We start from the raw sequence: 144,179 nt of genomic DNA on the forward strand, positions 1-144,179 counted from the left end.
GTAAAAATGAATTAGTTGTATGATTTTTATTACTGTTGGTGAACAAATAAATAAAGTCTACCATTCATTTGTGTTAATAAAAGAATGTATTGTTAGTATGATTTATATATATAAATTATATCTATATTCGAAGAAATAAAATAAATTATTTATGGTTGTGTTAAAAAATGATAAATTAGTAGATAAAATTAATTATAATTGTTTTTAGTGAATTTTGTAAAATATGTGAAAGATAGATTATATAAATATTTTTGCAATATAATTGGTGAAAAGGAAGTGGAGTAGTGGTTGGTGTGTGTTCATGTGCAAAAACGAAATTTATGCATTTAATGCTTTTGGGTAGATATGTTTTGCGGGAGAGAGGGAAGAAGCTCTCCTTTTTGGCTTTTGTTCCATGCATGTTACCTAACTAAGTGATAGAATTGCATCTTGAAAATCATTTGCATCCAAGATAGAGAAATAGCCATTCATTGTTTAATACATGCATTTTTACGTAAACAAAAAGGGATTCTTTGGTATCTTTGAAATTTCAAAACTATGGAAGTATTAAAGTGTAATGCAAAGTAATGCAAATTCTGGAAGAAAATAGAAGCTCCTTAGATAAAAGAATTGAAATGTAATACAAGTTCTAAATATTGTAGAAAAGCTTAAGATAGGAAGAAAAATCAAGAATATTCTACATAGGTAAAAATCTAGAACATTCCACATAAGTTGTGGCTAGCATGTTCGAGAATAATCTATAGGTCTATAAATACCCATGAACTCTACCATTTGATGCATGTAGACAACATCTACCATTTGAAGAAGCCAACATCTACTACAACTAAAGACAACTACTACACTTCTTCCAACTACTACTGCTACATTCCACTATCTCCACAATTTCTCTGCATTCAACTATCTCTACATTTTCTCTATCCCATCAACTATTTCTTTCACAATCTCAAAATACTAACAGTGGTATCAGAGCTACGTTTGGTCATCTACTGGGCGTAGATAAAATTTTCAACTACCTTAAACAAAACTATAACTCCATTTTGTACTACCTCCAAATAATTTTCTCAACTCATGGCTACTACCAATCAAACATCATCAATTCCAGTACCTATTTTTACAGGAGAAAATTATTATTTCTGGAGTGTCAAAATGAAGACATTCTTCCGTTCTCAAGATTTATGGGACATCATAGATGATGGATTCACTATTCTAGAAGACACCTCCACTCTTACTATAGCTCAAAAAAAGGAATTGAAGGAAAATAAGCAAAAAGATTCAAGGGCTTAATTTGTTCTTCAACAAGCAGTTGATGACACAATTTTTCCAAGGATAATTGGTGTCACAAGTGCAAAACAAGCTTGGAACATAATACAAGAGGAGTTTCAAGGAAGTGATGAGTTACGCAATGTTAAACTTCATTCTCTAAGACGAGAGTTTGAATTAATAAGAATGAAAGAATATGAGACCATTAAAGACTACTATTCTAGAATAAAAGAAATAGTTAGTCAGATGAGAGCCTATGGGGAAAATATTCTTGACAAAAGGATCATTGAGAAAATTTTAATTTCTATTCCCCAAAAATATGATGCAATCGCAACCGCGATTGAACAAACAAAAGATTTGACTACATTGTCAGTCACACAACTAATGGGCTCTCTTGAAGCTTATGAACAAAGATTGAAAAGGCATGAAGAAGACTCGGTTGAAAATGCCTTTCAATCAAAAATAAAATTACGGTCTCAGAATAAATAATATGAAGGAAATAAAAGTAGAGAAGAAATTTCTAGAAATAAAGAAAATCCTAGAAGCTTCTCTATGACTCGTCAAGGAAAATATCCTCCATGTGTGGCATATGTAAAAAGACAAGTCACTTGAAAAAAGATTGTTGGCATCATGGAAAACCACAATGTCAGCATTGCAAGAAATTTGGTCACGTTGAGAAGTATTGTCGTAATAAAAGTAAACATCAAGCAAACTTTGCAGAAGAAGATAATCAGGAGAAACTCTTATTTTATGCCAATCAAGAATCTCCTAGTGAAGGGAGTTGGTACTTGGATAGTGGATGCAATAATCACATGGCGAAAGATCAAAGTATCTTCAAAAACATTGATAAATCTATCAATGTCAAAGTTTGGCTAGGAAATGGCACCACAGTGGAGTCTCAAGGCAAATGAACTACCATGGTGGAGACAAAGAAAGGTACGAAATTCATCAAGGATGTTTTACTAGTTCCAAATCTCAAAGAAAATCTTTTAAGTATTGGCCAAATGATGGAGAATGGATATTCTCTTCATTTTGAGAAAGATACATGCAAAATTTATGATAGTAAAATGATAGAAATTGGCCAAGTAAAAATAGAGAAGAGAAATAGAAGCTTTCCTATAAGCTTCAAACCTGAAACTAATATTGCCATGAAGGTAGAAGTTGATGACTCATGGCTTTGGCATAGGAGATTTGGCCACTTCAACACACATGCCTTAAAGCTTCTATATCAGAAAAACATGATGAGAGATCTTCCATGCTTTGAAAGAGAATAATGAATCATGCGAAGGATGTCTCCTCAGAAAACAACACCGATTACCATTCTCGATAGACAAAGCATGGAGAGCAAAAGACTTATTAGAGTTGATTCATACCGATGTTTGCGGATCGATGAGAACACCTTCACATCACAACAATAGGTATTTCATCCTCTTCATTGATGACTTCTCTAGAATGACATGGGTCTATTTCTTAAAGGCAAAGTCAGAAGTCTTTGGAGTATTCAAGAAATTCAAGGCCCTTGTTGAGAAGCAAATTCGAAAACAGATAAAAGTAGTTAGAAGTGATCGTGGAAAGGTGTATACATCTCGGGAGTTTGACAAATTCTGTGAAGATGAAGGCATAGAGCGACAACTTACAGTCGCATATACTCCACAACAAAATGAAGTGTTAGAGAGAAAGAATCGCACGGTTATGGAGATGGGAAGATCAATGCTAAAAGAGAAAATTATGCCTAACATTTTTTGGGCTGAGTAGTCTACACTGCAGTTTACATTCTAAACAGATGTCCAACTAAAGCAGTCCATGACAAGACTCCTATTGAAGCTTGTAGTGGAACAAAGCCATAAGCTAAACACCTACGAGAATTTGGGTCTATATGCTACATACATGTTCCTGATCAAAGGAGGCTCAAGCTTGAAGACAAAACTATACGAGGAATATTCTTGGGGTATAGCACACAGTCAAAAGGCTATCGAGTCTACAACCTACAAACAAAACAACTCATCATCAGTCGAGATGTTGGTGTTGATGAAAATGCTTCTTGGAATTGGGAAGAAGAAAAAGTTGTTAAAAGTAACATTTTACTTCCAGTGCAACAATCTCAAGAACAAACTCAAGAAGAGGTAGAAAATTCAGGTATGCTTTCTCCACCTCCACAACAACAAGATTCTTCACCTGAATCTAGTCCAAGAAGAGTAAGATCTTTGGTAGACATATACGAAACTTGCAATATGGCCATGATTAAGCCTAACTGCTATGAAGAAGGCTCAAAGCAAGAACTATGGTCAAGGTAATGGAGGAAGAAGATCAAATTGAAGATATGTTACCAAGACCAACATTTGAACTACTATGCACTATGCTTGGAATTACCGAATTTGCAGGAGGAGTATTAAAGTAATGCAAATTCTAGAAGAATATAGAAGCTCCTTAGATAAAAGAATTGAAATGTAATACAAGTTCTAGAATATTGTAGAAAAACCTAAGATAGGAAGAAAAATCAAGAATATTCTACATAGGTAAAAATCTAGAACATTCCACATAAGTTGTGGTTAGCATGTTCTAGAATAATCTATGGGTCTATAAATACCCATGAACTCTACCATTTGATGCGTGTAGACAACATCTACTATTTGAAGAAGCCAACATCTACTACAACTAAAGACAACTACAACACTTCTTCCAACTACTACTTCTACATTCCACTATCTCCACATTTTCTCTACATTCAATTATCTCTACATTTTCTCTATCCCATCAACTATTTCTTTCACAACCTCAAAATACTAATAGTAAGGAAGGGAAGCTTGCACCTCTTGCATTTTTTTTTGCTCTCTTTTTTTTTTGCACAACAACGTTATGGCTTACAAAAGGGGCCTAGGAATATTTTCTAAAGTTCAAAGTCTTTGTTTTGGGCACATGCGTTTCAAATTATATGCATGGAACTTAAGGGTTTTAAATAAACATAAATTGGGAAGAGCTTCTACAAGGGAAAAATTTCTTGCTAGTCATCCTAAGAGTCTAAAAAGCTTGCTGGAATTTCAAGTAAGGGGAGTGACCGTGAAATATGTTGGTTGTTGCATGTAAGGGGTATATCTATGGAGTATGTTTTTGCATGGGGTAGGGGTTAGTTCCATCTTTAACATGTATGGGTACTTGATGGAGTTTGCATGAATATATGTTTTGTTGATATATGTAAAGGGAGAATTGTGAGAGCCCAAAAATTTAGTGTAATGAGGGAGACAAATGTCTCAAAATAAAGAGACCAGCTGTTGCATGAGCATATAAATAGAAAATTAAAATAAAGATTGCCTCATTATTTTCAGACTCTGTATCTCTCTAAGACAGAATCATCTACCTTTCCTCTTCCTTCTCTCTAGATTTCTTCACCCATAGTTCATCTGTTCAGCAATCAGGGGGCACCTGAGTGATCCTTGCATCACAAGCTTCCTAATCCACCGATCAATTTCGTGTTTAGAGCGGATAAGTGTCGTTCTTTAAATTCTCGTGAATTTTTGGGATTTCTGGTACATGCAAGAAAGCTTTGTTGTTTGCATGTGTTTAACTGTATTATTTTCCCCTTTCTAACTTCATTTTGGTCCTTTGTGTGGTTTCTTATCACCAGTCGGTGAACTATAGGTATTCTTAGAATTTTCTGGTGTTGAGAGAAAATTCCTGAAGATTGTGGAAGCTGTCCGGTTTGGTTAGAGGTAAGGGAAGCTAGATAATTTAATTACTTAGTTTTGATGTATGAAAATGTTGTTTGATGATGTTGCATGTATGTGAAATTGAATGAATTGGTGTTCGGTACTAATGGTGTGGAATATTGATGCTGTGTTTAATATGATTGTGTATCTGCATGATTATGGTTCAGTGGCTGAGTGAAATTGGAAGGAAGGGTAGTAATTAAAACGGGGTAATTGTGTTTGGTTTAAGTTTGGTCTGTATAGGAAATCTGATTATCAGTCATTGAGTTCATGATTCTGCAGAATGGACTCTCAAATATGTGATGAAACTCTCTTAATGATGTTAGAAAGATTTAGATATTCTTAATTAATGTGTAGGGATGTTTATGATATACGTTTTGTGGATTAGAAGTTGGGCGAATGTAGTGAAATTGGTAAGGTTTGGTGTTGATCATAATTCTACAGTTATTCTGCAGAATTATGTAGTTTGTTGAGGGTCTTTAATTAACCGTTCGACTTCTCTCTGATGCTCGGTCTTAACTGAGTTCTGCTATTGTTGATTCTCAGTTAATGACCGCTCGGTCTTGTGTTGATATTCAAGTAAATATAGCAGTCGGTCTAAACATAACCTTTGATTATAAACAGCGTTCGGTCTATCATAGACTTTAACTGTTATTGACCGCTCGGTCACATACTATCTTGGTGGTGCTCGGTCATTTACCAATACTCGGTTTCAGAAGCGCTTGGTCTTGTACTAGCAGTTATGCTAGTGTTAGCGCTCGGTCTCGGTAGTACTTGGTCTTGTATCGGTACTCAGTTTGTATTGGTGTTCAGTCTAAGCTTTAAGTATTCGTTCTTAATCATAAGGGTTTGGTCTAAGATTCAAGTGTTCGGTTTTAGCTTTAGAATTCGGTTGTTCTGACGTTCAGCTTCAAAGACGTTCGGCTCATGATTGAGTTTACTATTTACATGATCGTTCGATCATATTCACATATTGAGAGTGTTCGGACATTCGGTCTTGTTCATAGGCTAAGGCTATCTTTTTCGTTCGGTTGTGCTCAAGGGTGATGTTTGTTTTACTGTTCGATTTGACGTTATTTAAATGTGATATGGATGAGGAAATATGTTGCTAATGAATTATGGTATTTATAATGTGATATGAAAGAGAATTCCAAGGAGGAATATCTCAGTGGTGGTTTCAATGTGGTGAAAGTATGAATATGGTCACACTAAGCTGGCGTTTATCCTGACATTCTAATGGTCATCGAGTCTCAAGTAGAGAATGATGGCGCATGTGGTGAGAATAGCAGGAGGCCTGGTTGCGTATAGCTTGGGGTTCCAACTATCGGACTAAACTCATGTGTAGTTTGTGATTTCCAACTACAGTGAGGGAAGAAGGGCTAACCTCGTGTGGCGGCTTGGGTTTCCAGCTATGGTACTCATGGGGTTTCCAATTTACCTTTCCACGAGTGCAAGAACGTCATAGCTACATAATTCATACAGTTCGGACAGTCAGAGTAAAAGTGGTCGATCATAACATGCTTGTATGATTTCTGTAGATGTATGATTGTATTATATGGTTGTATGAACTATATGTTTACATAGTTAATTAAATTACACTAGCTTACCCTTATTTTCCTGTCTTGTCATGTTGTCCGTTCGGTCCTCTTTGTCATTGTAATGATCACCCTATAGGTGTGAGCAGAAGGTGAGGAGGGTTCTCTGGAGCAGGCGCTGACAGAAGAGGGATGTTTTCCGTTAAGAGTAAGACCGTTCGGTCTTGTACTTGTTTTGCATTCAGTGTAAGACCGTTCGGTTGATACTCTTCTTATATAACCGATCGGTCTGTTCTTTGGGTTGTTTTAGTATAGGTTTCTGTAAAGTTTTAAATTTATGGTTATTTTAGAATAACTATAAATTAAGTTTATTTTACCTGTAACTCTTCTATTTTATTGTAAATGTAAGGACTCTTTAATATAATTTACAGCTGTATTTTTGGGATGTTACAAGAACCATGGGTACGTACGTGTATATGTTTGTAAGAGGAGTTGACTTGGTTTGTTATGTTGGGTTGTGATTTGTAAATGATGAGAATGGGTATATGTTTGTAAGGGGAGTAACCTTAATATAATTTATTTTTGGGGTGGTTTATGGATGGTTTCACGTTTTAATATTGTTTGGGTGATTCTATGTTGGCATGGTTATCTTAATGACTTTACTTCATGTTTGAGTGCTTATTATGCATGGGTTCTTGAGTTAGTTGTATGGTTATTTTCGTTTTTCTATATTATAAGTGTATAAACTTGTGTTTTGGTGCATTTTCACTTGAAGATGAGGGGTTTGAAGAAAAACGTGAATGATGGAAGTTTGGGTGAGTTTGGGGTATTGGGTTTCCTAGTAGAGAAGATATTGGGGGAGAGATAAGAGTTTTGGTTTTGGGGTTCCTTGTGAAAGTGGAACGAGAGAGTTGTTTTAGGAAGGGAAAAACCTTTATGAATGAGTTGGGGTTGTTAAAGTTTGAGGTGTAGGAGTTGTTTAAGTGGGTGTGAGTTCATGAGAATTGTGGGTATATGGTATTTTTACATGAAAATGAGAAGAAAGAATGGATGTGTGTGTGTTTAATGCTAGAAATGGAAGAAAGTGGAGTTGGCAAATCGAGAAGATCCACTTCATCTACTGGGCACAAGCAACTAAATAAGGTAGAACGGTTATAAAAATTATCTTTTCTGGTCATAAAGAAGGAAGACATGTAAAACTCGTTTAGCATCTGAAAACATACAAAATTCTAATAAAAAAACATTGTTATAACTTCTTCAAAAGCTTATACCAACAATTCAGACAATATTAATTGAACAAATAACATGTAAACAAACGCTAGTTAAATCCTTTTTATCCAAAATATTCTAATCATGATGCAAATCGATATTGTAAAAAATATTGTAAATAACATGGTTTTAAATAATTGGTCAAAAGATCGGCCTCACTTCTTCTAAGTATTGATGAGAATTAGCTAGAAAAACACTTGAAAAAACCACGACATAAATGTTTTCTAAGGTTTACAATTAGTATAAATTACTTGTTAATCATGAGAAAATTATTTTTTCAGTTAGGAATAATTAAGACTCGAGTATTCTAAATATTTTATATTTTATTTTACTTTTTTCACTACACAAACAAGGTTTAATGTATGAAAAATCCTAAACCCTAAACAGATTATTAAAACCATATATGTTTAAAATAAAGATCCGAATGTTATAAACAAAAAAGAAAATATAGGACAGAGGTTAAATAAATTAACGTATGATTCACTAGATATTTTAAATTTAACAGGTTTTTCTTTGACCGTTTATATTGACTGAGACATACACTTTCTCCAATGGATTTAATTTCTTTTGATTATTTAATTGAGGAAAAAGAGGACGTAAATTTATAATAAAGAAAAATAAGATAAGTTAAAATATGTAGAAAATATTAGTGAATATATATATTTTTTTCTAAATTTTTCTCTTTTCAACTCTTTTTTTCATCCTCAGTTTTTTTTTCTCTAAATCAAACATGCAAATAGAGGGAAAGAGCAAAATTTTTAGAGCTCTGCAGAAAAAATAATAAAGTAGAAATTAGAGATAAAAAGGTGAATAGAAAATATGAGGATCTTACTTTTGTTTTTGTACCAGAATATTAAACAGGAGGTGTGGGTTCCTTTTGTTAGAATATAGTGTTGAAGAATGTGCACATTTCAACACCCACGAGTTATACCAGTGAATTTAGTTGGAATATATAGCAGCTCATAAATGCTTATAATTTGAATTTTATTTCATGTAATCAATTATCAGTTGTAATGTAATTAATTAACAGTGTATTATAATAGATTATTATAATAAATCGTGTAACTCTTGTAGGATTTTAAGATATAAATTATAATCGATTATCAAACTTAAAAACCGTATAAGACACATGATTTCATTATTTTTTATTGTGGCTGACAGAAGTCGTGTCCATTTTGGTAAAAAAGAACTTCCAATGGGAGATAAAGGAAAAGAATTTTTTTTAACAATTTTTTGATAATGTGGTGACATGTGATTGATCCATTTTAAATATTTTTTTTAAAACAAATTCAAACAAATCAATAAGTTGTTAAAATATCTAAATCTATGTCACAATTGTTGCATCATGAGAATCATATAAAATTCTCAAAAATAAAAAAGTAAAGGGTACCTCGCGTGGAGTCGAGAAATAGTCCTGGTACTTAAAAAAATCTGACATGGAGGCCTTCATGTTCTTTTCTGCAGTCAATAAACAACAAAGTGACAATCTCTTATCTTCTCAATGTATGTGAATCAAGCATATTGTATGAAAGGTTTGAAAATTAAATTAAAAAACAACAATTTGTATGCTATCACAAAAACCGCTATGCAAATAGGAAGACAATAACAAATAATAGAACCACCTGCAGGGTTATTATTGAGGTTTCCGGATAAAAAAAATATGCATTGTAATCAAGGTATTAACTTGTTCACTACAAAAATATATAATTATACGGCGTTACCAGATTCTAATCCTTGGTAAATGTATTATCTAAGGTTGGCAAAATCGCTAGAAAAATCGCCGTTGACAAATAATTTATAACGATTTTGTTTAAAACCATCGCTGTTTGCGGGTTTTTACATAAATTATCTGTAATTGCTGGGGGTTTGCGTAGGTTATTCAAAATCGTCGAGAATTTCTGAATTTACTTATTTCGGTTTTAAAAACAGCCGGTAATACAATTAATTTAATATTTTTTAATTATTTAAATTATTTTTTCTGAATTTTTTTAAATTTCTGACCAGCACTGTATTTTTTGACCTTGTAACATCAACTTGAACTGAATGATCAATGACAAGATCAACAGAAACCCATCCATAATTATACCTAGGAAGTCAGAATAACTTCTAACAAACATAAAACATAAGGAAAATATGTCTAATACAGTGTTTTTCTTTTTCAAATTCTAGAGCGTCAGATCATTCCGGGAATCTGAATAAAATGTAAGAGAAATTAAAATTATTTCGCATCACTTTTCTCCCTGGTGGGTAACTGCACAGATTTAAAGAATCAACCTTTTTCAAATGTATTGCCCGTTAATGAGAGAATACAAGCCATTTAAGTGATATTAATACGAGTTTTCCTCTTGTCATGAGGTTCGGGTTCAATAAACTCTACTTCGGAATCACGTTGTTGCATGACTTATGTAGCTTTTCCGATGGATGGACCATAATACATATTCACTGCCATATACCTTTCGATTCAACTTAATAATAAAACAAAGAATCTGGACCCTTGCCTGCCAAGTTTTATGTTTAACTGTGAAGAAAATGAATATTATAAAGTATATTTGATAAATTTTAATGAATTATTACTACTGGTATGAATTTTAAAAAAAGTTATCAATACACTACTAATCAGTATTAGTTATAATTTAAGAAAAAATATTAAATTACAAAAAAAAAAAATCAACCAAGAACCCCAAAAAAATATTAACTTCAAGGTTCCTAAAACATCATCTGCAAAATTTTTCCTACTCTTCATCCAAATTCATAAAAGTCATAAAAACATGTAAAAAGGTTTTCAGTAACTTACTCACATTCCCCCCTGTTCAATCGATTGAGTAATCAAATTATGATGGCAATTCAAATTTGGAGTTTAAATATTCTCCAAATTATATCATAAATTTGTGTTCAATTTTCAAGTCTGGCACATGAACTCAAAACATTCTATGAAAAGATATATCACTCCTAGCCATATATATTATTAATTAAGGTAGACACTAATACAAATCATCACCAGCATCTTCAAAAAGCTGTCTGCATTAAAGATGCAAATTTACTATGAAGTTTGCATATCAGCAGGCAAAATAATCAAGAATGACCACTATAAGATCATATTATCCAAACATGTAAAAATGCATATTAAATAAAAACTACCATTTCACTGCACAAGATTGCAGAAGAAAGGCATTCATACAACTACAAAAACTAATATCTCCAAAACAATTGTGATAAGCAAAGTGCAACCATGTGAGAAAATAAGAACCCCTGCATAATTTTCTCAGCCTACCCTTTAACATTCTTTCCATTGATATAATATGGCCTTCTAACATTCGTATGAGTCAGTACCTCAAAGAAAATCTGTTCTTGAAGACATAGTTATAAGTTATGCAAAACTTTACTCATTATGCAGTCACAACACCTCTGTAGCAGTATTGGAGAAAATTATTCACCTTCATATAAACATTTACAAAGAAGATTCCTGTAAGCACACCAGTGATTAGAACAGATTATGTGGTTTTTAGGCATCTGAGAAAGTAAGGGACAAAAGGAGATGAAGAAAGACATTAGAGGAAATTGTCTATAATATACTCAGCGTAAAGCCCTTTGATGCATTGGATAAGACTTTTGTTGTTGTCATTGTTCAGATATATTATAACAGCATTATACATACATGTTTCTGTAAATATAATAACTTAATCAGTATTCAGAAGTCATAGATATAGTTCTTAAGAAGATAGTTTAGATGTTGAGATTTGAAATATTGAAGAAAAGGAAATTATATCACAAACCTCTCCTTACATCAACAATCTATTTATCTAAAATTATGGTTGTGATTAATCCAACAAATGATCATAATTATTAATCACTTCCAACAAAGTAAAACCTTTCAATTATATGCACCATTTACTGCTGCAAATTTATTTTGGGTTGTCTTTGTGCAAACTGGGGAGTGTATATTCATATATATTGTCTCTATCAGTATACTTATAAACTGATATATTGCAGAAAGAAGTGCCAAAAAGGTAACTACAGAAAAAATACTTGAAGAGTTGAGAGAAGATGAAAGTCTTATATTTTTCACTTAGAAAGCCTAATACAACTTACTACTGTATTTATAGGAGACAGTAGTTCTAAAAAGGAAAAGGGCGGAAAGCCCCTAACAAAGCCCTAACATAAATATTAATAATAATAAAGGCACTATACTTCAACACTCTCCCTCAAGCTGGAACATATAAATCATATGCACCAAGCTTGGAACATATAAATTGAATTCTAGGCCCCCTTAGAGATTTGGTCAGAATGTCTGCGCGTTGTTCATTAGAGTTGACAAACTCAGTAACAAGATCCTTTGACAATAACTTCTCTCTAATAAAATGACAATCAATCTCTATGTGTTTTGTTCTTTCATGAAACACTGGATTGGAGGCAATGTGAAGGGCGGCTTAATTGTCACAGTACAACTTCATCTGCTCATTTTCACAGTACAACTTCATCTGCTCATTTTCACAAAATTTCAACTCTTGAAGGAGTTGTCTAATCCACACAAGTTCACATGTAGTTAGAGCCATAGATTGATACTCAGCTTCAGCACTAGATCGAGCAACAACACTTTGTTTCTTACTTTTCCAAGATACAAGGTTCCCTCCAAGTAAAACACAATATCTTGGGGTAGATCTTCTGTCAATTGGACAACCAGCCCAATCTGCATCACGCTCAACTCGAGTGCTTCCCTTGTTCTCATACAACAATCCCTGTCTTGGGTTCCCTTTTACATATCTGAGAATGCGAATTAGTGCATTCCAATGATCAACATGTGGATTTTGCATAAATTGACTCACAACTCCCACCGGATAAGAAAGATCAGGTCTTGTTATGGTAAGATAGATAAGTTTTCCAACAAGCCTTCTATATCTCTCTGGGTCTGAGAAAAGTTCACCTTGGTCTTTTATTAACTTTTGATTTTAGTCCATAGGACTATCAATAGGCTTGCAATTTGTCAGGCCTGTTTTCTCCAAAATATCAAGAGCATATTTTCTATGTGAAATGATGACACCTTCCTTTGATTGTTCCACTTCAATACCAAGGAAATATTTTAGTCGACCCATATCTTTGGTTTGAAAGTGGTTGAACAAATGATTCTTTAATTGAGAAATTCTAGTAACGTCATTTCCTATAATGACAATATCATCAACATAGACCATAAGATAAACACATTTATGAAGAGAAGAGTGACTATAAAATACTGAATGATCCGCCTCACATCATTTCAATCCAAAATTTTGCACAACCCGACTAAATTTACCAAATCAAGCTCGAGGTGATTGCTTCAAGCCATGGAGGGAACGATGTAATTTAAAAACTAACCCAGACTCTCCCTAAGAAACAAACCCAGGAGGTTGCTCCATGTATATCTCTTCTTCTAGATCACCATGAAGAAAGACATTTTTAATGTCCAACTGGTAAAGGGGCCATTGACGAATGGCAACCATAGCAAGCAAAATACGAACACTACTGGTTTTAGCCACATGAGAAAAGGTATCACAATAGTTGAGGCCATATACTTGAGTATATCCCTTAGCTACCATACGAGCTTTGAGACGATCGATTTCACCAGTAAGACCCACCTTAATAGCATAGACCCATCTACAACCAACAGACTTCTTACCAGGAGGAAGAGGAACAAGGTCCCAAGTGCCATTGTGTTCAAGTGTCTGCATTTCATCAATCATGACTTTTTCGCCATCCAAAAATGAGAGTTGGGATATTTGATTTCAGAAATGATTGTTTATTCCATTTAAAAGTTTTCAGACTTGATATTTTTATTGTAAAAGAGATTATTTGAGATTTTCATTTTGAACAGACAACGTTTATTATTATGTTTTACTTCCGCATTGTAATCGAATAAAGTTTGATTATCCGAAATAAATGTTTTATAGATAAGTTTTGAAATTTTTTTTTTACACTGTGACATCTCAAAAAATCGGGGTGTTACAAAGTGCCTCATGAACATTATTAGGAACCTTAATGGAAGATAAGGAAGAAACAAAAGAGAAATATGGAGCAGACAAACGATGATAACTAAAAAATTATAAACAGGATAAGGATTACGTGTAGAGCGAATACCTTTCCGAATAGCAATAGGCCAATTATTATCTGAGTCAAGAGAGGGTGAAGAGGATGAAGGATCCATGGTTTGGGAATCTGATGAAGGAGGATCTGAGTCTCGAGGATCTTCAGTGTTCTGAGTTTGAGATTGTGTCTGACATTGATATGTGAGAAGAGGTGGAGGAACAATGTCATTTGCATTTTGAGTTTGAGGTAAAGAAGCAGGAGTAACCAAGGGATCACATTATGGTAGAGGAAACATTTGTTGAACAGATGAACGGTCCTCATGGAGGACAAGAAAAACGGTGTATCCTCAAAGAATGTGACATCAGCAAACATATAATACCTCTTGGTTGAGGGAGAATAACATTTATACCCTTTCTGAAGGCAAGAGTATCCCAAAAAGACACACTTAATAGCTTTTGTAGAGAGTTTATCAAGACCTAGAGAAACATTATGAACAAAACAAGTACACCCAAATATACGAGGAGAAACATGGTAAAGAGGGTCATTTTGGAAAAATGACAAAGTGAGGGACTTTATTCTCAAGAGAGGAAGAAGGCATCCTATTGATCAGAAAATAAGCAATAAGGACTACATCACCCCAATGATGAACATGAACATTAGTATTCACCATCAGGGAGCGTGCAGTTTCAATGAGATGTCTATTCTTTCTCTCTGCAATGTCATTTTGTTGTGGAGTGTGGGGACATGTTGACTGGTGTAAAATTCCTTGGGAAGATAAGAATGAAGAAAATGTTGTAGAAAAGTATTCCTTAGCATTATCACTTCTGAGGATTTTAATTGTCTTCCCAAATTGGTTCTCAATTTCATTAAAAAAAGACACAAATATTGCCAAAAGTTGAGATCTCTCTTTCATTACATAAACCCAAGTACATCGAGAAGATTCACCAATGAAGGTTACAAAATAATTAAAACCAAAAGAAGTAACATGACTTGGTCCCAAAATATCAGAGTGAATAGTTGAAAAGGCAAAATTACATCGCGTCTCAAACTTTTTAGGATAGGAAGATATAACATGTTTTCCTAAATGACAAGACACACAATCTAAGACTTGAATGTGTTTGAGACTTGGAACCATCATCTTCAACTTGGATAACCTTGGGTGGCCCAATTGATCATGGAAAATTTTTGGGGATGAAGTTGCAAAACAAGAAACTGACGAGTTAGGTTTTAAGAAATAAAGTCCTTGTGACTCATGTTCTTCTCCAATCAGACGACCCATACCATGTTCCTGTATAATAAAGGAATTAGTAGAAAAGGTTACAGAACAATTTAAGGAACGAGTTAATTGACTCAAAGAGATTAAATTGTAAGGACAATGAGGAATATACAAAACAAAATTCAATTTTAGTGAAGGAGATAGGGAAACTTTTTCATTCCCTTGAGATGCAACTTTGGATCCATTGGTAATAGGAATGAAATAAGGAGTTTTCGGAGAGGACATGGAAGAAAATGAATGGATGTTACCAAAGATATGATTTGAGGCACCTGAGTCAAGAATCCATGGACCATGACCTTCCACAGATTGAAAGATGCATGCAGTTGACACATTTGACATTGAGGAGGATTGGCCAAGATTAGAATATTTCTCAAACTTGTACCTCAAAAAGTCTTGGTACTCTTCATCAAAAGTTCTAGATTCTGAATTATCAGATTTAGACACATGAGCAACTTTGTCTGGAAAGCCATGCAAGGAATAACATTTATCTTGGGTATGACCCATTCTCTTACAATATGAGCATTGAGGACGTCCACTTCTATAACACCTTACAACTTCGACCATCACGTCCTCCACGGTTGCTCCTACCTCCTCCTCTTCCTCGTGGTGTCACCATTGTTGATGTTTCAAAAGCATCACTTAGATTCTCGTCTTTTAACAATATAGGCACCCGAAGGAGTGATAACAGTTGAAAAACTGTTATTTTCATGATTAAAATTGACACTAAAAGCAACCTTTACACTTAGAAACTAGCTTGAAATCATGCTTTTCTTCATATTTTTAGAAATAAGAGAGCTGGACAGGTTTATGCTTGATTTCAGTGTTTTTGTGCAGGTTTTAAGGTGAATTTGGTGAAAGAAGTGAAGAAGGAGAGAGATGAAATCAGAAAAGACAATAAAAAGTGCAAAAGGAGAAGCCGAAGTCACCGCTCAGCGGCAGTTTACCGCTGAGCGGCACTTAGGAGCTTGCGGGAGGTCCGCTGAGGGGCAAAATGGCCGCTGAGGGGAGCAAACAAGTCACGCACTCACCGCTGAGCGGTATTTTACCGCTGAGCGGCACTTTAATGGGCTTGGACTTGACTTTTTGTAATTTACGAATGATATATAAACTTTAGGGTCTCCTAGGGTTAGGCATCTTTGGCAGAAACGAGGCAAACACTCTCTCTTCCACCCCTTTGAAGGAGGATCTTGCATGCTGAGGCTTCCTCTTCACCTTTTTAGGGTTTATTCTTTCATTCTTTCATTGTAATTCATCTAGGTTCACCATGAATATGGTGAACTAAACTCTGTATGTTTGTTGGGGAATCAATGTAATCTTTTGAAGCTCTCATATATGGAATCTGTTTTTACATCTTTTAATTAAGACTTATGCTTTCTTTTCATCATTAGTTAGGGTTTTTCCTCTTTGCTTAATGCTTGCATTGTTTAACTCATTCGATGCATGATTATTGGTTTTGTCGATACGGGCACGTACGGGGAAGTCTAGATCCGGGGAATTTCTCCCAATTTTATATTGGTTGTCATTAAGCTCCTGCACTTATGAACTGATCATTAGGAATGCTAGGAATTGTATGAACTCGTGATTAGGGAGAAGCCTTCTGGAAAGGTACATTAGAGAGTGGCATTAACAATGATGATTTGACTGTTGAATTCCTAAAAATATATGAGAGTGGATAAGATGAAATTGACCCCCAACAACATATTCATACATAAATTTCATTGAAAGTGTTTATCTTTTGATTTTTGCCATTGATCAAAACTTCATGCATACATGTTTATTTTCTGTCTTGCATATTAAACTCCAAATATTTCGTCTTTTAAGTCTTAACTAATCAGTAACCAACACAACTAAACTAGGCCGTGAGTCCTTTGGGAAGAACGATACTTGGTCTTACCAAGTTTATTACTTGAACGATTCGGTCACACTTGTCGATTGAAAACAAGTTTGTGACATCATAATTTGGTGTTCATAAATTTGTCCATCAAGGAGTCGAGTAACTAAGACATCCATCGACAAGATTTGATCACCAGCTAAAACTTGATCACGTACATGATCAAAATCAGGGTGTAAACTTTTCAAAATTAGGACCATGTAAAACTTGTCAAGCTTTTTGTTGAGATTTTGTAATGAATCAGCTACAAAGAAGTTCTTTAAATCTTCTACCACAGCCCGAGCTTTTGCTATATGGGAAACCATATTATAGTTGACTTGTTTGAGAAAAGTTGCTCCTTGGGTTGCATCGAAAGGATGTTGTACATCAGTAGCAAAAATATCTTGGGCCTTTTCCAAAAAGTGAAGCATGTCTTATAGGGTATCAAGATATCTAGAACCTCTTGCTCAACCGATTGCCACAAAACAACACATAACTGAAAGTCTAATTTTTGCAGTGAGATTTTTCTTCATCTGGGACCATAGAAATATCTTGTTCAAGGAGATCATGGTTTCCTATACCAAGAAACCACAATTCCACAACAAAGGACCATGATAAATAATTTTTCCAATTTAGTTTTGTAGATGTAATGATAGGGGTAGTAGATAAAGAGGAATTAATTCTAGTAGAAGAGGCCATTTTAAAAATGTGAGAAGAAATGGGACTTAGGGTTTCAAAAATGTAAGGGAGGAAACCCTAGGTATGAGCCCAAGCCAACGAAACGGAGAAACAAGAAGGAAAACACACTTAAGAAGCCCCAACGAGACGATCTGGAGTGACGCGGTGTAATTCCGACACCGAGACTGGACAGAAAGAAGCGACGTGTGGCCGCTGGTGCGGAGGCTTCAGCGGACTGAACCACCAGGGTTGGGTTTCACTTCTCAAGGCGCACCTAACCCTTGACTTTGCTGAAGAAAACGACGCTTGGCGATGGCGGCGACAGCGGACAGCAGCGGCGATGACAGACAGTGGAGCGAACGACGGAAATGGCAAAGACGATGCTACCCACAATAGAGAAAGAAGACACAAAGGTCTGGCTCTTGATACCAACTTGAAGAGTTGAGAGAAGATGAAAAGTCTTATATTTTTCACTTAGAAAGCCTAATACAACTTACTACTGTATTTATAGGAGACAGTAGTTCTGAAAAGGAAAAGGGTAGGAAGCCCTAACAAAGCCCTAACATAAATACTAATAATAATAAAGGCACTATACTTCAATAAAAATATACCAAAATTAGTCTTACGTCATTTAAAATTAGTCTAAAAAAGGGAGGTAGCTTGACAGTTATCACAAAGACAGTTTTGGGTGGTAGATGCTTCTTCACCACATTAATGTCCATTCTATCACATGAGACACAAAACTTAAGTGTAATTTAAAACTGAAAAGGATGCAGGAAACACTAAGCCATCACAACGCTTGGTAATGACCCAAGTCACCGTCCAAAACAAAGACAATCTAACTCGAAATTAAGTAATATGCTTCAACATTATCTCATTTTAGTAATTTGTTTGCAATGTAAGTAATGATTAAAGGTATTGGGCTGAGATTGGGCCGTGATTAAGATTTCGCTAATTCCAAGACCACGTCGAAAACTATAAATACGGGTCAAAGGTATTTACTGTGCATTTATTACTATTACATTGAGGTACACCTCCGGACGGTGGTGGAACGAAGAAGAAGATTCAAGAGAGCAATCAAACGGCGCTTAAGGACAAATTGTGAAGGTGTTTGGAGTAACTCGACCTCACATCAAAAACTATTTAGAATTATTTTTAGTTAGTTGAAGTAATCATTGAATAGATGACCTGTAGTAACCAGTTCTTCCATTTCAGCCTGTATAAGGCTTAATTCTGTCACACTTTAGAGAGATACACGGTTCTGCATTACAAAAACAGTTTCAGTTCAGTTTCCATTTTCTTCAGTTTTCTCTGCATGTTTCCAGTTCCATACGGTTCTACATTGTTGCTACCATAATAGAAAATTATTTTCGTTTAGCTTATCATCAACTGAAATTAGAAAATAAGAGGTTAAAAAAAAGGAAGAGATTGAGGGTTTTCCAGTGGTAGTTAGGGCGGTGGTGGGTGTTGAGAGACATGAATTGTGTTAGGAATATAACTCAAGCCTCCAGCTGTTACATTTCAAAATTCCGTTAATTTTGTTTGTAGTTTACCTTCACATGATGTGTATAAATACATCACAAACTCTAGTGTAATAACAATGCTTTACAACACAATAATATTCATTTTTAGTTTTTCTCTCTCTGGTTATTTTTCATTTCGCTCAGACCGTTCGGTCATACACTGATATCGATCGGTCACGCCACTCGGCTCTCACACCGATCGGTCTAGGTCACGCAGCTCTCTCAACTCTTGCTTTCTCAACTCTTTCTCCCTACCTTTCCAACAATGGTATCCAAAGCGTCAGATTCGAAGGAGGACTTGTGGTGCTTGCTTATGAAATCACGTCAACACTGTGGTGGTTCGATAGAGTAATTGAACCAACAAGAATGACAGACAAGAATTTGGCTCTTGAGCGAGGAGAAGAGATTGAGCTATGACTGATATCCCTACAATAAGTTTTCTTGTTCTTACAGACAAAAACTAGAGCAGGTGGAGTACGCAGATGAGGGTCTTGTTTCGGTTTCAAGACGTCAGTGACATTGTTGAAGAAAAGGGATACAAGCCTGATGATGGTGACTTAGAGGAGCATAAGGCAACGTTCAGAAAGAAGGATGACAAAGCATTGTTCATCATCCATTAGTGTGTCGATGACATGCACTGTGAAAAGATTCAAAATGCTGGAACGACGAGAAAAGCCTGGAACATATTGGTGCGATGCCATGCTAGAAGTGACAGGATCAAGAAGGTGAAACTTCAGACATTGAGAAGGCAATACAAACTCATGCAGATGGACGACAATGATAAGGTAAGTGAGTATTTCAATAAGATTTTGTCGATTACTGACCAAATGAAAGGTTATGGTGAAGCCATCAATGATCTCATGGTAATTGAGAAAATTATGAGATCACTACCTCAAAGATTTGACTACATTGTAATGGCAATTGAGGAGTCCGGAGATCTTGAAAACCTGAAGATTGAGGAACTCCAAAGTTCCTTGGAAGCGCATGAGATGAGGATGCTTGATAGACTATTCCAGTCATAAGTGCAGATGAGATCAAAAGAATGCCTAGAAATTGTGCATTCGGATATATGTGGACCGTTCGGTGTGCCCTCATGTTAAACTCTTTGGCAAGTGCACCAAATCGTTCAAGTAATAAACCATGGTAAGATCGGGTATCGTTTTCCCAAGAGACTCGTAATACTAGAAAATTGTGCGATTAACAACTCATCTAGACTCAAGAACAACTCATCATTTAAGAATATGTGCAAAAAGATAAATTCACAAGTAATTACAAGGTTGGACTTTGGTATTGAAGGCACTTGGAAATGGAAAAGACTAGAAATGGTATGAAATGACATTGTTAAGGTTAGTTTTCACCAATGCACTCTTGTGTATAACCAATTTCATCTCCTCTCTATCAATTTACTAAAGTCAATCCACTAAAACACTCTAGCCCTAATCCCTTAGGTGAAAGAGCCTAGGTTTTCCTTATCAAACTCCAATCCCTTGGACAATCTAACAAGCAAACCCACATTAAGAACTAGGATCTAAGACAACATGTGAATCATATCCCATCCCTGGCTCAATGACCTATAAGGACTCTTGTTTGAGTTCAAGATTTCATATCTCATCCCTGGCTCAATGAAACCCCAAAATCAAGTCATGAACGTCCCCATTACATGCAAGCTTTAAGATCGGAAACAAGAATACTAGTAATAGATAGAAAAGGCATTTATAAATACGAAACAATCATTCATTACACAAGAGTTCATAGACTACATCTAACCCTAACAAGATGAATCTGGTTCTCCATTTCCATGGAGAACCCTAAAGCTTACAAACATGGAAGATGGAAGAAGAAGGAGACCCAAAGGAAGAGGAGGAGATGTTCCCACAAGCTCCTCGCGCCCTCCATGAGCTCCAGACGTGAAATCGCGCCTCCAAAGAACCAAAGACCCCTTTTCTTTCTGCCTCGTGAGTATATATACTGCCCGAATTCTCGCTTAAGCTAAATTATTCTCGCTTAAGCGAGAATTCTTCTTGGAGAAGATAGTCATTCTCGCTTAAGCTAAATTATTCTCGCTTAAGTGAAAATGACTGTTAAATCAATGACTTCCAGGATCACCGAGGCTCTTCAATGTAATGGAGGATCTTCCTAACATCGAAATAGATCAAAGAAAACAAGGGATTAGAGTATTATTTACGTAATGTAGCTCAAAATATAGATAAATACTAAAACTAAATAAAAGAGAGAATTTAAGCAAGTAATAAGCTAAAGAAGAGTTGATTTTGCTACTAAAATAATGCTTAGATAATGGTAAGAATTAGCATTATCACCTCATTGGCTGGAAACAAGTACTTTATCATGTTTGTTGATGAATACAGTAGGATGTTATCACTAGTGCAGAAAGGGCATTTAACGTCTGTTATTTTGGCCTTTTAACGTCAGCTCTCGACCCGACGTCTTTGTGGGTGACGTTAATCAGACGTCGAACTCCACAGGTCCGACGTCTTTATAGACATCGGACATGCATGAACCGACGTCTAAGGGCTCTATATACGTCGGACATGGCATTAACCGACGTCTACTGCAGCTCGTGTCTTTGGGTAGCGTAGTAGCACCTTCTTCCTTTGCTAGTTTCGTCATAGAAAAGGTTGCATCTTTTGGACCTCTTGTGGCATTTCAACCGAAAATCAAATCTGGGCCTTGCCTAGTTCCATTCCAACAGGCAATGAAAACGAATACGATGACTTGAGAACTAGACAAGGACCCAGGTTCAGTTTTGGGTTGAAACGCTATAAGACATCCAAAAGACGCAAGGATTTTTTACGGGGAAACTAGCAAAGAGAGAATGTGCTACTACGCTACCCAAAGACACGAGAAAAATTGCACCAAACACAACAGAAACTGTTTGTGGGACAATAGTCGAAAAAGGAGAGTAACTCACCATTATAATTGATTTTTTTGCACCAAATATATTTTTTATGTAATATCTACTAAAACAAGAAACAATAATAAAATTCACTTAACAATAAACATTATGTTATAGAATGATTAAGACTTGTGTATTTTGTGAAAACTAACAATCTAAATTAATTGTTGTTATTAAATTAAGAGATTATATTTATCTCAAAAATTAACAAAACATAAATTTTATATAAGTTTATAAATGAGTTTAAGAATATATATTATATACATTTATTATGAGTCTAGCAATACAATATACAATTATAAAAAGGAAAAAACATTAAATGAGTCTAACAATACATATTAAACATCATACACTAAATATAGCAAAAACAAATTAGATGAATATAGCGATACACATTAAACAAGGTTCATGAACTAATTACACAAGTCTATTATGAGTCATTCAAATAATTATTGGATTAGTCTATTTACACACATTAGACAACTTGTGAAACCCTAGAAAATGGTGTTTTAGAAGTGGTGATTGTCTAAAAATAGTGAGACTCGATTATTTTAATATTAAACAGTTTTATTATAAATAATTTTGTTATAAGCGAGTTTCATTATTTTAAAACGTACCATCTCTCTATAAACTACTTTTCTAGAGTTCTCTACTTTTTTCTCTAAGAGTTCTTGATCTCAAGTAATCTATTTGACGATCAGGAGGTGCCTAGACGATCATGGCATCAAGGTCCACAACCTCAACCGATCAATTCATTGTTTAGAGCAAGTAAGTGAAAAACCCTTTTCTTTGGTATTCTAGGGTTCTTTATCATGCACGATGTTTTTTGTTTTGCATGGATCAAGACTCTCTTTTCTTTGTTTCTTGGTTCAATTGAGATTCTAATGTTTCTTTTTAATCACCAATCGGTGAGTTGTAAGTGTTTTAGAAATTCCTTGCGGTGCAAGCCTCGGTCGGGGTACTTTTAGAGCTGGGAGTTGGATAGAGGTACGGGAAGCTAGATAATTGCTTTTAATTGAAGTATGTGGTGTGAGTTTGATGATATATGAGGATTTAACTGTTTGGCTGAAAAATGTTGTTTTGTGTTAGTAATAATTTAAGTAATTGGGTGAAATTCATGTTTTGTATGTTGATGGATTTTGTAAACATGTGAAATCTGTTGTGTGTATGTTTGTGATGTTGAAATTGATGTTGATGAAGTGAATTGTGCTAATTGAACTGTTAAAGGAAAAGAGTAATCTTGGTTGTGGTTATTTGGTCTAAAATAGGGTCTAAGGTAGTGAAATGGTGAGAAACGGTTGATGAATTGATTGGATGAAGTTTGGGTTGCTTATGAAGTAGTTTGAGTCATGTTCAAAACTTTAATTGTAAGAGAATTGAGTTAGGAGTGTGTGGTGGTGAATGTGTAGAGTTCAAGTTGGTTTAGAACTTGTTTTTGAGGAAGTGGAGCAGTGAAAACTTGAGTTTGGGGTTTTGTGTGCAAATGGTCAGTTTGAATAGTCTTGGTAAGTCATATGGGACTTGTTAGAGTTCCTAAGTTAATTGAAATTGTGCCACAAGTGGTAGAATTCAATTTGAGTCTCTAAGTTGAGCTTTTGTGAGTTTTTGATTGAGATCATGTAGCTACTTGTTTAGATTGATGTTAGAAGGGTTTAAACACACTTAGATAAGTTTAATTAAGTATATAACACAATATAGGAGAGTTATAAGTTGGGAAAAATAGTTAGAATTGGTAAATTTGGTGTAGGTTGCGTAATTCTGCAGATTTGGTGCTGTAGAATTATTCAGACTCGCTGAGCGAGTAGATTCGCTCAGCGAATGGTGATAGAGGTGGGTTGTCTGTCTATGAACTTTCGCTTAGTGAATGGTATGCGCTAAGCGAATTGTTTAAGTTTGGGAGCACTATCAATTTTATTCGCTCAGCGAGTGGTGGTAGAGGTGGGTTTTCTGTTTGAGGACTTTAGCTTAGCGAACATAATTGGTGCGCTGAGCGAAAATATCAGATTTTTAATGTGTTGTGATTCAATGTGAAAGTATATGAATATAAGTATGGTTCAAAATGGATTCAAGGAAAAGGTGATATGATATCAATGGTTTCATGGTTGGTAACTTGGGTTCTACGGGGAACTCCTTCGGTATGGTTTCAAGTGTTGATAGTATGAATAGTCAGAGTTAGTCAGGGGTTTATCCTGACATTCTAATGATCATCCAAGCTCAAGTAGAGAGTGATGAGTCATGTGGTGAGAATAGCAGGAGGTCCTAGTCTACGGGTTTTACCTTGGCCTAAGGCGAGTGATAACGGACTAACCTGGTGTGGTAGCTTGGGGTGGTCCAGCTGTTCCACCACACTAGTACAAAAACCTCTATAACTCAACATTCCATAGAATATTCGGATAGTCAGTCTAGGTTTTTGTATGTTAAGATGTTTGGGTTAATGTACGTGATATAAATTATTTATGTATGTTATATTATAAAGGTGATATGAATTGCTTTGTATCTAGCTTACCCTTATTTCTGTGTTGTATATTGTGTGTTGTTTCTCTTTGCGATGATCACCTGAATGATGTGAGCTTAGGGATACAGTCTTTCCAGATGTTCTAGTAGGAGGTGAGGATGAAGAAGGTGGGAAGTCAGATGATTCAACAGGTGTAGAGCTTGTCATTTGTAGATTTGTTTTTTTTTATAGTGGTTCCATTATCTTATATGTGATATTTCATTTTAGTAGTATTTTTACTATTAAAAATGGGATGTTACACAACTCAATTAATACACATTACATATTAGACGAGTATTGCAATACACATTATATGAGTATATGCATATAACAATTAAATAGAGTTTAACAATACACATTAAACAAATATGTCCATATATATTGATTAGACGGCCTAACAGTAGATACTAGACAAGTTTGGGAATTCACTGATTAAATAATTTTAACAATACACATTAGATTAATTTGTTCATATATTGATTTGTATTTTTAGCGAGAATATTCTACATATTTTTACAAAATCTATCATTTATATTTTTAGATAGTGAACTGTATATTTTTGCACATGCTTTATCTTTTTTATTTTTACAAAATTCTACTTTTCACATTTTTAGAGATATTAATTTTCTAAAACGATTTTTATTAATTTTATTCAAAGCTTAATTATAAATTTAAACATATTTTTTTCTCAATCTCAAAATCGTTTTTAATATAATATATATTTACTAAATAAATAACATATACTAAAAAAATTATGTATAGGTACAAGTTTAAAATCTATTATAATATAAGAAAATTACAAAGAATTTTACCTTCTTGTTCATATTTATTCTCCTAAATAATGTTGTTTAGAGTTAATTTGGTAAGTTTTGTAAAAGATTCCATTTTATGCTTTTTCAAGATGGAGTATGCAGATTTGATGATCTTTTACAGAATGGGATGCTTGAATATAATGATTTTGATGAAGAAACCAACATTTTGGTTTTCGCTTTATTCCAATTACACTTTCTTTGGGTAGAGATAGGAGTAGTTAGTTTGAATATATTACGGATTAAATTATAAGAATAGGACGAGTTATTTCTAACTATTGTAATTATTTAGGATGGTAGAGTTCAACATATTGAGCTCTAGTACACAAAGTAATGAAATATTTTTTTTTATTCTTGATTTTTTAAGGTTGGTACCATAAATTTTTTTTTTCATTCAAAATTTATTTAAATTAAGTGAAATAAAATAAAAAGTTAAAAAATGAAAGAAAAATTTATTGTTAATTTATTGATGATAAAAAAGTTATATGAATTAAGTAATATCATGAATTATCAAAATATTCTTTACTAAAATTTAATAAAATGAATTAAATTGAAAGATGAATAATTAATATCATGTACTACTATCCATAATTATAGAAAATAATTTAATGAAGACAAGTAGTTTTTAGAAATATAAATTAAAATAAAAATATATTTTGAATTAATAAAGAAACATTTTAAAAACTCTAATAAAAAATTATATTTTACAACATATTAACATTATTTTAAAAAATAAGTAAAATTTAAATTATTTTATTTATTCATTATTTTAATTATTTATCTTATTATAATGTAAAATATTAACTATTGTGTTATATGTTTTTTATAACATTTTAACACAATATACCTATTTTATTTTACTGATATATTAATATATTTTAAATTAAATTAAAAGAATGATATGTATTTTATGTTAAAATATTTTCAAAAGAATGTATATTAACCTAGGTTAATATATCATGTCTAGTGTGTAAACATAAATTTGGTGTGATTAACTATGGTTGGAATGTTCTTTATTTAACTGTGAAAGCAATGTAGTAAAGGAAAAAACACACTTGTGCCATCTTTCCTTTGATGAAACCAATTGAGACTCTGTTTTTCCTTTCCAACTCACCATAATGCCTTGAGTGTTTTGTTTCAATTCTCGCTTTTTCTTTTCCCTTTCATACTGTCACGTCTTCTAAGTATCATCTACCACCTCTTTTTCCTTCTCTTTGATGTCAACCCAACAATTTTAATTACTACAAAATTTGAAACTAATAATTCATAAATAAATTTATATAAAATTAATGCACATTCTTTAATACAAAATCATAACATAACAATTTTAACATTTTCACCTAATATGATATTATCAATTTATATTGAAATTCATGACAGAGAGACTCTTAAAAAGAAAGAATACAGCTTCTATTACCTTTTACTGTTGCTATAAATCAAGAAAAAGATAAATCATGTTTCCCTTGTTTGTTTTCTACTTAAATAAATGTATGGAAATCCAAAATTATTGATTTGGTGATGAAATCGACTTTGGTGGTGTACAACTATAAATATTCTCTTCTCTTCTACTGATGCAAGATGATATTTAGGATTTTCTTTTCATTTCATCATTTTATATATATACTACATTAGTAATCAATAAAATATTTGGATTCTCATTATATGTTTGTTTATTTGGATTCTCGTAGAGAGAGCATGGTATATTGAAAGTGTTGGTTCTATTATTAATCCTCGTGGAACTCGGGAGTATGGGTGGCTGTGGGGGCATTGGTGTGCTGACCAATTTTTGTTGCTGACTCCAGTATTCTCTCGCATGTTGGTGTGACAACAAGAAATGGCTAAGAATCCAGTGAAATACTCTGTGGTATGTATGTCTTGTCTGTGAAATTAGATGTTTTTGAATTAGGTTTGTTCTCAAAGTCACTAATGCAGGTTGACGCGTTCACCGATTCAGCTTTCAAGGGAAACCCCGCAGCAGTGTGTTTCTTAGGAGAAGAGAGGAACGAGGAGTGGTTGCAGGCGGTTGCCACCGAATTCAATGTCCCTGTCACCTGTTACTTGACTCGCATTATGGGAACTTCTAACAATCCACGTTTTCACTTCAGATATTTTACTCATCTTCACGAGGTAAAATTTTCACCAGTATTTAATACATGTTCTAATTGTCTTCTGATCAGAGATTCATCATAGAAAATTGTTCATTCACTTACTTATTTAGTGCACGTTTTTCTATACCGCATTATGACAAGAAACATTATCCGTAAAAGTTGTGCACCACACAGTAAGCACATGCACTCCTGATTTTTGGTAATAATGTCTCAGCTTTCTCGAAGTTTTCTCTATTCTTGTCCTGTTTGATGATGTTCAGTCAATGAGCCCCACTTGGTAGCAAAATATGTTCTTTGAGAATCCAAACATCACTGTACAGGTTAAAATTTGTGGCCATGCCACGTTAGCTGCTGCACACAAACTATTTTCGTCTGGTTTGGTGGATACCGATGTTATCGAGTTTTATACTCTATCTGGAGTAGTGACTGCCAAAAAGATCACAGCCGTTGATAACTGTAATGGTGTCTCAAACTTGCAAAATGGTGGAGTTGGTGATGGATTTTATATCGAAATAGATCTTCCTGCTCACCCTATTATAGAATGCAACTTGGATGAGACTTCACAAATTTCAGGGGCATTGAATGGTGCTTCCATCATTGATATAAAGAGGACAGAAATTGGTGATGACATACTAGTAATTCTTGTATCTTATCTTTTCCATATATATTATTTCCTAATTCGCATCGGTTACAGCTTTATGATTTGTCTTAGGTTGTGGTTACATCTGGAGATAATGTGAGAGAAGTGGAGCCCCAATTTGATGCAATAAGTAGATGTCCTGGAAGAGGGGTGATTATTTCGGGAGTTGCTCCTCCAGGGTCAGGATTTGACTTCTATAGTCGGTTCTTCTGCCCAAAAGATGGAGTCAATGAGGTAATTATTATTGTTCTTACATTGCATTCTGAATGTCTCCTTAAATAATGGTATTTACTTTCAGGATGAGGTGTGTGGGAGTGCACATTGTGCATTGGCATCGTACTGGAGCAAGAAGTTGGGGAAATGTGATTTCAATGCTTATCAGGTATTTTCCTTCTACCGTTGTGATTATCTTTGTTATGCGGCACTAACAAGTAAATTTGACTTAGCAGGTATCAGGCAGAGGGGGAATTCTCAAAATTCATTTTGATGAGAAAAGCCAAAGAGTGCTTTTGCGTGGGAAGGCCGTAACGGTGATGGAAGGCTGTGTTATGGTCTAGTTCTTTCCCTACCACTACGTCTCTTCTCTTCATTATTACTTGGTTGGAATAACTTTTTTCTTTTTTCTTTTAACTTTCTGTATTAGTTTACGATACATTAATTCCTTACGGGTTAAGCTGCGTGGACACCTTCATTTCGTACTACATGTTTTATTTAATAAAGATTGCATTACTTCCATAAATAAAATCTTACAATTATTTTCATTAATATCAAATTTAATCCATAATCATCTGAATTTATATTACTTTAAATATATTTCAATGATTTTTATCTCAAATTCATAAATTTTTATTTTAAGTATAATTCATTTTACTAGATTTGTATTGGATAATTTTTTAATTTTTGAAAATCTAAAGTCAAGTCATCAAGGTGTGAAATGTTAAGTTATATTAGACTTAAGTAAGATAAGACCGCATTAAGTTATGCCAATTTCATACAAGATCAAGCCAAGGTAAGTTTAAAGTCATACAAAGTTGGATTGGGTAAAGTTCAATACAAGACAAGTTAGATTGATTCACGTCAAACTCAAGCTATGCTAGACTAGACCTAGGTTAAGTTGGGTCAAACCAAACCTAAGTTAGATTGGATTAAGCCAAATCCAAGTTAGCTTGGATCGAACCATCTCAAGCCTAACTAAAGCTAGGTTAGGCCAAATCAAGATTAGTTTTAGCTAGGTTGAGTTCAAGTCAATTTAAGTTGGGTTAAAATCGTGTCAAGTTGGTCAAGTTGGTCAAGTTGCATTGAATTGAGCTCAAGTCAAACCAAATAAAGGTCAACCCATATTAGGAGTAGTCGAGCCAAATCCAAGTTAGGCTAAGTTAATAATGCTTATGTTAAGCTAAGCCAAATTGAGCTTATTTGAGTGGGGTTGTTAACTCGGCTCAGATCCACATCAAATTGAGTAAGCTTCAGCTTAGGCCAAGTTGAGTCATCCTAGGTCCACTTAAAGTTGAATCAACACAGTCCATTTTAGGGCGAATAAAATCAAACCCAAATTTTGTTGAGTCAGGGCACACACACAAGGAAGAATAAAGTTGAGACCAAGTTGGGCCAGGTTAATGAGACTTAGGTTAAGCAGAAACAGGTCATGCCAAGGTCAAGTTGAGTTGGACAAGGCCTAAATTGAGCCAAGTCAACCAAGATTCCACATTTAGTTGAGTGGGCTCCAATCCACATTGGTTTAAGTCGAGGTAAAGGTCAATTGAGTTGGCTCAATCCTAGGTCAAACTAAGTTAACTTGGTCCACATCAAGTCAAGTTAGAACAAGCCATCTCAAGTTGAATTGGATCTAGACCTAGTCAAACATGCTAGAGCAAGTGTGTAAGGCCCAAGTTAGGTTGAGTTAGGCTTGACCCAAGTTAAGTTGAACCTAAGTTGGATTGAGTCAAGTTGGGTTCAAGTCAAGTTGATGTGGCTTAGGTCCGTACTAAGCTAACTCAATCCAATCCTTACTTGAGCCTAGTCGACATGATCAATGTTAAGTTGAGTCAGGATGGGTCTTCATAAAAAAAATTAGGTTAAGACTAAGTCAGACCAAGTTAACCATGTATAAGAGATCTAGACTGAGTTGGATAAGGCTCAAGTTAGGTTGAGTGGCCCTAGGTCCATGTTACGACCAAGTCCAAAACAAGCCAAATCAGTCTAGTTGAGTCAATCGAACCAAGGTCAGGAAAGGTAAAAGTTAGGCCAAAGTGACATAGGTCAAGTTAGTTCATGCCCAACTTAAGTGTGGTTAGGTTGAGATGGGCCCAAATAGGTTAGATTGGATTGATATGTATCCAAATAAGTTAGTTTGAGTTGAGCTCATGTTACATTGGGTTTGTTCTGATCAAGGCCAAATAGAGACTAAGTCGAGTTAAGTCAAAGTAAGTTTAGGTCATGTTGAATTAAGTTTATGTTAGGCTTGGTTAAGTCTAGTCCTAGTAAAGATAGGTCAAACCATTCCTAACTCAGGTTAGGCTTTAAGTCTAGGTAAGCTCAAATCACGATAGGTTAAATTTAGCTTAAGCCAAATTTAATTTAAAATGTAGGAATATGAAATTCTTCTCTTTTCTTATTATTTGAAATCTATAAAATTTATCTTCAAATTCTCTATCTGACTTGAAATTAATAGAACATCGTCGAGTTTGTTTTTGTTAATATGTCATTGTCTAAATTGAGATAGGATACCATCAATTCAATATATATACTTTTTTTTTTGTTAATATCAGCAAAATTTTTCTTTTAGATTAAAATAAACTATGATGATTTTTCTCATAGTCCCCATCACCAAGATTTGTTTGGTGATATAAATCACTATTTTTTTCTTTGTTTATTAGTCAAACATTAATGGTTGTTGGCAACATATGATTAATTGATTTTGGTGATACTTGTATAGTTTTTGTTGGTTTCTCTCTTGATGACTTATTATCTTAATTAATTTGATCAAAATGTAAAATATGAATCAATATCTAAAATAATCTTGAACATATTTACATAAAAAAATTTATTTTATGTTACTTTCGAACATAATAGTCGATTATACATGTTGAGATTATAATAAATTATCTAAAGATGATCAAACTTCAATTTTACTCAAAATTACGAACTTTCTATTATTTCAAACTGTTTTGAAAAAACACAACATTTTATAAATAATCAAATTATCAATTATTTTAGACAATAATTATTATATTAAACTTATTTAAGAAATATCTCACATTTATTAATAATTGGTTATGTTTTATAATAATCGATAGAAAATATAGTAATCGATTATTTTAAACATAATTTATTAAATTAGTAAGTGGCCTTAAAACTCTTTTAAAAGAAAAACTCTCTTTTTCATGCTTTTTTTTTTCAGAAAAGAGAGCGGATCATTATTTTCTAAAAGAGACATAATGAATGTCATACGTTACTTATTGTTTGGAAGGTGATCATGCTATAGATTTTTCATTTTATAATTAGTCATATCATAGATGATATCTATCTTTTATATTTCTTGTGATATCTATCTTTTATATTTCTTGTCATTTGATTTGAATTTGATGCATGTGTATCAGTGCAGCTAATTGAGTATATTCATTAACTTAAAATCTTTTTGAAATATGTTTCAAGAAGTGAATTATATATATAATTCTACTTACATATAATTAACAAATTCATATAAAATTGTCTGGATTAATTAAATGTAAATTTAAAAAGAATCGAATTAGTATAAAAAATATTTATTTATTTCTTTGATATTTTTTTTTTGTATTTTTTTGGAGTTCATAAATTGTTCATCACTTCATAATAATCTTTCTTTATTGACAACTTATAAAAGGTTTTCTAAATTATTTTTAGTTGTTTTTCTATCTATGTCAATCAAAATTTGTCACATTTATTTCTTCAACTAAGGCTAATTAGGTTATTTAGGCTAATAATGTCAACCACAGTTTTCTTTTCACGTTAATAAAATATTTTTCGACCAATGTAATTCAAGGTTTTTTAATCAATTTTGATAGAAGATACTCTTTAATTGGCATTTTTATCTTGTAATGTAGGCTAGTGATATTTTTATTTAATTGAATTTTGTAGAAATTTTCTCAGCCAATATTGGTAAGACTATTTTTAAGTGGATGTCGATAGGATTTTTTTTTGGGGTTAAAGTGTGTAGTAATTGTTTTTTTCAATGTCTGGAGGAATTATTTGTTTCTCGATAAAGATGGCTAGTGATATTTGACGATAATTGAAATGCTTTATACGAAAAAATAAAATTTAATATATACAATTTTTTATCTAAACAAAACATTTAAATAATTAAACAATTAAAATGAAAAAGAGTTGAAACTTAATATATTTTAATTTCTTAAAAGTGATTAAATTTCCTATAAAATAACAATAAAATTCTTGTTAGCATATTAAAAGTATAATATATAGAAAAGTTATAACAACCTTAATACGAAGAAACAACAGATTGTTACTAAACTAAAAATAAATATTGGGAGATCACACCTAACTAAACTTACTAATTGGATGAGAAGATTGTATAACATTTTATCATGGTAAATAGTGGATTAGTATAACAAGTATATTAACATGATTACTTTTCAGTGCCATAAGAAAAAAAACTACAGTCTTAGTGCAACAAACTCTAATTTTATTAATTTTATTTAAAATGAGTAGGTTAATATAATTGAATATGCATTTGATATTTAGTAATTAACACATATATTTATTAAATTAAAGAAAAAATTAAAGCTAATGTAATAATTTAAAATTTAAAAAATAACCCAACAAAGACATATTTTAAGATTAATTATATGTTATTTTAATTTTTTATCTTTAAAAAACACATATCAATTATTAAAAATCAAACATGTATTATATAACTTAACCATTAATAAAACTAAAACAAAATAAATAAAATTACTTTTTTAAAAGAATATAATTAAATATATTTTTAGTCCCTAAATTATTACATATTTTTTGTTTTCGTTTCTTCTCTAAACTTTGATCTATTATGTTTCTCTCCTTTTAAAAGGTTACATATTTAATCTATCATACCCAATGCGCACGGTAGTTTTTTTTATTTTTTATTTTATTTTTTCTAACGTGACAAACACTTTGTTACCTTTTAAGACATGTGTATTATGTCCTAAAGTTGGAGAAATAATTCAATGACAAACAATGTGCTACATTCCCAACTTGGTAAGATCGACAAAACACGTGTAGTGTGTTTTCATGTTAGTAAAACATGTAAATAGTTTGATGGGAAGTCCAAACAACTTGATAAGGTGAATGGATAATTCAATTGCTCGATGGAAAGTTTGGATGGCTTGGTAAGATGCATGGGAAACTCTGTTAGCTTGGTCGAAGTTCCATATAGGTAAGGTGTATTAAGAACTCGGATAATTCAGTGGACTGTCCAAATAGCTTGGATAACACTTTACCGAGCTCTCTAAACTTTTGACTAAGCTATCTGAGTTCTCCATTCACCTTACCAAACTATATGAACTTTCCATCAAGATATCTGAGTTTTCCATTCAGGTTACCAGGATGTTTGGACTTTCCACTGAGTTAGACAAATATCTTGTTAACATGGGACATAGTACACGTGTTTTGCCGACCTTACCAGACTGGGGACGTGGCACATTGTTCATGACCAAGTTATCTTGTTGACTTTAAGACACAATACACATGTCTTAAACAGGTTTGGAATGTAATATATCGTTTGTCACGACAGAAAAAACTAAAAGCATTGGTAAAAGAGAAGTAAATCCATGACTTTCAAAAAGAAGAGGAACAAAAATGGATTAAAATTTAAAAAAGAGGCAAAACAAAAAATACAAAATAATTTATAGATAAAAACATATTTAATCCTTAAAAATATGTTTACATTTATTTTTCTTAGTCTTTTAATATATATTAATCAATCGATTCTAACAAAAAAGTATAATGAAAAATCATAGAAAAAAAGTAAAAGAAAAGAAAACGTGAGAATTAGTGGAACAAATAACAAAATTGAAAAAGCATGAAAGCACACTGTCCATATATATGTTTTACAATACCAATTTAATGTAATGAACTTTAACAATGATTAGTTACATAGGTGTATTTAGGCATGTTTAGTCCTTTCAAGCCATCAATGTGAGGCATGTTTAAGAACAGTTGATTTGGTTCAAAACTTTTCAAGCAAGCTTTTTTTAGTAATTTTTTATAACTGGAATAATGACTTGTACACTTGAATGGAATTGAAGGAGTGATTGAATGAATTTGAGAGGATTTAAAGGTAAATTTTTTGTTGATTATTTGAGTGGATTTGGAGGTAAGTGAGAGTGAATTTGGAAGTAAAGTTTGTGAGAATTAGTGTAGGATTTGATTGATGTGACAGATTAAAAAAATTTACTTTCAAATTTACTCTCACTTACCTCCAAATTCACTCAAATAAACAACAAAAAATTTACTTTCAAATCCATTCAATCACTCTCCCCCAAATCCATTCAAGTGAACAAAGTGTAAGTGTTTCAATGCATACACTTTCACATAACCAAATTCATTTAGATAAGACCAAATTCATTTATGTTGTGTTCACTTTGGGGTAAATTACTGTTTAAGCAGTTTGACGAGCGATGATTTGAAGTGAATTTCATGTTCACTTGCAGAGAAATGCGCAAATAGATTTGAAGGGAAATGCGGGATGATGTGTTTTTCACTCATGGAGTTGGGAGAAGAGAAAGAAGGAGTGAACTTTGATATTTGCATACAATTATTTCTAAAACTTTTTTTGTGTCAAAGTAAACCTACACAGAATGTATTACAATATATATTTTTGAATGTAAATGTCAACCATTTTTGAATTACATATTTTTTGTTTCTATATATCCAACTCACTCTTTTTTTAATTGAATATTTCCCCCTCTCATTCTATCAACCTGAAAATGGCAAACTATCAATTTCATGAGATTTTGAAAACTTTTTTCCTTTAAATTTTAACTTCCAAACGAATTTTAAATTTAGAATCAGTTTTAAAATTATAATTTTTTTACATTTTTAAAATTAATTTTAATAATTAACGTTAAGTTTTTACTTTTTTATAAATATTTTTACAATTAAATATAACATTAACAATCATCATTTTATATTACTTTAATAACTAGGGATATTTTGCTAATCTTTAATTTCTACCAATTAAACAATTTTTTTTATCTATTACATCAATCAAATCTTACACTAATTCTCAAAAACTTTACTTCCAAATCCACTCTCACTTACCTTTAAATCCACTCAAATAAACAACAAAAAATTTACTCTCAAATCCATTCACTCACTCTCCCTCAAATCATCTCCTCTAAGTGAACCAAGCCTTAGGTAACATTCATACTCTCAAGTGAATTTCACAAGCACATAACAACGCCTAAAATCATAAATCAAAACGTCTAACACACTGCTTGGCTTTTTCAAGATAAAACCGCAACTTCTACAAAATTTAAAAACTTACATTCAAGTAAAAAAAACCATCACTATCCATCCACCAAATCCACTCAACCTCGGGATGTGACAACATCAACCTCTGAATCATATGCAACTTTGCCCAGTAGCCAGTAAGTTCAACATCCAAATGAGCCAAATTATACACAATTTCAATCCTGTGTAATCTACAGTAATCAATCTTGTTCTTAATGGACTTCAAGAGGTAATGATCTCTAATAGGGTTATCACAGGTTTGGGAGGGGAAGCAGTGAGGAGCAAGATGCGAGATTTACCTATGATGAAATTAGGGTATTGAGGGTTTTGAGTGAGCCAATTTTGGCGCTCTTGGTTGTCGGGATCAGAGGGGTCGACATCGGATCGGATGTCGGCGAGGATGCGGTTGGTCTCCTCGGTAAGGTTCTAGTTGGCGGTGTCGGAATTGGAGGAGTTGAGATTGATGCCAATGGTGCCGCGGAGGACGAGGATGGTGACAAAGCCGCATAGTATAGTGATCTTGATGTTGTTGAAGGTCTTTTGGATCTGGCGGCCGCAGGGGTTCTCGATGGCACGGCCTCAGGCGTTGGAGGTGGAGGTGGGTAAACGGGCGCTGGTGCTGCGCTTGTGGTGATTGTCTTGCCCCTAACCCTTAGTGCCACACAATCACAAAAACTAGACACATAATTAAGTTTTCTCCAAGATAACAGCTACACTGTTAGAAATTTGACGCGGTAACAAAAAAGGATTAACTTGACTAGTTTTTTCAAAAGTTGGGATAATTTTTAACTTTTTTTAAAAAGGTAGGATGATTTTGTACATTCTCCCTCTTTTGAGGGACCAAAAGAAGTATTAAACCAAAAATTAAATATAATTGAATCAATGATATAATAAAAAATAAACTTAATTAAATAACTCACAAAATTTATCAACCAAAAAAGCAATAAAAATTAAAGTTGACAACATTCACTTTCATATAATGACTTTGATTTACCACCCTATGAATCCATACTCTGAAAAACTATGCGTGAATATCAAGTTGAAAAAATATAAACGCTCACTAAATCATCGTATATGAAAGGCTGATTCAGAAATAAATTTTAAAATTTGTTAGATGCTTCCTAACAAGTAACAACAACACTAAAATCACAATCAACACCTCTAATATGCTCTTTTGACATTTTCAAAATAAAACTGCAATTTTTAGAAAACTCCAAAAATTACATTCTTATACTCAAATTAAAGATAATTAAATAAAAAAATATAATACAAAAAAATCAAATTAATTAATAAGAAAAAGTTACGGATCAAATAAGCACTAGACTTAAAAGCTAACAACATTCACTTATATATAATGACTTGGATTTATCACCCATAAATCAAAGCTCAGAAAACAATGAATATAAAAATATATATAAAAGGTCACAAACATTATGAAATAGACCAACAAATTTCACATATAACACAAGGTTCACAATCATCTTACCAAAAAATTAACACTTTCCCTAAATTACATCAGCAACTTCCCAATTAAGACCCAAATACAATGAAAATCCTAAAACTAAAAAATCCGCATTCAGTAAAAGAAACTAAACTAAATCATATGATATGGTGCTAATGACGCAATGTGAACGTGCAGAGATACGAATGGTTGAATAAAAAAGTGCAGAAATTCTATCGTGTTCTTTTGACCAGTTGAACAGTTCAGGCTAGAGAACTGATAACCCTGTTTCTTCTTCTCTGTCCTGCGTTAGAAATTCTATCGTGTTCTTTTGTGTGGCGTGTCTTCTATATGGCAAAGAAACCTGTCAAATACTTTGTGGTATGTTGGTGTGTTTGTTGTTAATTGTTATTAGTGCATCGTTGTAAATTAGGTTGTGTGGTCAAATCGACTTGTCTGAGTTTATAAACAGGTCGACGCATTCACTGATGTACCATTCAAAGGGAACCCTGCAGCAGTGTGTTTCTTAGAGGAAGAGGAAGAGAGGAGCGACCACTGGTTACAAGCTGTAGCCGCTGAGTTCAACATCTCTCAGACTTGTTTCTTAACCAGGATTGTTGACTCTCCCAATGGCACCTCTAATCCCCGTTTTCGCCTCAGATGGTTTACTCCTATTACTGAGGTCAGTTTTCTCAAATTAGACAAAATGCTTTGGTGGAACCATTAATAACATTATCTGGGTCACCCTTTTGCAGGTTAAACTTTGTGGCCATGCCACATTAGCTGCTGCAATACCAATATTATTGAATTTGTAACGCTATCTGGGTTATTAACTGCAAAAATAATCCCAGCAATCAATATCTCCAGTGCCTCAAACTTGCAAAATGGTGAAACGGAGGATGGCTTTTACATTGAATTGGATTTTCCTGCTGATCCTGTAACAGATTTCAACTTGGATCAAACATCACTTATTTCTGGGGCCTTGATAGGTGCTTCCATAATTGATATAAGGAGGACCCAAGTTACAGATGACTTACTTGTAATTCTTATATCTTCTCTCTTCCATATTTACTACACACATGATAAATATTTCCCAGAAAACAGAATATCCTTGCGTATGATGAAGACCATATTTTCGTCATTATATTTAGATGCACATTCATACTATCAGCTAACCTGCTTGATTAATGAAGAACAAATGTATTATATATCTCATGTTACTTTTCTCTGCAAAGTAGCTAGGTGTGTTTTGTGCAATTGGTGCGCACTGAACATTATGAGACTTATGTAATTTCCTAGGTTGTTGTCAAATCTGGGGAAAATGTCGCAGAAGTAAAGCCACAGCTCGATGCAATAGTTAAATGTTCCGGAAGGGGAATAATTGTTTCGGGGATTGCTCCTCCGGGATCTGGATTTGACTTCTACAGTCGATTCTTCTGCCCAAAATTTGGAATCAATGAGGTATGTGGCTGAGATATTATGATTGTTATATTATATTTCTCTACTTGAATTGGTGAGTTCTGCTTAATTATTTTGCCGACTATAGACAGCAGAGCTAAGGTAAAGTATAGATTGATTTTTAACTCAACCATACTTATGCAATTTTTGAACTGCATAATCCGTTAAAACTCCTGTTCTATTTCCTGTTGTTTTACCCTAATACTATATATCATGTATCACATCTGGGATCTAATTTCACTTTTAATTAAACAAAGGAACTTTGGATCAAGATACAGACTATTTCATGTGCTACATATTTTTACAAGGTCCACAGTTAGGTCACTTGGTGGAATGGGACGGATATTAAAAGCAAAAGCAATCTTCATTGAAGTTCATTTGATCAAAAATTAGAATAAATGAGATAATTTTACTGGTTTTAACTTTCAGGATCCTGCTTGTGGGACTGCACATTGTTCCTTAGCATGCTACTGGAGTAAGAAGCTGGGGAAATATGATTTGAATGCTTATCAGGTACTCTCCTTTCACTCGTTGGGATTATCTGTCTCATTGTCATACTAATATGTAGATTACAATTCTAACAGGCATCACCCAGAGGAGCAATTTTCAATATTAGTTTAGATGAGCAGAACCAAAGAGTGCTTTTGCGTGGGAAAGCAGTTACAGTGATGGAAGGGTGTGTTCTGGCCTAGTTTTATTTATAGCATTGCAGATTGTGTAACCAGAATTGAAATGGGAATACTGAAGTTTTTATGATGCATTATCCCAGCAAATCCGTGTATGATACAGTTACCCACAAACTTGATTGTGTTTGTGAAGTTTAATGATGCATGCAGGTACATTGATAGAGAGGAGATTTGATAACATAAAAGACAGAACATCTGTAGTAATTATAAAACCTTGACCATCACAGATTTCAAAAGAAAACAAAAAATAAAAAACATGGAAACATAGTAACAAACACGATACTAAAACTTCAACACAAATGTTTTGATAATTGTTCAAAAATGGACCACATTTCACATAGTATATGGGCCTACTCCTTAAAAGGTATAAGGTATAAGATTGATCTATTGATAAAAGTTAAAAAGAAGAATAAGAAATTCGTGAATTTAATTTTCTACTTTGAAAGATATAAAATTTATTTAAAGATTTGAAGGGAGAATGAAATAGATTCTGGATTTAAGTCTCCTATTAACAAAAATTTAAACTTAACATTGTCTATAAAAAAAATACTCCATCTTCCATCACTCCCCATGAAATGAAAAATTCTATCAACGCTGTATATTGCAACTAGCCAAGTCTAGAGACAATTTGTACATACATTTCTATGCTGTAAATTTAAGAAGCAAATAGAAGTATATGCATGTTAATATTACCATATTGTGTTGAGTTTTGTTATGCAATCAAAGTCTCAAAATGTAGAACTCTCTTGAGTTCCGCTATTTTCCCCGTACCTTAAACACATACACAAAAAATATTAACAATTTTTTATAATAATTTTTGGATAATAAATTACGTATTATTATTTTATTAATTTGTTTAGATTTATTTTAAAAAAAATATTTAAAACAGTTAATCACGAATTAACATATTAAATTATAAAAAAAATTGTTAAAAAAATTATTAAAAGAATATTTTTAAAAATATTAAAAAATCAATATATTTATCAAGATTAATAGTTATTTAATAAAATCATAAAATTTTAAAAAGAAAATTGTAGTCATATTTAAAACATCAAAATCGTTATATGTCACTATATTTCAAAGGACCGCGATATTCCAACAACCATTTCTTAACACTTTTTTTACAACGCCACGTGTCCTATTTTCATTGGTTTGGTTTAAAAAAAATATTTTATAAAAACCTTCGAAATGGAAGTCCGTAACCCTTCTTTTAACTGAAAATCCGAAAATACCCCTTTCTCTGTTTCATTGGAAACGAAGTTCCCGTCTCGTGAAGGTCCCATCTCCTGAACGTGTTTCGTGCCTCTTGACTTAGCTTTGTATGTGATTGTTCTGTGTGCGTGGTGTTGTCTCCCTCCATTTTCGTAAAGGTGGTGTTTTTCGTACAAGTTATCGTGCTGAATGGCAAGGTCCGGTGACCATTGTCCGACGACGGAAATGAACAACCTTTGAAGACGTATGTTAGGGTTGGATCCCGAATGCGTTACAAGGGAAGAGCACTTAGGACTCCATACACCGGAACCGTAGTGCTTAAAATAAAAAATGAGTGATATGTGTATTTAGTTGATTAATGGAAAGTAAATGATCATTGTAATCATTGTAAATAGATTAAGAAAACAAAGTGTAATGTATCGGATTTATTTGAATGATATAAAATTTGAGTTTTTGTTTGAGTTGGTCTCATTTTAGTTTTTGAATACCATTGTTATTATGAGTTGTGGGTTTGTGGATTTTAGAATGTGGTAAAGTTTTGTGTTTGCTAAGTTGTAGGCTTGTTTGTAAGATGTTGGTGTTTGAGTGGTCATTATGGGTAACATGGGTGACTTATGAGAAAACCAGTTCATTTGAATCATAATTTTAGTGGGGGGTGATGTCCTGTGAGGCCAAGGAGTGTTGAGTGACCCCTCATGAGTGGGGGGAGCAACTTGTGCAAGGGATGACTGAGAGTGCTGAAGAAAGGCTGTGGTAATCGTTTACAACTCCCTCGTAAACGATTACCCGAGAGAAAATAAGGTTTTGTACAGAAAGTCCAACACAGGTAGTCAGTCAGATTCACAGGGGTGACCATTGTCAAAAAAAGTGACTTTTAGGCACTTTTGCACTTGTCTTAGGCTGGTCCTGGTGTTTCAGTGGTGAGAGAGGGTGGTTGGTGATGTGATTGTGTCCCAAGGAGTGTGGAGTAACCCCTCATCAGTGGGGGGAGCAACTTGTGCAAGGGATGACTGAGAGTGCTGAAAAAAGGATGTGGTAATCGTTTACAAGTGCCTGGTAAACGATTACCCGAGAGAAAATAAGGTTTTGTACAAAAGGTCCAACACAGGTAGTCAGTCAGATTCACAGGGGTGACCATTGTAAAAAAAAGTGACTTTTAGGCACTTTTGCACTTGTCTTAGGCTGGTCCTGGTGTTTCAGTGGTGGGAGAGGGTGGTTGGTGATGTGATTATGCCCCAAGGAGTGTGGAGTGACCCCTCATGAGTGGGGGGAGCAACTTATGCAAGGGATGACTGAGAGTGCTGAAGAAAGGCTGTGGTAATCGTTTACAACTCCCTCCTAAACGATTATCCGAGAGAAAATAAGGTTTTGTACAAAAAGTCCAACAGAGGTAGTTAGTCAGGTTAACGTGGGCGACCATTGTGAAAACCAGTATGATTGGCATAAATCCCATGGTTTTAACTTGATTTTGTTGTTTAAGTGTGAGTATAGGGTGAGAAGTGATGTTTTGGCACCCCGTGATGGAGGAAAGAAACAATGTTTATGAGATGAGCAACTTGGGTGAGATAACATGCTGTCAACTTTGACCTTTACTTGCTATTATACTGATAACTTTTCCCACCGACCTCCAAATGATGTGATTCTTTTTTTATTAGAAACTAGACTCAAAAATCTTTCCAATGACTACTAATTTGTAATTTTTGGACATCTGAGTTGGTACAGTTTATTGTTTCAAGTTAGCGTTTCATATATTTTTGCCAACTCTCACCTTTGCTTGTTCTTTTGCTCATATCTTTCTCCACCGAACTCCAAATGAGTTGATTCTTGTTTTGTTGGAATCTAGACTCAAAGACCTTTCAAATTATGCCTTGGAAATCAAGTTTACACCTTCTTTGACACTGTAATCGATTACAAGGACACTGTAAACGATTACCCGAGAGAAAATTGGAATTTGTACAGAAAGTCCAACACAGGTACTCAGTCAGGTGAACAGGGGTCACCATTGGAAAAAGAAGTGACTTTTAGGCACTTTTGCACTTGTCTTAGGTTGTTCCTTGTGTTTCAGTGGTGGGAAGTGATGTTTTGGCACCCCATGATGGAGGAAAGAAACAATGTTTATGAGGTGAGCAACTTGGGTGAGATAACATGCTGTCAACTTTGACCTTTGCTGGCTATTTTACTGATAACTTTTCCCACCGACCTCCAAATGATGTGATTCTCTTTTTATTAGAAACTAGACTCAAAAATCTTTCCAATGACTACTAATTTGTAATTTTTGGACATCTGAGTTGGTACAGTTTATTGTTTCAAGTTAGCGTTTCATATATTTTTGCCAACTCTCACCTTTGCTTGTTCTTTTGCTCATATCTTTCTCCACCGAACTCCAAATGAGTTGATTCTTGTTTTGTTGGAATCTAGACTCAAAGACCTCTCAAATTATGCCTTGGAAATCAAGTTTACACCTTCTTTGACACTGTAATCGATTACAAGGACACTGTAAATGATTACCCGAGAGAAAATTGGAATTTGTACAGAAAGTCCAACACAGGTACTCAGTCAGGTGAACAGGGGTCACCATTGGAAAAAGAAGTGACTTTTAGGCACTTTGCACTTGTCTTAGGTTGTTCCTTGTGTTTCAGTGGTGGGAAGTGATGTTTTGGCACCCCATGATGGAGGAAAGAAACAATGTTTATGAGGTGAGCAACTTGGGTGAGATAACATGCTGTCAACTTTGACCTTTGCTGGCTATTTTACTGATAACTTTTCCCACTGACCTCCAAATGATGTGATTCTTTTTTTTTATTAGAAACTAGACTCAAAAATCTTTCCAATGACTACTAATTTGTAATTTTTGGACATCTGAGTTGGTACAGTTTATTGTTTCAAGTTAGCGTTTCATATATTTTTGCCAACTCTCACCTTTGCTTGTTCTTTTGCTCATATCTTTCTCCACCGAACTCCAAATGAGTTGATTCTTGTTTTGTTGGAATCTATACTCAAAGACCTTTCAAACTATGCCTTGGAAATCAAGTTTACACCTTCTTTGACACTGTAATTGATTACAAGGACACTGTAAACGATTACCCGAGAGAAAATTGGAATTTGTACAGAAAGTCCAACACAGGTACTCAGTCAGGTGAACAGGGGTCACCATTGGGAAAAGAAGTGACTTTTAGGCACTTTTGCACTTGTCTTAGGCTGTTCCTTGTGTTTCAGTGGTGGGAAGTGATGTTTTGGCACCCCATGATGGAGGAAAAAAACAATGTTTATGAGGTGAGCAACTTGGGTGAGATAACATGCGGTCAACTTTGACCTTTGCTGGCTATTTTACTGATAACTTTTCCCACCGACCTCCAAATGATGTGATTCTTTTTTATTAGAAACTAGACTAAAAAATCTTTCCAATGACTACTAATTTGTAATTTTTGGACATCTGAGTTGGTACAGTTTATTGTTTCAAGTTAGCGTTTCATATATTTTTGCCAACTCTGACCTTTGCTTGTTCTTTTGCTCATAACTTTCTCCACCGAACTCCAAATGATTTGATTCTTGTTTTGTTGGAATCTATACTCAAAGACCATTCAAATTATGCCTTAGAAATCAAGTTTACACCTTCTTTGACACTGTAATCGATTACAAGGAAATTGTATACGATTACCATAGTATTTTTTCTACAGATTGGCTCTACACTTGTCCAACTTGGTCCCCTAAGTAAGAATGGCTTCTTCTCCACTTCTTGGTGTCACCTCCCATCACTTTCCACTCTCTACCTCGACTGAAACACCAACACCAAGTAAATACAAGTGGACTTGTGCCTGAAAGTAACAATTTTTGCCAATGATCACCCATGACACCACAACTGACTACTTCAGTTCAACTTTCTGTACAAAACAGTGATTTCTCTCGTGTAATCGTTTACCAGGCCACTGTAAACGATTACAACAGTGTTTTAGTTTTACAGACAACTGCAATGTCATTAAGTGGTATTGGTTAGTGGTATTGGTGTTTTACTCACAACTGCAATGGTATTAAGTGTATCATAAATTGAACATTACATAATAAATGTCGGGAATTGAGGAACCAGTTTTAAAGTAAACAACTTCATTAAATTAAAGACTTGAAATTATCAAAGTAGTAACTGTGGTACATAGTTCTTTATAATGCAGAAAATAAAGCCTAAACAACCAATTTTAAGTCTGAGGATTGTTTTCAGAAGCCCTTTGGAAGTGTTGCAGTTGTTGTTCAATGTTCCCAACGCGCGATTGCAACGCATCAAACCTTGTAGTGATGACCATGTCCATGTTTTCAAATCTTGTTTCAAGGGCAAGATGGAGGACAGAGCGACACACAAGATGGAAGGGTTTCCTTGTGGACGACAGACCGACTACGGTAAAGATTGAACACACAGCCACACAGAATATCCAAGGTTTCAACGCACGTATTGAAGAAGGAGGAATGGAAGTTTCGAAGACGAACGAGAGAGCGAGAGAACGAGAGAGCGAGACACTGGAAGGGTTGAACGAACGTCTTTCCCACCCTAAACCGCCAAACCCAATTCTTAAAATTTCAACCTGAAAATCCCAAAATACCCCTCGCCCCGTAACCCTTTCTCTGTTTTAATTTCAAATTACTGAGCCAATGAAGCGCTGACACGTGACATTGTCAAAACAGTGTTAAAAATACGTTGTCCAAATAACATTTTCCTATTTTAAAGACACAACATCTACAAAATTCACAAAAGAATTCAAATTCCACTTTTCATCCCTCGGTCTGCCCTAGGGAGTCTCTTCCTCCTCTGGACAAGTTTCTACCTCTCATAGAGTGTGTTTCTCTGTTCTCTAACAGCTTGGAGTTGAGTCATATCGGTTCTATGACAAAGAAACCTGTTAAATACTTTGTGGTATATGTGTTTGTACATCAACTCTGTTAATTTGTTTGTTCTTACGGTCTATTATGAAGTAGCCTGTGACCTTAATGTCTGGATAAACACCCAGGTGGACGCGTTCACCGAGTCGGCGTTCAAGGGGAACCCTGCCGCAGTGTGTTTGTTGGAAGAAGAGAGGGAGGAATCATGGATGCAAAGCCTAGCAACTGAGTTCAATCTCTCTGAGACATGCTACTTGACACGGATTGCAGACTCCGACAGATCTGATATCTCGTCCATTGAACCCTCAAATGATCGTTTCCACCTCAGATGGTTCACTCCCACTACAGAGGTGAATTTACGTTTCATATTCAGTGTCCTTTTCTTTGTGGAAATTATGCTCACATTCTTGGTGTCTTGTCTTGTCTTCCTAGGTTGAACTATGCGGCCATGCCACTTTAGCATCTGCACATGTTCTTTTTTCATGTGGTTTGGTGAAGTCCAATATTATTGAATTTTTCACTCTGTCTGGAGTTCTAACTGCGAAAAAGGTCCCAGGGATCAATGAATCAGGCGCCCCAGATGATGGGATTTTCGTTGAATTGGATTTCCCTGCTGATACAGTTGCTGAGTTCAATGGTGCTGACATTTCACAAATTTCTGCCGCTTTGAATGGTGCCCATATTATTGATGTAAAGAGGACAACCATTGGAGATGACCTCTTGGTAATTCCTTGTATCTGTTCCTGATTTCTGTTTTGTTTTCTGGCACCATCAAACAAGCTCATTGGTTTATGTCTGCTAAGCCATTCTCTAGAGTAACAGTATGTTCTATTTAAAGATATGATGTCTTTTATATGGTATATTGGAAAATGGCATGTTGGATTTGAATCGTGAAAATTTGATATTGAGTGAATGATAAAGCTAATGATGTTTCATAGGTTGAACTTGCTTCAGGAAAAGAAGTTGTAGAACTACAGCCAGATATTGGTGCAATAGAAAAATGCCCTGGAGGAGGCATCCTGGTTACTGGGACTGCTTCTCCAGAGTCTGGATTTGATTATTATTGTCGAACTTTCTTTCCCAAATTTGGAATCAATGAGGTAATACATATGTTTAGTACAAGCTAGCTTGTGTTTGTGTTGTTAAGTGGTTGAAATAATATAAATTTTTATTGTGTCCCTTATTTGGTAATAAATCTTTAAGAAGTGTTGGACAAATCTCCAATGCATTAGATTAACTTTCAATGCATCTAGTAAGATTACAATAGCCGTAATACTGAAAACCAATAGTTAGGGACGACATACTTTGTTAGGTTTCTTTAGTCAAGAAACCAATCTTTCACTCCTCACAGTATCCACTCACACACAAAAGAAAGAATACGTATGTATATTGCTTCTATAATCAAAGAATGAAGTGTTTACAATCTTTCCCCAAGGGAGCACTTTCCCTTCACAGCAACAACCTCACAGCAACAACCTCCTGTCAATACAATGAATATCAAAAGCTACCCTCACACAAGACCTCCCTGCCTCCTTATAAAGGCCCCACCCCCAACCAACTAACAATTAATTCCTAAATTGTTTCCTCTGTCCTGCACCTATTACCCATTATAACCTATCATATTATATGTTATCATTACACTCCACTGCAAAACAACCTTGTTCTCAAGGTTGGAACCGTGAAACTTGATCTCAGGGGTCATCTTCTATCATAGGAAGGAAACCCACTGGCTACTGCCCTCCACAATTCAGGTCTGGAGGCTTTGGTGGTGGTCGATATGAGAGAATTGTTGACTCCTTTTGTTCCATTAATGATAAGAGTTTCTTCTTTTCCAGAATTCCCATGGACCATATGATTGTTCTATACTGCTTTCTGACCTGGTGACCACTTACATGGGCCTGAACTTTAACAATTCTCTGATGAATGATCAAGAATTCTTTTCTCTTCTTCCAACCCCGTTCTGTTATAGCATCAACACTGGCTAAACCCTTTCCTTGTCCAGATTTGTTCATCCTAGAAGTTAAAAAGGAAAGAGCTTGTTGATCTGGCCATTCAATTTCATCATCATTATCATGTTGAGCTAATTGTTTCCTCTGAACGTTATATTGCAGCCCTGCAAAGAAATATGCCTGCCATTGGTCTTCTGGTGTTTTATATGTTTGTGACAACCATATCTTGAATTCTTAGATGAATTTTTCCCCACTCAAAAAAGCTTCATCGTCTACTTTATTCCCAGCCATAATAGTCACCATGTTCCCACCATATTCTGCTTTCTTTCCTCTGTCTTCACCCTTCTTCACTGTTTTGACATACACACCACAACCTACCCCACTATCTTCCCTAAATATATCAGCGTTTGCCACTTTCTCAGCAGCAACAATAACAATGTCTCCATCACAGTTTTTGTCTTTGCCTTCCCCTTCATATGTATTTTCTTCTCTCCTATCTTGCCCTCTATTCCTGTAAAACAATCAACACTCAAAATAGCAGCTTCTGACACTCTACTCCCTGATGTAGCGGTAACAACATCCCCCTCATGGTCTTGGTCAACCCCGTCCTCTGCACTGATATCTGTTTCTCTTTCCTTCTCCCAATTGTTTGAATTTTCCCCTCCATCTAAAGGTTTTTTGGCTTTCTTGATGTCTAACAGACTATCTTGCCCAACCTCCGTACTTATCTTTCCTTCTTTCTTTCCTTTCAAGACATCTTGAAGAAATTCCTCTCTCCTTCCTATTTTTCCTCTATTAACATAATCTTATCTCCATCTATAGACCTTGGACTGCCTTCTAATCCTTTTTCCTAGTTTCGCGCCCTTCCTCCAAGAACTCGTATGAGTTCTTTGATTTCCTGCCGCATATCTTGCATATTTCTTCTCCATTCTGCCATGCTCATTTTTGGTTTTGCCCTACTCATTTTTCTGTTCGCTGGTCCTCCTCTTCAAGGTATTGTCTTTTCCTTCCTTGCTTCCACCCTTTCTTGATTACTTCTTGATCTGCAACCTTTGATCCGGCAGGTCGGACCAATTTGTTAGGTTTCTTTAGTCAAGAAACCAATCTTTCACTCCTCACAGTATCCACTCACACACAAAAGAAAGAATACGTATGTATGTTGCTTCTGTAATCAAAGAATGAAGTGTTTACAATCTTTCCCCAAGGGAGCACTCTCCCTCCACAGGAACAACCTCCTGTCAATACAATGAATATCAAAAGCTACCCTCACACAAGACCTCCTTGCCTTTTTATAAAGGCTCCCCAACCAACTAACAATTAATTCCTATACTTTTTCCTCTATCCTGCATCTATTACCCATTATAACCTATCATATTATATCCTGTCATACTTCCTAATCCTCAAGTTGCTAATTGTCACTTTTTCTCACATTTGCTATCTGATGCATGTGTAGCTTTTACCTGACTGAAAAGTAGCATTTTCCATGAGTAAATTGAAAAATTATCTGTTTTACTTGTATGAGAAAGGTTTGTTCCAATCTTTTCTTCTATTGTAAAGAATTAGATAGAGAGATGTTGAAACACTTGTTGATTTGCTTCAGGATCCTATCACTGGAAGTGCACAATGTGCCTTGGCACCTTACTGGGCCAAAAAACTGGGGAGATGTGATCTCAGTGCTTATGCGGTAGTCTTTTCTCTTCACTTTTTGGTATATTATGGTTATTTGTCATAGTAAATTTGTGGGTTACTTTTGAACAGGCATCATCGAGAAGTGGAGTTGTTCATGTTCATTTTGATGAGCAGAGCAAAAGGATATTGATGCGAGGAAATGCAGTAACTGTCATGGATGGGAGTGTTCTGATTTGAATTCCAAAGTTATTTGAACATTGCAAAGAAAAATAGACCCAGAAACTGTAACTGAGTTAATAGTCAGGAATTGGATTTTTATACCTGAGATTTGTAATCTCAGGTTGATAATTTATTTAAATTGGATAAATACTTTTGTGAGATGAGAAGTTTTACATTAGAGAAAATGTGCTTTGGTGATTACTTTTTTTATTTTATTATAAAAGTGTTGAAAAATGCTGAGAAAAACGTCAATAAGATCGATTTCATGATGTTCATGGTCATTAAAGGCTTATTTTATTATAGGTTTAATAGCCAATTTAGTCCTCACTTTGGTTGAAAAATCTCAATTTAGTCCCTCGTTATAAAAGTGTTTTGAGTTAGTCCTAACTTTTAAAATAGTGGGTCAGATTGGTCCTTTCTGTTAAATATAAGTTAACAAAATTAATGGATGATGATGTGACACAACTTAAAGCTAACGAGGGACCAATCTAACACATCAGCTTTAAGCTGTGTCACATCATCATCCATTAATTTCGTTAACTTATATTTAACGAAAGGGACCAATCTGACCCACTATTTTAAAAGTTAGGACTAATGTAAAACACTTTTATAACGAGGGACTAAATTGAGATTTTTCAACCTAAGTGGGGACTAAATTGACTATTAAACCTTTATTATATTGAGTAAGCTTCGAAGATAGGCCTCTAATATACAATAAAAATTTCTCATCTGAAGAACTCAACTCTAAGAAGAAAAACACTTTTGTAATACTTAAATTTCACATAAGCATAGTCTTATTTTTATCAAAATAAGTTCATTTTCTTTTTTTATTACATTATGATTTGTTGTTTGTTTAGTTTCTCTTTTTATATTTTATTTTAGCTATAGTTTTTTAAAATGAATTTGTTAGAATCGCTGCAGCGGAATTATTAGCGTGGTATAACAAACCAAGAGGGGTTTTAATACGAACGTGTGCCTTTTAATTTCTACTCAATTAAACTTACCAAGCAAATAATAAAGACAAATAAAGAGAGTAAGGTTGAGAGAAATTTGCACAGATGATTTTATCCTGGTTCAGATCACTAGGATCCTACGTCCAGTCGCTTATCTCAAACAAGATAAACCTTTTTCACTAACACAAAACACTTACAAATATTAGTCACAAAGAAAAACAATTTGTAAGAGTTTAGAAATACCACCTCTCTTGAAACCACAAGAGATGAACTTACACTTCCTTTGAATCTTCACAAAGGATGACCACCTCCTTCGAATGCTTCACGAAGGATGATTCTCTTCCACGCACTTCCTCGGACACACCAAGGATGAACACCTCTTCCGAACACCTCCTCAGACACACCAAGGATGAACCGGCTATTTCCTCTGTCACCGTAGCAGCACTTCACCAGCTCCACAGACACGAGTTTCACAAGCCGAACAAGAACACACAAGTCTCAATGATTTCTGAGTACTAGAGCACAAGGGAAGAGTTGTTTTTGAGATCAACCGAGAGCCAATTTATAGACTCAGCCAAATACTCTTCCATTCTTCGAAAACGGGCCATCTAACGCATTTAATCGATTAACATAAGTATTAATCGATTAAAATGAGTACAACGGCTAGTTTTTCAAATCTGAAAACCCCAACGGTCAGTGTTAATCGATTATTCTCAAGATTAATCGATTAGCTAATCGATTATTATACTCTTTAATCGATTATTCTAGTGGCGCTTGGGTTTTCAGGGCCAGCCTCTGTTTTAATCGATTAATACTTGTTTTAATCGATTAATACAGTGCGATTTTGACTCTGGACATTAATTATATAATATAAAATTACATGGAATCAAAACCACTAAAAATCTAAGTCCTAGACACTAAACTACAATTATTACAAAAGCTTTCCATAGCAATACAAGTCTTCATAACATCTTGAATCTTGATTTCTCTTGACTTGATTTGGACATCATCAAAACTTCATCTTCATCATTTTGCTAACATTCTCCCCCTTTTTGATGATGATCAAAAACTCCTTTGATTTAAAGCTTTTAGTAATAATCTGGATAAAACACAACTTACGGAAGAAAAAGTGCATTAGTAAATAAGCACAAATAGCACAAATAGGCAAATAAGCTTTAAACATTTTCTCCCCCTTTTTGATCATAATTAAAAAGTTGTGTTTGATGTTCTCCTCCTAAGATAATACTCCCCCTTAATAAAAGCAAGTATGCATATGAGCTAAAAATATTTTAAATTTAAAGATTCATTCAAACATGCACAAAAGGATATATAAAGCAAATATTTTTAGGATAAAGAACTTATAAAACATTGTTTAATCATATATTGAATTATATAAGATAGGAATTTTTTTTTTTTATTTTTTTTTTTATTTTTTTATTTTTTAAAAAAATGCAATCCTAAGATATTTCTAAAAAATTCCTAGATCTCTTCTAATGTTTACCCCTGTAGATATGCCTCCAACTTCGTAATGATAATCCTCTAGGTTGTTTCCACATTTTGTTTAGATCTTCATTTTGAGGATTGTCATCATTCTTTGCTTCATTTGTTGTCTTCTACAAATTTTCATCATTGCCTGCATGTAATTCAACTGACTCAAGAGGTTTTGCCTCAAGGTCTACAATTTCATCAAAGACAACATGCACACATAAAAATTTTTCCGATTGAAAACTATATATGCTTTGTATATTAGAAGATATCCAAAAAAAAATAGTTTCATCGGCCTTGGAATAAAATTTTCTTAAATTTAAAGAAATTCTAAATATTAAACAATAGGTACCCAACTACTTGTATGGGTCCTTTGGGTTAGATTTAGAAAAAAGAAATCATTTTACAACCCAAACATATCTACCACTTGGAACACCATAATGCTTAATTTTACATTTATTTGAAGTATGACCCTTTTTCATACAATAAAAGCATGATACAAAGTTTGTGTTCCTATAAGTTGTTCCTTTTTCTACCCATGTTCTACGGGTTCTATTATTATGTTTATTTTTAATTTTAGGAACATACTTATTTTTAACAACCTTATTTTCGTTATTTTTACTACATTCTCCTAAGGTTGTGTGTTCTAGTAGTTTCTTAAAATTTTCACAAGAAGCACATTCATCATTACTAGTAAATTTACCTTTTTCAAAAAATAAAACTTTATTTTTCAAATCTTTATTTTCTTCACAAATATTTTCAAAATTTAATTTTAAATTTTTATTTTCTTCAAGAATATTTTCAAAGTCTGATTTCAAATTTTTATTTTCTTCAGAAATATTTTCAAAATTTAATTTTAAATTTTTGAAATCCTTTTTCAATTTCTTATGAGCTTTATCTAATTTTTCAGATTCTACTATTAAAGCAGCATAAGTTTCATGCAATTCATCTTCACTAATTTGACTATAATTATCAGAATCGCTAGATGTACTTACTTGGCTTCCAGCGTCGTCGTTCACCACTAAACAAATGTTTGCTTCTTCATCAGATTCGCTCAAATCTGAAATTGTTTCGTTGTCATCTTCCCATGCAATGTATGCCTTCTTTTTCTTGAAGAATTTTTTCTCCTTTTTGTCTTCACTCTTCTTGTTGTTTTTGGCTTTTGCTTCTTCTTCATCAAGTCTTCCAAGATCTAGTTCATGTTCCCTCAACTTTCCAAATAGTGCCGCCATAGTCATGGTGTTGAGGTTTTGTGACTCCGAGATTGCAGTCACCTTAGGTTGCCACAACCTGTCTAAAGACTTCAAGATTTTAATGTTTAATTCATCAGTATCAAATGACTTACCTAGTCCAATGAGATGATTGACAATGTTGGTGAAGCGTTTTTGAACGTCGGAAATTGTTTCTCCTTGCTTCATCCGGAACATTTCATACTCTTGAATTAGGGAGTTCTTTCTTGCCCTCTTTACGTCATCCGTTCCTTCATGTGTCACTCTGAGCACGTCCCACATTTCTTGAGCAGTTTTGCAGACAGAAACCCTGTAGAACTCATCAACAGTCAATGCTGATGCAATAATATTCCGAGCTTTTATATCATTCTGAATTCTTTTCTTTTCTTCAATGGTCCATTGACCACGGGGCTTTGTTTCCTGTATATTGTTAGTAGGAACAGAAGAACCAGATGCAATAACATCCCAAATTTCACAATCAATAGATTCAATAAATATTTGCATTCTTACCTTCCAGAATGCATAGTTCTCACCTGTGAATAGTGGGGGTCTATTGATTGATGCACCCTCTGCAAAGGTTTGATGTGATCCTGCCATTTGAATGACTATCAAAGCAAGCTCTGATGCCAATTGTTAGAATCGCTGCAGCGGAATTATTAGCGTGGTAACAAACCAAGAGGGTTTTTAATACGAACGTGTGCCTTTTAATTTCTACTCAATTAAACTTACGAAGCAAATAATAAAGACAAATAAAGAGAGTAAGGTTGAGAGAAATTTGCACGGATGATTTTATCCTGGTTCAGATCACTAGGATCCTACGTCCAGTCGCTTATCTCAAACAAGATAAACCTTTTTCACTAACACAAAACACTTACAAATATTAGTCACAAAGAAAAACAATTTGTAAGAGTTTAGAAATACCACCTCTCTTGAAACCACAAGAGATGAACTTACACTTCCTTTGAATCTTCACAAAGGATGACCACCTCCTTCGAATGCTTCACGAAGGATGATTCTCTTCCACGCACTTCCTCGGACACACCAAGGATGAACACCTCTTCCGAACACCTCCTCAGACACACCAAGGATGAACCGGCTATTTCCTCTGTCACCGTAGCAGCACTTCACCAGCTCCACAGACACGAGTTTCACAAGCCGAACAAGAACACACAAGTCTCAATGATTTCTGAGTACTAGAGCACAAGGGAAGAGTTATTTTTGAGATAAACAGAGAGCCAATTTATAGACTCAGCCAAATACTCTTCCATTCTTCGAAAACGGGCCATCTAACGCATTTAATCGATTAACATAAGTATTAATCGATTAAAATGAGTACAACGGCTAGTTTTTCAAATCTGAAAACCCCAACGGTCAGTGTTAATCGATTATTCTCAAGATTAATCGATTAGCTAATCGATTATTATACACTTTAATCGATTATTCTAGTGGCGCTTGGGTTTTCAGGGCCAGCCTCTGTTTTAATCGATTAATACTTGTTTTAATCGATTAATACAGTGCGATTTTGCGATTTTGACTCTGGACATTAATTATATAATATAAAATTACATGGAATCAAAACCACTAAAAATCTAAGTCCTAGACACTAAACTACAATTATTACAAAAGCTTTCCATAGCAATACAAGTCTTCATAACATCTTGAATCTTGATTTCTCTTGACTTGATTTGGACATCATCAAAACTTCATCTTCATCATTTTGCTAACAGAATTTTGGTTCGCTATTACGGAAATGCATAAAATTAATTATTTTCTTTTGAAAAACGTAAATGTACCATTTGTTTTTTTAAAAAATGTCAAACACAAATGTGCAGCACAGGACGATTTCTTCATGTATTCCTTCTTATTGTTACCTTCTTATAGTTAATATATTGAAAAACATAGATTTGCAACTAAGGATAAAACTTATATATATATATATATATATATATATATATATATATATATATATATATATATATATATATATTCACAAACTGTTCTTTTTTTACAAACTCCACGGAAAACATTCTGTCATTTAAGTAAAATGAACCAAAAATATTAAACAAGTTAAAACAATATATAATCAAAAACATTGAAACTTCATTTGTAAATGTAATATTTCTTGCTGTTAGTATCAATGCATTTTGCATGTAAATGTCACCTTTCATCCAAATAAGCATCCACTTTAAATGTTTATTCAATATGCGCTCTAATTATTTATTTATTATTCTTTATATTAGGCTTGGGTTGGAGAGTATGATTTCTTCCAAAATTAACTAATCAAGCCCAAAGATACACGTGTTCTGTTTCTAGCTAAATCTAATATAGAGAGAAGGAAAAAGGCACTATCTAGTCTTATTAGATACAATCTTAAACAGCTGGCTAACTTATGCCAGTTGACTATTAACTATTATTGCAATACCACATTTCAAACATGTAAGGATTAGAAATACCAACACATATCAAAATGAAACTATTTTCACTGTACGATTATAATAAACTTAAGTAACTTTGTAGTAATATAATTATTTATGTTGAAAGGGAACGAGGAAAACTCCTGCTTCTTTCGCTCGGGAATGCTCCACCTTCGTCGATCGGTCCTCCTTGCTCCTGTCTTACCACCTGGATCCTCCTCTCTTACTGCCAAAATGGGGGTAGCCTGCATCCGACGCTCAAGTCATAATTTATCTCTGCAAGTCTAGTAAAATCAGAAAATCAGACAGCTTACCTTCTCAATCAATTGTTATTTATAGGATTTCAAGGAATATCATCCATTAATATACCTCTTAATGACGATAATGCCCACCTTAACTGCTCGAGAGTGACCGTTACATCATTAATTATGCATTCATTGACATTCAGAGGTTGTCTCCAGCAAACGGCTGGAGAGTTCACGAGTATTATCCTGGCGTCGGATCGGAAATGATCGGCTTCCACCGTCTACCCGGTCAGTCTAATTAACACTTCCATAGTTCTTGGACGATCAGTCTAACCTACTCGATAGTGACTCAAGCATGTCCGGTCGTTCCAACTTTGTGGTAACAATAATAACATTATTGGAAAGGTTTGACTGACACCCTTCTTTTTCTATACACTCATTTAATAACTTTTTATTTCATTTAATTGCAAACTTAGGTCTTGAGATTGTAATTAAATGAAGAATGGGGTTATCAACATATATTTTTTCGAAAAAGTTAGATAGAGGCTGTCACGTTTGACGAATCTAATGCGTGAGTTGTCATTGGACTTCTGTGCCGCAAAGCAATCAAAGGTGGCAACTCCCTTTCACGTATATAAATACAGGGAAAATGTTATTTGGACAACAAAAGTTTGACACAATTTTGACAACGGCGACGTGGCAGCTGTGCATTGGCTCAGTGAACCGGGGTAAGGGGTATTTTGGGTTTTTTCTGGTTTGTTTTCAATTCACTGAGCCAATGCACAGCTGCCACGTCGCCGTTGTCAAAATTGTGTCAAACTTTTGTTGTCCAAATAACATTTTCCATAAAATACTGCTGCCACTTATCTTCAACTTCATTTCTATTTCAGTTGTCATACACAGCCATGGCTAATACTCCCAACATTCTGCGTCTCATCTCTCTCTTCCAACTTTTCTTCATTGCACCCTCTTTCGCTCAGCAATCTTTCAGACCCAAAGCCCTCGTTGTCCCCGTTACAAAACATGCATCAACTCTTCAATACGTAACTCAAATCAACCAAAGAACTCCCCTTGTCCCACTAAACCTTGTGCTTGACATCGGAGGCCAATTCCTCTGGGTCGACTGCGACACCAATTACGTCTCCTCCACTTACCGCCCTGCACGGTGCCGCTCCGCCCAGTGCTCCCTCGCCAGATCCACCTCCTGCGGGGACTGCTTTTCCGCCCCCAGACCCGGCTGCAACAACAACACGTGCGGCCTCACGCCGGACAACACCATCACCCACACCGCTACCTCCGGCGAGCTTGCTGAAGATACCGTCTCCCTCCAATCCACCAACGGCTTCAACCCGGGACGAAACGTCACCGTTTCCCGCTTCCTCTTCTCCTGCGCCTCCACCTTCTTACTCCAAGGTCTCGCCACTGGAGTCTCCGGCATGGCAGGTCTCGGCAGGACGAAAATCGCACTTCCCTCACAGTTCGCTTCCGCGTTCAGCTTCCACAGGAAATTCGCCGTCTGCCTCTCCTCTTCCAAAGGCGTCGCTTTCTTCGGCGACGGCCCTTACGTTCTACTCCCCAACATCGACGCCGCTCAGTTACTCACCTTCACCCCTCTGTTAGTCAACCCCGTCAGCACCGCATCCGCTTTCTCCCAGGGAGAACCCTCCGCCGAGTATTTCATCGGCGTGAAATCCATCAGAATCGACGAAAAAGCCGTGCCCCTTAACACGACTTTGCTATCCATAAACAGCGAAGGCGTTGGCGGAACCAAGATCAGTTCCGTTAACCCCTACACCGTGTTGGAGGCTTCGATCTTCAAAGCAGTGACGGAAGCTTTTGTAAAAGCGTCTGCTGCGAGGAATATAACGAGGGTGGCTGGTGTGGCACCGTTTGAAGTGTGTTTCAGCAGTGAGAACGTGGTGGGCACTCGGTTAGGGGCGTCGGTGCCAACCATTGAACTTGTTCTCCACAACCAGAAGACGATTTGGAGAATTTTCGGAGCGAACTCGATGGTGAGTGTGAGCGATGAGGTACTTTGTCTCGGGTTTGTGAATGGTGGTGAGAAGCCGAGCACTTCGATTGTGATTGGTGGGTATCAACTTGAGAATAATCTCTTGCAGTTCGATTTGGCCGCTTCAAGGTTGGGTTTCAGTTCTTTGCTCTTTGGAAGCCGAACTACATGCGCAAACTTCAACTTTACCTCCACTGTCTAAAAGAAACCTTTCTATAACTACCATTATCTCATTTTCATCCATAATAAATGCTAGCTGTTGAATTTGAGTATGCATAGTTTCGTGTAGACAGCTATAAGTTTGAACATTTTATTTAGATTTTTTCTTACTGATTAAAGTGTGGGAAACCTCCACGCTCTGTCTGTATCAGCATTCATCATACATAGTTTTGCTTTATTTAATAACTTAATAATGCATCTTTATAATCTCTCTTTATCTTAATATTTTAGATTAATAGTATTAAGTATCATTAAACATGATTTGTCTCAGGAGCCTTTTTTTCATAGCTTGTTTTTTATTTTTAATATTCACTTTTAAGAAAAAGCAATTCAACTGTTGAGAATGGAAGAGTAGTTTTCCACAAGATTATTTTAGATATATAACTGATTATAAGTATAAATTCATAGCCATCATATTAATAATCGAGGTAATTGAAAGTTGAGTGGCATTAAAAATATAAAAATCTATAAATATTAAAAGTGTTAAGATGTTGTGTTAAAGTAGGTGTCAGTTATAAATAATTTATATAATCTCTCTAATAAAAAATACTTCTAATATTCTTTCATTGTCCGTGTTAATTACTCAATTTTTACCACGAAACTTTAAGACTTAAAATTGAGCTTGTTAATGATTTTTAATTACTCAATTATACACAATAAAATTAAAAATCATTATATAGCAATCAATTTTAAAAGACTTAAAAAATTATAAAAACTTAAAATAGTCTTTATAAATAAAAAAATTATAATTGATTTATAAATTAAAATCTAAGTTAATTTTTTACAAACATTAACCACCAAGAAATTATCGTCAAAATTAGTATCTAGTTTAAAATTATAAATTAATTAGTAGCTAAAATCTTGATGATTGAAATATCTTAAAATTAGCTTATTCATTTACATTTAAGTTTGTTAGTTTTTAAAAATTGATAAAAAAACATAGTAAAAAGTAATTTATTAGTATATATTAATATTTATTAGATTTTTAAAATTTAACTTTAGAAGTTAAGAATAGAAAAAAAAATTAAAGACTAATTAATTGTGAAAATTTAGTTATTTGTAAATAGTAATATTTATTAGCCTTTTAAAATTTAAATATAGAAGTTAGGAATAGAAAAAGAAATTGATAGGTATAATTAATCGTGAAAATTAATTTATTACTACTTTGCTCAACCTTGACTTTCAAATGACTTGGCTTGAATTCCAATTTTATATGACTCAGCTTAATCTTTAGTTAAGAATAACGAGATTCAATTTTTGTCAGAAATGCACTTTAATTGACTTTTAATTGAGGCCAACTTGGATTCATCTTTGATCAGAAGTGACTCTGATTGACCTATAGTTTTGGTCGACTTAGATTCTTCAATCTGAGTTGACTCGACTCAATTCTCTTATTCAAGTTGACTCGTCTCGATTCTTCTGTATGCATTGAGTCATCTCGACCTTAATTTAGGTCAACCCGATTCAATTATTCGACCCGAGTCGACTAGTCTCGATTCTTTAGGATAGGCCAACACATCTCGACCTTTATACTAAACCAACTTAGCTTGATTATTCAGCTTAGACTGACTCAACTTGACCTTCAACTCAGTCTGACTTTGCTCGATCTTTAACCCAAGCTATCTCGACTCAACTTTTCAATCAAGGTCAACTTGGTTCAATTTTTTGTCATAAGCCAACTTGGCTTAACCTTTTGGATTAGGCCAACTCAGCTCAACCTTCAACCCAAGATGACTCATCTTGATCTTTGTCTTGGACTAACACCTCTCGACTTTTAGGCCACCGACTAGGCTCGATTCTTCAACCTAGGCCAACTTAGCTATTATTCAACTTTGGTCAACTTGTCTCAATTCTTCGGCACAGACTTGTTAAGACAAAATCGTTTAGAGAATAGACCGTCTAAAGCAACCCAAGTTTTAAATTTTAACAAAACGCATTAAACGAAATATTATTGTGTAGGAAAAACTTTTTAAAACAACAACGTCTAATGAAGAAGCATTTTATAACATATGAAGCCAAAAGCTAAAGTAATGCTTTATAGAACAAACTGTTTAAATGAATTAGAAAATCATAAACAACGTTTAAAAGAAAGTGTCTCTATTGAAATCTCTCAATAGACTATATGAACAAATTAAGCTAGATTCTTATGAAAATAGAAGTTTATCCCTTATATAACACTAAAGATAAAAGAATTTTTTAGTGTTATATCAAGCAAAACTTTCTAGAGAAAACATCGTCTAGCTGGTAAGTGATTGTTAAAAGCTTTAGTCCTTGAGAAAGATTTTATGCTTATACCATCTGATGAATATACATTTGTTTTACCAAATGATGCATTTATTAATGAAATGACAAATGATAAAATGTCTTGAACACGATATACCGGTTAACGCTTATCAACGTCCAAAACATTTAATGAATGTACGAAAAAGTACTTTGATACTTGTATACTTTGTTTCCATATATATGTGCAGATCAATAAAGCAGTAAGATATAACCAAAATCACGACATCCAATAAAAAGCAGTTGTGAGAGAAGAAGAACATTTTGTAAATGTTTCATTGTAGTCATTTGTTCTGTCACATCGTACAAGCTCAAGTTTTGCATAAGACTATAAAGCTCTGGACCGTACAAAGTAGACTAAAGTGAGACTTCACATTTAAAGACTTCCAACTCTTCAGAAATCAACTTCTCTGTCTAATAGTCTTCTTTCAATAAGCTATATTTAGAAGAAAGCTTGAAGAGAAGATGTTGTTGATAAAAAGCACGAGAAAGATAACATAATAAGAATAACAACGTGAAAAAAGAGAAAAGTTTAAAGTGTTCTTATATCGTTTAATATCTTTTGAGAGAAAATATTTGTAAAAGAAAGAAACACATTCAAGTGTCACATATTGTATTATGTTAGATAACATATCATCTCGCCCCCACTACATTTTAAAGGTTCCTTCCACACTATCATTACATGCAACATGCCCTGCTTTAGGATCCAAACCAAACCCTTCTATGGATCCCAAATCATCTCTTTATCAGAGTCCTTCAATACCCACATATTCCTTAGTACTGTCTCCAGATATACACCATCCATCTAACGATCCTGCTTCACTTATTGATGGAGATGACCCTTCTCTCCATGATTGATCGATCATTGAACCTTATGGTCGAAGGTAATATCATAACATCTTTGTAACTAATTTTTATTACATGAATTGTTTTACTTTGCTTTAACTTTGATAACTTTTTTTATTCATATTTAGGTTTCTTTCTTTAGAGTTCCTTCCCATGCCATTACAAGGTCTATTACGTAATAATTTCTTCAGCCTTGACTATTATGAGGAGCAATACCTCTATAAGACACAAAACCATTCTAGTAGCAATTTAAGGTAAAACATCATGAAATCAATTCTCATTTTCTATTGATGTATATTAAGTCCATCAATTCTATTTTAATATGATCTATATCTATCAGTAAACTTGTTTAATGTGTATTATTGCACCTATGTAATATTTTTTATACTCATCTAATCAATGTATGAACAGACTCGTCTAATGTGTATTACAAGATTGATCTAAGCAGTAAATGAACAAACTTGTCTAATTTTTATTAATAGACTTGTCTAATTTGTGTGTGAAAAGACCCATCTTATGTATATTGCTAGAGTCATCTAATAACTATATGAATGTCTTATCTAATGTGTATTGTTAGACTTGTTTAATCAATATATTGACAATCTCGTCTATTGTGTATATTGTTAGACTCATATAATATTTTTTTATTATATTTGTTTAATATGTGTTACTAAACTCATCTAATCAATGTAAGTTTAATATATATTTATCGACTCAAGCAATGACAATATAAATACATTATTTTTTAAAATAATTAATTTTTTAGTTTTTACTTTTTGTTTTGTTTTTATCGTACTAAGTCTTAAATTGTACATTTTCAAGTTAAAAATAGTAAACAATTAATTTAAAAATATAAAAAAAATTAATAATATTAAGAAGTATGATTTTGTTATTCCAAGTATCTAATTTGAACATTTAAAATTAACTAGTACAATATTTTAATTTATTTTGTTATAAATATCATTATTAAAAACTTTTTGTCAATTTCTATTGCACATAAAAATATTCAACAAGAATATTTATGTTATAAATTAAAATAAAAAAGAATAACGTAATTTGTTTTACACAGAAGTATTACATTACAAGTTATTTTATTTTACAGTGTAACAATTTTGTACTATTAATAAAAATATATTATTTTTAAACAATATTATTTGAAGAAATAAAATTAAAATATTTTTTAAAATTTATTTTATTAAATGATCAATTAATTAGAAATCACAAAAACAATAGAACTAAAAATGAAAAAAATACTATAGCAAAAAAGTTTAATACTTTAAATATAAGTTATTTTTATCTAATATTTTTTTTATACTTGTTTAATATTTTTTATTAAACTCGTTTAATCAATTAATCAATATAATATATATATATATATATATATATATATATATATATATATTTCTAAACTCATCTAATTATAATATAAATACATGAGTGTTGTTCCCTCCACCACCACCACTTGCTCTCTCCACTACTCCATTTCTGTTTTACCCTTCTCTATATTTTCCCATTCCTATTTTATCCTTAGTAAAATTTTAGGGTTAATATTTTTTAACCTCTCTACATGTATGAAGCACATAAAGTCTTCTTCATCTTTATCATTCGTCCCTCATTGTTTCATTGTGTTATTCTTCCTCTCACGTTCCACTTTTTCCTCTCGTTTATAGAATTGTGGTGTGAGAGTGTGGTGGACTTTCAGTGTGCTTAGTGAGAGATTGCAAGTGGTGGAAGCAATTGATTAGGTGTGTTGTGTGGTGGTGGTGTGGTGGTGCTTGAACGTGCAGGTCGAGAGATTCGTGGTGAAGGTGCATAATAAACCCTAAAAAATAAACGTATAATCTTTAAACGGATGTGACATCCGTCAGCGGATGTCAACATCCGTTTAAGGGAAAACAGATGTCGATATTCGTTATAGACGTCGGGGCCCCTCCTAACAGACGTCTATATGCCCACTTATTTACGAAAATGCCACCGGTCAATAATTTACGTTGGTTATTTTGTGGTCCGACGTCTACGGGGTGACGTTGAAGCCCAATTCTGCACTAGTGCTGTTACACTACCACAAGTGCAAGGACGACTGTAGCTACATATTCATGCAATCCGGATAGTCAAGTCAAGTGGTCGGTCATAACATGCTTATATGATATCTATATGTGTATATTGTATTATATGTTTGTCTGAATTACATGTTAACATAATTAATTAAATTACACTAGCTTACCCTTATTTCCTATCTTGTCATGTTGTCCGTTCGGTATTCTTCCTTGCGATGATCACCCTATGGGTGTGAGCAGATGGAGAGGAGTTTTCATTGGAGCAATCGCTAGAAACAAAGGATCCACCTAAGTAGGTGCAAGACTGTTCGGTCTTGTACATAGATTCGTACTAGCATAGGAATTTTGTACACCTTTAAATTTCCTGGTTATTTTAGAATAATTGTAAGATAATTTTTTCCACAGTGACGGTTCTATCTTGTTATTATGTGATGTCTCATTAATGTAGTTTCATACTATAATTTTTGGGATGTTACACATTATATAAAAACTTATAATTATAGCTAAAATGTGTCTAAAGACACAAATTAAAAAATTAATTATTTATTTATTTTAAAAATTAAATATCTTTTAAAATAACTTTTAAGAATGTTTATAATGATTAAGTTGATTAAAAAAATATATGAAAAGAATGTTTGGTAGGACAAAGTTGTTTGTATGGTTAATAAATAAATATTACTTTTTAAATAATATTATTTTAAGAAATAAAAGTAAAACATATTTCTTAAAACTTAACTTTATTAAGTAACCAACCAAATTATTAGAAATCCTAAAGAAATAAAATTAAAAATTAAAAATAGTTTAGAAAATAATTAATACTTTAATATATTTTATTCTTTAATAATTTATTAAATGACAAAGTAATTAAAAACTAGAAATGGATATTATTAAGAATGAAAAAAATATAAAAAAAGTTAATATTTTAAAGTTTTAATAGCCAATTTTGTCCCTAGTTTCGTTGACAAATCTCAATTTAGTCCCTCGTTTTAAAAGTGTTTGGAATGGGTTCTCACTTTTAAAATTTTGAGTCAAATTAGTCCCTTCCGTTAAATATAACCAAACGTTGTTAATAGGGTGATGATCTGGAAGCAGTTAATGGTTATGTGTCATAATTTACTTTTAGACGTGCTGACGTGTTCCTTAATCAAAGAAGATATGGTCTTATTAAGAAATTGGATTTTTTTAATTTCATCGATTTTGCACTCTGATAACCGAAGCAACCCACAGAACCCCAACAACGAAGCCATTCCTTCCCATACCACACCGAACCCTTCCCGAACCTTGAGGCCAAGATCTGAACTTCATCACCGTTGTTCACAGTCACGTCGTCAACTCCCATTGGGAAAAGCTACATCCTTTGTGCCCCGTTCTCACACCCTTTCATCTCAAACACCTCTTCCTCAACCTCCAAAACGACCACGTATTGTCCCTCAAACTTTCCTAATGGCTTCTCCAACACCATCCATCCACGCACACCCTCGAAACCCTCTCGTTCCTCCTCCACACCCTCGCCACACCTCGCCAATTCAAAACCATCCAAACCATCCTCTCAAAAATCCTCTCTTCACACCCTCCCCACACCCTCTTAGACTCTTTCTTACACTCCTACCCTATCTGCAATGCTTCCCCTCTCGTCTTCGATGCCCTCTTCAAAACCCTCGCCCAATTAAAAAAACCCAATTAAATAAAATTTCATCTCATTGAAAACCCTATTACTTCCATGGATAAGCTAACACGAAACCCTACAAACTCATTACCCCTCACTCTACTCACCTTCTTGGAAATAGCAGCAATCTTGTACGGGGACTCTCACTCTATCCTCTATGACCACATTTCCTTCACCTGGTCACAAACCCATTATAGATGCCTCCAACTCGCTTCTTCCCTCACCCGGTCTTCGTCCACTCTCATTCATTCCCTCTTATTCTCACCACTCTTTCAAAATTCCCCCACACCACACCGTCCTTCCCTCGTCCTTATCACAGACGACGGCTATGGGGATGCGGATGCTATCGCGACGGCCCATGCAATAGACACCTACGAGCACCTTTTGAGCAGAGGCGACTCGAACTTTCGATGGGCACAACCCAACTTCGAGTGGGACCCAATAACCCTAAACTACACCTCCGACACAATAGTGTCTCCCAAGGGCGTGTTACACCTCCGACCCTCTTCAAAACCCTAACCCAATTAAAAAAACCCAATTAAGGAAGTTGCATGAGGCGAAATGGTTTTCAATGAGATGAAATTTTTCCCCAATTAAAAAATCCAAATTCTTAATAAAATCCTATATTCTCTAATTAAGGAACACGTCAGCGTACACAGAAGTAAATTATGACACGTAACCGTTAACTATTGTCATATCATCACCCCATTCACTCCGTTTAGTTATATTTAACGGAAGGGACTAATTTGACTCAAAATTTTAAAAGTGAGAACCCATTTCAAACACTTTTAAAACGAGGGACTAAATTGAGATTTGTCAATGAAACTAGGGACAAAATTGGCTATTAAACCTATTTTAAATACAAATTATTCTTTAATAATAAATATATTGAAATTATAACATCAAAATATAGTATAAAACTATACAGGAACTATTACATATTTAATAAAATAGAATAGTCGACGAGATAAGAAATATAAAGTTATTTTCAGTCATCTAGCATAACTATAATAATAAACTTTATATATAACATAATTAAGCAAAAATATATACATTCCAACTATTCTAAGGAAAATTAAACATATGTTGATCCTCCCTCCAAAGCTTACTCTACAGTCACATCATTGTCCTCAGTCACATCGTTGTCCTCTGTCACACCCACCGTATGATCATAGCCAAAATATCGAAGCACAAGAGAAAACCAATGAAACACAAAGAAAAAGGGTAAGTTAGATACAAAACAATTCATATTACACTTAAAACATTTCATACATGAATCATATATCACATGAATTAAACTAAACATCTTAAACATGCAAGGACCTAGACTAGACTATTTGGATTTAGTATGAATGTCGAGCTATGGCGGGTTGTGCATTTGTGGTGGTCTCTATTGCTTTGCAAAGCCATTGTCAATGGGTTTGACTCTACTGCACTCACGAGCTTAGTTTGTATTGTGTCAATCCACTCTACTTGAGAATGAATGATCATTAGAGTATCAAGATAACTCTCAAGACTGAGCCTACTACATTCATACTAACAATACTTGAAATCATCACCAAAAAGTTTCTCCTTGGAACTTATTTCCACAACTTTTAAACCATTGAAATAACTTCACATTAACATTTCATACAAACATATGAGATCACTAAACATCCACAAAAGAACCAGGAACAACCAAACAACTCATCAAAAACCACATAAAACCCATTTTTGAAAACACACAGGGTGGTGCTTAGGCACCCCAAAGCTAGCGCTCAACGCCCAAAGAGTTGGCGCTCAAGCGCTCAAGAAGTGGCACTCAACGCGAGGATTCTAGTGATTTAGCGCCTAGGCATCATGACAGTGGCGCTCAACACCATGACATATAACAATACTCTTGTAGCATGACTTTTGACACTCTTTACACAACTTTCATTGACCCTCAAACCCTCTGGACACTGAGAAACCTCAGAAAACACACCTCTAACTCAAATTGACCACTCCAAACCAAATCCACTTCTCCTTGAAATCATTTCTACTTCTTCTAACACCAATTTTAGTAAACCAAGGTAACAAAAAAAATCATAAATGACTCAACAACCAACCCCAAACCATCCTTTCTATCCTAGACCTTCTAATTTGGAAACTCACTAGTCAAAACTCCTAAAACTAGCTCCAACCGAGCTAAACTCCACCTATCCACCATGAAACACTTTTGCATCATATTTCTACCATTATCAAAGTTCAACTAAGTTTTAAATCACCTAAAGGCATACCGTAAAGTTCAATTTTACTTCAGACTTACTCCTTTTAGATTTTTGCCTATCAAGACCCCTAAATTACCTTTGAAACAACATTGTAAAAGCACTATAATGACTACCATTCTATTCTACATCACATATCAGATAACTCTCATCCTAAACAAGTGATTAAAGACCCAAATAATTGTCACACATGACAGATTCTCACTTTAGACCAATATTTCATTAAATTACCTCTAAAACCTGCATTTAAACTTCAAAACCCATTGATTATTAACTCATTACTCCACAAACCTTGCAATCAACTCCAAACATCAATATAAGTCCATAACATATAATCCATAACATATATAACATCAAAATTTGCATCAGACCAGAAATTAATCATTCAAATATGAAATGAACTAACACTAACATAACTATTGGAATCATAATTAACTCAATTTAACATACATACAAACACCAAACTCACACCACCAACTTAATTCAAAGTTAAACAACTAGTTTCCCACCTCCAAAGCTATGGATCTCTAAGAACGCACACCCTTTGCTTTCCGAACAAGGAACTCTAGAAACACCTACGAATCATCAAATTGTGATAAATCTCATATTAACAAAGAACTAGGAAAAGAGGTCATGAAACACATGCGACAAAAGATCACTACGCATGATCTCAAACTAAAAATGAAAGAGAAAAATGAGTTAAAACTTACTTTCTCTATAAAAGAATCTGATCAGATAAAAGTGAAGATTCCTCAGTTGTGATCTCCTAGGGACTTTCCGATTGTCGAGTAGATGATCAAGGAGTCATATATCTTAAAGAAAAATGAGATGAAACTAAGAGATTGACTTTTAAAGAGATTATTTGTATTTTAAGTAATGAGACGAGTTTAAAAAATTATTATATTATCGAGTTATTTTAAAATAAAATACACAAGTCTGATTATTTAAAACACCTATCAACTATAATATTTTATTTTCTAGGTTCTTACAAAAATAAAATAATTATTTAGATACAAATTTTTAAATGACAAAGTATAAATAATTTATATATATATATATATATATATATATAATATTTTAAAATAATATTATTTTAAGAAATAAAAATAAAATATATTTTATTTAGTTTTATTAGTGATAAAAGGATTATAAATGGATAAAATTGAAAATGAAAAAAATAATATAAAAAGTTGTCAACACCAAATTTTGTCCGGGTTGAAAAAAAATGTGTTTTTATGGTTTTTTATTTTATTTTATTTTTATTTACCTTTTTGTTTTATTCTATTTTTATGTATTTAGTTTTTTGCTTTTAATTTTTTCTATTTTATTTCTTATTTTCAATTTGTTTTAATAGTGTTAATTAATCAAAATAATTAAAAAATTGAAAAATAAAATTAAAATTAAAAATAAAGTAAAAAATAAATAAAATAAAATTGGAAAAAGTAAAAAAATAGAAAAAAGGGAGAAAACGTGGGAAATGGGATAGGAGACGTGTCTCAGCAGAGGAGACCAGGTGGTTACAAGGGAATATTTTCAAGATTTTGGAGGGGGAATTTGGTTGGATCAGAGAGAGAGAAAAAAAGAAAAAGGGCACACGAGGACGATCATTGGGGAATCATCATTCAGACTCACCATTGGCACAGGCAGAGAAGACGAAAAGCTAGAGAAAGTCACCGGATATTCGTAGCTAGCAGCAGCCTTAGAGCTCCGAGAGGTAAGCTTCTTGCTCCCCTGTGTGGTCATGATGCTTATTCCATTTTGTTTATGCTATGGTAAGTCTGCTATATTCCCTGTTTTATAATCTTATAGCATTTGTTTATCTTCTTCCTCTGAGCATCCATCTTCATCTTCTTTTAACATTGAACCTCCAACTTCCTTCATCCATATTCACCCACTGCCACAAGACACATTAACACCCACGGCCGTCATCAATCTTCACGTCCAACACTTGATCATCTCCATTACCTGCTGAAACTCCCACCCATCATCACGGGCACATACGTAAGCTTTGTCAAACCTCATTCCCTCATCCACTCATAAACCATCATCCATATTTGCCCACGGCCACTACCAACGCCTCACGGTCACCGCCTTATTCCTCCATTGGAACCTCCATTCCAACCCACGCATAGCACCATCATCCTCAACCTGCATTATACAAAGCCATAAGCCATTTTCTCCTCATTCGAAAGTTGCAAGGACCCCATTTAACCTCACCGGCAGCGGCTGGTCTCGGTAGAATCAGAAAGAGTTCATCCAGGGAGTGCGTTTTCGTCATTCACGAGAGGGGAAAGAGAGGGTTGAATGCCGCAACCGGCGGTAGCTCCGGTGGAGTGTGGTGTCGTTGGCAACGTCGAGACTAATAAAGGGTGGTGGCGCGGTGGCTGGTTCGAAGGAATAGTGGTGCATATGCGAAGGAGGTGGGGAAGCAGGGCTTGGCCGCTGTTAATGGCGCTACGGCGTTGAGTTCCGGCGGCCTGGGCTGTGAGGGAGGTGGCCGAAGAGATAGACGGAGATGCGGCGCGGGGAGGTAAACCCGTCCCTGGGATTGGCGATTTCGAAGCGAGGAGTTCAGGTTGTCACCGGCGAGGCCAAGTCGTGGTCTTGGCAGAGGTGGCGGTGGCTGGTTCCAGCCGAGGTGGCAGCGGCGTGCCTCCCAGATTTAGGGTTTTCCTGGTCAGAGAGAAAGAAACTTGGGTCCATGGAGAGTGTGTGAGATACGAAAGGGAGCTTACGGAGGGTGTTGGGTCTGAGTGGGTGAGGAGTGAGAATGAGGATGAATCTCTGAACCCCTAGGAAATTCTAGGTTAGAAGCATTGGACTGGGCCAAGCCCAGAAATGAACGTACGTCCAGGAAGCTTTGGCCTTTTTCGAACGTTCGTCATCCCTCCTCATCATTCCCAACGAACGCTCGTCCATAACGAGCGTTCGTCATCCCTCCTCATCATTCCCAACGAACGCTCGTCCATAACGAGCGTTCGTCATCCCTCCTCATCATTCCCAACGAACGCTCGTCCATAACGAGCGTTCGTCGTCCCTCCTCATCATCCCAAACGAACGCTCGTCCATAACGAGCGTTCGTCATCCAGCCTAGTCTGCCCAGCGAACGCTCGTCCCAAACGAGCGCTCGTCATTCGTTCGTCATCCAGCCTAATCTGCCCAACGAACGCTCGTCCCAAACGAACGCTCGTCCATAACGAGCGTTCGTCATCCAGCCTAATCTGCCCAACGAACGCTTGTCATTCGTTCGTCATCCAGCCTAATTTGCCCAACGAACGCTCGTCCCAAACGAACGCTCGTCCATAACGAGCGTTCGTCATCCAGCCTAATCTGCCCAACGAACGCTCGTCATTCGTTCGTCATCCAGCCTAATTTGCCCAACGAACGCTCGTCCCAAACGAACGCTCGTCCATAACGAGCGTTCGCCATCCAGCCTAATCTGCCCGGCGAACGCTCGTCCCAAACGAGCGCTCGTCATTCGTTCGTCATCCAGCCTAATCTGACCAGTGAACGCTCGTCCCAACGAGCGCTCGTCATTCGTTCGTCATCCAGCCTAATCTGACCAGTGAACGCTCGTCCCAACGAGCGCTCGTCATTCGTTCATGATCCAGCCTCATCTTCCCAACGAACGCTCGTCCAAACGAGCGCTCGTCGTTTGTCATCCAACCTCATTTTCACAACGAACGCTCGTCCAAACGAGCGCTCGTCGTACATCATCCCACCTCATCTACCCAACGAACGCTCGTCCCCAGCGAGCGCTCGTAGACTAGCCTCCTCTTCTCAGCGTCCGTTCGTCACATCATCCACTGAACGCTCGTCATCTACCTTCCTGTACTCAACGTACGTTCGTCGTATCACCCAACGAATGCTCGTTCTTCAGCCTACATTCACAACGTTCGTTCATCCTCTATCAACGAGCGTTCGTCATTCAGCCTTAGTTACCAACGTTCGTCCTTTAAATCCCCCAACGAACGTTCGTTCTTTACCTAACGAACGCTCGTTATGCTGATACTGTCCCCAACGTTCGTTCAACCTCTCCCATTTCTTTTTTTGTTTATTTTATTTTTCTTTATTGTCTTATTTTTAAATATCTACTTATTTTAAAATATATATTTAATAATACAATATTTATAGTTTAATTAAAAAGAATTTACAAAAATATTTAAAGGTTTAAGCACACGTGTGACCGCTCGCGTCGTCCTTGTGCTAAAAACCTCTTCCTCTTCCTTAAATAAATTTACAAAAAGTATACGTTTTGAAGGTTAAGCACACGTGTGACCGCTCGCGTCGTCCTTGTGCTAAAAACCTTTTCTTCTTCTTAAATAAAATTTCAAAAATATGTTTTGAAGGTTGAACACTCGTGTGATCGCTCGCATCGTCCTAGTGTTCAATACCTTTCTCTCTTATTTATGTAATATTAAACGAGGGTAGGAGTGCTCGTGCGATCGTCCGCATCAGCCTAGCACTCAATACTCTCAAATCTTCCTAAATAAGTAAATAACGGTATGAGTGCTCGTGCGATCGTCCGCATCAGCCTAGCACTCAATACTCTCAAGTCTTCCTAAATAAGTAAATAACGGTATGAGTGCTCGTGTGATCGTTCGCATCGGCCTAGTGCTTAATATCGTTATCTCTCTTTTCAAAAATAATTAAAATTATTTAAATATCATTTTAAAGGAATGAGTACTCGTGCGACCGTTCGCGTCGGCCTAGTACTCGTTACCTTCTTTTTCTCGAAAATATTAAAAATATAAAATCTCCAAAAATTAAAAACATCTGCTTTTCCAAACAACAAACAATCTTTTAGCTAGAACTACGTAACCCTGATTTCTCATTTTGAATGAGAATACGTAGGAGCAAGGTCAATCCTTGTCGGGCCCAAAAAACTAAAAAATATGTTTTGTTTATTTGGAATCTTATTTTAGGGGATAATTAAACATTTTGAAAAACCACATCATATTCGTGCATTTAGTTAAAGGTACTGCCTTAGGGCAGGCGTTGTAGGGTGCTAATACCTTCCCTACACGTAACCGACTCCCGAACCCAGAATATGGTTTTCGTGGACCGTGCTTTATCATTTTGAGGTTTTTCCATAGTTTTCCATAATAAACTATGGTGGCGACTCCAAAATCTCTTTTTAAAACCCGTTTCTTTTTTGGATCATCGTCCCGTCGCGATTCCGGTTGCGACAGATGGCGACTTCACTGGGGACTTTAGAGAGTCGAGCCATTTAATTAGATGCACGAATTTGGTGTGGTTTTGCTTTGTGTTTTTCTTTCCCTTTTCTCTATCTATGTATGATATTTGGAATAACTGCAATAACTGTGGAATATTGAACCCTAGGGTAGACAATATGTTTATATCTGCCTGGGAATTTTTCTGGTTGTTTTGCAGGTGAGGGTTTGGGTGTGCATAATTTCCTCCCTTCACACACACACTTTTGGCATATCATGAGTGGGGCCCTATACCCGGGTCTGAGCGTAGCTTAGAATTAGAGGAGTTGTGTAGCGGTGTCACTCTGGGATGTACTTCCTGTTTGGCTATCGTGAGAACTCCAGCTAGAGTCTGTTCTCTTCATATGTGTTTTCACACCTAGTTGATTACTCGACTGTTGTGGAAATGCTATGAAGGGGGCCATAGCTCTAGTGACCTTTGACCTTTAGGTTCAGGGAACTACCCTTGTGAGATTGCATATACTTGACCTTGAACTCAAAGCAATGAACCTTTGGTAGGGCACGATGGGAGGAATATATGCTTCTGTAACCCTCACGCTGTTCGTTTTTTTTATGATATTACATTTCATACCATGCATGTGTTTTGTTTTGTCATGTAATTTTATTATCATGCATCATATTCATACATCATTTAGTAACATGTTAATTTTAAGGGAAATCACAGGTACCTACTTGACTTCATACGAGATGGATGTTAACACAAGATCCGATGCTACACAGCACACCGACTCTTCCGACTTAAGAAAGAAGTATAGTCTAAGGACTCATGTGGGAAACTTGACCGGGCTGATAAACTTGGGCAAAAGGCTTAAGACGATAAAAAGAGAAACCTTTCAGAGAAGATATGGAAATTTGTTGAATTTAATGGAGGTTGAAGTACAAATACCCGCTATCACAGCCTTGGCACAATATTATGATTCTCCGCTTCGATGTTTCACATTTCAAGACTTTCAGTTGGCGCCAACCATAGAGGAGTTCGAGCATATCTTGGGTTTACCATTGGAGGGCACCACTCCCTACCAACATTTAGAGCATCATGCCTCTATACCCACTGTTGCTACCATCATGAAATTACATCCCAAGGAGCTTGAAAACAGGATGATGATGAGGAATCAAGTGCATGGGTTATCACAGGGATATCTAGAGCAGTATTTACATCATCTGGCTGATAAAGAAGATTGGGAAACTTTCATAGATGTATTAGCCCTCACCATATACGGCATTGTCTTGTTTCCCAAAATAGAAGAATTTGTGGATTACACCGCGATAGACGTCTTCGTGGCGAGTAAAACCAGATCAGAGAATCCTGTAACAGCAGTTCTTGCGGATGTTTATGGGACTTTAAGTTTTTGCCATGAGAGAAAGGGAAAGAAGATTCTTTGTTGCTTACCGGCGTTGTATACATGGATGACAACGCGCGTGTTTAAAGAGATGGTCGACGTTAAGAGTCTATCGGAGAATTTGTCACACCAAGGGCTTAAAGGTAAAGGAGGAAACGATTGGGCCCGATTCCTTGCCGGCTTGAGCGAAAGAAGTATAAAATGGCGCCTTCCTTGGTTCGGAAATAAACTGGCTATACAACATTGTGGTAGTTTTCCTAATGTACCTCTTATAGGTGCCCGGTACTGTATAAATTACAACCCTCTTCTGGTGCAAAGACAATTTGGGCATCCTATAAAAGGGGCACCTTCATCAGATTACCTTGCTACCCTATTCATTTATTACGAAGACGGGCATTTCATCGAATTGTTAAGAAAGGTTAAAAGCGCCTGGGAAAATGTTGTTCGAGCAGAGAAGGACTTGAGGGATGGAGTAGTGGATAGCAGGGTTAGTTATCACACCTGGATTCTGGAGAGAGTGAAAATAGTCAAGTTGCCTTTCAAGCCAATCAAGGATCAATCACCTAGTGAAGGACCATCCCAAGCTCCTGAAAGTGAAGAGGTGCAACAACTAAAAGCTGAGATGGAGAAATTGAAATTTAGGAATGCTAGGTTGGAGAATGAATTACAAAGAGCGCGTAATGATCTTGTGGATATGAGAAATGATAATGAAGAAAAGTCGCGGGCTTATGAAAACCTTGTCAAAAGCCAGAAGGCTGAGAGGGATTACACATTTCGAGTGAAACAGGATCTAGCTGCCGCGAGTAAGGAATTATCCATGAGGGTAAATGAGAAGAAGGTGGCTTTAGAAGAGGGAAAGGAGTGGAAACACCTCTACGAAGAAGCCAAAAGAGATAAACGAGAAGCCCTAAAGAGATTAAGAGAAGCGCAGATTCAGATAGAAAAAGCGGGACATGAGATGAAAGAGATGGCCATGTCGTTTGAGGCGGATATGAATAGGGAGCGTTGGAAGCTAACGGAAGCAGAGGAAGAGCATCGAACTCTGATAAAACAAATGGAGGAATATATCGAGGAACAGGAGGAGCGATGGAGGTCGATAGATTTTGAAGAAAGGCATCAGGCCTTGATAAAGCGAATGGAAGAGCACATCGCCGAGCAAGAAATGGCTGTAAAGCACTGGAAGGAAAGATTCTCTCAGTTGGCTGCTTTGGCAAACGGGGCAATTGAAGACATCCCCAGGATGGTGTCGAATGCTGAAGCAAGCACTCATTTTTGTAACTCACCAGTGGAAATAGAATTGTTTATTAATCATTGTAAATGGTTGGTGGGAGAGATGAAATCTTTCATTGCCCGGGCGCGGGATTGATGTACATCGGAATTATATGTTTTGTTACTTAGACGATGTAATGGATCAAATTTTCTTTAAATGAAAGATAAGGGATGTTTGTTTGGTATCGGCTTGTGTTAATTTTCCATCAGTATTGTCATCGTTATCCTGTGATTTCCACTTATCACTAGCATGCATCATGTTTTCTTTTGTTTTGCATTTTTCATCCTTATTTAATTTAATTTAATAAAAAATAAACAGCAGTACAAGTGAGAAAACAACGGCAAATTTTCCACGACATCCGTACAGGACCAGAGCTAACTCGAAGGTCATGGAGAATTGGGAGCAGTCACACGAATCTATTAAGGCCGATGTCAGCCAGTTGAAGGATCAAATGGCCCAGATTTTGGCGGCTCTCGAAGCCCTGAAGACTACTGGAGAGTCTTCATCTGCGCATGTTGAGGGGAATGCTCACCCTTATCCCCCAATGTTCAACGCTGCGAGCCAATCTGTTCCTTTCCCACTGTATGGTTTACCTACGGGTTACACTCCTCCTGTAGGAGAGTACTCAGAAGCTGAGCACGCTTCATTCTCATTCCCCGCGACTGTCAACATACCACCAATCGGCACTCAGGGACCTGTCTTAGTGTCGGCTCCCATGGTGGGCACGGGAATGAATGAGACCAACACCACTGATGGAATTCGGGTGACCCCAGTACCGCCTGTGGTTGCTAGGGAGGATTTTTCAGCCGAAGCTGCACCACACGCCACGGTGGTTGGGGGATTCGGTAGCCTCGTTGGAGCTACGGGTAGGTTGGAAAGTCTGGAGGCGAGGTTGAGAGCTGTTGAGGGGGTTGAGAGCTACGGGTTTGGAGATGCGGCCCGATTGAGTTTGGTTCCGGGCTTGAAAATCCCGCCTAAGTTCAAGGCGCCGGAATTTGAAAAATATAGGGGTAACACTTGCCCTAAGAGCCATCTAACCATGTTTTGCAGAAAGATGGCTGCATATGCTTATGATGAGCAGCTGCTCATTCATGTTTTTCAAGATAGTTTGGCTGGAGTGGCATTAAATTGGTATACCCATTTGGAGCCGGCTCGAATTCGTTGTTGGGCGGACTTGGCTGATGCTTTTGTGAAGCAGTATATATACAATACACATGTGGCGCCTGATCGTTTACAGCTACAAAACATGTCTAAGAAAGACAACGAAAGTTTTAAGGAGTATGCTCAGCGGTGGAGGGAATTGGCTGCACAAGTTGAGCCACCTTTGTACGATAGAGAAATGGTGGCAATGTTTGTAAATACGCTCCAACCACCATTCTATGAACATATGGTGGGAAATGTATCTTCAAATTTTGCCGATATCATCGTGATAGGTGAGCGGATAGAGATCGGGTTGAAGAATGGGAAGATTGCATATGGCTCGTCGGCGGGTGCAAACTCCAAAAAACCCAATTTCAACTCAGGGAAAAGAAAGGAGGGAGATGTGCATGCAACATCTGCAACCCCCGTGTGGAGAGGTCAAGCTCCCACCCATAACTATCGACCATACTGGGGTCAACATCCACATGCAGCTAACGCGTCATTTGGTCATCAAATTAGGCCCCAACAACAACCGGGATACTATCAACCACAATACATCCCGACGAATAATTGGAGGGGAGGGGCAAATGTAGTTTCCAATATGAATGTGGGTCCAAATGCTTATCCAAGAAGGAACCAGGAAAGAAATTATGTTAACTTTACTCCAATTCCTACAACTTATACGGAATTATTGCCTCAGCTTATCAAACAAGGGCTAGTTGTCGTTTGTCCCCTGAAGCCTTTGCAGCCTCCATACCCAAGAGGCTATGATGCAGAGGCAAAGTGTAGTTATCATGGAGGGGCTGCTGGTCATTCCACTGAGAGGTGTCTGGCTTTCAAGCATAAAGTGCAGACTCTAATTGATTCTGGGTGGTTAAAGTTCCAAGAGGATAAACCTAGTGTCGAGTCCAATCCTTTATCTGGGCATGGAAGTGCTTCGACGAATGCTGTCGAAGTGAAAGAACATGAGCTGGTGAGAAATGTGAAAGAAGTTAAGAGCTCTAGGAGGTTTATCTTGGAGGCGTTGCTGAAAGTGGGTATCTTGAAGGGTGATTATGATGAGAGTATGGCATGCGCGCTCCACCCAGAGGCTGAGCACTCTATTGAGGAGTGTGTTGAATTTGAAGAAATTCTGCAAGACCTGCTAGATCGTGGTCTGATGCAGGTATGCTACAAGAGGGAAGAGGGTGATGTATTTGCACAAACTGGTGATGAATCCGGCATGATTGTACCAGAACCATTGGTGATCCGTTTCACTAAGACTACCTCCATTCCACCAACTCAAGGAAGGTCGCCTGTGGTTATCCATGTACCAGCCCCTTTTCCTTACAAGAACGAAAAAGCCGTCCCATGGAGATATGGGACGTATGCGTCAGGCGAAACGCAAAGCGTTGACCCTGTCGTCAAAAACATATCAGGGATAGGGGGAATGACTAGGAGTGGTCGAATTTTCACATCACCTGAGTTGGCACGAGAAAGGGTTAATGATAATGAAGCAACGATAGCCGCGAAAGCAAAAGAATTCTTAAAGGGGAAGGGGGCACAGACAGAGGAAATCCCCGACAAGGAAGAGAAGAGAGAGGTTTCTGAAGAGGAGGCTTGTGAATTTTTAAAATTCATACAACAAAGCGAATATAAGGTGGTGGAACAGTTAAACCGTATGCCTGCTCGCATATCCTTGTTAGACTTGCTCATGCATTCGGCATCACACAGAAAGTTGCTAATGAAGATACTCAGTGAGGCTCACGTGGAGCAAGGTATTTCATTGAATAAATTCGAGGGTATTGTTGGCAATATTGTTGCTAATAATTATCTCACCTTTACGGATGAAGAGATACCTGCTGAAGGAAGAGGGCATAACAAGGCTCTTCACGTCTCTGTGAAATGCCTGGATCATGTTATAGCGCGTGTTTTAGTGGACAATGGGTCCTCCTTGAATGTTATGCCGAAAGCAACTCTGGAAAAGCTACCTTGCGAAGGAATGCATATGAGGCCGAGTTCAATGATTGTGAGGGCGTTTGATGGCAGTAAAAGAGAAGTGATGGGAGAAGTGGATTTACCAATGCAAGTTGGCCCATGCGTTTTTCAAATAACATTCCAGGTTATGGATATCCTGCCAGCTTATAGTTGTCTGTTGGGACGCCCATGGATTCATTCGGCGGGAGTTGTGCCTTCTACACTACACCAGAAGTTGAAGTATGTGATAGGAGATAAGCTGGTGATAGTATCAGGAGAAGAGGATCTTTTGGTGAGTGGACCATCATCCACGCGCTACATCGAGGCGGCTGAAGAAGCTCTCGAGACAGCCTTCCAATCATTGGAAATTGTGGGAAATGCTTGTGTGGAACCGTTTCCAGTAAATCCTCGCCTATCATGTGCTTCTATTATGATGGCCAAGATTATGCTAAGAGAGGGCTATATATATGGGGAAGGTTTGGGCAAATATCGGCAGGGGCGAGCATTCCCTCTGGAGATCGTTGAAAATAAGAACAGATATGGCTTGGGGTACAAACCTACCAAGGAAGACAGGAAAAGGATGATTGAAGAAAGAAAAGAGCGCAGTTTGGCACGTGCAGAAAGACGAGGGCCCAAAGAGAGCAAAATTCACATTGTTGACATCAAGGAAAGCTTCCGCAGTGCTGGGTGGATCAATGCTGACCAAATAGCAGCTGTGGAGGATGAAGAAGGGCCTCAAAGTTTGAGCTTTGTGTGGGCTTGCTCCCCTGATACCCAACTCAACAATTGGGAAACATTGGATCTACCTGTGATGCTTAATGTGAACAAAATGTAATAGTTTTAATTAAGCTCATAGTTTCGATTGGGGCTTTAGAACTAAAGTTTTGCGGATTGATTCTTTTTACTTTTCACTCAGCGTGACAATAAAGTTGCATTTCATCATCATTTGGCATTTTTTGTTTATCTTATTTATTTATACTTTTTCATAAATTTAAATGATGCAGATGTGACAATGATTGTTTTGAAAATAATGATATCAATGTTCCTAATTTTGAGCACCCTATCAATAATACGGAAGATGATTTCGAAGATGATGTGGAACCCTCTCCAGAACTGTTGAGATTAGTGGAACAAGAATCTAAGGAGATAAAACCCCATCAGGAGGAGATTGAAATACTTAACTTGGGAGAGAAGGATGAGATAAAGGAAGTGAAAATCGGTACTAGTATGAAAACGGAAGTGAGGGAAAGATTGCGTGCCCTATTGAAGGAGTTTAAAGATGTGTTCGCATGGTCTTACAATGACATGCCGGGTCTGGATACCGATATTGTGCAGCATAAGCTCCCACTCAAGCCAGAATGCCCTCCAGTCAAGCAAAAATTGAGAAGAATGAAGCCGGAAATGTCACTAAAAATTAAAGAGGAGGTCCAAAAGCAATTTGACGCAGGATTTTTGGCCGTGGCAAGATACCCACAATGGGTAGCGAATGTTGTACCAGTGCCTAAGAAGGATGGGAAGGTTCGAATGTGTGTTGACTATCGTGATTTAAATCGTGCAAGTCCGAAAGATAATTTCCCGTTACCACACATCGATACTCTGGTTGATAATACGGCCAAATTTTCGTTGTTTTCGTTCATGGATGGATTCTCGGGATACAATCAAATTAAAATGGCACCGGAAGATATGGAAAAAACGACCTTTATCACGTTATGGGGAACATTCTGCTATAAGGTTATGTCTTTCGGACTCAAGAATGCTGGGGCAACATACCAAAGGGCAATGGTGACACTTTTTCATGATATGATGCATAAGGAAATTGAAGTTTATGTGGATGACATGATTGCAAAATCGGAATCAGAAGAGGAGCATATTTTCAATTTAAGGAAATTATTTGAGAGACTGAGAAAGTATAAACTCAGATTAAATCCTGCCAAATGCACGTTTGGAGTAAAGTCTGGAAAATTGTTGGGCTTCATTGTTAGTCAAAGAGGGATAGAAGTTGATCCAGACAAAGTAAAAGCGATAACGGAAATGCCTGCGCCCAGAACAGAAAAGGAGGTTCGAGGGTTTTTGGGAAGATTGAATTACATTGCTAGGTTCATCTCCCAATTAACTGATACTTGTGAACCAATGTTCAAGTTACTACGGAAAAACCAGGCCGTGGTCTGGAATGAAGATTGTCAAGTTGCTTTTGAAAAGGTCAAACAATATCTGCAAGACCCTCCTGTATTGCGTCCACCTATGCCAGGAAGACCGCTCATTTTGTATTTGACCGTATTGGATAATTCAATGGGTTGTGTATTGGGTCAGCATGATGAAGATGGGAAAAGAGAGCATGCTATATATTACTTGAGCAAAAGATTCACAGATTGCGAACAACGATATTCGTCGTTAGAGCGAACTTGTTGTGCACTGGCGTGGGCTACTCATCGTCTAAGGCAATACATGTTGAGCCACTCTACTTGGTTGATATCCAAGATGGATCCTATCAAATATATTTTCGAAAAGCCTGCTCTCACTGGAAGGATAGCTCGATGGCAGATGCTATTGTCAGAGTACGACATTGTATATGTTACTCAGAAATCTATCAAGGGTAGCGCTTTAGCGGAATATTTAGCCCATCAACCCATTAGTGATTATCAGCCAATGCAACCTGAATTTCCTGATGAAGATATCATGGCTTTATTTGCTGAGAATAAAGAGGACAAAGATGAAAAAGCGTGGACGGTATTATTCGATGGGGCTTCGAATGTAATGGGGCATGGAATAGGGGCAGTGCTTATCTCTCCTAAGAATCAATACATTCCAATGACGGCAAGGTTGTGTTTTAATTGCACGAATAATATCGCAGAATATGAAGCCTGTGCCATGGGAATTCGAGCAGCTATAGAGTCTAAAGCAAAAATTCTGGATGTATATGGAGATTCAGCTTTGGTCATCCATCAATTGAAGGGAGAATGGGAGACTAGGGATACTAAATTAATTCCATACCAAGCTTACATCAGGGGATTAATTGAGTATTTCGATTCCATCACGTTTAATCATATACCGAGAGAAGATAATCAATTAGCAGACGCATTGGCTACCTTGTCATCGATGTTTGAAGTGGATCAAGATGCAGAATTGCCAATGATTGAAATGAAGAGTCATGCGAAACCAGCGTATTGTCATTTCATTGAAGAGGAGGTAGATGGTAAACCTTGGTACTTTGATATCAAGCATTATCTTAAGACCCGAGAATATCCAGAAAAGGCATCAGAAAACGACAAAAGGGCGCTAAGGAGGTTGGTTGGCAGTTTCATTTTGAGTGGGGATATTCTATATAAGAGGAATCATGACATGGTTCTCCTTAGATGCGTAGATGCAAAAGAAGCCGACCTGATACTAAAAGAAGTACACGAGGGTACATTTGGCACGCACATGAATGGGCACTCAATGGCCAGGAAGATACTGAGAGCGGGGTATTTTTGGTTGACTATGGAAAATGATTGCTGTACACATGTGAGAAAGTGTGAGAAATGCCAGGTATACGCAAGTAATATCAACGTTCCACCCACGACTTTGAACGTGTTGTCTGCACCCTGGCCCTTTTCGATGTGGGGAATAGATGTCATCGGAGCTATAGAGCCAAAGGCGTCAAATGGACACCGTTTCATATTAGTCGCAATCGACTACTTCACCAAGTGGGTTGAGGCTGCTTCTTATGCTAATGTGACTAGAAAGGTGGTGACCAAGTTCATAAAAAGGGAGTTGATTTGCAGATACGGACTCCCTAACAGGATCATCACTGATAATGCCACTAATTTGAACAACCAGATGATGACAGAGTTATGTGAGGAGTTCAAAATTCATCATCTTAATTCTTCTCCTTATCGTCCAAAGATGAATGGGGCAGTAGAGGCTGCTAACAAAAATATCAAGAAGATTGTGCAGAAAATGGTGGTCACGTATAAGGATTGGCATGAAATGCTTCCTTTTGCTTTACATGGTTATCGCACTTCGGTACGAACATCGACTGGGGCAACTCCTTTCTCGCTTGTATATGGAATGGAGGCAGTACTTCCGTTTGAAGTGGAAATTCCGTCCTTACGAGTTTTAATGGAAACCCAATTAGAAGAGGCGGAGTGGGTTCAAGCTCGTTTCGACCAGCTCAATCTCATTGATGAAAAGAGACTAACAGCAGTATGCCATGGACAATTGTACCAAAGAAGAATGAAGAAGGCATTTGACAAAAAGGTACATCCAAGAGAATTTCATGAAGGTGAGCTGGTGTTGAAGAAGATCCTACCTATACAAAAGGATCATAGAGGCAAATGGACTCCAAATTATGAAGGGCCATTTGTAGTGAAGAAAGCATTTTCTGGTGGGGCACTAATTCTCACGAGAATGGACGGAGAGGAGTTACCATTGCCAGTTAATTCTGATGCAGTAAAAAAGTTTTACGCATGATGATTCCGTGATAGTGGTTGCTATTAAAGGGATGTTGATATTATCTTCAACGCTTATTGTACTCTGTGTTTTATTCAATAAATAAATTTCACGTGATTTCATTCATATTTTGGTTGTTTGCATTCCATCTGAAATATTGCATGTCACGCTGAGCTGTTAAGTAGTCAAGTGAAAATGAAAATGAAAATAAGTAAACGCGTGTTGATAAAAGCATCACAGGTATATCAGGTTGGCGAGCTCGGTCCTGGAGGATGTCGGAAAGGAAAAACGAAAAAAAGGGGTTACATGTTGAGTTTGTTGTTAATAAAGTTGTCAAAGACATAGTATTTTCGAAAACAGTTTTGAAAAATACCGTTGGTGAATACTTCCCTGATTCAAGGTTTTGGGTGTAACTGGTGTTCTTTTCTTGATAAAGCATCTGCATTCACATTATTTGAATCCTAATTTTTTCGTTTCCCATAAGACGAAAGATTTCGCCATATGCCTAATATTGGGGCAGTTTTCATCATGTTACATATCACCGATAATCCGTTGATTAGGGAGATATAAAAAAAAAAAAAAAAAAAAAAAAAAAAAAAAAGTTGAGGTGTCAGGCACTACATAGTTTCGTTTCAGGTTTAAATTCAAGAGAAAGTCAGACAAACAAGATTCGGAATGACGTGCGGCCGTTTTTCGTTATCCAATCGTCAAAAGTAGTTCATCCAATTGCACCCCTTTTGAGCCAAAATTCATAATTGTTTTCATCACCCTAGACAAGAATCATTAGCATGTCGACGTCAATTTGAAAGGGTACATCACAAGCATCCAAAGTTGAGAAAAAATGAATGAAAGGGGAAATATCATAAAAGACCACAACAGGGGCAACGAAAAGAATGATCCAAAGGGAAAGAAAGAAAAACAACAATAAATATGCTTGAAATTCAAATCCCTAAGGACAGTTGACGGGACACCTTGCAAATGATTCTTGTCTGAAGATTTTAACCGTCAAACAAATTATTTGGGCCTTTATTATCCTTTCTTTCAAAACCCTTTGTCCTCTAGCCACGGTACAAGCCCATAAAAGTCCACACTGACTAAGGACTGTTGGTCCTAATCTTTCTCATGAATTTGACTTTGAAACAAAATGATGTGGTGAACGACATAATTCAGTGTTATTTTCAAAAAAAAAAAAAAAAAAAAAAAAAAAAAAAAAAAAAAAACGTCTCCCTGTCAATCGAAGATCATCCAATTTGGGGGAATCCTTCATACCCAAATCTTTTTACTTTTCCATTGTGCAAAACTGGGGCAGTATGGGAGCACAACATGTTAATAGCACTTTTCCCCAAAGGAGGGACACACATGCGTTAATCATTATTCATTTGCTTTTCATAACCATTCTTCCACTTTCTACAGGGTTCAAGTTAATTTGGATTGCAAAAAGCGATAAAAAGAATTTTAACTCAGGGTTACATTTTCTGCTCGTCAAAGGGTTCTATACCTATCAACGTTGTTTTTAGGAATGCGTTTTGAACGTACATTGTGTTTGATGACAATATTAACAATGGATTCCAAGCATGGAATTTCAAAAAAAAAAAAAAAAAAAAAAAAAAAAAAAAAAAAAAAAATGATGAAAAGCGAGAACAAAAGAAAAGAACAAAATGAAAGTCTCATGTGTCTATGCATTCATGCATCATCATGACATAACATCATCTCAGAGTAAGCGAAGAGAATTGTTTGCAAAATCTTCGTGTTTAACTTGGCATTTATCAACTTTTCAAAGCTACAAATCAAGGTTTTAATTTTCTGTTATCGACCCTCTGCATGGTAATGGTCGGATTTAAATTTCTGTTCTGTGAGTTTGGCCCTCTGCGAGGCAATGGTCAAATCCAGGTTTTAATTTTCTGTTATCGACCCTCTGCATGGCAATGGTCAGATTTAAATTTCTGTTCTGTGAGTTTGGCCCTCTGCGAGGCAATGGTCAAATCCAGGTTTTAATTTTCTGTTATCGACCCTCTGCATGGCAATGGTCGGATTTAAATTTCTGTTCTGTGAGTTTGGCCCTCTGCGAGGCAATGGTCAAATCCAGGTTTTAATTTTCTGTTATCGACCCTCTGCATGGCAATGGTCAGATTTAAATTTCTGTTCTGTGAGTTTGGCCCTCTGCGAGGCAATGGTCAAATCCAGGTTTTAATTTTCTGTTATTGACCCTCTGCATGGCAATGGTCAGATTTAAATTTCTGTTCTGTGAGTTTGGCCCTCTGCGAGGCAATGGTCAAATCCAGGTTTTAGTTTTTGTTATTACTTGACATTGGTCATTTGGCACCGTGACTTGAATTGTTTTGTTCGTTTTCTTTCAGGATTGAAACCCGGACAAAATTAGTGTCTTTATCTTTACTTAGCTTTACTTAAATAATACGAAAAGATTAAATTTTCATATTATTTAGTAATATCTAAGTAAAGAGGGGCAGCTGTCAACACCAAATTTTGTCCGGGTTGAAAAAAAATGTGTTTTTATGGTTTTTTATTTTATTTTATTTTTATTTACCTTTTTGTTTTATTCTATTTTTATGTATTTAGTTTTTTGCTTTTAATTTTTTCTATTTTATTTCTTATTTTCAATTTGTTTTAATAGTGTTAATTAATCAAAATAATTAAAAAATTGAAAAATAAAATTAAAATTAAAAATAAAGTAAAAAATAAATAAAATAAAATTGGAAAAAGTAAAAAAATAGAAAAAAGGGAGAAAACGTGGGAAATGGGATAGGAGACGTGTCTCAGCAGAGGAGACCAGGTGGTTACAAGGGAATATTTTCAAGATTTTGGAGGGGGAATTTGGTTGGATCAGAGAGAGAGAAAAAAAGAAAAAGGGCACACGAGGACGATCATTGGGGAATCATCATTCAGACTCACCATTGGCACAGGCAGAGAAGACGAAAAGCTAGAGAAAGTCACCGGATATTCGTAGCTAGCAGCAGCCTTAGAGCTCCGAGAGGTAAGCTTCTTGCTCCCCTGTGTGGTCATGATGCTTATTCCATTTTGTTTATGCTATGGTAAGTCTGCTATATTCCCTGTTTTATAATCTTATAGCATTTGTTTATCTTCTTCCTCTGAGCATCCATCTTCATCTTCTTTTAACATTGAACCTCCAACTTCCTTCATCCATATTCACCCACTGCCACAAGACACATTAACACCCACGGCCGTCATCAATCTTCACGTCCAACACTTGATCATCTCCATTACCTGCTGAAACTCCCACCCATCATCACGGGCACATACGTAAGCTTTGTCAAACCTCATTCCCTCATCCACTCATAAACCATCATCCATATTTGCCCACGGCCACTACCAACGCCTCACGGTCACCGCCTTATTCCTCCATTGGAACCTCCATTCCAACCCACGCATAGCACCATCATCCTCAACCTGCATTATACAAAGCCATAAGCCATTTTCTCCTCATTCGAAAGTTGCAAGGACCCCATTTAACCTCACCGGCAGCGGCTGGTCTCGGTAGAATCAGAAAGAGTTCATCCAGGGAGTGCGTTTTCGTCATTCACGAGAGGGGAAAGAGAGGGTTGAATGCCGCAACCGGCGGTAGCTCCGGTGGAGTGTGGTGTCGTTGGCAACGTCGAGACTAATAAAGGGTGGTGGCGCGGTGGCTGGTTCGAAGGAATAGTGGTGCATATGCGAAGGAGGTGGGGAAGCAGGGCTTGGCCGCTGTTAATGGCGCTACGGCGTTGAGTTCCGGCGGCCTGGGCTGTGAGGGAGGTGGCCGAAGAGATAGACGGAGATGCGGCGCGGGGAGGTAAACCCGTCCCTGGGATTGGCGATTTCGAAGCGAGGAGTTCAGGTTGTCACCGGCGAGGCCAAGTCGTGGTCTTGGCAGAGGTGGCGGTGGCTGGTTCCAGCCGAGGTGGCAGCGGCGTGCCTCCCAGATTTAGGGTTTTCCTGGTCAGAGAGAAAGAAACTTGGGTCCATGGAGAGTGTGTGAGATACGAAAGGGAGCTTACGGAGGGTGTTGGGTCTGAGTGGGTGAGGAGTGAGAATGAGGATGAATCTCTGAACCCCTAGGAAATTCTAGGTTAGAAGTATTGGACTGGGCCAAGCCCAGAAATGAACGTACGTCCAGGAAGCTTTGGCCTTTTTCGAACGTTCGTCATCCCTCCTCATCATTCCCAACGAACGCTCGTCCATAACGAGCGTTCGTCATCCCTCCTCATCATTCCCAACGAACGCTCGTCCATAACGAGCGTTCGTCATCCCTCCTCATCATTCCCAACGAACGCTCGTCCATAACGAGCGTTCGTCGTCCCTCCTCATCATCCCAAACGAACGCTCGTCCATAACGAGCGTTCGTCATCCAGCCTAGTCTGCCCAGCGAACGCTCGTCCCAAACGAGCGCTCGTCATTCGTTCGTCATCCAGCCTAATCTGCCCAACGAACGCTCGTCCCAAACGAACGCTCGTCCATAACGAGCGTTCGTCATCCAGCCTAATCTGCCCAACGAACGCTTGTCATTCGTTCGTCATCCAGCCTAATTTGCCCAACGAACGCTCGTCCCAAACGAACGCTCGTCCATAACGAGCGTTCGTCATCCAGCCTAATCTGCCCAACGAACGCTCGTCATTCGTTCGTCATCCAGCCTAATTTGCCCAACGAACGCTCGTCCCAAACGAACGCTCGTCCATAACGAGCGTTCGCCATCCAGCCTAATCTGCCCGGCGAACGCTCGTCCCAAACGAGCGCTCGTCATTCGTTCGTCATCCAGCCTAATCTGACCAGTGAACGCTCGTCCCAACGAGCGCTCGTCATTCGTTCGTCATCCAGCCTAATCTGACCAGTGAACGCTCGTCCCAACGAGCGCTCGTCATTCGTTCATGATCCAGCCTCATCTTCCCAACGAACGCTCGTCCAAACGAGCGCTCGTCGTTTGTCATCCAACCTCATTTTCACAACGAACGCTCGTCCAAACGAGCGCTCGTCGTACATCATCCCACCTCATCTACCCAACGAACGCTCGTCCCCAGCGAGCGCTCGTAGACTAGCCTCCTCTTCTCAGCGTCCGTTCGTCACATCATCCACTGAACGCTCGTCATCTACCTTCCTGTACTCAACGTACGTTCGTCGTATCACCCAACGAATGCTCGTTCTTCAGCCTACATTCACAACGTTCGTTCATCCTCTATCAACGAGCGTTCGTCATTCAGCCTTAGTTACCAACGTTCGTCCTTTAAATCCCCCAACGAACGTTCGTTCTTTACCTAACGAACGCTCGTTATGCTGATACTGTCCCCAACGTTCGTTCAACCTCTCCCATTTCTTTTTTTGTTTATTTTATTTTTCTTTATTGTCTTATTTTTAAATATCTACTTATTTTAAAATATATATTTAATAATACAATATTTATAGTTTAATTAAAAAGAATTTACAAAAATATTTAAAGGTTTAAGCACACGTGTGACCGCTCGCGTCGTCCTTGTGCTAAAAACCTCTTCCTCTTCCTTAAATAAATTTACAAAAAGTATACGTTTTGAAGGTTAAGCACACGTGTGACCGCTCGCGTCGTCCTTGTGCTAAAAACCTTTTCTTCTTCTTAAATAAAATTTCAAAAATATGTTTTGAAGGTTGAACACTCGTGTGATCGCTCGCATCGTCCTAGTGTTCAATACCTTTCTCTCTTATTTATGTAATATTAAACGAGGGTAGGAGTGCTCGTGCGATCGTCCGCATCAGCCTAGCACTCAATACTCTCAAATCTTCCTAAATAAGTAAATAACGGTATGAGTGCTCGTGCGATCGTCCGCATCAGCCTAGCACTCAATACTCTCAAGTCTTCCTAAATAAGTAAATAACGGTATGAGTGCTCGTGTGATCGTTCGCATCGGCCTAGTGCTTAATATCGTTATCTCTCTTTTCAAAAATAATTAAAATTATTTAAATATCATTTTAAAGGAATGAGTACTCGTGCGACCGTTCGCGTCGGCCTAGTACTCGTTACCTTCTTTTTCTCGAAAATATTAAAAATATAAAATCTCCAAAAATTAAAAACATCTGCTTTTCCAAACAACAAACAATCTTTTAGCTAGAACTACGTAACCCTGATTTCTCATTTTGAATGAGAATACGTAGGAGCAAGGTCAATCCTTGTCGGGCCCAAAAAACTAAAAAATATGTTTTGTTTATTTGGAATCTTATTTTAGGGGATAATTAAACATTTTGAAAAACCACATCATATTCGTGCATTTAGTTAAAGGTACTGCCTTAGGGCAGGCGTTGTAGGGTGCTAATACCTTCCCTACACGTAACCGACTCCCGAACCCAGAATATGGTTTTCGTGGACCGTGCTTTATCATTTTGAGGTTTTTCCATAGTTTTCCATAATAAACTATGGTGGCGACTCCAAAATCTCTTTTTAAAACCCGTTTCTTTTTTGGATCATCGTCCCGTCGCGATTCCGGTTGCGACAAAAGTTTATAGTTTATAAGTTATCATTTAATAATTTATTAAATGACCAATTAGTTAAAAGTTAAAAAAAATAAAAAATAAAAAAATAATATAGATAAATTTGTTTAAGAATAAAATAAATGAATAAAAAGGTAAAATAAACATTATGCACATGTAATAGAAAAGTAAAGATAAATAAAAAAATTTAGAAAATAAAATAAATAAATAAAAAAGTAAAATAATTTTTATGCATATTTGACAACAAAATAAATATTAAAAAAAATTAAAAATATCAAATGAGTAAAAAAATTAACTTTTTCAGACACTTGTCAATAAAATAAATAAATAAATAAATAAATATATTAATATATATTTTTCTTATATCAAAATAAATATTAAATGACTAAAAACTAAAATTTTGAGATACTTATTAATAAAATAAAATGAATAATAAAATACATTTATAGTATTTTTTATATTATAATAGATTGTATATTTTTTTTTATAAAAAAAGTAACAGATTATCAGTTAGTAAAATATGAATGTTCCATTTAATAGAGAGAACTAAGATAAAAAGAAAGAGAAGAAAATGAAAAGATATATTATTTAGTTAAAAATCAAATGAAAAATAAGATAAATTTATTTATTATTATTAATATTATAAAAAAAACTGTCATAATCAATTATGATGTTTTATAATTAATATATAAAAAACACTAATTACTTTAACAACATATTTTTCTTAAAAGAAGCAATGAAACCATAAAACTTTTCTTTAATACCTCCAAATCAGCTTAAACAAATAAGAATCATGCTCTCCAATTCCCTTATTTTCATCCAATACACTGTTCCATGGTGCAAGCAGAGAGACTAAGTTATTATATTTTGATGGAGTCTGCTTAATAAAATTCAAATTTAATCAACCGGATAATTAATTGTCTCTTTCTGACGATTTCGTGCATCCCTAAAATGATCCAAGTGACAACTTGCGTTACAAGATTTTTTGCTTAAAGTAGATTTGGGACGTGGCAAAATCTGTGTGGTGAATAGAAGGGGCAGTGCATGGCGTTCACCTCAAGAGTTGAGTATGAAATCGTTGACCTCTCATGCGGTTGCTCCTGTGCTTTCAAGCATTAGTTGAGAACAACTAAGAACCAGAACACAAGAACAGTACCCCAAACCCAATGGATTGTGACCCTTAAACCAATCTTCTTACATTATTAATCTTCCCAAATCCTGGTATTTTCATCTGGGTTTTCTTCAAAATCAGTTCTTTTTTTCTCGTTCTTTATATCTCCTTCCCCATTTATTCTTGTCTCCCTTCTTCTGTTCTTAGCAGCTTCTTTTGTTGATCATCACTCATGTGGGATATTTAAGGTGACTACTGACAACCCATATTTCCCAACTTGTAATTTTGGTATGCTTAAGTTAGATATTAGCACTTGTTATTTTCTATGTATCCTCGTAATTTTTACATTCTGAATTTGACTGCATTTCTGGTTATTTCGCATATATAAGGTGGCGTTTTCATGCTTGTTTATCTTTATTGGTTGTTTATGTTTTATGTTTAATAGTAGGGAGTCCTGTTGTTGGTCAATTTGTAATGTTGAACTGATGAAGTAAAAGGGTATTCTGCTGCAGTCATATAAAGGGTTGCAGGTTACTTCTTAAGTGCGTGTTTCTTTAATGGTTAAGACCCAATTGTTAAATGATTGTCTTTCACAACTTTTATTCGAGTAGTAGTTTGAAGAGTCCAGAGGAAAACAAATTGCATTGTAAAAGTTGCTTTCTAAACTTAATGTATGAAATGCAGCTCAGACATACCTAGCTTGATGGCTTTCTTACGGATAAACTTTGGTGTAGCACTTTTGGTGCCATTTTCTATTTATAATCAGTGCTTTTTAGTCTGCCTGGTTGTATGTAAAGAAAGGAAGGGAAATGTTAGATTTGAATTGAAGAGAAAGCGGAAAAAAGAAAAAAAAAAAGATTTCTTTTTTCTACAAGTATTTCTTTAATAAAGGGGAAATATGCATTATTACCCTTTCTTTTCTTTTCTATCCACCAAAAGTTTCTAGTCTGAAACTTCAACTTTAACCAGAGAATAGTACCTAAGCTACCTAAAGTACCGTACTGAAATTTTGTTCTTTCCTTATTTGATGGTTAACTTGATACTTTAATCATTGACATCTGTTAAACGCTAGGTTTGGATTTTTCAACTCTTAGTTTTTAATCGAATTGAAAATTTCTAAAGTCAAAATCTGTTCTGAATTTTCTTATATTTTTAGTGCTAAAATTGTAGGTAACTATTAATATTTAATATAATTAATAATCCTAGTAAAGGAAAAGGCTTTCATTTACTTTCTTTCTCGTATTGATGTTTTCCTTTAATGTTTATTTTTCTCTCAATTTAATTTTTGACATGTTTCAAACAAAAACCTCTGAATCAAGTTCAGTGCACAGCTTTTACAAGCCAGAGTTCGATGTATGGATTATCTTGGAAATCTTGGTTTCTGATACCTTGAGAAGGTCCCGCTATGAATTAAATGCAAATTGACCCTCATGGATTTGTACAAGTGCATGCTGATCTTGCTGTTAAGATGTCAATTGAATATCTTATGTCATTGGAACCCTGATCTCCAACATTCTATTTAGGATATCAAAGTTAACAGATGATTGATATGGAATTTTCCTCTTGTGTGCCTAGTATTGAATGATATGTTATAATCAGTCTCTGCTCTGCTATATAGTGTTTTCTCAAAGTCAAACCCGTGAAGAGAATGTTTATTGGAAGGGATATAGTACTTTGCTACTTTTTATTACTAATTTAATTTGTCAAGAACTAATTCAGTGCTGATATTATCGTCACAAGTTCTAAAACAGACTCATGGCTCCACTAGTCAATAATAGACACTTAAATAGCAAGCTCCCCGTGCATTATTTCGTGCAGGCTTTGAAGTAGTATCTGTAATAGTTTACATTCAATCAGATGTTCTGTGCTGGAGTATCTAAAAGAGACGTTATTTGTTATTGACAACAGCAAAATCTACAGTTCTTCCTATGTTGCAGGCTGTATTGATACAACATGCCTTATTATGTTAGTTTTTAGAAAGCTCGGATTTATTTTGAATTCCAACCTTTTAATTCGCAATTAAGTTTCTTAGATTACTGAAGTTTTATTAATTTTATTCTACTTTTAGAAACTTCAGAAGGTCAGTTACTCTCTTACAATAAAATAAAATTGAAGTAGTAGCTATTTTAATATGACAAGTTTATGCTATCTTGTAGTCATCAATGAAGTTTGGATTGAATGGTTGGTGGTTGGCACTGATAAACTAACTGGTTTCCACTGGTCCTCATGAACACTATGTTAGGCACTAGTCTTTACAGAATTGAGATTACCATGTTTCCAAAATATTAAATTATGCTCCATTATTGGCTAATGTAGTAAAAAGGTTAACCTGTTTTATCTACATTTCTGTGTTAGTTATTTTGATTTGAAATATGCTCTATGACAGTCACAGGATTATTGTTATGGCAGTTGCTCCAGCTGAGAGTATTGCCTCATTGATTAATGATCTCTTTTACGACATATTAAGACGTCTTGACGGCCCTACGTTGGCTTGTGCAGCTTGCACTTGTACATCATTCTGTTCCATCTCAAAAGAAGAGATCTTATGGGAAAATGTGTGTTCTTCAATGTGGCCTTCAACAAACAGGGAAGATGTCAAAATTTTAATATCTTTTATTGGTGGATTCAGAAAATTCTACGCAGATTGTTTTCCTCTTATTGTTATCAAGGAGGTTGGAGAGTATCAATGGAACAGATATCATGAGTACCCTGATGATTGGACTGAGGCTGAATATTATGGGGATATGAATGAATTGGAAAGCATCTCTCCATCCGATTTTGTTTCCATAGTGGATATCAAGTTCAAAGAGAAACCAATCTGCTCCAAAGTTCTATGGGGAATTCCAAACGCAAATGGCTATAATGGGTGGTTCTACAACTGTCCTTTCCGGATTGATCTTCTGAGTTGTGCTGATAGAGATGATAACAATGATGGTGTGTTTACCCTTTCTGTTTCTGATGGACTGCCACCAATTACTTCTATGGAAAGGGAAAAGAAAGATGGGAAGCTATGGCGGGAACTTCGTGATGGTCTCTTGCTTAGTTGGATCATAGTAAACAAGAAAATTAAGCGATCTGCTAATCTTGCTAGCTGGAGCCCTCTAGATGGACAAAGACATTGGCCAACAGACAAGGATTTTGTCTTTCGTTTTGGATCTGTTCTCTCTGCCAAGGACGTTCTTCCTTCTCAAGTAGTGCAGTGCATCTTTATTATGAAGTTTAGAGTTGTTCACACTGAACAAGAGGGGTTTCAAACAACTCTTAGATCAACAGAGCTGAGTATGCAGTTAGAAGACATGGAAGGTGCGCATGTTAATGGGAGGAAAAGTTTGCTTATTCTTAAGAAAGCACTTAGTTGCCGAAGAAGCACAAATTACAGTGAAGTACTTGAATCTTGTCTTGCATACTCAAAAATGCAAAATAAGTTAAAAGAGGAAAAGATTAGAAACGAAAGTAGGATTGATACAATTTGTATTCTAAGTAGCATTTTTGCTGTAATGACATTCTGGTACTATGTTTTGTGATGTGGTAAGGCATTGCTCATTTTACTGAAATAAGCTAATGTTGATCTAACAACATATTATCAGCTTTGGCTCTCTCTTATGTAACACAAGATTTCAAAATAAAGTAAATAATCAAAGACAGCTTCATTGCGAGAATTGAAGTTTTCTTGGTTTGAACCTTCTGCAAATTGACGGTATCAGCGGGAGCTGGTATTACAAAAATATTTTCACTGTTTGGAAGCTCTTTCATGTTCTTCAAATTTTGAAATTTAACTTATTTTCATTTATATGACAATTTATTCACTTTACCATCCAATTTATGTACTTAGAGATAATCTTCTCCAAAATAAGACATTACCTTAGCTACTTTCTTCTTAACTTCCCGAATTAACTTAATTATATGTCTATGTTATCTAACACTTGTTCAAATGTTTACGCAGGAATATAAACTTATCAAACTTGACCTTCTCTTGATTTATACTAAAAATATATCTTCTCATATCAAATTAAGTTAATTAAATCACGCACTTTGCTAACTTTATCACTGAAGCTTTACCTTCCTGCTTGTAATTCAGTTTGCCTTCCACAATAAGTAAATTAATCATAACCCAAAACAACATAAGCAAATTGAAATCAAAATGAGAGTTGATCATGAAAGAATAGAATAGGTAGTATTTGACTTTATTACTAAGCATTTTTGTGGTACACAAACAGATTCATTGCTTACAAAGGGTTCTGGTGGAAACATGAGAAAAAACTCCAACAATTCTGTATCTCTAATCGTCAAATGGGTACTGCTCATACCTGATCGTACAATCATGCAGCACCGAGCGAGCTCCTATCCGTTTGGGACATCCGTTGAATATGGCCGTTTTGGCAACACCAAGACAGGTTTTGCAGTCAGAGGTTGTGAGATTTAGGTTGCAAGCGGCATGTCCGTAGGCAAAGGCATTAGGATATGGAGAAATGTTGTAGTAATCGTAATTTTTCTGCGATGGAGTCTCTCTCTCCAATTCTTCAACAACGTATGATAAACTGACAGCAAAAGGATCACCTGAGGTGTACCCACCAACGTTGCACAGAACGGCGGTGATGTTCGTGTTGAGAACACTGTCAGCAACACTCCACAGGCACAGCCAAACAATCGTAGTTGCTGCAATTTCGGAAGAAATGCCCATCTTAATACTATGCTCTTCGATTAATGTCAACGACACAGTTTATAATTTGTGGGTAGGTTTGAGTCTTCTTCACTGATTTACTTTTAATTTCTCTTATGATCAAGTTGCAGTTCGCGTGATTGTCTTCATTCGCGTTCCAATATTCAAGAGTGAGTACTTAATTATCCTTTCTTGAAATAGATTCATTGTCCTCTTTTTCTTATAGTTCTTTCTGTCGGTTAGTTAATAAGGCTTTTGTGATTTGTATTAATGTGTTTGCCACTATGGTTAACAAACTAATAGTTGATTATTGAGCAAACAACATAAACATATGTATTATTAAGATAAGAGAAGCGACAAAAGTGGTTTGAAAATAAAGAATACTAGCCGTTTTGATCTACTGTATAAGAAAAGTAAAGTAATCCATGTGGAAATTACGTAAGTGACTTCTTCCTTCTCTGGACAAGTTGCCAAAAATTTGGATTATGTCTTTTTACAGGTCTTTAATCAACATATAACATGTTTTTAGTTTATCTATTATATTATAATTTATGGTAAAATTACAATCTGTTTAAACTTATTACAATATAACATTAATAATTTTAATACACGTTCGTGAAAAGAATTAATTGACTAGTTAAATATAAAAACTTTCATATTTACTTTTGTAATTAGAAATGATAAAATTGGTTTAGTCTAGCATGCTGACCCATCAACTCACTAAAATTTGGTGGATAGGTTAAAATTCTCAACCAATTAGACCACTCTGGTTCATTTCACTTGACCCATTAGATCACTCTGGTCCATTTCGCTTGACCCATCAATTTAATAGGTAAAAAAGGAACAGAATAGTATCTTATATATATTTTTTAAAATAAACAAATAATTTTAATTTTTGTGTGTGTATTATATAATTTGAAAAATTAAAATATATAATAATATTATAATTTAAATTATTAACCGTTACAAATTAAAGTTCTAATTATTAATTATAATATAAAAATTTAATATATAAAGATAATAATTATTTTAATTTATTTGATTAGAGATATTAAATAATTATTTAAAAGATAAAAAATATTCATAGTTTATTTTAATATGTACATTTATATTTATATATAATTAAAAAGCTCAAAACAAAATTAAAAATAAAAAAAAAAAGAACTAGTAGGTATCTTTAGTGGGATGTCTTAGAATTTCCAACCTATTTTCTTATGATGGGCTTGGCCGTACTGATCAACTTTTAGCTGACTAATAGTGGACCTAGCCAGGTGATTTGTGTTGTCAGTCATATGCGTAACACATGGAATGCATTACGAAGTTTACTTCATAAAACTTTATTTGAGAATAACTTATTTCTAGTTTAAGGAGAATTTGATTATAAGAAATATATCAAGATCACATTAATTGGTGTTAAGGTATTGTTTTCATAAATAAGGTTTACTCGATGAAAATATGAATTCAACATGATACAAGAATTACAAGGAGAGATATAAGATTGACTTATTAAAGTTGATAATGAGCAAGAAAGGTTGTGAGTTGAACTCTCCCACTAGCATTTAAAAGATATATGGTGAGTTTGAGAGTTCAATAGGTTAGATCATTCCCCAACAACAAATAGAGTTTAGTTCTCCATAAACATGGAGAAACTATATGAATAATGAAAAAACATGAGATAATGAAACCCTAAGAGTAGAATAGGAAGCTCCTCTAGATCCGCCTTTAGAGAGTGAAAGAGTGTGCTGTTGTGTTTCTCTAGCCAGAGATACAAAACCTAGAGCGCCTGGATCCTTTAAATAAAGTTGGAAAAGAGTAGAAACAAGGCCCGGTCCAAAAGAGTCGAAACAGAGCAAAAACTGGGTCGGATCTGCAACGCGCGACGCTCGGGCGCTCCATTTAGGGCGCCCGGGCGGTGGACGTCGATTTTCGTAGGGCTTGAGCCTTCAATTGGACGCCCGGGCTTTGGGGGCCAACGCTCGGGCGGCCTAGGAGGGCGCCCGGGCGGTGAACGCCGATTTTTCTATGATTAAGCTTCCTACAGGGCGCCCAAGCCTCGTGCGATTCCCCTTTTGGTTCTTTTCCAGGCATTTCTGAGCTCTATCTCCTTAGCACTTCATCTCTGCTTCCTGTATTAACTCATTTTCTATCAAAACAAAGGGAATTAGTCATTAAAATCATCAAATTCAATCTCAACTCTCTTATTCACACAAATTAATGAAAAACCAGGAGTCCAAGCAAGTTTCTAAGTCAAAAATGGTGCATTTAGTATCAAAATTACATCGCAAATAACGGTATTTTAAACCGTTATCAGAAAGGCAAGTAAAAAACCGAGTAAAATCATGTAGAACAATAAAATAATGCAAAGAATTGTAAATCAGTGCAAGAACAATAAGGAATGCAGGAAAAGTAAATTGAAATGAAGAAAATATAGCAAACTTGTATTGATTTCAAAAGAAAGTAAAGTGGGTTATACTCCTTTCCTTGGCGTTCCTTGAGATTATTGTCATTATAGAGTTTTTACACATGGGAAAGAAAATGAACCCAGCCTATGACTCAAAATCACATTATCAAAACATTGTCACTAGTACAGGCAGGTGAAACGACAGCGGTTGTTTTTCGTTATAGGCACCGGTTCTCGAACCGAGGCATATGCAGGCGAGGCAAAAAGTGTACTACTTTTGGCCCCGGGCTTGAACCGAAGCATAAAGGGAGGCGATTTGACATCGGTTCAACCACAACCGAGACAGTAAAGTTTTTGGATTTTTTTCTTTTTTTTTTTGAAGGACTATATGCCTCGGGTTAGGGGAACCGAGGTCGTATGTTCCACCCTACTGCCTCGGTTGTAGCTTGAACCGAGGTAGTAGAGGTCTTTTTTTTACGCAGTACTTTCTGCCTCTGTTGTGGTCATAACCGAGATCATAAGTTGCTTTTCTACCTCGGTTTTGACACTAACCAAGGCATATATCCTTGTTTTTTTTTTAAAAATGAGGTCTGTTTCTGCAACATTCCCAACAACAGAAACATACCTGCATATATATTTACAGCCAGAACAGTCGAGAATAATCCAGAAATGTATATTTTGAATGAAAATTATAATAAAACATAAATACATTCAATTGAATCATAAATCAACTTCTTATAAGCATAAATCAATCAAATTATAATCATAAATCAAGTTTGAAGCATAAATCAATGTAATGTACAAAGTTAAAATAATAATAATGTAGAAAAACATCAAACAACTTAGAAACATAAACTTAGAACTTACTATATCCTAATATCTAGTATATACTATTATATAAATGAATTACATATTTAGCCAGTGCTTTCCTCACAAGTTGAAGTGACTTCTCTGGAATTGGAGCAGTCCTATTGAATCTCTGCATAAAATACAATGATTTAACTTAGTGTATTTGAAATCTAAACTATAGGGAAAATAAAATTGAAACCTAAATAATACCGTTTCCCATCCACTGGTGTAATGTGCACGAATAATGGTCATCATCCAAAACATGACGTAGTAACCACATTCATATGACCCCGCTTGTATATTACACTTCAATATATCATCATAATTATAAAATGTTAAGTAACATCAATTGAATGGAACCAAATGTAACAAAGTATGGACTAAAATACCAAACCTTAATGGCAACCCATGCAAGCTTTTTAGCTGTAGCAGTAGATCTCCCAGATAACATCATATGTGTTGCAAGGGAACTATTAAAAACAATTCCTTTAGCATACATTTATATAAAAAAAAAGTCGAAACATTGAGATTCTTACCAATCTACTACATGTCTAAGAGGGCTGGGAGGAGACTTCTGCAATGAACAAAACCAGACAACAGTGTTCTCCGGTATGGAGATCACAAGTAGCTGCCAATGACACCTGAAATTGGTAATAACTTATGAATCATATACCAAAATTAATAAATGAATGTGTTGAAGTTAACAAACTTCACTTACTCATGTATATAAGGGAGAAAATATATCTCCTTCCCCATTCCAAAGCAGGTGGTGATGTATGTCTAGATATCATCAAATTTATTTCTTTCATGAGTCATAGAGGGGTCAATGAACCCATATACATCGTTGAACCCCTTCTTGTTACTAACATCAAACATATACCTAAAATGAAGAAATAATCTGATATAAGTAAGTTGATAAAATAGAATTATATAAAAAAGTTTTCATAAACTTACATCATCCACAGCTGAATGAGTGTAATATTAATTTCTTCTCTACCCGACGCAAGCTCCCTAACATCTTGATGATGCAAGTACAATGGGATCTGAGCTTCTCTTCCAAATGTAGTAGAATCCAGTGTACATTCATCGGCACATCTGAAATGATTTTAGCAAGCTCGTCTAACGCACCAAGAGGGTCATCCTCAGATAAATGAGTCTTCTTCGGTGGAGGACTTCCCTCTTTACCTATCTGCTGTTAAATACAAAAATGGTTATGTTATAACGTCAATTAGAAGTAAATATTAAAATTGAGAAGTATATAGTACGAGTGTTTACCGGGGGATTAGATACATCACCAACCAAATGTCTAGGCCAGGCGACAAAGGACTTAAATGCTTCTTCCACAGTGAAGAACTCATCTGTAGGCACAGGAAGAACGACATCCGCTATGACAACTTCATCCACCGTGACGTTGAACTCATCTTCTGAAAGTTGTACACCATGCACTACAGTGGCTGTCTTAGAAACTGTACCACGAGCCACTAGCACAGTCCCAGTATTAGAAAGAATATATAACTGACATGGACGAGTGTCATCCATGTCGTCCCCTAGGGCACCGGCAGCTGAACAACTTCCTTTACTGCTTCTACCTGTCAAATTAAATGTTAGGTTATGCAAAAAGTAAATTAGTTACCAAAAATAAATAAGTTTACCTGTAGGGGGCACAACATGTTCCGCTACAGGAGATGGCGGAGGACGATTGCCATAATCCTCATAATGCTGCTGGAACTGGCGCGCAACCATTTCAGCAACTTCATCATACAACTCTGCCCGAACCTTCTTTGTGATCTCCTGCGTCCTAGGTGCTTAGGTCGTTCAGTAGCTGTGGCAAGAATATCTTGACGACCTTCTTGTGTGAATTTACCTTGGGAGCTCTGCTCAACCAAGGAGTCCTGTCACATAACAAAAGTTCAAAATCATTAGAAAAATCTATGTAATATATATAACAAAATTAATGTAAAAATATAAGAAATGACATCTTACAATTCTTTCAGATATTTCTCTGGCAGACTCGGAAGTGTAGGAGCCCGATGGTCTTATAGGGGCTAACTTCCACTTCTCGTGCCGAGATGGTGGTGAAGGAGGAGGAGGAGGGTCACCACCCTCAGAAAGTGGAAGTCTGCTATCTGACTTCTGCTTCATTATTTTTTCTTCAAGCTTCCTATATCCACCACGAGAAAGTAGGTGTGGATTTTTATTCTGAGCGCTTATTCCCTATGCTTTTGACCTTTTTTCCTGTGACAATATGAAACAATTGTCATAGTAGAGAATTATGAATGATGAATTCAATGATTTTACTGTACTTACCTGCCACGCCTCGGATGAATGAAGCTCTACAAACTGACGCCATGTTTCTTCGTCAATTGCTGAATATTTGGAACATGGATTTTCATTACTTTTTGGTCCAAATATATATCTAGACGTCAATTTTGTCTTAAACCCTCGAAATCTTTCTGCAATTGCAGATAAACACTTATTCCTTAAGCTCTCGACGTTTGGCATATCAAATGTTATCTGCAACAAAGAAAGTAATAACCTTATATCAATACAGATTTATCAATATAATGAATATAGAAGATGGAGCAATATTGCTTAACTTACCAATAGATCTTGCCAAATAAGATTCCAATCAGCCTCAGAAACATGGTCAAAGGATGGAGTAAGTATAGAGATAAGATCACGTGCCAATACTCCAAGTAAGACCTAAATACATCTGCATTTGGGCCAGATGCAACTCCAGTGACCACGTCAATAATGACAGGTGTCCTCTCACCTGCATTTCTTCTAAGTATAAGCTGTCGTAACCTCGTTGCTCCTCTCGTCCGTCTAGAAGTGGTGGGGACTTCATCGCCTGACAAATGAGGTGACTTAGCCATATATCTGTCACAATAAATAAGATGAAAGATAAATAAAACACTTATAAAATAACATATATTATTTAACAAACGCCATAAATATTTACACAAACATGAAATTCATACATAATCATATGGATTGGTCATATATATATATATATATATATATATATATATATATATATATATATATATATATATATATATATATTCCCTCATTGTGATCTTCTCATATTGCTTGTATATCATCAATTAGAGGGTCGTCATCCAAATTTATTGTCGTTTTAAATGGATGGTTGTCAGCGATATGAAGATTACTTAGATTCTCTTCTTTATCTTCAATTTGCCTTTTTCCTTGGAGAGAAACATACCAATGGTCAGACGCATGATCTTTGACATAAAAAACCTGACTTGCTTGATATGCCATGATGAACGGTTCGTCTCCATAACCAACCTTTCGAAAATCAACAAGTGTCATACCAGATTCATCTATTTTGGCACGACTCTTATTGTCTACCCACTTACATTTGAAGAGTACAATGGAAAACTTAGTGTAATCAACTTCCCATATCTCTTCAATTCTACCATAATATCTCATGGATCCAACTACAGGATGTTGATCTTTGGATGTGGAAAACTGTAGCGACTCAGCTTCTAGACTGACGCCACTATTTTGTATTGTGCTTTTATCATCCAAAGTCTTTGTATAGAATGTGCAATTATTAATTTCGTAGCCTGTACAACATACAACATCAAACTTCAAGCCATTTTCTAACCACAACAAAGTCTCTGAGGACCATGATTCTTTCGAAACTTCAGATTTGAACCAGGACAAGAATGTTCTGTTATGCTCCATCAACTGCCATTTCTCTGATTGTCGTGGATAGTTATCCTTTACAACGGCTTTGTGTGCTTCCAAAAATGGGATCACTTCATGTGTGTTGTTTAATATGTACAGATGTGCTTGCATCAATTCTTCACGACTTTTCGTCACCACATTCACACCTCGGATGCTTTTACTTGTAGAATATTTATTCAACCATGATGTCCGAGGGACTCCTATCGGATTTGCTTTAGTCATATACTCAGAGCAAAACTCAATACTTTCTTCAGTAATATATCTTTCAATCATTGAACCTTCTGGACGATATTAATTTTTGACGTACCCTTTCAAAATCTTCATATAACGCTCAATAGGGTACATCCATCTTAAGTATACTGGTCCACACAACTTTATTTCTCTGACCAAATGAACAAGTAAATGCACCATGATGTCAAAAAAGGATGGAGGGAAAAACATTTCTAGCTGACACAAGATGATGATAATTTTGCTTTGAAGTTCATCTAACTTTGTAGGATCGATGACTTTACTACAAATTGACGAGAAAAATGAGCACAATCGAGTTATGGTCTGCCTAACTTTTTTGGGCAAAATTCTACGAATTGCCACTTGTAACAATTGTTGCATTAAGACGTGGCAATCGTGAGACTTCAGTCCAACAAGCTTTAAGTCCTGCATTGACACTAAACTATTGATATTTGAAGAGTATCCTTGTGGTACCTTGATACTCTTTAAACAAAGACAAAAATATATCTTCTCTTATTTAGACATTGTGTAACATGTAGGGGGCAAATAAGTACGTTTACCAATCTCTTGGTGCCAACTCTTCTCGGATCTTCATGTCAACCAAATCCAAACGCGCATTCACTCCATCTTTTGTTTTTCCCTGGATGTTTAGTAGTGTACCAATCAAGCTATCACAAACATTTTTCTCAACATGCATGACATTTATCCAATGTCTAACATCTAACTTTGACCAATATGGAAGATCAAAGAATATTGATTTCTTCTTCCAAGGGGTCGTTACAGAAGACTTCTTCGACGTTTTCCCAAATATATGATGTACTCTATTAACTTTCTCAGCAACTTCAAGTCAAGTAAGTGGAATTTGTGCATTGTCTTTCTCTTGTTCTCCATTGAATGCTTTGTTTAACCTTCGATATGGATGATTAGATTGTAAAAATCGCCGATGACGCATATATACTGTCTTCCTTCCGTGTTTTAAATGTTGAGCTGCAGTGTTTTCTTCACATATAGGACATGCTTTATGACCCTTCACACTGTACCCTGACAAATTACCGTAAGCTGGGAAGTCATTAATGGTGCAAAATAACATGGCATGCATCATGAAAGTTTCTGAAGCAAAGACATCAAATATTTACACCCCATCAACCCACAACAACTTCAAGTCTTCAACTAATGGCCTTAGATAAACATCGATGTCATTTCCAGGCTGCTTTGGACCAGATATCAACATTGACAACATCATGTACTTTCTTTTCATGCACAATCCAGGAGATAAGTTGTAAATTATCAGTATAACGGGCCAACAACTATGATTGGTACTTAAATTACCAAATGGATTCATTCCATCAGTAGCTAAGCCAAACCTAAGATTTCTACATTTTTCACCAAATTGGGGGAATTCTTGATCAATAATTTTCCATTGCGTTGAATCAGCTGGATGACGAAACAACCCATCAGTTGTTCTCTCATCTGCATGCCATCTTAGGTTTTTAGCGTCTTTGGGATTCGCGAACAAATACTTAAGTCTGGCAACTAGTGGAAGGTACCAAACTACTTTCATTGCAGAACCATTCTTTTCTGTGTGACCACCATCTTCACCTTTGTTTTTTGACTTGTATCGTGATAACCGACATTTTGGACACTTTATCAAAACTTCATTCTCATTCCTATATAATATGCAATCATTCGGACATGCATGTATTTGTTTATATTCCATACCATCGGACAAAGAATTTTTTTTGCATAATATTTATGGCATTTGTTAAATAATATATGTTATTTTATAAGTGTTTTATTTATCTTTCATCTTATTTATTGTGACAGATATATGGCTGAGTCACCTCATTCGTCAGACGATGAAGTCCCCACCACTTCTAGACGGACGAGAGGAGCAACGACGTTACGACAGCTTATACTTAGAAGAAATGCAGGTGAGAGGACACCTGTCATTATAGACGTGGTCACTGGAGTTGCATCTGGCCCAAATGCAGATGTATTTAGGTCTTACCTTGGAGTATTGGCACGTGATCGTATCTCTATACTTACTCCATCCTTTGACCATGTTTCTGAGGCTGATCGTAATCTTATCTGGCAAGATCTATTAGTAAGTTAAGCAATATTGCTCCATCTTCTATATTCATTATATTGATAAATTTGTATTGATATAAGGTTATTACTTTCTTTATTGCAGATAACATTTGATATGCCAAACGTCGAGAGCTTAAGGAATAAGTGTTTATCTGCAATTGCAGAAAGATTTCGAGGGTTTAAGACAAAATTGACGTCTAGATATATATTTGGACCAAAAAGTAATGAAAATCCATGTTCCAAATATTCAACAATTGACGAAGAGACATGGCGTCAGTTTGTAGAGCTTCGTTCATCCGAGGCGTGGTAGGTAAGTACAGTAAAATCATTGAATTCATCATTCATAATTCTCTACTATTACAATTGTTTCATATTGTCACAGGAAAAAAGGTCAAAAGCACATGGAATAAGCGCTCAGAATAAAAATCCACACCTACTGTCTCGTGGTGGACATAGGAAGCTTGAAGAAAAAATAATGAAGCAGAAGTCAGATAGCAGACTTCCACTTTCTGAGGGTGGTGTTCCTCCTCCTCCTCCTTCACCACCATCTCGGCACGAGAAGTGGAAGTTAGCCCGTATAAGACCATCGGGCTCCTACACTTCCGAGTCTGCCAGAGATATATCTGAAAGAATTGTAAGATGTCATTTCTTATATTTTTACATTAATTTTGTTATATATATTACATAGATTTTTCTAATGATTTTGAACTTTTGTTATGTGACAGGACTCCTTGGTTGAGCAGAGCTCCCAAGGTAAATTCACACAAGCAGGTCGTCAAGATATTCTTGCCACAGCTACTGAACGACCTAAGCACCTAGGACGGGTGCGTGGTGTTGGGACTGGCATAGGCATACGACAGTTTTTTGGGTCTTCCTCGCGTCCATATTCATACGAAAAGATGAAGGAGGAAATAAGAAAAGAGATGACGCAGGAGATCACAAAGAAGGTTCGGGCAGAGTTGTATGATGAAGTTGCTGAAATGGTTGCGCGCCAATTCCAGCAGCATTATGAGGATTATGGCAATCGTCCTCCGCCATCTCCTGTAGCGGAACATGTTGTGCCCCCTACAAGTAAACTTATTTATTTTTGGTAACTAATTTACTTTTTGCATAACCTAACATTTAATTTGACAGGTAGAAGCGGTAAAGGAAGTTGTTCAGCTGCCGGTGCCCCAGGGGACGACATGGATGAAACTCGTCCATGTCAGTTATATATTCTTTCTGATACTGGGACCGTGCTAGTGGCTCGTGGTACAGTTTATGAGACAGCCACTGTAGTGCATGGTGTACAACTTTCAGAAGATGAGTTCAAGGTCACAGTGGATGAAGTTGTCATAGCGGATGCCATTCTTCCTGTGCCTACAGATGAGTTCTTCATTGTGGAAGAAGCATTTAAGTCCTTTGTCGCCTGTCCTAGAAATTTGGTTGGTGATGTATCTAATCCCCCAGTAAACACTCGTACTATATACTTCTCAATTTTAATATTTACTTCTAATTGACGTTATAACATAACCATTTTTGCATTTAACAGCAGATAGGTAAAGAGGGAAGTCCTCCACCGAAGAAGACTCATTTATCTTAGGATGACCCTCTTGGTGCGGTAGACGAGCTTGCTAAAATCATTTCAGATGTGCCGATGAATGTACACTGGGATTCTACTACATTTGGAAGAGAAGCTCAGATCCCATTGTACTTGCATCATCAAGATGTTAAGGAGCTTGCGTCGGGTAGAGAAGAAATTAATATTACACTCATTCAGCTGTGGATGATGTAAGTTTATGAAAACTTTTTTATATAATTCTATTTTATCAACTTACTTATATCAGATTATTTCTTCATTTTAGGTATATGTTTGATGTTAGTAACAAGAAGGGGTTCAGCGATGTATATGGGTTCATTGACCCCTCTATGACTCATGAAAGAAATAAATTTGATGATATCCAGACATACATCACCACCTGCTTTGGAATGGGGAAGGAAATATATTTTCTCCCTTATATACATGGGTAAGTGAAGTTTGTTAACTTCAACACATTCATTTATTAATTTTGGTATATGATTCATAAGTTATTACCAATTTCAGGTGTCATTGGCAACTACTTGTGATCTCCATACCGGAGAACACTGCTGTCTGGTTTTGTTCATTGTAGAAGTCTCGTCCCATCCCTCTTAGACATGTAGTAGATTGGTAAGAATCTCAATGTTTCGACTTTTTTTTATATAAATGTATGCTAAAGGAATTGTTTTTAATAGTTCCCTTGCAACACATATGATGTTATCTGGGAGATCTACTGCTACAGCTAAAAAACTTGCATGGGTTGCCCTTAAGGTTTTGTATTTAAGTCCATACTTTGTTACATTTGGTTCCATTCAATTGATGTTACTTAATATTTTATAATTATGATCATATATTGTAGTGTAATATACAAACGGGGTCATATGAATGTGGTTACTACGTCATGTTTTGGATGATGACCATTATTCATGCACATTACACCAGTGGATGGGAAACGATATTATTTAGGTTTCAATTTTATTTTCCCTATAGTTTAGATTTCAAATACACTAAGTTAAATCATTGTATTTTATGCAGAGATTCAATAGGACTGCTCCAATTCCAGAGAAGTCACTTCAACTTGTGAGGAAAGCACTGACTAAATATGTAATTCATTTATATAATAGTATATACTAGATATTAGGATATAGTAAGTTCTAAGTTTATGTTTCTAAGTTGTTTGATGTTTTTCTACATTATTATTAGTTTAACTTTGTACATTACATTGATTTATGCTTCAAACTTGATTTATGATTATAATTTGATTGATTTATGCTTATAAGAAGTTGATTTATGATTCAATTGAATGTATTTATGTTTTATTATAATTTTCATTCAAAATATACGTTTCTGGATTATTCTCGACTGTTCTGGCTGTAAATATATATGCAGGTCTGTTTCTGTTGTTGGGAATGTTGTAGAAACAGACCTCATTTTAAAAAAAACAAGGATATATGCCTCGGTTAGTGTCAAAACCGAGGTAGAAAAGCAACTTATGATCTCGGTTATGACCACAACAGAGGCAGAAAGTACTGCGTAAAAAAAAAGACCTCTACTGCCTCGGTTCAAGCTACAACCGAGGCAGTAGGGTGGAACATACGGCCTCGGTTCCCCTAACCCGAGGCATATAGTCCTTCGAAAAAAAAAAAATCCAAAAACTTTACTGCCTCGGTGCTGGTTGAACCGATGTCAAATCGCCTCCCTTTATGCCTCGGTTCAAGCCCGAGGCCAAAAGTAGTACACTTTTTGCCTCGTCTACATATGCCTCGGTTCGAGAACCGGTGCCTGTAACGAAAAACAACCGCTGTCGTTTCACCTGCCTGTACTAGTGACTACAGGAAAATGTCAAATTTTCGGCAGAATATTACCGAAGGCCTTTAGGTTGTCGGTAATGGCTTGGTGAATTAACTTACCCGTCAGTAAGATGCTCGAGTATTAAACCCCAAAACTTGGGTTTCCCTCGCCCAACTTTCATTTTTTGAGCCAAACTTCCCCTTTCTTTCTTCATTCAAGGACCATCAAACCCTTTCTTCATTCACGGACCCTTTCTTTCGAGCCATTGAACCCTCACTAGCATTCCCCAAAATTGGCAAGGTTTCATTCGCACTTCATTCGCACAGGCATTCTTCTGTGACGCTTCGTTCTATGGTTGCAGGGGCTGCGTGAGAAAGTAGTTGTTGCTACGTTAGGAGGGCTTCGTAGAGGAGGCGACAACCGTGATGAGGGGCTTCCTGGTGTTGAGAGCGGTGTAGGGTTCGTGCGTCGCGAGGCTTGGGCCATTAAGCCCTCTTCTTTTGCCCTCTTCTTCTTATAACGGTTAGTCCATTGTCCGATTGTTAGTGATGTTGATTGGACTGTAAAGTTAATGGAATGTGGTATTTATGATTAGAAGAAGAAATAGTTCATAATTTGATGTTTGTTTTGTTGCTGATGCGATGATAATGAAGTGAGTAAATTATATTTGGTGTACAATGTAGCTCTCTCGGTATATAGCTAAGTTAAATGGTGTTTTAATGTATCAAAGAAAGAATTCTATGGCTCACATTATGGCCTTGAACATTTGAAATGATGCTTTGTAACTGACATAGTCTTGAAAAGTTAGATTCTGAAGTAAATATGAATAAAAAGAATGAGTGTGATTCATGGTAGCTAGCTTCAACTGTAAGGGAAACTATGAATGAAAGGACTAACCCATTGATGGTTTGACTGATCCAGTGTCTAGCAGGCAAGAAAGACTACTGATGCAACAATTATAGAGGGAAGGAAATTGAAGAAACCATAATCCATGAGTGTTAGTTGACCTAGGTAATTGGCTAGCTACTGCATAATCTAGGCTTGGATCCTGCATAATCTTGTTAGCCTCTCATAGTTTGAGTATAGTGTTTGGAATTTGGCCACCCTACGGATCAACCTTATCTTTAACCAAAAACTTGCTTCCTTTGTCTTCCTTTCTTTTCTTTCTTGTTTCTCTTCATCTTTCAACTTCCCAGCACCCATTCCATGTCATTCCCTCTCTCCTTTCTTCCTTCCTTCTCCATCACATATGACACTCCATTCATTTCAACAACCATCATTCTTCACGTAACCATTTTTCTTTCTCCTTTTACAAAACAACAACATTCTCTCCCTCCACTTAACTCTAGTTAAACCTAACCCTCTGCATCAACATCACACATATAGCCCCATTCTCCCCATTCTTCACCAATTCAACTTTCATCATCTCCATCTAATTCCTTTCTATTTCTTACTTTGATAACACCCACAATGTAACCTGGACAAGGTTCAAAAAACCCATGTAAAAAACTTAACTTCCTCACTCATCTTTTTATCTTCAACTTCTTTTACGTTGTGACACCTTCCCCTAATACTAACTTCTCTTTCTTTATTTACAAACGCAACCCATATCACACCAAACATTCTACTCTCATTTGTGGCAATCCTGGAGCAACTCCTCCATAATTCTCTTTACTCGTATCCCACTTTACATTTTACTTTTCTCTCTTAAGTTACTTCTACCAATCAACTTAAACCCTCTTTAAAGTTCGTCGGTACTTATTACCAACAAAGGATTTACCGACAAATATGTGACCGTCGCTAATCCATCGATAATTTCTTATTACTGACAAATTTTGGTTGTTTCTGACGGATTACAACTGTTGGTAATGTCTTTTTTTTTTAAAGTGTTCAGATTTTAAACAAAAGCCAAAGATAATGTAATTTTTTTGGTATATAATTTTCAATTTTGTCACTCTTCACTGCACTAAAGATGTAATTAGTTAACTAAGAAGATAAATCTAATTTTTAGTTAAGGAGATTTTTTCTAATATATATAATTGTTGAATATGAGGGCATAAAAGTTAATTTTTTTAATTCAATATTGTCTGCTTGTTGCCGGCCATTTAAACTTTATTTTTGACGTTAATGTTTCATGTCTCTATTCATTTGGTACTTAACAAAAATTCGAAGGGTGGTTTTAAAATATGAACTACTGAAAATCTAGAAAATTTGAAAATCTTAAAATCTATAGATTTTAACATTCATTATGAATGAATGGTAGATAATTAAGTCAAATAATACTCTATTTCTTGGTAATTCAGTGGAAATAAAATAACATACATAAAGGTAGATGACAAAATTTCGTTTTGTATCTCGTTATATTTATATATTATATATATAGCGTTTAGACTAAAGTTGAATGAGCAGGAAAAGCAGCTAGGTCTCCCAGTTGCTCCACCTCTTTGGTAAGTTCTTCTACTTTCTCCACAACTTTCTTCAGTAAGAAGACGAAGCTCGCCACTGCAAGTGCATCCATGTTATCAATTGCTGCCATTTTCGACGTGGAAATTACCAAGTTTATCTCTCCTCTCATTGTCTTCAACTTTTCTGATACGTCAGCCTCACACTTGCTCATTTGCTTCATGCTCTCCCCAAGTTCTCGCAGACTCCACACAATTCCTGACCCAATTGCCTCACATGGTTCCATTTGAACGCTTTGACTCACTGGTTCCACTTTCATGGCCTAACCAACGAACCATTTCAACCCAAATAACAAAACTAGTTCATACATTAAGAATTGATGATTAGGTATTTCTAAATACCTACCGTTTCTGAGGCCTGGAGGCAACCTCCCAAAGCAAGAATTATTGCAGCTAGTTCTCGAAGAACGTCTCCAATCTTTAGGTACTTCTCCCAAGGATAGAAAAATCCAAAATTTCCACGCCAGGGTTCCCATTTTGCAAAGTTTGCCTGAAACACCGGATATGTAGTTTCATTATTTACTTGTATCACTGAACATGGAATCCGAATTTCAGAAAGATATCTTACTTTACTTTGTATGAAATGCTTCAGAATGTATACGTAATGTAATACGTACCAGCACCTCGTCCTTTGATTTGGAGTCCAAGAACGACTTGCAAACACTGAAGCTAGCACCAGGCTTTTTATTTTCTTTTTGACTAACGAATTTGACATATTCCTCCATGCACCCTATGTTACGAAATACAAATACAACCCTTTCATCTTAGTTTAGCTAGTAAATGTCATTTCCAAAATTGGATCAATAATTAGGGTGAAGAGAGTAGATGGAAACAAAGAGATATATAAAATATATAATATAATATGATGAAAATAAATAAATAAATACTTTTTTTATCTGACTTTTATTTATTGGGATCTTCTTTTATTTAAGAGAATATTTGATGGGGTTTGGACTATAGGTCCCACCAACATAAAAAAGAATAATAGTTTTGTATAAAAGCCAACTCATTGGCTTGTATAAGAAATAATTTATCAATTTCATGTTATTTTTATCAAGAAAGTTTGAGTGCTAAAAATTAAACTAAACATGTGGTCCACTAGAAAATATAGTATTCAAACTTTATGCATTAAAAGCGAATATGTACTTAGAGTAATGATACTCTAGAAAAATAACTTGTACGGGTGTATTATTTTAAGGAATTTATTTATTTACATAAAACACAAGAAAAAAAAATGCATGTTAAAGAGTGAACATATACTTAAATACAATGACATTTTAAGAAAATATTTTAAAGATATCGAAATAGATATGCAAAAATTTTAAAAATATCAAATATATAAAATATACTGAAATTAAAATTATTATTTTTATTTATATATTAATTTTCTGAATGAGAAAAAAAATTAGATTAGTCATGACCGCTCAAAACCAATGACGATCTGCCCGTGCTTAAGTATATAATATTTGATAATTTTTATATTTTTCTGACTCAATCAATTATAAATACTTTTTATTATATTAATAATAAATTTAGTGAAAAATTATATTAAAAAATAAAAAATAAAGTTGTTTATTAAAGATAAATACCAACATTTTATTTATTTATTTATCTTCGCTTAATCTAAATAACCTTACTTTCTAAATTTTTATTTTAATCTATTTTTTATCATACCAGAAATATTCCATAACAGAACAATTTATGATCTGTTAATATTTACTGTTAGTTCCAAAGTCATCGATAAATTTTAAACATCTCGTTAAAAGTTTATAGTTGTTACTCTGTAGAATTGTTTTTTTTAGATATCAGTATTTAAAAGTATATTTTAAAGCTAAATACATTCTCATATATGACATTTTTAAAATACTGTGACTTATTGTAGTTGAATACGAAAATTTACTACTGTACTATAGAAAAAGGAAGAAACTATATATCTGCTACCTTGTAATGAATCGGCAATGTGTTGGAATCTAGAGACAATGGAATCATGAAGTTCATCACTGGCCCACAAGGGGAAGATCAACAAGCTCACACAAATGCACACAACGAAACCCATCACAATTGTTAAAAGCCGTTCAACTGCTATTTCCCAAACTTTCTGATCTTCAGTGCGCACACCAGACACCACAATCAAACTAAAAGTCAGAATCAAAATCATCACTCCATAATCGTATCTCTTCTTCACGCTCGGGAATAGTCGAAAATATGTTCCAGTTGTCCCTGAAATTAAAGTTTTGTAATTAAATATTGCTCCAGCTCTTAAGTAGGAAAATCTATCTATACTATTAAGAGCATATTGAAAGGTTTCTTCAAATGCAATTGCAGCTGCATTTTTACCGTTGTTTTTATCAAACACAAACTGTAACAACAATTCGAAAAGAATAAACCAACAGTTCAGAGGTTTTATATGAGAAACTTACCAAAGATAAATACAGAAGCACCAATTATAATCGAGTTGCCAACTCCACCAATATTTTGAGCCAAAACTGCTGCTATGCAACCCAGTCCACCTCCTAATATAGTTCCCATTCCGCGATTTAAACCTTTGCCTAGAGTAGCTCCTGCATATATATTATAGTAAAATTCGTTTATATGCATGCTTAAACCAGGTTACAAAGCCATGACAATAAGGAGTAAGAGTTGAACCTATATCTTAATCTGTGTTACTGATGAAAAGTACCTGCGGAAAATTCGAAGGTGACGACCACAGTCATGATAGCCCATATAGCATTTTCTCCAACTTGCTCGTAAAGAGGATCCAAGAGGTACAGAAGTGAAATCAAAACAAGGGAGATTCCAACTTTGATGCTGTGGATAATTTTTTTAGCGTCTTTCATTTTGTTTTCTCTAAGAAGGGAAGAAACTGGTGGAAGTGAAAATTTAAACGTTTTAGTAGTATTCTTCCTTGGAGCAACATTGTCTTCACCATTTGTAATGGATATTACATGAGTTGATTCCATTGTTTTGTTTCCTTTTGATTATTCAGCAGCTATAGTAGAAGGGTCTTCTACGATCATATTTATAGCATGCAACGATCGATATGGAGGATCAAGTACCCTTGAAGTAAGAAAATGAGCATGTACGGCCAACAGTACACTAATAATTTTTTTTATTACTAAACATAGTGCACTGAACCTCAGTGGAACACGGTTTGTACACGGATGAGTGTACCATATTACACAGACATCAGGAATGTTCTTTCTCAATCCCTGCCTTACCTTTTTTTACACATGTTAAAGATCCTCTCTTTATTTTCTTTCCTAGTTTTTCTTATGTACGTAACTACATAAGAGAAATCATGTATATATTAGAAGAAAAAAATGAAATATTTGTAATGCTTACTTCATAGTGTAAGTCCTAACTCAATTAGCCAAAACTACTGTTATGTTTAGTTGGCACGAATAACAGTAACAACCTAATTCAGCATATTACTATGACAAAAGCACTATATTTTGGCGGCCAACAGCAAAACAAAATGGCTTTCACAGAATAATTATATTTAATCACACCACTTTTATTTTGGTATATGCCTCCACCAGCCACCAAATTCCACGTTTCTGAGTTTCTCTAAGTTATCTCACAACATAGCTATAGCTTAATTCTGCTTCTTCGTTGCAACTTCGTGCATTGCTTTTGGCACTCATAATTAACACCTGGAATGGAAGACATCTATAGTCAAGAGCACTACCAAAAGATGCTTCACTTTTCCTTAAAATAAAGAAGCGTACGGTAGAGTGATTCGAATGTGTTAACTTAGTCAGCAAAATATAAGATAATGGCTGACACAAAACAAACCATCATTATTCCATCAACCATACAACGCGTATTGGTATACACTTTAAAGTTAAAGAATTTTTTATATAAATTAATTAATTAAATTTTAAGAAACTTATAGAATAATATTTTTATTAGTAAAAAAATTCTTATAAATATATTCTCATTAATTTTGTGCCAATATCCCGTTGGACACACAAATAGTACCTACCTTGTTGTTTGTGTCAAATATTACATTTTGGCAATATTTAGTAGAAAGGGATAATTTTGTGCCTTCATATCCCGTTGGACACAAAAATAAGTACCTACCTTGTTGTTTGTGCAAATATTATATTTTACCATTATTTAGTAGAAAAGTATTTCCATAACGTCAAAAAAATCATTCTGAAAAATACAGTATTTCTTTTGAAAAAAATGTAGGAAAAAAAGGTGAAAGTGAACCAATTTTATGATGAGAAATTATTATGTTACTTAAATAATATCCTTTTTACTTATAAATATAATTTAATCAATTCACTAGTAGTACATTTAATGACATTAGCGTGTACATTTTAAGTTTTGAAAATATCTACAATTAATAGTTTAAATATTAACAATGTAATACAAGTCATAAATTATTCACACGTTAAGACAATATTATTTGAAAACCTCAACTAACATGGTAATTCTAGATTAAATAATATTTCTAGTTATTTAGGAAGAAATAAAGTTGAGTTTGATGACTTTATAATTAATTAAAGTTTTGTCTTATTTGTTTGATGACATTGTTTAGTGAAAGGCCTACTTTAAACATTTATATGCACGCTTAGTGCTTGCTATGTCCCATTAGTTGTACTATATTGACACAATTATGGCCACATTAAATTTATTTTATAATAACTTGTAGGAAGAGGGTGTCTGTATAATTTTAAAAAATATCAAATTAATAATGATGGGATAAAAATAACGAATAGTTTGTATGATATTATGTTGTTAAAAAATATCAATGATTTATATAGTTTGATTGAGATGTATATATAGTTATTTTTAACATTTAAATAATTTTTAATAATTTTAAAATGTAATTAAAAATAAAATATATATTTTATATATTTCAAGTTTAACCATATAATTATAAAATATGATCATTTCCGAATATAAGAATCTAACTTCTTAAACTCAAATCATACTATACATAATTTCATGATCTCTATCTACCTTCACATAATTCAATATATCATTCCAACCTAAATGTCTACAAAATTAGTTAATTAAAAAATCAAGCTTCAACCATGTCTCCAGTTTTATTTATCTCGTTTGAACTTAATTACTTATCATATATATTATTAAAAAGGAAGTAAGTTTAAGTGTATTTCATTAACAAAACAAATCAGACGAAAAGCACTTAAATATACTCATACTTTAATAATATTTAGAAGGATGATGTTTATACAATAAAAAGTAAAACAAAAAAGAAATGGAGATCGATAATATTTATATTTTTACTTTATTATTATTGTGAGATTTGTAGTTATTTCTAACATTTTTCCATATATATCAAATTATAGGGAATTGAGTAGTAAGTTGTTCGTGTCGATGATTAAAAACAAATTTCAAATCGATGAATTTTATTGATGATCTGTGGATAAATTTAGTATATTAACGAATTTTAAAATTTTAATTATCTATGATGAAAAAATTTATTTTATTGATAAATACTTTTTAAGAAAAATTTGTTAATATATAAAATATGTAATACCGATCAATTTTATATCGATAAAATCTGTCAGTATTTTTAAACCTTAAAATCTTTGTAATTTTAAACTATAAAATTTGTTTTTAAAATCTGTTGATAATTTAAAATTTTTATTATTGACGATTTTTTCTGTCGATAAAAAGAATGACAAATTTGTCGTCTAAATATGGAATGTGTATACCTTAGCCAACACCAAAGCCCATCTTCATCTTTGTCAATTTAAAAACCACCAAAGGTTTCTTCTCCAATATCTCACACAGAAACCCTAGCCAACACTAGAGGTAGCCACCATGTATTCTTGTTTGAGCAAAGCTGAACACATTAGAAAGGAGATGAATAATATTTTTAAAACTTTTCGAAAATGACATTTGATAGGTTTTTAAGAGATTGGTAGACAAAAGATAAGTTCAGACGATGGTGTCCAAAAAGAGTTTTAAGAAAACGTTTAAAGAAGCAAAGCAATAAAACTTTGTTTTATACTGATTCACTCAATCTAAACTACGTTCGGTTCTCCCTTAAGAACTCTTATGGGGTTCCACTAATCTTTAATCAAATGAGTTTTACCTTTCTAGATTTACAACAAGTATTATGATCACTCTTGGTTCACCTAGTCAACATGACTAGTCCGAGTTTAATCATTCTTGGTATACACGTTTTTAACCACTTCTGGTCTCAACCCTAGACAACATGTATTTAACTCAACTGAGTTAAACACCAAATGTTTTACTTATCTTTATAATTTACAATACAGACAATGTTATGAGCAAATGTACAAATTGATAACTCTCAAAGAGAGTATAGAAACAACACAAAGAAATATGAGACTTTTTAAGGTTTTTCTCTTATAGAAAATATTTGGCTTTAGACGATATATGAGCACAACAAGTGTTTTTTGAGCATTCACGAGTTCATTATCTATTAAAAAATTTTCTTGAGAGATGACTGTTAGACAAAGAAGTTGACTTCAAGAGTGCAAGTAGTCTTTAGGTGGGAAGTCAGACTCTAGTATTCGTAGAGGTACAATGCTTTATCATAGCCTTTAGCAAAACAAAGCTTGTACAATGTGACAGAGCATAAGGCTTCATAGGAAATATTCCCAGAATGTATTTCATCTCTCATAACTTCTTTCTCTTGGATGTAGTGATTATGATCATATTTTATACTTTAGCAATATGCACAAATATCAAGAACAATGTATACAAGCATTGAAGCACTTTATCATACATGCATTAAATATTTTGAACGTTGATAAACATTAGTTGTATTGTGTATTCAAAACTTTTTATCATTTGTCATATCATCAATAAATGCATCATTTGTTAAAGCATACAACATATATGATCATCATATGGTGTAAAACATTAGATGTTATATCAAAGGATATTTGTAAAGTTTAACGGTCATATATTAGATGGTATATTTCATAAGAAGCTTTGCTTGAATTAACATTGTATTGAATAAAACTTTCTTTTAGCTTCGGTGTTATCATTAGATAAATATTTCTTTTCACAAAACTCTAGCTTGTTACTCATATTATTTATTAGATTATTTATTAAAAACGCTTTTCTTTTCTTAGACATTATTCATAAACTTAGTTCATCAGACAATTTAGTCTAGAAATTGTTATTATTAGCTTCATTTTGTCTATCAGAGATATTACAAAATATTTTTCTCTCAGACACTATTTCTAAAACAACTTTTCATACAGAGCGATATTTTGTTTAATGCTTTTGTTAAACTTCAAAACATGAGTTGGTTTAGACAACATATTCTTTAGACGGTATATTGTCTTAACAAAAGTCTCTTTTAACGAGCAAAATGTCTAGTGGCATCGTCGATGATGGAAAAATATGAAGCCGATGATGGACGCGCATGTTGTTTCACTATCGTCAAGGATCTGAATAGATTAGGCTTGACAGTGACGTAATCCAAATATGAAATCGTGAGAGATTCACTATGTTGCAGTCATAGTTTTACGTTAGATCTCTGCGAGCCACCCGAGCACCATTTGAAATAATCACCTGAATAAAAGCCCAGTACACGCGAGCTTTATTGTGATGCCAGTTCCCACATCATATAACGTCATTAGAGTAGCATCAACATTCACCATCAGATCTCCACTGTAACACCTTGAAGACACAAATCGCGACCCACACAAAATCACCACATATTGAGCGAACGTCACAAACCATCACCGCGAACCAGATTATTGTTGGAGATTTTTCATTTTGGTTTTGGAATGAAGATGCACTCTTCTCTTTAGAGTGTGATGCTTGTGTAGAGGGGGTGAAGGAGGACAAAAAAGATGAAAAAAAATATAAAATAAGAAGAATGAGAAAAAAGAAAGAAGACAAATTATATCATGATATTTACAAACAAAATTTACTAACGAATTTTTTTTAGTAACTATCGACAAATTTTATCGACAAATTTTTTTTAATTAATAAAGATATAAATTTCTATAAATAAATATTATCTATTGCATATTTTTCAATTTTACTTCATCGAAAATCTATTAAAAAATTGTCATTAGTAACAGTTTTTTTTAATGTTTTCAACATATTTTAACAGTCAATAATATTTTTTTCTTTAAGTACTCAGCCATATTCAGTTTTATCTGAAAGCTTTAAGTCAAAGAGAATTTAAGGTGTGTACATCTTAATAGATCTTCATTTTAAAGTCAAAATCTATTATAAATATAAATATATATACACTCATACATATAAAAATGTTACATTTAAAGATGTATTTAATTATTTTTTAAAGAAATTAAAAAGGTTCTTGAATAACTTAATAAATGAAGTTGAAGCATTGTAAAAAAGAGTTGTCTTCTTACATTATAGTTAGTAAAAAAAAATATGTACTTTAGTTATGGATTTAGAGAAAATGGTTTCTACTAGCTCTCCTCCTCATTAATCATGATAATTTTTTAATAATTTTATCATCATCCTTTTTTATCAATAATTATGAAAATACATATTCTTTATTATGTATCTTTCTTTTCATCAATATTAGTCTATATATATTACTATGATACTCCATTTTAGAATATCCTGTTTCAATATGTCATTGTTTTTCTTTTGGTATATTAAAAATACACAAAAATAAATATATAGTTAGCATTTCTCTTCCCATTCTCCGTAAGCTTGTCTAACTAATGAAGTAGAAAAGTGATCAAGATAGATGAAATATTTTTTTTGCATTAACGGGAGCCATTGACGAGATTTTTTGTGTGACTGTTCCGTTTCCAACATTTAGTGATTCAATCGGAATCCGTGGCACGGAAATTTTCCGTACTGTCCATTTACTTTTGGAAAGTATAGAACAACCCAATACATTATACATTATTTCTTATATACATTTATCTCCCTCTTTTCTTTGAAATAAAATCAAATTATACAACTTTCATTATATTTTCTCTTCTTACTTATTTCTTTTAACAAACAACAAAAACTCTTAATTTCATGTTTTACCTACTTTTTAGTTTTCAAGATTTTTTTCTATTTTCATTTTCTCTGTTTCTTTTTTCAAAACCAAACATATTATAAAGAGGTAAACAAATAAATAAACAAATGTATTTGTAATGTTTATATTATGAGTAACTTTTAATAAGAATATGATAATGAGTCATTCATCTTGTTATTGTTTTGGTTACTATTTGACCTGCACTGCAAAAATGTTTGTCTCTGGAAATTCAGTTTTCTGTAACGAAATTACGATAAAACCTTTCATCTCTCATTAATCTTATTTGCTTAATTTCCCCTTTATTAGGGGAATCACTAAAGAGAGCTTGTGCTCCTTTTTGTCCAAATTTCTCTCATCAGAGGATATGTCTCGTGTAGTGCCCGAATTCCCAGTTGGGTTTGATGATGGTGGAAAGCTTTTTAAGATGAGGTAACTAAAAAAAGTAATTCTTTTATTTAATAAATTTAAATTTTATTTTTAAATAACATGTCTCAGTGGACGAGGAAACAGAAAAAAATTGAAATTTAGAAATTGTGGGAGATATTTCAAATAACTAAAACAATAAAATTTAAATTTTATTAAAAAATAAATTAAAATTTTACTACTAGTAATTTTGGTAAACACGTATTGAAAGAAATATTAACTTATTATATATTATTTAAATATTTAAATTTGACTATTTTTTTTTTGCCAAGTTTAATTACAGAATTTTATACTTTTAAAATAGAATTTTATTTTACAAGAGAAATTTAATTATTTTGTTGAAACAAGAAGTTAAAAGTGTAACTCTATTAAGATAAAATATTTAAAAGTGTACCTTACAAAAACTTCAAACACTTCTTAGATGTCTTTAACCTTCCATGTTTAGAATCACTAGTAAAAAAAAATACTATTTGTACCCATTGTGCTTTGGTTTACCAAAACTCTCCAGTGATATTTTTGAAATTATTGCAACAAAATATGCTTCAATTATCAAATAAATGAAGTAATAGATGGTCTATGACTTCGGTTAAACAGGAAACTGTTGCCATAGGATTTGTGTACCTGACAAACAAAACACTTTTCATTATCAAAAATATTTGTGCAAGGTTTCTAGCCTCGGTTATTTTCATAACCGAGGTCGTAGAGTCTCTGCTCCAACTGCCATTCCCATCTACAGTCTGACGAAAATATCTGTGCAGCACTTTTGGCTTTAGTTGTTTTCAGAACCGAGGCAATAACGCCAGACCAGTGGTATGTTCATGTAGACTTGTTAACTTTTATATTAAACCTACAACTCAGAACTTTCTCAACTGTGTTGAGTGTTACTTTAGTAATACAACATAGTTGTGAAGCGAAATGAATCATCAACTAAGTATGAGTATGCAATAATGTATATGACAGTATAATATTAGTTTGTAATCATTGATGAGTCAATATTTTCTTGACTTCACTTAGCTTATTGTACTACATTTAATTAGGAAATTGTGCTTAAATGTTCATTATTTCCCCAATTTTACTAATTGTGCTTCATTATTGTCATTATTAATTGTAGGGGAATTTTTGGAATCATATTTTGGGGGACATTAAGGGCTACCACATCATTCTCCACTAGCCACACCAACATTTTAATTTAATTTAAATTGTAATTTTTTAGGGTATTTTTGGACAGATTTAGCACATTGGGCCGGGGCAAACCCACTCACCCTTTCATTCTCCTCTTTTTCGTTTTAGAAGGCTTGGACAGAGTGGGAGCACTCCTCTCCATTCTTAGGTTTTTGGTTTCCATCTTTTACCCATTTCCATTGCTCATGAACTCGTTTTTGATTTAATTGAAGTTTATTTCACTACATTGAGTTCATTTTGCTTTTGAATTTGTTCTCCATTGTTGTTCATTTTTTCAAGTTACACTCTCGTTTTCATTTTACATTTTTTGGTGCCTTCATTATTTGCATTTACTGATTCAGTTTTGTTTAGTGTGCTTTCAATTCACTGTCATTCTGTTCAGTTTCGTATTCTGCATTGTGTCTTTGTTCTTGCTTTGAGATTTTGTTCTTGAATTGAATTTTCATGTTCTGCATAATTTTATTTTCCATTTCGCTTTCAATTCTGTTTTGCAGCGTTTAATAATGAATTCCATTGCGTTTTGGTGTTTTAGTTTGTTCACAATGATAACTTAAATCTGTTTGGGTTGCTGCTTAGTGAGGTTGCAATGGTTCCATAAGGTTTGTGAGTTGTTGATGTAACTGACTTGCTTTGCATCATGTTCAATCAGTTTTGCACTTGCAAATAGAACACGCTTAGTAGTCTAATTGGGTTTAGTTCTCGCTTAGTTAATTAATCCATAATGTTTAGAACCAATTAATCATGTGCAATTCGTTTGCTTAATTCAAATTTAGGACAACCCAATTAGTCTCGCTTATTTGGTTGATTGGTGTTGGAATAGGGTGAGAGCAGTGTTTAATTTATTACTAATCTATGATTGGAAGCATTGTAACTAAGTTAAACACCAACCTATCTTTAACCATTGTTTTAACTAGTGTTTTAATTAGTGAATTTAGTTAGTAAAACTGTCCACATAACACCCTCACTACCTGTTTGACCTATTGCTTGAATTACATTTGGTCCTTAAGAGACGACCTAAGGGTCATTCTCCTAGTATATTTCCCTTTAATTTGCACATTAATTTGATTCGAGTACGACCTCGATCAAATTTGGCGCTGTATCCGAGACCAACGACTCAGTCTTAGGTACTTTATTGTGTTAGTGTGTGTTGTGTGTGCTGTTATGGTCTGTGTGTACAAGTTATGTTTAATTGTGTTGTGTTTTGTTTTTTTGAGTAATAATTAGGAGAAATTAGATTCTATTTGGCTTGTGAGGCACATGAATGCAATGGAAGAGTTGCACACATAGTGAATAGTGCGTGAATAGTGTCCACTTTTTCGTAATTAATTGACATTTTTTGTTTTGATAGCTAGGGGTCTTGTTTTTTGTTGAAATTTGGTGTGGTCACTTCGTTTACTCCATATTTTCATAGAAAAATCCCAAAAGCACTACTGGTTGTCCAGATTCAGTTTTGTGAGAAGTGGGTGAGCCCAAACTTTGTGACAACATAACTTTTGGTCACGGAGTCAGAAGTGGACGTATCATGCGTGCTTTTTGGGTAGAAAAATGCGAGTAATCCAACCCTACTTGCATAGCTAGGAGCCCATGCCTCTAATTCCAAAAAGAGGCTGTTTTCTATTTCTTTTTTATTTTTGAAGTTTTTTTTTACCATTCTTCACACTTTCCTGTGTTGGTTGACATAGCTACACTTTGAGTTTTACTTTGAAATTTTTTGTGCGATCTTTTCATGATTTTTAGGTGTTTTTCATAAATATTTAGCCCATTCTGATACGGTTTTCATATACTTGCTATTTACCCCTTAATATTTCATTATGTTGACTTTTGCTGATAGGAGTTGACTTAGTATATGACTAGTGTGTTACCAATGCGGAGCATTGGTGTCTTGAAGATTATGATTTTGATGATGCTACAAAATGAAGAACTTGAAGACTTTAGTTATAATTTATTTAAAAACATTTCTCTAAAATCAATTGTAATAAGAATAAACCTTGATAATGTAAACAATTAGAAGTTTTTCTGTCTTTAGAATGTTTGAGGAGATAATCGACTATTTAGTGTAATAATCGATTATCACGAGCTCATTTGAAAATCAATTGCTCGCGTAAATAATCGATTATTGCTCAGAATACTCGATTATTCTATTATGAGTCAGTACTGCCCAAGTCTCGTAGATAATTGATTATCTCTCGAAATAATCGATTATCACTTTTTGAAAAACCCATAACGGACAAGCATAATCGATTATCACTGGCAGTTGGGAAATGTCTTAATAAATTCTGACCTCTAGGCTATATATACTCTTTCCCAAACTCTTTAGAAAATATCTATGCCATTTGAGAATACGGTTTGTCTAAGGAAGTTCTCAAGTGATAGTGTGCTCTTGTTAAGTCTTTTGAATAGGAGAAGCTCGCGCTTAGTGTGTCTAAGGTAGGAGCGATTCTCTTCAAGTTGGCTGAGCGGTTTCTTCCGGTTCGTTTGGCGAAGGAAGGTTTTTGTTGTTCTTAATTTCTATTCATCTTATTGTAACTGTTAAACTGTTTTTAGTGAAATAGTTAATCACTTGTTATAGTGATTAATGACTGGACGTAGAATCTTTTGATTCGAACTAGGATAAAAATCATTTGTGTGATTTTTTTCTTCCCTACATTCTTTACACTTTTAGCACACCAACTGTTGGATAAAAGTGCTTTAAGAAAATCAATTTTTTAAAACGGACCACTGTAACTTGTTTATTAACTACTACACGCTTTCCACTCTTATAATCGCTTTTTATTCCGCTGCGCGACTCCTTAATACCTACAATTGGTATCAGAGCTTACTTTGATATTCTTTCAAAATTTTCGAAAAATGGTCGGTCAAAATCAAGTTTAGGTTGAAGGTGCTTCCATCAACAGACCTCCTCCTTTTACTGGTGATAACTATGCATTCTGGAAAGTTAGATTGGAAATTTTCATGGGGTCTGTTGATGGTGTTGAAGTTGAAAAACCTTACTTTAACTAGACTAATGAGAAAAATAGAATAGCCCAATTTGATATTAAGGCTCGTAACATTATATAGAATTTATGCGTGTAAGACCGCGCAGGAGATGTGGGAAGTCCTCAGAGTTACATAAAACATACTCATCGAAGAATATGAGATGTTTAGGATGCAGCTTGGAGAATCAATTTTTGATGTTTAGAAGCGCTTCACTCACATAGTGAACCATCTAATAGGGTTAGGTAAGACCTTTGATGTTGATGAATTGAATGTAGAAATTTTGAAATCATTGGATAGGTATTTGACACCAAAGGTAACAACAATCTCAGGGTCACAAAATCTCACCCAAATGTCAATGGCAATTCTCTTTAGAATGTTTCGTGAGCACGAGCTAGAATTGAATAGGTTGACTACAGAAGAGGATTAAGGAAGGAAGAAGAATCTTGCCTTCAAATATGAAATTTCTAAAGGAAAAAGCTCAAAAAGAAATGATGATGATGACTTTGATGATGAGGAAAACATGAGCCACATGATAAAAAAATTTGCTAAGTTCATGAGAGCAAAAGGAAAGGACAAATACCGAGGATAAAGAAGGGAGAATCAAGGATTTCCATCAAGCATCAAATGCTTTGGATATGGAGAAAAAGGACATGTAAAGACTCACTATCCTAAGAACAAAAGAAGTGAAGAAAAGAAAGAAAGGAAATTTCCCAAGAAGAAAAAGGCTTATATAGCATGGGAAGAAAATGATTATAGTTCTTCAAGCTCAAGTGAATCAATCGAGAAAGCAAATCTCTGTTTAATGGCTGACTTTGATGATGCTGGAAGTCAAGTAGGTTCTAGCTTTGAGTCTAGTGAATTAGATTTAAAAAAACATTTCTTTGAATTGATGAATGAATCTGAAAATTAGATGTTGCAAATAAGAAATTAAAGAAAGAATTTCATGAATTTAAATTACAATATGAAAGTGCATTAGATGAAGAGGTCATTCTAAGAAATAAAATTTGCAATCTTGAAACTAAAGTGTCCTAGTTTAATGTAAATGAAAATCCTGTTGAGTGTTTGTCTTGTAAGAGTCATATGTTTGATATTGATATACTTGAGAGCTTACTTGCTTGAGCAACCAAGTCTAACTCACATGATCAAACTTTCTTTAAAAGGAGAAATTTTAGAAACAAGAGCATGCATCAACATAAGAAACCACAAGGTAAAATAACTCATAAAGTCTGGGTTGAAAAAGGCACCTTTGTGAAAAATAAAATGCCTAGTGTTTGTTGCTTTTATTACATGAAGCATGGTCATACATCAAACAAATGCAACATTAAACATTTTGGAGTGTCTAATGGAAAGTATGCATGGGTTAAAGTTGTTAAATGATGTTTGTTTGATACTAACCCCAAGGACCCATAATGAGATTGAAGACCTAAAATTCTTGCTCAACTTGTTTTGTAGGAACATTCTAAGTCAAAGAAGTCATCGTGGTATCTTGACAGTGGTTGTTCAAGACACATGACTGGTGAGAAGAAGAGGTTCATCTCTTTTCAAAAGAAGAAGAAAGGATTTGTTACATATGGGGATAACAATAAAGGAAGAATTATTGGAACTGGAGACATTGGAGGAGGGAACACTTTGACCATAAAAGACGCGTTATATGTTGAAGGTCTCAAGCACAACCTTCTAAGCATAAGTCAATTATGTGACAAAGGTCTCAAGGTAACTTTTGAAAGTGATAAATGCACTGTTTACTTTAAAAAATTCTTCTGATATTTCTTTGCAAGGTGTTAGGCATAACAACATTTATTTGATTGACATTGAAAGTGCATCTAGTCATAGAGCATAACATGTTTAGTTGCAAAAGAGGAAAAGTCTTGGCTATGGCATAAAAGGGTTGCACACATTCATATGCAACATTTGAACAAATTAATTTCTAAAGACCTTGTGATTGGTTTTCCCAAGCTAAAATTTGAGAAAGACAAACTTTGTGCTGCATGTCAAAAAGGAAAACAAACCAAATCCTTTTTTTCATCCAAAAGTATGATTTCAACATCAAAACCTTTAGAACTCTTGCATATGGATTTGTTTGGTCCATCTAGAATCAAGAGTTTTGGTGGAACTCTCTTGAGTCAAAGAAACCTATTGCAGGTGATGAGGATTATTTAAGGGAAGCTCTTGAAGAGATGTTTTTAAATGAAAACAATCATAGGAAAACTCAAAATCAAGAAGTTGATCCTAAAAACTACCAACAACCTCGTGGGCTCTCCTTGGACAACATCATTAGAGATATATCAAAATGGGTAACTACCAGACACAACTTAAATAACTTTTGTCTCACTGTAGCTTTTGTGTCTCAGATAGAACCCAACAACTTAAAAGAAGCTCTTCAAGATGACAAATGGTGCATTGTAATGCAAGAAGAGCTAAACCAATTTGAAAGGAATGATGTTTGGGAACTCATTCCTAGGAAAGAGGATTATCAAGTCATTGGCACAAAGTGGGTGTTCAAAAACAACCTATATGAAGATGGAAACATCACAAAGAACAAAGCAAGACTAGTTGCTAAGGGCTACTGTCAAGAGGAAGAAGGTATAAACTATGATGAGACTTATGCCCTAGTAGCCAAGTTAGAGGAAATTAGACTTTTACTTGCTTATGCATCCTTGATAAAATTTAAATTGTATCAAATGGATGTGAAAATTGCTTTTCTAAATGGATTTATAAAGGAGGAAGTGTATGTTCGTCAACCTGGATTTGAGGATTTTAAATTTCTTGATCATGTTTATAAATTGAAAAAGGCTTTGTATGGCCTTAAACAGGCACCTAGGTCTTGGTATGAAAGACTTAGTACCTTTTTGATTGAAAATGAATTTTCTAGAGCAAATGTTGATTCAACCTTGTTTATTAAGAAAGTAGGAAATCATATATTGCTTGTTCAAGTGTATGTTGATGACATTATCTTTGGATCTACTGATGATTATTTATGTGAGGGTTTTGCAAATATAATGCAAGGAGAGTTTGAGATGTCTATGATGGGGGAACTAAACTTTATCTTAGGACTACAAATAAAACAAATGGAAGGGGGAACCTTTGTCTCCCAAAGCAAATATTGTAGAGAAGTACTTAAGAAATTTGGAATGTACACTTCTAAAGAAGCCAAAACCCCTATGGCAACTTCCTGCTATTTAGATAAGGATGAATTTGGGGAAGAAGTAAATCAAACAATGTTTAGAGGTATGATAGGATCATTATTATATCTTACAACTAGTAGACCAGATATCATGCAGAGTGTATGTGTGTGTGTTAGGTACCAAGCTAATCCTAAGGAATCCCATTTAACTGGTTTAAGGAAATCTTAAAATATCTTAAAGGGACTACTTCTTTTGGTCTTTGGTATCCTTCTGATGCAACGCCTAATTTGATAGGGTATTGTGATGCTGACTATGGGGGCTGTAAAATTGATAGGAAAAGTACTAGTGGTACATGTCACTTTCTGGGCTGTTCTTTGGTGTTTTGGGACTCAAAGAAACAAGTTGTGTAGCCTTGTCTACCACATAAGTAGAGTATATTGCTGTAGGAAACTGTTGTGCCCAAATCTTGTGGATGAAACAACAATTAGAAGATTTTAATATCTTCCTTGATCACATTCCTTTAAAATGTTACAACACTAGTGCCATAAACCTGACCAAGAACCCTATAATGCATTCTAGAACTAAACACATAGAGATAAGACACCATTTTTTAAGAGACCATATTCAAAAGAGTGATTGCACAATAGAATATATTGATACTTTGCATCAATTAGTTGATATCTTCATTAAGGCATTACCCAAGGATAGGTTTTATGATCTTAGAAGAGAGTTGGGAGTAATAAATATATCTTAGAATAAAAATTCATGAAAAATTTAAGTTTTTTTATAACGCCAACTTATTTAATCGATTAATTGATAACTATAATCGATTATTTTGAGCTTTCAGAAAAGTTTTAGGTTCGCAAATAATCAATTATTGCGAAGCATAATCGATTATCCTAGCTTGCTCTTCAAATCTAGGTATTCATGAACAGATAATGGATTATCTCTATCAATAATCGATTACCAGTGATTTTCTGGAAATTATTTTTTGACCAGATAATCGATTTATCATTAGTGATAATCGTTTATCACGCTTGCAAATTCAAAAATAGAGTCGTTGCAATGTTAAAAAATGGCTATAAACGGCTAGTTTTCCAATTTCCTCTATAAATATTGTTAAACAGATATTTGGTCGGACAAAATCAGAACAAACTAGATTTGCCTACTAATGAAGTATAGGGACAACCTAAGTATCAATCCTCGGACTTGGTACAATTAAGTTTAAAGTGTTTAGTTAATTCTTTCATTTACTTACTAACTATTAACTAATTACTAATGCAAGGTGGGGAAATAAATTAAACAAAGAAATTAAAAAGAAAAGAGTAAAGAAATCAAATTTGTATAAAAGAAAAATCAATAAATAAAATGAAAAGAAATAAAACCTACATAAAGTACTGAAAAAATTAAACTTAACTACGCATACAAATCAAAACAGTAAGTAACTAACCTATAAATGGTATGAATTAATGAGGCAAGGATACTAGAAGTAAAACTGGATAGGGAAACTAAAGATGCATGAAATCAATTCAGTGAAAATGAATGATATATACACATAACAAAGCCAAATGAATGGAGAATTGCACTAAAACTAGATTCAACAAATCAATTCATAATGCAAAATTAAATGCTAAAAGATAAAAGACATACAAGCTTGGAAATTGGAATCAAATCACGGACACATGACAGTAACAATTCAAAAGTTATACAATGAATCAAACCTAAAGTTAAATAGCAAAATGATAGTATCAAAATTAGAACCACAAATGTAAATATAATGCAGAATCCTAAGAGAAATTAAATCAACATCAAAGATTAAAGCTAACCTAATTCAGATAACATCAGAAAGCAAATGATAAAAGAATTTAGAATTAAAACAAAGTAAAATCAGTACCTAAATTCTAACTAATCAAAAGCAAAATAACAAACTCAAAAGCATAATTGAATTTGTGGGTGAATGTACATTGGAGTGAATAAAAGAGTGCTTAGAGTTCTCAGGAAGACATAATGTGAAGTTGAATCCCAATACAGGGTATTCTAGGTCATATTTCAGAACATAATTTGACTCTTTGCACTAATTTTTCCAACCAATGTTCATTTGTCTATTCATCAATCTAAAATTCACAAACAGAATTTAAATGTGCAAATGATTGAGGATAAAGTTTCAATTACACTCAAAAAGACATTCTGACTAAAGTAAGCCCATCACAGAGCCTTATAGTTCATATTTAAGAACTTGCAGTGGTACTTCCTACTCATTCTCAATCAATGCAAACCTAAATCAGATAAAAGAAACACAAATTTGAATCAATTTTTATGCATTGGACTCATCTCTGACCCGAGAAGACATCTCGATAAAGAATGCTCACTGTGGAGTCCCTTAATTCCAAAAAGAAATTATAGAATGCAGAGCTCTAGAGTCCAGATCAATTTCTCAAAACAATTCAATTACAAAAATAAAAAGCAAAGAACAAAATCGAAACGCAAACAAGAATAGAACAAAAACATATAACTGAACTTTATTAACATGAGAAAGAAAATTACACACTACCGAACTCACCAAACCACTCGCGACTGTCACTCCCACGAGCTTCAAGGTGAAATCTAGTAGCCAAGAACCCTACTTCCACGAAAGAACAAAAATTCTAATCTAAAGAGCGTATTGCAGAGTATGAAAAATGTGTAGTGTACATGGTAGAAAACCCCTTTATATAGGATTGAAGAAAGAAGAAAAAAACGAAGAGAAAAGAAAAAGGGAAAAAGAAAAACTTGTTCGTGACGCTTCGTACTTATCTTTAATTGAACGTCTCACGTTCACTTTGGTCACGAGATTGCGTTTGAACCCTTTGATCACTTCAGCATCCTCGTCGGTTCAAGCTCTGATCATCTTCTATTAAGTGGCACTTTAGCATTTGGGAGCTTTCTTCCTCTCACACGAGCAAGCCCTAGCTTTTGGGATTGCTCTCGAGATAGACCCCCTAAAGTTGGCAGTTGTATATCCTCAAAACGGTGTCGCATCAATAAGTTAGAGCCCAACCCAGAATCCAGCGTAGTGCAATTCAGCTGACCATTTAGGCCCAATTTCATTACCAATCCAGCACAATTGCTTTTCAATTCATCCCAATGGTGGCAACAACATCAGATCAGCCTTCCATCGGCCTAATTCAAATGTGGCAGCAACTTTGCAGCTTATACCAAGGGGCCTAGTGCAGTTTCATTTCAGCCCAATTACTAAGGCTCAATCTGAGTGCAACATCCCATTTTATTTCATATACGCATCAAAGAAAAAACTATCAATACAAAATTAAAGAAAAGAAAAGGAAATCTACCAATTAAAAAGAAAGATTTTCATTAAAGATTTTCTAGAAAAATATAAATTTTCTAATTATTAACAAAAACTAAAAATTACACCTAAAAACCTATTTTTAACTAAAATTTACCAAAACTAAAGATTTTAAAGAAAAACCTAAATCTATCCTAATTCTAAACAATAAAAAACTAAAATACACTTACCTAGACTTCTAAACACAATTAAAGGTGAAAAATGTGAGAGTTATCAAATACTCATTCATAATTGATTAACAACCACTCCTTGCACCTAAATTTGGTCAAACTCAATTTTTCCAGGATTTGACCCTTTTTCTCATACATTCTCCTTATACCCTTTTTGCTGAAATGGCTGACTTGGATCTCCGACCCGGTGAAACAAGCTGAATTTGCCTATTTTTGGCAAGAACGTCGCATATTGGGTGTCAAATTTATCAGATTGGAATTCTACAGATACTATGGCTTTCAATTTCCTGATCTATTTCGAACCCAAAGTATCACCAATTTGGTTGAACAAAAGGGATGTATCTATCCTGACCTGATTTGAGTGTTCTAAAACAACCTCAAGTACCATGATGGCATTGTGACAACCAAGGTGTCAATACCAAATTTCGTCCGGATTGATTTTTTGGCTTTTACTGTAGTTTATGTTCCTATTTTTATTTCTATTTTTTTTACTGTTTTACTTTATTTTGCTTTCTATCCCTTTATTTTTATTGATTTACTTATTTTATGATTTTTTTTATTATTTATTTATTATGTTCCTATATTATTTTTATCTTTATTTTTATTTTTATTTCTCACCTTACTTATTCTTTTTCTTTTTTTCTCTTTTTATTTTTATTGTTATTATTTTATTTTATTTTTATTTTTATTTTTGTTTTTTGTAGTTTTATTCCATTTATATTCTATTTTGTTCTAATATTATAAAAAATAAATAAATAAAAAAAAAGAAGAAAAAGGTATTTTTGTCTTTTAGTAAGATGAAAAAAGAAAAAAGGAGAAAAGAATGTTTGGGGGTTAGGAGACAGGGTACGGGGTGTGCGTGTTGGAAGGGAAGAGCAGAAAACCGTGGCTGCGAGTGGCGGGGTGGCAGAAACGTTTTGGTTTTTACGTACGAAATTGGGTACGGAGCGATTTGGGGGGGACACAGAGGATTGCGCAAAAACGCAGAGAGAGCAGAGGGAAGGCATTATTATTCTGGTTTTGGAGAGCAAAGAAGAGGAGGATTTCACACACTGTCTCTCGAGCCTTCACCATTGGCACTTGCAAAGAAGGACCAGAGACATTATTCACAGCAAAGAGAAGGGAGAAGTCGGCCATTCAAGGGAGAAGGGGATTCATTGGAAACGCAAGCTTACCATAGTAAGTGGATCTTCGAGAGGTAAGTAATGTTGTTTTAGTGAGTTGTTTGCTTGCTCTTGCACATATGCACATATGTATGTTGAAGTTGCTAGGCTTGCCTATGACTGTCTTTGATTGCTCTTAGTGTTGTGGATATTGGTTCATGTTCACTGTTATCGATCATCATCATCCTCCCCAGACCCACTCCTATATGCTTCTTTTGTTCCACTTCGATCAAAATAGGCTTCCACGCCTCTGCCCATTTCCAACCATCAACATTGAAATTGAAACAGTAAATGGGATAACAGAGATAATAGAACAACGTCTTCATCCTCACCGAACCATTTCGTTCTCCACTGGAACCGCCCTCCCAACCACCGAGAACTCCCTCGGCGTGTCACTCCCCCTCCCTGAATCATCAACCATATTCATTTGCCACCCCTCGGCTCATCACTCCCAACCACACGCCCCTGCCAAATCCATTTTCTTCTCCGTGCAACACCTCCTTCGAACCCCATATCTTCCTCTGCCTTTATCTCCGATTCCTTCGAGTCACCAACACCTATCATCTTCATCTTACTCTCCATTCATCATTCGCCTCTGACCACTCTCCATCATCTCCAACACCCGTGAACACCTCCATCAAAGAACATAACCCATCATCCACTGCACCTATCATCGCGCAAAAACACCATTGAGGCCTCTATTTCACTCTTCAGATATCTCCTTCATCCATTCCCAACAACCCAAACACGCCTCACGACCTTCAACAAGAGACCAATACTCTATTTGCAGGATCCAAACCTGTAAACTGATATCCTTCATACACAATTCCATACCAATGCCATTTTCAAAAAATTTTAACCCAAACACCCACCAAGGCTGTCCCCGTTATCACTGGCGCCGAATCTGGAGCTGCCCCAGCAACCGCGTGTGTTGGCGGTGAGCTTGGGTCTTGCATGAAGAAGAAAAGGAGAGGAAGCAGAAACCCGTCTTCGAGCCGCGCGAGAAGAGAAGGAGCTGGCGGACTCTGCTTGGGCTGACGAGGGCTCCGGCGGCACAAGCGGTGGTCGATCTGGCAGAAACGTCAGTGTGCGCGCAGAGGTGGTGACTTTCACTAGGGTTCTTGGTCAGAGAGAAGGAGATGTTGGCCTCATTTGAGAGGAACGGCGTGAATGAGTGAATGAGGATGGGAGGGCAGAACCCCTAGGGGAATTCTAGGTTAGAAACCACCTGGGTGGGCCAAGCCCATAATTAAATGCACGTTAAGCCTTTTTCGAACGTTCGTCATCTACCTCCTCACCGAACGTCCGTCCGGCCACTTCTTGGACGGACCGTTTGGTGACCATCACCCCAACGAACGCTCGTCCCCAACGAACGCTCGTCCCCAACGAGCGCTCGTCATTCAGCCCGTTTCCCAGCGTCCGTTCGCCAATTCCCCAACGAACGCTCGTCCCCAACGAACGCTCGTCCCCAACGAGCGCTCGTCATTCAACCCGTTTCCCAGCGTCCGTTCGCCAATTCCCCAACGAACGCTCGACCCCAACGAACGCTCGTCCCCAACGAGCGCTCGTCATTCAGCCCGTTTCCCAGTGTCCGTTCGCTAATTCCCCAACGAATGCTCGTCCCCAACGAACGATCGTCCCCAACGAGCGCTCGTCATTCAGCCCGTTTCCCAGCGTCCGTTCGCCAATTCCCCAACGAACGCTCGTCCCCAACGAGCGCTCGTCATTCAGCCCGTTTCCCAGCGTCCGTTCGCCAATTCCCCAACGAACGCTCGTCCCCAACGAGCGCTCGTCATTCAGCCCCTTTCCCAGCGTCCGTTCGCCAATTCCCCAACGAACGCTCGTCCCCAACGAGCGCTCGTCATTCAGCCCATTTCCCAGCATCCGTTAGTCATCGCCCAGCGAACGCTCGTCCCCAACGAGCGCTCGTCATTGAGCCCCTTTTCTCAACGTACGTTCTCAACTCTCCCCAACGAGCGTTCGTGATTCTGAATACTTTCCCAACGTACGTTCGGCCTCTACCACGGACCGCTCGTTAACCAAGCTTTTCAACTGACCGTTCGGCACCTCTTTGTTGTTTTATTTTTATTTTGGAACCCCCATTTTGTTTTTTTATTTTATTATTTATTTATTTATTTGCCTTTTATTTACCTTGTTTCATTTTACCTTATTTCATTTTATTACTTTATTTTATTTATTTCTTTTAAATATCCACTTATTTCAAAATATATATAAGAATTTTAGTTATATACACATAAAAAAAAAATTACAAAAATATGTTTTAAAGGTTAAGCACACGTGTGACCGCTCGCGTCGTCCTTGTGCTAAAAACCTTTTCTCTCTTTTAAATAAAATTACAAAAATATGTTTTAAAGGTTAAGCACACGTGTGACCGCTCGCGTCGTCCTTGTGCTAAAAACCTTTTTCTCTCTTTTAAATAAAATTACAAAAATATGTCTTAAAGGTCGAACACTCGTGAGATCATCCGCATCGTCCTAGTGTTCAATACCTTTCTCTCTTATTTAAATAATTTTAAATAATGGTATGAGTACTCGTGTGACCGTCCGCGTCGGCCTAATGCTCATTACCTGCTTTTTCTCGAAAATATTAAAAACATAAAATCTTCAAAAATAAAAAAAAACATCTGCTTTCTCAAGCAACGAACAATCTTTTGAACTCAGAACTACGTGATCCTTGATTCTCCATCAAGAGTGGAGATACGTAGGAGCAAGGCTAGTCCTTGTCAGGTTCATTTCCCAAAAATACAAAATCATTTCCAAACCAAATTTTCAAACGATATCTTAATCAAAATTTTCAACACAGTTTCCAAAAGAACTACGTAACCCTGATTTCTCATTTTTGAATGAGAATACGTAGGAGCAAGGTCAATCCTTGTCGGGCCCAAAAAACTAAAAAATATGTTTTGTTTATTTAGAATTTTATTTTAGGGGATAATTAAACATTTTGAAAACCACATCATATTCGTGCATTTAGTTAAAGGTACTGCCTTAGGGCAGGCGTTGTGGGGTGCTAATACCTTCCCCACGCGTAACCGACTCCCGAACCCAATCTTTGGTTTTCGTGGACCGTGCTTTATCGTTTTATGGTTTTTCTGTAGTTTTCCATAATAAACTATGGTGGCGACTCCAAAATCTCTTTTCAAAACCCGCGTTTCCTTTGTTGGATCGTCGTCCCGTCGCGATTCCGGTTGCGACAGATGGCGACTCCACTGGGGACTTTTTTTAGAGAGTCAAGCCATTTAATTAGATACACGATTCTGGTGTGGTTTTTCTTTATGTTTTCCTTCCCATTTTCTTTATCTATGTTTGATATTTTGAATAATTGCATAAGTTGCTCGGATTGTTCTATATTGAAACCTAGGGTAGAAAACATGTTTATATCTGCCTGGGAAATTTTCTGGTTGTTTTGCAGGTGAGGGTTTGGGTTTGCATTGCATTCTCCCTTCACACACACACGTTATGCATATCATGAGTGGGACCCTATACCCGGGTCTGAGTGAAACTTAGAAATAAAGGGGTTGTGTAGCGGTGCCACTTGGGACATACTTCCTGTTTGGCTATCGTGAGAACCCCAACTAGAGTTTGTTTTCTTCATTTGTGTCTTCACACCTAGTTGATTACTCGACTGTTGTGGAGATGCTATGAAGGGGGCCATAGCTCTAGTGACCATTGATCTTTAGGTTCAGGGTACCTTCCTTGTGAGAATGCATGTACTTGACCTTGAACTCCAAAGCGTTGAACCTCTATTAGGGCACAAAGGGAGAAATGTATATACCTGTAACTCTCACACTGTTTGTTCTTTTTCAAAAATAATGACTTTGCATTCTCATACCATGCATGCATTTTTTTGTTCGTCATGTTGTTCCACTTCACTATATTTTCATGCATCATGTTCATTCATCATTCGGTAACATGCTGGTTTTAGGGGAAATCACAGGTGTTCACTTGATCTCATACAAGATGGAAGTTGATGCAAGATCTGGTGCCACACAACAGACCGACTCTGCCGTGTTAAGAAAGAAATCTCGCCTGAGGACTCACAGTGGAAACTTGACAGGGCTGATAAATTTAGGCAAGAGGTTAAAGACCATAAAGAGAGAAGCCTTCACAAAGAAGTATGGAAACCTGCTGGGCCTAATGGAAGTGGAGGTACAGTTGCCTGCTATCACAGCCCTAGCACAGTATTATGATTCCCCGCTGAGATGCTTCACCTTTCAAGACTTCCAACTAGCACCGACCATAGAAGAGTTTGAGCATATCCTCGGTTTACCGCTGGAGGGTACCACGCCGTATCAGCACTTGGAGCATCACGCTTCTATCTCTACTATTGCCGCCATAATGAAATTACAGCCCAAGGACCTTGAAGATAGGTTGGCAACAAGGAATCAGGTACGTGGACTGACACAAGGATATTTGGAACAATACTTGCATCATCTAGCCGACGGGGAAGACTGGGATACTTTCATGGATGTGTTAGCACTTACCTTGTATGGCGTCATGTTGTTTCCTAAAGTAGAGGACTTTGTGGATTATACCGCAATGGATGTCTTCGTGGCAAAAAGGACAAGATCGGAGAACCCTGTAACAGCAATACTTGCAGATGTTTATGGGACCATGAGTTTTTGCCATGAGAGAAAAGGGAAGAAAATTCTTTGTTGTTTGCCGGCGCTGTATGCATGGATGATTGCGCGTGTATGTAAGGGGTCGGTTGATGCCAGGTGTTCACCGGAAGATCCGTCACACCAGGGGCTCAAAGACAAAGGAGGAAATGAGTGGGCCCAATTCTTTGCTGGTTTGAATGGAGGAAAAGTAAAGTGGCGTTTTCCTTGGCTTGCGATTAAGCCCTCTATCCATCATTGTGGCGACTTTCCCAATGTACCCCTCATAGGTACCCGATATTGCATCAATTATAACCCTGTCTTGGTTCAAAGGCAATTCGGACATCCCATGAAGGGGGCGCCTTCACCGGACTACCTCACAACATTGTTCATCTATTATGAGGATGGACACTTCACTGAAGCGTTGAGGAAAATTAGAAGTGCTTGGAAAAGCGTTATGCGAGCCGAAAAGGATCTAAGGCTGGGAGTGGTGGACAACAAAGTTAGTTATCATACATGGATCCTGGAGAGGGTGAGGGAAGTCAAACTGCCTTTCAAACCAATCAATGATCAGCCGGTTAATGAAGAGCCCTCCCAAGACCTAGAGAGTGAAGAGATGAAGGAGTTGAAGGCAGAAGTGGAAAAATTGAGGGAGAGGAATGCTAGGTTGGGAAAGGAATTATGAACTGCGCACAACGATTTTGTTGATATGAGGAATGACAAAGAAGAAAAAGCAAAGGCCTATGAAGAAGTTGTCAGAAATCAGAAGGCCGAAAGAGATTATACATTCCGATTAAAACAAGATCTTGCAGCCGCAAGCAAAGAGTTGGCCATGAGAGTTAAAGAGAAGAATGCAGCGTTGGAAGAGGCAAAACAGTGGAAGCACCTCTACGAAGAAGCCAAAAGAGATAAGCAGGAGGCCTTGAAAAGACTAAGAGAAGCGCAGATTCAGGTAGAAAAAGCGGGGCACGAGATGAAGGAAATGGCCATGTCGTTTGAGGCGGATATGAACCAGGAGCGTTGGAAGCTAGCAGAAGCAGAAGAAGAGCATCGAACTCTGATAAAACAAATGGAGGAATATATTGAGGAACAAGAGGAACGGTGGAGGTCGGTGGAGTTTGAAGAAAGGCATCAAGCCTTGGTAAAGCGAATAGAAGATCACATCGCAGAGCAAGAAGAGGCTGTGAAGCACTGGAAGGGGAGTTTTTCCCAATTGGCTATGTTGGCAAACGGGGCAATTGAAGACATCCCCAAGATGGTGTTGGACGCCGAAGCTAGTACCCACTCTTGTAACCCGCCGGAAGAAATCAAACTTTTTATTAATCATTGTAAATGGTTGGTAGGCGAGATGAAATCCTTCATCGTTCGAGCTCAGGAGTGATGTATAAATGAGATTATTGTATTTTGTGCCTTTAGGCAATGTATTGAACTGAATTTTCTTTAAATGAAAGATGCGGAATGTTCGTTTGGTACCAACTTGTGTTAATTTCCACCAGTGATGTTATCATGATCCTGTGATTTCCATCCGTCACTAGCATGCATCATATTTTTCTTTAGCATATGCCATTCTCATCTAATTTGATTCGATTAAAATAATAAAGCAGTACGAGTGAGGGACAACGGCTAAGTTTCCACGACATCCCTATAGGACTCGAGCCAATTCGAGAGTCATGGACAGTTGGGAGGACTCGCATGAATCCATCAAGGCTGATGTTAGTTTGTTGAAAGACCAGGTTGGCCAGATCTTGGCAGCCCTCGAATCCCTAAAGACTACTGGGGAGTCTTCATCTGCACGAGTTGAGGGGAATGCCCACCATTATCCCCCGATGTTCAATGCTGTAAGCCAATCGGTCCCTTTCCCGATGTATGGCTTACCTCCAGGTTATACTCCTCCTACAGGAGAGTACGCAGAAGTAGAGCAAACTTCAGTCTCCCTTCCCCCAACGGCTAATGTAATACTGACCGGTACTCAAGGACCTGTTTCAGTGTCGGCTCCCATAGGGGGCACGAGAATTAATGAGACCAACACAACTGATGGAATTCGGGTGACCCCAGTACCGCATATGGGTACTGGAGAGGGCTCTTCAGCCAAAGTCATACCACACACCATGTTGCAGGGAGTAGTTAGTAGTGCTGATGGGGCCAAGAGTAGGTTGGAAATTCTGGAGGAGAGATTGAGGGCCATTGAAGGGGTCGAAAGCTATGGGTTTGGAGATGTTGCGAGGCTGAGCTTGGTTCCCGGGGTGATGATACCACACAAATTTAAAGCACCGGAGTTCGAGAAATACAAAGGTAATACCTGCCCGAAAAGCCATCTGACCATGTACTGTAGAAAGATGGCTGCGTACGCTTACGATGATAAGCTACTCATCCATTTTTTTCAAGACAGTTTGGCTGGGGTAGCGTTGAACTGGTACACCCATCTTGAGCCGTCTCGAATTCGTTGCTGGGCAGACCTGGCAGACGCCTTTGTAAAGCAGTATATATACAACACGCACATCGCACCGGATCGACTGCAGCTGCAAAATATGTCAAAGAAGGACAACGAAACTTTCAAGGAATATGCCCAACGGTGGAGGGAGTTAGCTGCACAAGTCGAACCACCTTTGTATGACAGGGAGGTGGTGGCAATGTTTGTGAACACTCTCCAGCCGCCATTTTACGAGCACATGGTCGGGAACGTGTCTGCCAATTTCGCAGATATCATTGTAATAGGCGAAAGGATAGAAATTGGGGTTAAAAGTGGGAAAATTGCATACAGTTCACCCGCAACCGCAAATTACAAAAAACCCAATTTCAATGCGGGAAAGAAGAAGGAAGGGGATGTGCATGCGGCATCGGCAATGCCTGTGTGGAGAGGTCAAGCTCCCACTCATAGCTTCCGACCATACTTGGGGCAACCCCCTCTTGCAGCTAATGCGGCGTTTGCTCATCAAGCCAGGCCTTAACAACAACAAGGGTATTATCAACCGCCGTTGCCCCCAGCTGATATTTGGAGGGCTGGGGCAATTGCGGGTCCAAATCAGAATGCGGGCCAAAACCCTTACCCAAGAAGGAACCAGTTTGTTAATTTCACCCCTATCCCTACAACTTACACAGAATTGTTACCCCATCTCGTCAAAAGGGGTTTGGTTGCTATTTGTCCAATGAAGCCCATGCAACCTCCGTACCCCAGGGGTTATGATGCAGAGGCCAAATGTAGTTACCATGAAGGAGGTGTTGGTCACTCAACTGAGAGGTGTCTGGCTTTTAAACACAAAGTACAGGCTCTAATCGACTTTCTGGGCATGGGAATGCCTCGACGAATGCCATCGAGGATGAAAAACATGAGTTGATAAGGGACGCGGGTGAAATCCGAAGTTCCAGAAAGTTTATCTTCAAGGCGCTGATAAAGGTGGGCCTTTTAAAAGGTGATTATGACGAGGACGTAACATGTGCGCTTCATCCGAATGATGGACACTCTATTGAGGAATGTGGTGAATTTGAATATGTTCTGCAAGACTTGCTGGATCGGGGTTTGATGCAAGTATGCCACAAGGATGAGGAGGGGGAAGTGTTTACACAGATTGGTGGGGAATCCGACGTAACTCTGCCTGAGCCGTTGGTGATCCATTTCACTAGAACCACCCCTATACCAGTGGCTGAAGAAAAGCCGTCTGTCGTCATTCGGGCGCCGTCTCCCTTTCCTTACAAAAGCGAGAAGGCTGTCCCTTGGAGGTATGGAGCACATGTGTTAGATGAGGGAAAAGGCGCAGATTCAGCCGTTGAAAACATAACAGGCATAGGTGGGATGACGAGAAGTGGTCGAATCTTCGCGTCACCAATGGTGACAAAAGAGGGGACCAATAATAATGAAACAACAATGGCCGCAAAGGCTAGAGAGGTCTTAAAAGGAAAGGGCACGCAGGTAGAGGAGACCCCTAACGAGGAGGAAAAGAAAGAAATATCCGAAGAAGAGGCCTGCGAATTTTTAAAATTCATTCAACAGAGTGAGTATAAGGTGGTGGAGTAGTTGAATCGCATGCCTGCTCGGATTTCCTTGTTAGAATTGCTTATGCATTCTACCTCTCACAGAAAGTTGTTGATGAAGGTACTCAGTGAGGCTCATGTTGAGCAAGGTATTTCGTTGAACAAGTTTGAGGACATTGTTGGCAACATCATCGCTAATAATTACCTCACCTTTACTGATGAGGAGATACCCACTGAGGGGAGAGGGCATAACAAGGCTCTTCATGTCTCTGTGAAATGTTTAGATCACGTTATAGCGCGTGTCTTGGTGGACATGGCTCCTCTCTGAACGTCATGCCAAAATCGACATTGGAGAAGCTCCCCTGTGATGGAATGCACATGAAGCCGAGCTCTATGATTGTGAGGGCATTTGACGGTAGTAAAAGGGTAGTGATGGGAGAAATTGAATTGCCCGTTCAAGTCGGTCCTTGTGTCTTTCAAGTGACCTTTCAAGTTATGGATATCCTCCCAGCTTATAGCTGTTTGTTGGGTCGCCCGTGGATCCATTCTGCAGGAGTTGTGCCTTCCACACTACACCAAAAGCTGAAATATGTTATGGGAGATAAGCTGGTGATAGTATCAGGAGAGGAGGACCTCCTTGTGAGCGGACCATCGTCCACGCGATATATCGAGGTGGCTGAGGAAGCTCTTGAAACAGCCTTCCAGTCATTGGAGATTGTGGGAAATGCCTATATGGAGCCATTCCTAGTAAACCCGCATTTGTCACGTGCTTCTATCATGATGGCCAAGGTCTTGCTGAAAGAGGGGTATATACCTGGTAGAGGTTTGGGCAAGCATGGGCAGGGGCGAACTTTCCCCCTAAAGGTCGTTGAGAATAGAAACCGATATGGCCTAGGGTACAAGCCCACCAAAGAGGACAAGAGAAGGCTGATGGAAGAAAGGAGAGAGCGCGGTCTGGCTCGTGTAGAAAGGCGTGAGCCCAAGGCGGAAAGGATTGGTATTCGCGACATCAAGGAGAGCTTTCGTAGTGCTGGATGGATCAACGCGGGCCATATAGCTGTCGTGGAGGATGAAGATAGCTCTGAATGCTCAAGTTTCGTGCGGGCCTGCTCCACAGCTGCACCACTCAACAATTGGGAAACTCTGAGTTTACCCGTGATGCTTAATTTGAATAAAATGTAATAGTTTTAATTAATCCTATAGCTTCACCCGGGGCTTTAGGATTCATGACTTACGGGTTGACGTTTAGTTTTTGTGCTCAGCGTGATAATCAAATTGTGTTTGTTTGTGTTTTACCATCATTTTGCATTCGTCATCGGTTTTTCCTTTTTTATTTATTCTTCTTTTTTATAAATTTAAATAATGCAGATATGACAATGAAAGTTTTGAAAATAACAATGTCGATATTCCTAATTTTGAGCACCCTATCGATAATACGGAAGATGATTATGAAGATGATCCGGAACCCTCTCTAGAGCTCTTGAGATTAGTGGAACAAGAGTCTAAAGAGATAAAACCCCATCAGGAGGATGTTGAAATACTCAACTTGGGAGAGGAAGGAGAGATAAAGGAAGTAAAAATCGGTACTGGCATGAAAAAGGAAGTGAGGGAAGGGTTGCGAGCCCTATTGAAGGAGTTTAAGGATGTGTTCGCTTGGTCTTACAATGACATGCCAGGGTTGGATACCGATATTGTGCAACACAAGCTCCCACTTAAATCGGAATACCTCCCAGTCAAGCAAAAACTAAGAAGAATGAAACCAGAAATGTCATTGAAAATTAAGGAAGAGGTACAAAAACAATTCGACGCAGGATTTCTGGCTGTGGCGAGATACCCACAATGGGTAGCAAATATTGTACCAGTGCCTAAGAAAGATGGTAAAGTTCGAATGTGCGTTGACTATCGTGATTTGAATCGTGCAAGTCCGAAGGATAACTTCCCTTTACCACACATCGACACTTTGGTTGATAATACGGCCAAGTACTCGCTATTTTCGTTCATGGATGGTTTCTCGGGGTATAATCAGATCAAGATGGCGCCTGAGGACATGGAGAAGACGACCTTTATCACGTTGTGGGGAACCTTTTGTTATAAGGTGATGTCTTTTGGGCTCAAGAATGCTGGGGCAACCTATCAAAGGGCGATGGTGACCCTTTTTCATGATATGATGCACAAGGAGATCGAAGTTTATGTGGATGACATGATCGCAAAGTCTGAATCGAAAGAAGAGCACATCCTCAACTTGAAGAAATTATTTGAGAGATTGAGAAAATATAAACTCAGGTTAAACCCCGCCAAATGCACGTTTGGAGTGAAGTCTGGGAAATTATTAGGTTTTGTGGTTAGCCAAAAAGGGATAGAAGTGGATCCTGACAAAGTGCGAGCAATATCAGAAATGCCTACGCCCAGAACGGAAAAGGAGGTTCGCGGTTTTTTGGGTAGATTGAACTACATTGCTAGATTCATCTCCCAATTAACCGCTACCTGTGAACCAATGTTCAGGTTGCTACGAAAGAATCAGGCTGTGATTTGGAACGAGGATTGTCAGGCCGCTTTTGAAAAGATCAAACAATACTTGCAAGACCCCCCTGTGTTGCGTCCACCCGAGCCAGGAAGACCACTCATTTTGTATCTAACTGTATTGGAAAAGTCAATGGGCTGTGTATTGGGTCAACATGATGAAGCTGGAAAAACGGAGCATGCAATATACTACTTGAGCAAGAAATTCACAGACTGCGAACAATGATATTCGTCGTTAGAGCGGACTTGTTGTGCATTAGCATGGGCTGCTCATCGCTTAAGGCAATACATGTTGAGTCATTCTACTTGGTTGATATCCAAGATGGATCCTATCAAGTTCATTTTTGAAAAGCCTGCTCTCACTGGAAGGATAGCTCGGTGGCAGATGCTATTGTCAGAATATGACATCGTATATGTTACTCAAAAATCCGTCAAGGGTAGTGCTCTAGCGGAATACCTGGCTCATCAACCCATTAGCGATTATCAACCAATGCAACCTGAATTTCCCGATGAAGACATCATGGCTCTACTCGAGGAGAACGGAGAAGACCGAGACGAAAAAGCATGGACGGTATTATTCGACGGAGCCTCGAATGTGATGGGACATGGAATAGGGGCAGTGCTTGTTTCTCCAGGAAAGCAGTACATACCAATGACAGCAAGGTTGTGTTTTAATTGTACGAATAACATCGCGGAATATGAGGCTTGTGCTATGGGTATTCGAGCGGCGATCGAATCTAAGGCAAGAGTCCTGGATGTATACGGAGATTCAGCTTTGGTCATCCACCAGTTGAAGGGAGAATGGGAGACTAGGGATACAAAATTAATTCCCTACCAGGCTTACATCAGGGGATTAATGGAGTATTTCGATTCTATCACGTTTAACCACATACCGCGAGAAGAAAATCAATTGGCAGACGCATTGGCTACCTTGTCATCAATGTTCGAGGTTGACCAAGATGCAAAATTACCAATGATTAAAATGAAGAGCCATGTAGAGCCAGCATATTGTCATTTCATTGAGGAGGAATCAGACGGTAAACCTTGGTATTTTGATATTAAGCATTATCTTAAGACCCGAGAATACCCTGAGAAAGCATCTAAAAACGATAAAAGGTCGCTAAGGAGATTGGCTGGCAATTTTATCTTGAGTGGGGATATTTTATACAAGAGAAATTACGACATGGTCCTCCTCAGATGTGTGGATGCAAAGGAGGCCGAGATGATATTGAAGGAAGTGCACGAGGGTACCTTTGGCACGCACATGAATGGGCACTCGATGGCCAGGAAGATATTAAGAGCAGGTTACTTTTGGCTGACCATGGAAAGTGATTGTTGCACACATGTGAGAAAGTGTGAGAAATGTCAGAAGTATGCAGATAATGTCAATGTGCCACCTACGACTCTAAGTGTGTTGTCTGCACCGTGGCCATTTTCGATGTGGGGGATAGATGTCATTGGAGCTATAGAGCCGAAGGCGTCAAATGGACATCGTTTCATACTAGTCGCAATCGATTACTTCACCAAATGGGTGGAGGCTGCTTCTTACGCCAACGTGACTAGAAAGGTGGTGACCAAATTCATAAAAAGGGAGTTGATATGTAGATACGGGCTCCCCAACAGAATCATCACTGATAATGCCACTAACCTGAACAACCAAATGATGGCGGAGTTATGTGAGGAATTCAAAATTCATCATCATAATTCTTCTCCTTACCGTCCAAAGATGAATGGGGCGGTAGAGGCGGCCAATAAGAACATCAAGAAAATTGTGCAAAAGATGGTGGTCACCTATAAAGATTGGCACGAAATGCTTCCTTTTGCTCTACATGGATATCGCACATCGGTACGAACATCAACCGGGGCAACACCTTTCTCGCTTGTGTATGGGATGGAAGCGGTACTTCCGTTTGAGGTGGAAATTCCGTCCTTACGAGTGTTAATGGAAACCCAACTAGAGGAAGCCGAGTGGGTTCAAGCTCGATTTGATCAGCTCAACCTCCTTGAAGAAAAAAGGTTAACAGCAGTGTGTCATGGGCAATTGTACCAAAGAAGAATGAAAAATGCATTTGACAAAAGGGTGCACCCGAGAGAGTTCCACGAAGGCGAGCTGGTGTTGAAGAAGATCTTGCCTGTACAAAAGGATCATAGAGGCAAATGGACCCCAAATTATGAAGGGCCATTCGTAGTGAAGAAAGCATTTTCTGGTGGGGCACTAATTCTCACAAGGATGGATGGAGAGGAGTTACCATTACCGGTTAATTCGGATGCGGTCAAAAAGTTTTACG

At 36.0% G+C, this 144,179-nt stretch overlaps 8 protein-coding genes and 2 pseudogenes across 13 annotated transcripts; 7 read left to right on the forward strand and 3 right to left on the reverse strand.

The window, feature by feature from the left end:
• Positions 1–15,045: 15,045 nt before the first annotated feature.
• On the reverse strand, positions 15,046–17,297 carry LOC148194357 (uncharacterized; annotated as a pseudogene).
• A 9,616-nt stretch (positions 17,298–26,913) lies between these two features.
• Positions 26,914–28,899, forward strand: LOC124846513 (uncharacterized). The gene is made up of 6 exons (XM_047323784.2): positions 26,914–27,253; positions 27,322–27,516; positions 27,818–28,132; positions 28,210–28,371; positions 28,436–28,519; positions 28,587–28,899. Exons 1-6 carry the CDS (start codon positions 27,224–27,226, stop codon positions 28,692–28,694), a joined length of 894 nt encoding a protein of 297 aa, XP_047179740.1. The 5' UTR covers positions 26,914–27,223; the 3' UTR covers positions 28,695–28,899.
• Positions 28,900–37,235: 8,336 nt separating this feature from the next.
• Positions 37,236–39,564, forward strand: LOC124846512 (uncharacterized; annotated as a pseudogene). The gene is made up of 6 exons (XR_015781670.1): positions 37,236–37,444; positions 37,536–37,745; positions 37,819–38,102; positions 38,363–38,524; positions 38,951–39,034; positions 39,106–39,564. The product of XR_015781670.1 is annotated as an uncharacterized LOC124846512 (transcript).
• Positions 39,565–45,154: 5,590 nt separating this feature from the next.
• LOC124842709 (uncharacterized) lies at positions 45,155–49,241 on the forward strand. Its single transcript, XM_047319260.2, has 6 exons — positions 45,155–45,319; positions 45,414–45,635; positions 45,718–46,008; positions 46,224–46,385; positions 48,835–48,918; positions 48,993–49,241. Exons 1-6 carry the CDS (start codon positions 45,290–45,292, stop codon positions 49,098–49,100), a joined length of 897 nt encoding a protein of 298 aa, XP_047175216.1. The 5' UTR covers positions 45,155–45,289; the 3' UTR covers positions 49,101–49,241.
• Positions 49,242–56,205: 6,964 nt separating this feature from the next.
• LOC124842710 (putative aspartic proteinase GIP2) lies at positions 56,206–57,863 on the forward strand. The gene has a single exon (XM_047319263.2). It carries the CDS (start codon positions 56,314–56,316, stop codon positions 57,619–57,621), a length of 1,308 nt encoding a protein of 435 aa, XP_047175219.1. The 5' UTR covers positions 56,206–56,313; the 3' UTR covers positions 57,622–57,863.
• Positions 57,864–69,248: 11,385 nt separating this feature from the next.
• On the forward strand, positions 69,249–82,122 carry LOC148194358 (uncharacterized). Its single transcript, XM_088097200.1, has 3 exons — positions 69,249–69,441; positions 75,384–78,493; positions 78,727–82,122. The coding sequence occupies exons 1-3, from the start codon at positions 69,249–69,251 to the stop codon at positions 82,120–82,122; spliced, it is 6,699 nt and encodes a 2,232-aa protein (XP_087953326.1).
• A 7,496-nt stretch (positions 82,123–89,618) lies between these two features.
• On the forward strand, positions 89,619–93,263 carry LOC124822538 (F-box protein At2g27310-like). 5 transcript variants are annotated; one of them, XM_088097009.1, is made up of 3 exons: positions 89,619–89,787; positions 89,885–89,925; positions 92,064–93,263. In XM_088097009.1, exon 3 carries the CDS (start codon positions 92,080–92,082, stop codon positions 93,199–93,201), a length of 1,122 nt encoding a protein of 373 aa, XP_087953135.1. In that variant the 5' UTR covers positions 89,619–89,787; positions 89,885–89,925; positions 92,064–92,079; the 3' UTR covers positions 93,202–93,263. The 5 variants fall into 5 exon arrangements, with proteins under 5 accessions (XP_087953135.1, XP_087953134.1, XP_047150506.1 ...); XM_088097008.1 differs by having other exon boundaries at positions 89,888–89,925; XM_088097010.1 differs by having other exon boundaries at positions 89,621–89,787; positions 89,888–89,925; positions 92,087–93,263.
• A 693-nt stretch (positions 93,264–93,956) lies between these two features.
• LOC124822536 (antifungal protein ginkbilobin-like protein) lies at positions 93,957–94,358 on the reverse strand. Its single transcript, XM_047294549.2, has one exon. It carries the CDS (start codon positions 94,356–94,358, stop codon positions 93,957–93,959), a length of 402 nt encoding a protein of 133 aa, XP_047150505.1.
• A 14,923-nt stretch (positions 94,359–109,281) lies between these two features.
• On the reverse strand, positions 109,282–112,397 carry LOC124819928 (aluminum-activated malate transporter 14-like). The gene is made up of 6 exons (XM_047291538.2): positions 112,109–112,397; positions 111,849–111,989; positions 111,370–111,648; positions 110,046–110,158; positions 109,775–109,918; positions 109,282–109,691 (listed from the first exon to the last, which is right to left on the reverse strand). The coding sequence occupies exons 1-6, from the start codon at positions 112,386–112,388 to the stop codon at positions 109,353–109,355; spliced, it is 1,296 nt and encodes a 431-aa protein (XP_047147494.2). The 5' UTR covers positions 112,389–112,397; the 3' UTR covers positions 109,282–109,352.
• Positions 112,398–134,716: 22,319 nt separating this feature from the next.
• Positions 134,717–136,087, forward strand: LOC148194359 (uncharacterized). Its single transcript, XM_088097201.1, has 2 exons — positions 134,717–135,406; positions 135,506–136,087. The coding sequence occupies exons 1-2, from the start codon at positions 134,717–134,719 to the stop codon at positions 136,085–136,087; spliced, it is 1,272 nt and encodes a 423-aa protein (XP_087953327.1).
• Positions 136,088–144,179: the final 8,092 nt, after the last annotated feature.

The sequence above is a fragment of the Vigna umbellata genome, chromosome 8 (genome assembly GCF_029865625.1).
Source record: "Vigna umbellata cultivar VRB3 chromosome 8, Vumbellata_1.0, whole genome shotgun sequence".
NCBI classification, from domain to species: domain Eukaryota; kingdom Viridiplantae; phylum Streptophyta; class Magnoliopsida; order Fabales; family Fabaceae; genus Vigna; species Vigna umbellata.

Excerpts from the sequence above, each read along its gene's own strand:
- LOC124822538 (XM_047294550.2), top strand. The coding sequence starts at position 92,080 with ATGGCAGTTGCTCCAGCTGAGAGTATTGCCTCATTGATTAATGATCTC.
- LOC124819928 (XM_047291538.2), bottom strand. The coding sequence starts at position 112,388 with ATGGAATCAACTCATGTAATATCCATTACAAATGGTGAAGACAATGTT. Across the intron at positions 111,990-112,108 it reads CACCTTCGAATTTTCCGCAG|GAGCTACTCTAGGCAAAGGT; the intron begins GTACTTTTCATC and ends ATATATATGCAG. Across the intron at positions 110,159-111,369 it reads CATTGCCGATTCATTACAAG|GGTGCATGGAGGAATATGTC; the intron begins GTAGCAGATATA and ends TTCGTAACATAG.
- LOC124842710 (XM_047319263.2), top strand. The coding sequence starts at position 56,314 with ATGGCTAATACTCCCAACATTCTGCGTCTCATCTCTCTCTTCCAACTT.
- LOC148194359 (XM_088097201.1), top strand. The coding sequence starts at position 134,717 with ATGCTGGTTTTAGGGGAAATCACAGGTGTTCACTTGATCTCATACAAG. Across the intron at positions 135,407-135,505 it reads TAACAGCAATACTTGCAGAT|GGGTCGGTTGATGCCAGGTG; the intron begins GTTTATGGGACC and ends CGTGTATGTAAG.
- LOC124846513 (XM_047323784.2), top strand. The coding sequence starts at position 27,224 with ATGGCTAAGAATCCAGTGAAATACTCTGTG. Across the intron at positions 27,254-27,321 it reads ATCCAGTGAAATACTCTGTG|GTTGACGCGTTCACCGATTC; the intron begins GTATGTATGTCT and ends TCACTAATGCAG. Across the intron at positions 27,517-27,817 it reads ATTTTACTCATCTTCACGAG|GTTAAAATTTGTGGCCATGC; the intron begins GTAAAATTTTCA and ends ATCACTGTACAG.
- LOC148194358 (XM_088097200.1), top strand. The coding sequence starts at position 69,249 with ATGCGGCGCGGGGAGGTAAACCCGTCCCTGGGATTGGCGATTTCGAAG. Across the intron at positions 69,442-75,383 it reads GAAACTTGGGTCCATGGAGA|CCGAAGCTGCACCACACGCC; the intron begins GTGTGTGAGATA and ends AGGATTTTTCAG. Across the intron at positions 78,494-78,726 it reads ATCTACCTGTGATGCTTAAT|GAGCACCCTATCAATAATAC; the intron begins GTGAACAAAATG and ends GTTCCTAATTTT.
- LOC124822536 (XM_047294549.2), bottom strand. The coding sequence starts at position 94,358 with ATGGGCATTTCTTCCGAAATTGCAGCAACTACGATTGTTTGGCTGTGC.
- LOC124842709 (XM_047319260.2), top strand. The coding sequence starts at position 45,290 with ATGACAAAGAAACCTGTTAAATACTTTGTG. Across the intron at positions 45,320-45,413 it reads AACCTGTTAAATACTTTGTG|GTGGACGCGTTCACCGAGTC; the intron begins GTATATGTGTTT and ends ATAAACACCCAG. Across the intron at positions 46,009-46,223 it reads CCATTGGAGATGACCTCTTG|GTTGAACTTGCTTCAGGAAA; the intron begins GTAATTCCTTGT and ends GATGTTTCATAG.